This window comes from Ailuropoda melanoleuca, chromosome X, assembly GCF_002007445.2.
Source record: "Ailuropoda melanoleuca isolate Jingjing chromosome X, ASM200744v2, whole genome shotgun sequence".
Taxonomy (NCBI): Eukaryota; Metazoa; Chordata; class Mammalia; order Carnivora; family Ursidae; genus Ailuropoda; species Ailuropoda melanoleuca.
The window spans coordinates 50,348,564-50,492,096 of record NC_048238.1 but is presented as its reverse complement, the minus strand read 5'-3'; the positions used below and the strand labels follow the sequence as shown (position 1 = coordinate 50,492,096).

Here is a 143,533-nt window from a genome sequence, read left to right as displayed (position 1 = left end):
CCAAACAAGGAAGCAGGAATCCCAGGTCTGAGTGCTACCCCTAATATAGATGCACTAGAGGTGGGGAGAGGGAAAGTATCTATGAACACGTTGAGGCTCTGCCACTGCTACCGGTACCAGGACCTCCAGAAGTGCTGAATAGCACTTGACAAGGATGCTGCACAGAATTGCATGGTACACTGGGTGTTATATGCAACTAATGAATCATCGAACTTTACATAGAAAATCAGGGATGTACTGTATGGTGACTAACATAATATAATAAAAAAACATTAAAAAAAGGAGAAAGAAAGCCCCAACAAAAATAAGGGTGGAACCAGAAAACTGTAAAGTCTCTGTCATCCCTAATTGTTTCTTTATCTGTCTGCTTAATCCAATCAAGATGAAGATATTTTCCAGGTAGGAGATCAGAGTAATAAATCTAACATTGATTAGATGGTTTATTATATGTCCCAGACTGCTCTAAGCCCTTATGTATGACCCACTTAATCCTTATAGAAGATTGGGATCTTTATGACTCTAATTTTACAAATGAGGAAACTGAGGCACAGAGAGGTTAAGTAACTTGCCCATAATTCCCGTTTGGGGCAGTACAGGCCAGATTACACTGCACTAATAAACATCACCTAAATCTCAGAGACTTATAAAGAAAGTTTACTCTCACTCATCTTATATGTTCATTGTGGGTCAACAGGAGGGTTCTAGGACCCAGGCTAGGGGAGCAATCACCATCTTAGGACAGTGACACCACCATCTCCAACTGGGCTTCTGCCATTGCAAAAACTATGGAAGACAAAGGTGGACAGTTGAAGATGTGCCATTAAATGTTTAGATTCAGATGTGACCCCTGTCAGTTCTATCCTCACTTCTTTGGCCAGAACTAGTCACATGTTCACATCTAACTTCAAGCAAGTGGGGACGTATAATCCTCTGCATACCTAGAAATGCAAAAAGAGCTTGCTATTGATGAATGTCAGTGATGCCTATCACAATCTCACACCTGGCACAGATTCAACCTCTGGCTCACTGGTTCTCAAGCCTCCGCTCTCTATCACTGAGCTTGACTTCTCTCCTCCTGTGCCTCCCAGGAAGAATGGCTGAGACTCCTCCTGTGAGACAGCTAGTAGTTGACATGGTTTGGGGTGGGAGGGGTGGGAGACTCGGGCCTCTCTCTGCCTGTTCAGTCTATCTCTGTGACTCTTGCCACCAAATCCCTCAGGATCCCAGGGTGTCTTCTACCTGCACTCCTGGAATAAGTCCAAGTCCAGTGTCCCTTTCTACTCCCTAATCTTGGAGGGTAGGAGTGCACAGGCTTCTGGTGAACCTCACCACACCCCACCCCTGCCAGTAGCTCAGGCTCACATAAATACTTTCTTGTTGAGTTTTGGGTGCTGGGAGATAGAAGTGGAGACAGAAAAGCCAGAGGGAAATTGGAAGTCCTCACTCCTGGTGAGCAGAGGACAGCAGCAGAAGTTTAACTTGATGGCTGAAGCTTCTACCACAGCCTACCAAGGTTATGTCAGGAAACTGAGGGAGGGCTTATATAAAGGAATCTGGGGTGACATCATTACAGAATGCAGCAGGAGAGATTAGATACTGAAGACTTCCTGATGATAAATGTAATTGTTTCTGTATGCCTGTCTCCCAGTCATTGAGGGAGAAACTGTTAAGTTCATCTCAAGATCCTCAGCACCCAGCAAAGGCCTGGCACAGAGCAGGCACTCAGAAAATATTTGGGGTGGGGGCACTAGAAGAAGATATTTAAGAAGAAGGTGGAGATAGCCAGGCTGGCTTAGGCCCCTTCCAGGTTAAAGAATGCCCCACTAAGCCTTCCTATACCATGCTGGGTTGCTTGATGAAAGACAAAGCTGGGCTCAGGCCTGGGGAAGCTTGACAGGCTACTATTTCCACAGGAACTGAGCAGCCAGTTTCCTCCACAGGCCTCATTCTTCCTTTCAAGTGGGGCCCACAGTCCATGACCCTTGGGTACCTGGAAGGGTATTAGGAAGGAACAAATCCCGCAAGGTGGCTCAACTTCTTTGCCCCAGTCATGCTAGTCTCCTTCTAATTTTTTAAGCAATCTGGTATCTTCCCCATTTTGAGAGCCTAGCTTGAAGTAGTCCCTATATCTGGAACATTTTTCCCTTGACTCTTAATTTGGCAATTCCTACTCTTCCTTTAGGTCTCATTTTAGGGCCTTTTCCTCATAGGGGATTTCTTTGACACTCCCCTCCCCACCAATCTGAATTGTGCTTCCCTTGCTATATACTCTCAAAGCCTCTCTATTTTTTTTTTCAGAGCGTTTATCACACTTTATAATTTGAAATCTATTGGGGGAATGATTTGTTTTATGTCTGTCTCTCCCAGTAGACTGTAGTTTCATGAGGTCAGAGATCATGGCTTTTCACTGTATAACCCCAGTATCTAGCACAATGCCTGATGCATAGTAGGCTCAATAAACACATGTTAAATAAATGGATAAAATTATGAATGAATGAATAAATGAATGAATGGCTAATTCTAAAAGTCTTTGCTCTTTCCATTAAAACGTGTTTCCTTTGGTGTCTAATATGGCATCTGGCACATAGGTGAAATTCGATAAAAGTTTCTTCTCTCCCTTACCCTTCCCCTCCACCCCCTCCCTCCCCTCCTCCTTTCTTCCCTCCTTCTCTCACTAGTCCCTTCCCTGGGAAACTCCTGCCTAGATATACATCTTCTACCTAGAACTTCAGACACTAAGACTCCAGATGGGTCAGTAGGAGTGAGGATCATGGCTCGGCCACCCCGTGCTGGGAGCAAGCATACATCAGGAGGCAGAAAATGTGCTACCTGATCCCCAGCATCTCCCACCTCCTCCAGGCAGATGCCAAACCACAGTGAGGTCTGGGTTTTATGTCCAAGGCCCACTTGTTACCTAGCAACTAAGGTTACATTGAGGGTGGGGACTCAAGTGCATGGGGCAAGTAAGAAGAATGGCAGGGATTCCAAGGGGTCTCTCAGAGACTACTCAGTAGCCCCAGGGGAACTTTGTTGACCTGGATGGGGAATTGTGCCCCACTATCTGTCTATGGCAGATCTCTGTGGGGTCATCTCTGGAAAAGAACTGCGCAAAATCTCCAAATTTCAGCTCTCAAAGCAAGAAAAGATACGGAAGTCCACTGGTTCCACTCCATGCCCACTGCCACTGGCCCCTGATGCCCATGCTGTAGCATCCCCAGCAGGTGTTCTCATAGCTTCTGCTTGCACATCCCCAGCCACAGGGAGCTTACACTCTTGAAGGAGGAAAAACCTGAACCCTCTGCTATATCATTTGGGTACCCCTGTCTACTGGATTGTGCTGTCACAGCTCAGATCCCATCTCAAGGGAATGGTATTGGTCCAAGGGAATGGTCTGTCACTCAGTCTGGAAACATAGAGGTATGGAGGGCTAGAATCCTCTGGCAGGCCTCCAAAAGTCCTAGGGACCCTGCTTAGCACCCTCATATACATTCCCTGCCAGAGACTGGGCAGAGCAGCCTGTACAAGCAGCTAACCTGATGGTCAAGGTGCTTACAGCCAGAAGAGCTTCTTCTTGAGGGTAGAGACCACATCTCTCTGGCCTACCACTTCTGTCACAATGCTGTTGCCCAGTAAAGTATAAAGATTGAACTGTATTATGTGTCCAGCAGTGTCTGACCCTGTTCATCAAGTGAATGGGTGATGGGTTCTCCTCCCTGCATAAGTTACTTCACTTCTCTGAGCTTCGTTTTCCTTATGTTTCAAATAGCACCATGACCCTTGCCCTGTCTAGCTCCTAAGGACAGTTGTTGGGAAGGGGAAGGCAATGTCAGTTGGTGTACTTCAGAAAGAGTATGAGAAATCATTGGTATTCTCTGTCTTTGTTTCCACCTTTTATTTCCACCTTGCAGAGGAACATCCACCTGTCCTGACCGGTTCTCCTGTCTCTGCCTCCCCCCAGTTTTCTCCAGCAGAAGCTCACAGGGGGGCCCTGCTCATGGAGTCTTTTGACTCCACAGGTTAGGCCACCCACCTCACAGGCACCCTTGAGACATTCTTGCCCCTGTAGTCCCTGGCTTCAGCTGTCCCCACCCTCCTCCCCCACACCATCTCTAGAAAGATCTTGGCAGTTCTGGTTGCCCATTGGACCCTGGAAGACACCCCTAAATCTAATTTGTGGATCCTGGTGAAGACTGCTTCTTGGCAGCTGCCACAGTGGGTGGTTAAGCCAGGAATGGGGATTTATCACCACGAAGGCCAAAACTATAAGCAGCCTGGATTTGGTTGAAGAGCCACTTGAGAACTTGGAGGAATAGTGTGTCAGCTCAGAGAGCAAACAAAAATAATCCCAACCATTGCTGAAATAAATTTCCCAGGGAGAACAGAAAAGAAGACATTCCCTCAGAGAGGGTATTTAGCACAAGAAAAACATCTCCACCATTCCCCTGCCTCTGTTCTGGGCTACCCTGAAGCTATCTCACACTAAGGAGACTCTCTGCCTGTTTAAAACTTGGCAGTTTTAGATAAATTGGAAACACCCTAAACACCCAACAATAGGTAATTGTTTAAATAAATTACAGCTCACCCACAGCTTGCAATATATATTTTTCATATATTTAAAAAATTTACATATATAAAAATATATAAATAAAATGCTTAAGTTATAGATGTAGATAGATATAAAAGACTGGAAAGTACACCAAAATGTGTACACTGATTACCCTGGATGGCAGAGTTATATGATTTTTATTCTCTTCACTGTACTGTCATTTCTTTCCAAATTTTATCCATTAAATACATGTAATATTAAAGTACTGATCAAGGCTACAACATGAATGTACCTTGAAAACAACATTTGGGGAAGTGGCTTTCTCCAAGCTACAAAGTGAATACTCAGCAAATCTCAATCTGACACCTAAGACTAAAGTAAATTATGAATTCGGTGCCTCAATGGAGCTTGGAAGGGAAGATAAAAAGCACACTGGGTAGAGGAATGGGTTTAGTCCCAACTCTGCCTTCAGCTCACTGAATGACCTCTAGGATAAAGTACATGAAAACACAAAATTCTCAGAACTGGAATGAGCTCTTAAATTAAATACCCTCTAATCCAAAGAGGGTAAATGGGTGGTATGAATGCTATTGCTCCCCTCTCCCTCACCCACGGCAGACATTGCTGATTCACTCTTTCTCCTTTAGCCCAAATGTCTTCAGAGTCTATCTCCAGGTAGTGATCCAAGTAGCCACTGCTTACTGGGTAAATTTATATTCCCAATCTGATTCAATCCCCTCATTCTATAGTTAAGGAGAAAAGTTTCTTAAGGCCATAGAATGAGTAAGTAGCCATGCCAGGACTTGCACTTGGGACTCCTGCACCCCTGTCCAGTGTGCATTACACTTACCATCTCTCTCTCATGGCACCTCTTTGTGTATCTAGGGGGGTCAAATAAGATAATTTAGGTGCAAACATTTTCCAAACTGTTAAATGCAGAACATACATATGGGCAAGGGATGACTGTTACAGATATTGGGTGATTTATCAGTCCAGTCCATATATATTTCAAGTGCCCAGGCTGTGTGAAGTTTTCCAGAGGATAAGAGAAAAGCACACAGAAGAACACAGTATTCTAGGAAAGAAGCTAGTAAGCACAGGCAGCCAGTGAGAACAGATTGCAGACAAGCAATAAGCACCGGCGCACAGGTCCAGGATCTGAAAGAAATCAGGTTGTAGGTGGGAATTTTTTTTTCCCTATTTGGTTTCTTCTTTGCATTCTGTCTCAGCTTTTCATGGTCACAGCTGCCACAGGCTGGAATTCTAGAAATATCTGCTACAGGAAGTAAAAACATACAAATTATATACAAATTAGAAGCTGGAGAATGTGGATAGGGCCAGAGAGATGAATACATGGCCCAACTGTGCTGCCAGATTTGTAGTGGCTCACACTCTGGGCCCTACATCCAAGGTCAACCCCATTCAGCCTAAGCTGGATGTATTATTCCTTTATAAATTGTTTTGAAACATCTTTATGGTTTGTGAATATCTGTCTGCGTGGAGAGCTTTGCTGGTATTATGGGTGGTGTCCTCTAGGGAGTATTCGGTAAGTGGCTGAATTCTAGGGGGTGCTTCAAAGACATGTGCAGTCTATAAAGCAAAGCTCACCAGACACAATGGTACCACCATCCATGGCTGGCAGACGGTGCCTCTTCTAGACCAACACTCTGGAAAGTAGGAAGGACTGGACCTTTCTGAGGTTATAGAACAGCTTTCCCTACAATCCACTAGGGCCTGTTCCTCAGAGCAAGGGCCTGAGCCTCAGGCTGGTCTGTTTTCACTCTCACTTCTTTTTATAAGGCCTTGGCATTCTCATCTGTGACAGGAGGATAATGACACCGCCCCAAGGGTAGCCATCAAAATGCAGAAGATAGGGTAAGGAGCATAGAATACAGGGCCACATGTGGAGGGGTCAACGTGATCAGCCATTTCACTTCCTTTCTTCAAGAAGAGCCATTCGAAGAAGGATCTTTGCCTCCCCAACCTGTAGCCTAATTCCCTAAGAGAGCAGATCAATGAACATGATAAGGAAACCAGCCAGCCAAGAGAGTCTACTTCCACTCTCAGAGGCCTCGTTTTTATTCACGGCCCCGCTTAATGTCTCCAGCCACCTTGGAAGCTCTAAATTATCATTAGCTCCATATTAGGGATGAGGAAACAGGCTGCTTATTAAGGTCAGGTGACTTGCCCAAGGTCATAACTTTCACAGTGAGGTTGGTCTAAATTGGAAGACCAGGCTTTGTTTATGATGCCACATGAGAGTCAAGAGAGTTCCTGCTCACAGAGCTGTAATGTTCAAAGCACTATAAATGGAAAGAACCAAGAATGCCTTCCCATGAGACATTGGATACCATAGAATTTCAGCTAAATCAAACAAGGGAAAGGAAGTGAAAAAGACAATCCAAAGATGCTAGCCTAGTGGGTAAAACCTGAGTAAAGCATCAGTTAGGGATAGAGGCTACAATTCTGTCTCTCACAGCTGTGTAATCATGGAAATTTTACCTTACTTCTCTGGGCCTCAGTTTCCTCATCTACAACATTAGGATAGTTTTAGAACCTTCTGTATGAGGATATTATAGGAATTTGATGGGATAATACACGTAGAGCTCTTAAAATAACATCCAGCTCATAGTAGACATCTCAATAAATAGCAATTAGCATATTTAATAGAAGAGGGGAGATGAACTTGGGGAGGTAGATTTGAGCCAGTTCCTAGATAATCATGGATGTCTACAGGCTAAACTTTGACTTTCTCCTGCAGGTGGTGGGGAGCCACTGGTGGTTCTCGAGTCAAGGAGTGTCATGAGCTAGAGCTGTGTTCTAGGAACATCAGATTAACAAAGTCATAGTGCAGACTCCCCTAGAAAAGACTGAGAATTCTGGAATTTTCCTGATGTCCAATAGAGATGGGAACAATTAGTACTTCGGAGATTTGGTGGAAGGGAAGCAGTGGTAGCCTGAGTACCTGAAACCTCTGCTCTGGGATTTGGTCTCCTAGAAATGTGACAGCCTGTAACTGGAGGCTCTTTTGTGCTCTGTTCCTTAATCCTATCACACATACCCTGACCATCAGAGACTCAAGGAGGCTTATCCCTGGGATGGGCTGCTGGAAATTGGTGATGTTCAGGGGCAGGGAGTTGCAAGCAATGACTTAGTCCACCTAGCTCAGGCCACCAACATTCTTTACCTGGGTGGTGATACCAACCTTTTGTGTCTGTCATTTGTCAGTTTATATTCATATCTTGTCTCTGGCCCTTCCCTCCCTCTGTTCTATGTTGGGTTTGGCCAATGGGAAGCACTGGTGGAAGATAGGAGGCAAGGGGAAATAAGTCTTTCTCCATCTCTGGTCCTGCTTTGGAGGCTGGCTTTGGCAGCAGCTGTGTCTCCTCTGTGCTCCATCTCTCACCAGTCAGCTCTCTGTGGTTCTAGTTCCCATTGAATTACCCAGCTGCTGGGCTCCAGTACTACCACCTCTTCCCATTGTTCCTCCAGCCTGAGGGTGACAGTGGCCTCCTGCAGCTGCTAAACTGTGGGCTGCTTCACCATCCTCTGTTTGGCCTCTCAGATCAAAACTATTTGTTGGATGAAAAAAAATGACCTCCTACCTCCAACTCTCCTAGTGAGGTCAGGCTGGGAAGGGTAGGGCCTGGGGATAGCTGAGCCAGCCAAGCCTTTTCCAGCTATTTGACTTTGCCTTGCCTGCTGAGGCCTAGGGAAGACAGGGTGAGTGTCTGACACCTGAGAGCAGGAAAGCCCTCTAATACCTCTTTCTCCCTCTCAGGAGTAACTATTTCCTGACTTTCCAAGAAACAAATACTCTGGCAGTGTCCTAGGGCTAAGCTGAGACTGTTGGGCCATAGCCAGACCTGACTTCCCAAGTTCTTCTCCAAGGCTGGAGAGGTAGATGTCCGACCTGGAGGAGGACAAAGGAAGAAAGCTGGGCTTTTACAGCAATTCAGACAGGCCCACTAAGTAAGTGTGTGTGTGTGTGTGTGTGTGTGTGTGTGTGTGTGAGAGAGAGAGAGAGAGAGAGAGACTATGTGAATGAGTACATGTGTGACTATGTGAGAGCAAAGGGATTGTGAGGGAAGGAGGTAGGCAGGAGACTAAGAGAGAAAGGAAGGAAGGGAGAGAGGGAGAAAAGAGAGAGCAGAGTCTACCCTAGCCAGTCAAGGGTCCCCCGAAATGAACAAGTTCTGCCAGAGATTTCCTTCCCCTAGTCACAACAACCTCAAGAACACTTCCTGTCTGCTCACAGCCCTCTTCTAAGCCTTTACCAATAAGTCCCTGATTGTTCTCTTCTGCTTTCCTTCCCCCCAGGAGAGCAGAGACTGGTTGCCCTAGTCCACAACCGGATGAGAGGCTGACCTGTTTGCTGTCTCAGAGAGTTTGAGTCATAGAAAGGTGGTCACCAACAGGAGGGTTCGTTCTATCAGAAGAAGGTGCACCCACAGAGGGGAAGTAGAGAAGAAACATCTTGATTTCTTTCTATCCCCCCCCCAACCCTTGCAGGTGCCTCCCATTGACTGAATCCACCGGGGAGTCAGAGGGCAAGGGAGGCCAAGTGATGTTGTCCCTAAGGGTCAACAGCCTCCTGACCACCTGGGGTAGAGAGAAGGGTAGAAAGGGTGAAAGAATGAAGCTCAGGGAGGGGGTGAGGAGCAAAATGGAGCTAATCAAGGAAGGCTCTCTGGAAGAAGTGAGCTTTAAGGGAGAGGTTAGGGAGCCCAGCCTCTGAGGCCTAGTAGTCAGGTTCAGATTGGGTGGGCTGAACAGAAACTAAAGGGTGTGGGCCTCTGGCTTAGCTCTGGGCAAGGTTGCCTAGAGATCAACTAATGAGACAGTGAAGTTATATCTTTCTGGTCACTTTGCAGAAGGGGGGACATCCAGGAAGGTAGGTGGAGCTGTGAAATTGGGTGGGCAGCACCTTCCATCAGGGTACGCTGGGCCTCGACTTTTCCTGAGAAACAAACATTCTGGAGTCATCAGACCAGATCATCTGAGTGCAGACTGCTGAACTCCACAGGGATTGCTCGCGCTCTCTCTCTGAATGAAAACATCTTCCAAAGGTCTTAGCAAACCCCTGGAATGCCAGCCAGAGAGGGGAGCACATGGTGGGGATACAGTTGCAGCAAGTACATTCATTTTCTCTTTGCTGCCCCAGCACTGAAGTCATTTCTGGACCACTCCATTCTCCTCCCCACTTACTTCTTCCTTCTATACCTTCAGGGAAAAACCTGGGCCTCTCTTGGCAAAACACTCTGATGTTACATGGTGACAGAACCAGAAGAGCAGGACTGCATATGCCAGCTATAGAGATTGAGATCAGACATTTAAAAAAGGTGAGGAATATTCAAACACTAAAACAGTTGCCCATGAGAGGCTATAGGAGCCTATGCCTGGAGGGGGTGGCCTGGTGCTATGGAGTTCCCAGAGAACCAGGAGTCAGGAAACCTGGCTTCTAGTGCTGGTTTTGCCACTAACTCTCATCTTCAGAAAGTACATTCTGGCCTTTGAGCCTCAGTTTTCCCATTTATAACAGTGAAATCACCAGGTGGGCCTCAGATGGGTTTTATAAAGACGAAAGCATAAAACGAATGAGGAAGTATTTCTAAAACTATAAGTCACCAGGCAAACCTGAAGTATGGTAAAATACAGTAATAACACTGACAGGCGCTCCCAGGCTTTCCCTTGGCAGGGAAACATGTCTGTTGACTAGACGAATGAATGTCTTTATACAGACGCACATTTCCATGTATACCTAAACTTGAAGTCTGCAGAAGCTTGAACATTCTATAGGGGACCGCTTGCTCCAGAACATACACCGACATCTGAATTCTTGGGTGGAAGGATCTATGAAGGCTGCCGTGTCTGGGCAGAAAACAGCCTGGAGGAATGATACGCAGCCTGCTTAGAGCCAGCCCCAAAGATACACACTTGTGCTCACTTTTACTGAAAACTCAGTTCCTCTGGACAAAGTTGAGCTCCAGGCAGGGCCTCACAGCCATTTCCATCTTGCCATAGCCACTTTTCTTCCAGCTTGCCTTTGAGTCTGTCTGAAAAATAACATTCATTCTTCACTATGGTTCGAAGCTTCCCTTGAGTTTGGGGGAGAGGAGTTAGATGGGACAGTAAATGAGATTTCATAAGCAAAAGAGCACCGGACTGGGAGACAGAAATTCCCTTCTATTCCTGGTCTGCCATAAGACCTAGGGTAAGTTCCTTGCCCTCTTTGGGGACCTGTATCTGAAGCTGGGGGAAGTGTTAAAGGCCAAGTGAGTTGAGAGCAACTGTAGGCTCTCAGATGGGCCTTTCTATCCTGGCATAGAACATTTTGGAGAAAGAAGAAATGCTGCCAGGGGAAACCAGGAGCTTTAACTGACTGTCTTATGAACTGCAAACAGTCTGCCTGAGATATATGCTTTAGAAGCGGTGGTTGGAGAATAGCACTGTGCACAATATGCTCCTTCATTTCAAAGGGCTGAAGGATAGCAGAAGCTTCCTGACAGAAGGTATGGAGAAGGGCAGGGAGCTGCTTGCAGGAAGAGTCCAGGGCCATATGAGCCCACTGGCTCCTCGTGAGAGGGATGGCAGTGTTCAGCTCCTTGCTCTGGGCTGCAGCTAGGTGGGAACTGGGGTTTTGTCCATTTTAGAGATGGGAAGACTGAGGCATGGTAAGGTGAAGAAACTTGCCCGATGCCCTTCAGCTACTAGGCAACAGAACCAGAATATGAACTCAGTCCGATTCCAGAGCCTGTGTGCTTGCTTCCACACCTCTTGCCATCACACTGGACAGCTGTGCTAAGGGCTCTCAACAAAGAGGTAATGAAGCTTCTACTCAGTGCCAGGTGCTGCTCTAAGCAGTGAACAAGACAAAATCCCTGCCCTGATGAGCTTCGAGTCTAGTGCAGGGAGATGAACAGTAAACCAGTGAATGGTTAACACTGTGTTAAGTTGTGGTAAGTGCTTTGATGCAAGGTGAAGCAGGGTTGTGTGCCGAGAGCGATGGGTATGCTGTTTTAAACAGGATGGTCCCAGATGGCCTCATGAAGAGCTGACATTTTTTTCTTTCTTCTGTGAGGTGTAATTTACATAGAATACAGGTACATGAATCCCCCGTACAGACAACCAATTGCTCCAGCACCATTTACTGAAAAGATTGTCCTTTCCTCCATTAAATCAGAGTGAGTGTCTTTTTTGTAAGTCAGTAACCATGTTCGTGTGAGTCCACTTCTGGCGTGAGCTGAAATGTGAATGAAGTAAGAAAACCAGCCACAGTGCAAAGGGGGACAGAACATCCCAGGGCCTGAACTAGGGTGAGGCAGTTGCCGTGGGCTGAAATTTAAGGGGTCACCAAAAAATCTCAGTAATTTTTATGTGTTTTAGCATAATATTTTTAAAAATCAGAATGAATGCAAGAAATCCATGATAAAAATATATCAGAACTGTACAAGAAGACAGGCTGGGTATTGCTGATTTTTCATTTTATCTCAGGCTCCAATGTGGCTTGGAATTGCCCTGCTGCATACAGTGCCAAAGGGGGGGTGCGGGAGCAGCCAGGACGAAGTGCCTATACAGTTGGGCCTGAATTGAGGGAGGTGCATATCAGAGATAGCTTCCCAGAAGAGGTGATATTTGACCTAGTCTTGAAGGAAAACTAGGAGTTTCTAGGTAGAGACTGGGGTACTGGTGCAGCACAGGTAGAGCACAGTGGGAGCAAAGGGATGCTGGCCTGAAAGAGCCTGGAATTTGAAAGAAATCAAGAGGTATTCTGGTGTGTCTGGGTTCTGCCCACAGTGGGGAAGGAGAAAGAGTGAGAGAGAAGGCTGGAAAAATAATGCTGAGACCAGATGGCGAAGGGCCTATAACTCCAGCTAAGTATGGGTTTGGTTTTAAAGGTAAAGGGAAGCCATAGATGCATTTTATTGGTGGGGGGTAGTTAGTACATGCAGTGCTTAGGAAGATGTTAGCCTCTGTAGAGCTCTTCCTTCTGCCTGTGTGTTTGTCTGCTGGAGGTGTGGACATCAGGGCATGGGCTTCATTAAAGGATGAGAGTTCCAGGGAATGGAGCCCAGGGCAAAAAAACATCAGACTTCCACATTAACCTTTACTTCTCTTGGGGACTTCTTTTGAGTCACTGATCATTCCATATGTTGGGCTTTCAAGCTGGATGTTTGAACTCTGCCTGTGCACAGGCAGGCATCGTTGCCACCCTCCACCTCCACCCTCTGGCAGGTGGTCAGAGACACTTCAGTGCTCTCTCACTTCAACATACTGTCTTCCCAGAGAGGCCTACTCCTCTCCCCCTGCAACATTCTCTGCCCTCCATGAAGAGCCTTATCAGCCGCACACAGTCTCTATGACATAGAATTTAGGGCTGAAAGGGGCTTCACAGACCATCTAAGACAGTGGTTCTCAGCTCTGCCTATACATGGGAATCACCTGGAAAACATTAATACCGATGCCTGGGTTTTGCCCCCAAAGACTTTGATGTAATTGGTCTGGGGTGTGGCCTGGGCATCTGGTAATTGGCTCACAGCCAGGTCTAACAACTGCCAATTCATGGTTTCTTAAATATCCCTGATGGTAAGAATCATCTGGGGTACTTGTTAAACCTACACATTTCCAGGCTCTACCTAAATATCTAGATGGGCTTCTTTCCGACTAGACTCAGGAGCAGGGTTCCCAGCATGTGGATGACCCCTTCCTGCTCCTTCTCTTCTTACCCACAGAGATGAGCCTCAGAGAAAACTGTATGCAGGTCGTGGGTGAAGAAGTTGGAGTTAGGGGCCTCCCACAGAGCCATTTGCCCTGGACTGTTATATGTTAGCATGTTTATTGAGAGGCAAGCAGATTCTTAAGAATCTGGTTCAGCAATCCTAAGTGTAGACAAGGCCTCAGCCCTAGGGGATGTCCCCCTCCACTTTTTTTAGCAGCTGCACATTCCAGGATGATCTGGGCAGAAAAATAGGAGAAGGGAGCTGGAATAGAGCTCCCAATGATAGCTTTCCCCTCCCACCTTGGAAGAGATAGTGTTGGGCAGATAAGCAAGAGATTGGGTGTGGAGGGAGAGGAGCAAGAAATTGGGAGCAGGAAGAGAAACGGTAGGTTCAAGGTACTGAGTGGACCACGGAGTATGGGCCCCAGAGGGCAAGCATCAGAGACACAGAGCCAGAGGCTCAAGTGCCAGTGCCCGAGCTGGTAACATATCCCTTTACTCTCCAGTGTCACAGACAACTGCAGAGTGGGAACTTTAAGCTTAGCCATAGTAGACTCCCAACAAATATTTGTTCAATGAATGAGTAATGCCAAGCTTTCAGGTTCTAAGGGACGTGCCTCTGGAGCAGCTATTGAGAAGCAAACCAGTTGAGCTAAGTGGACACTCTCTTCACCAGAGCCAGTCTGCTTTTATTTGTTTCACATATATTTTTTTCTGAGTTAGATTTCATTGGAACATAGAATTTTAAAATTATTTTTAAGTGCAGAAAACATAGATGTGTTCCAATGTTTTCTTATTACAGATGAAAGGAAATTGAGTCTTGGAAGAGAGAAGGGACTCGCCTTGGACACATACAGTCAGTGACAGAACAGGATCCTCGGCCATGGCTGTCTGAGGCCTAGGATTCAGGCTTCCCAAAACTGTCTGGGGGTCATTTTCACCACATCAGGCTTCCCTCACCTCAGGCCTCTATTCCTCCATCTCCTGGAAAGAGATGGCCTTCCTCCATGAATGGAAATTGGGGGGGGGCAGTGAGGGAAGGAAAGGAAAGAGGGATGGAGGAGGAAGGAAAGGAAAGAATAAAGGAAAGGAGGAGAGAAAAGAGGAAGGTAAGGAAGAAAAGAAGAGCTTGCTGCCCTGTGTGTTCTAAAAGAAGAGGATTGGGAGAGCAGGGAGTATTAAAAAACCAGGCATTTCTAGAAGAGCAACATTTACTCTAGGTAGGACTTGACTGGACTACAGAGTGAAGCAAGGGGGGACTGAGGGAAAAAATCGAACTTAAAAAAATATGTATCTAACTTAGTTCCTGAAGGCGCCCAGGCTGAGCTCTGCAATGGTTTGGGCACTTAGAGATACCTCTTTTGAGATGCATGAGAGTCAGGAGCCCTGAGCACTGTGGACAAATAAATCATCTGTGGACAGATAAACTGGACTTCATCAAAATTTAAAACCTTCATGCATCAAAGAACATTATCAAGTAAATTAACAGATACCTTATAGAATGGAAGAAAATATTTGCAAATCATATATCTGATAAGGGTCTAATATTTAGAATAGACCTGTTACAACTCTTATTACTCAATGACAGAAGGTCACACAACCCAATTCAAAAATGGGCAAAGGACTTGAACAGATATTTCCCCACAGAAGAGATACAAATGGCCAAGAGGCACATGAAAAGATAGACAACATAACTGACCATTAAGGAAATGCAAATCAAAACCACAATGAGATATAACTTCCTGCCCACTAGGATAGCTATGAATTATATATACATAGATATATTTAAATATATATTATATATATATATTACATATTTAAAAAAGAAAACAACAAGTGTTGACAAGGATGCGGAGAAATAAGAACCCTCGTACAGTGTTGGTGGGAATGTAAAATGGTGTGACCTCTATAGAAAACATGTTGGTACTTCCTCAAAAAGTTAAATAGAGTTAACATATGACCCCGCAATTCCACTGCATACATATACCCGGAAGAATTAAAATGAGTACTCAAATAAACTCTTGTTCACAAATGTTCATAGCAACACTACTCATAATAGCCAAAAGGTGGAAACAATCCAAATGTCTATCAACAGATGAATGAGTAAACAAACTGTGGTTTATCCTTATATCAAACAAGATTAAGCCATAGAAAAGAAATTAAATACTGGTTATATATAGAGAGAGAGATTTGGACGAACCTTTACATCAGAAACCAGGGATGTACTGTATGGTGACTAACATAATAAAAAAACATTAAAATAAAAAATAAAAAAAATAAAATGGTAAAAAAAAATCAAAAACATAAGCTAAGTGAAAGAAGCCAGGCACAAAATCACATAATGTATGAATCCTTTTATATGAAATATCCAGAATAAGCAAATCCATAGGGACAAAAAGCAGATTAATGGTTGCCAGGGAATGGAGGAGGGGTGATTGAGGAGTGACTGTTTAATGCATTTGGGGTATACTTCTGGGGGTGTGAAAAAGTTTTGAAACTAGGGAGAGGTAGTGGTTGCACAACATTGAGAATGCACTAAATGCCACTGAATTGTATCCTTTAAAAATGGTTCATTGCATGTTGTGTGAATTTCACCTCAATGAAAAAAATCATAAGAGAGCACAGTTATCATTGGTAAGTAGAATACATGCCACCTGAACAGCCAGCTTCTCAGATCTAGCATCATGTGGCCTTTTGTAGCATGAGTAACACATTTTCTATACACTCAAAGCTTAGCTTGATAGCCAATAGCAGCTCAAAGATGCAAATAGTGTCCCCTAGCTAATCAATCTGGTTATAGCCAACTCAAAGTATGAAAACTAGAGCGCCCCCCTGCTTTTCTCTTTCTTATTGGAACCCTGATTTTGTTCAAGTAATCACCCTCCTCTGCATGGTTATGTGATTCAAAAGATGGGGCCTGATTGGTTTAAAACTATTATAGAGCCATTGACCCCTGGCCTGTGATTGGCTTAGGCACAGCCATGTGACACAGTTCAGATTAATGAGATACTTGGGGAAGCTTACTGGGGGCCCTTCTGGGAAAGATTCCCTTGCTTTATAACAGAACTACATAGGCAGAGATGATCTCTCCCATCTTTTGTGGGATGTTATTGGGCTGGAAAGTGGCAGCCATCTCGGAACCTGAGATTGAAGCCACCATATGGATCAGAGAGGAGCCACAAGCAGGTAAATCCTGCAATCATCTTGACACACAGCTTCATCACCTGTAGTAATGGCGACCCACAGGTATCAAGTCCTAACCATTAGAAAAGGGGTCTTTGCATATGTAATTAAGTTAAGGATTTTGAGATGAGGTGATTACCCTGGCTTATCCAGGTAGGCTGTAAATGCAATCACATGTATAAGAGAAAGGTTCTGAGAGATACACAGAGGAGAAAGCAATGTGAAGACAGAGGCAAAGATTGAACTGATGCAACTACAAGCCAAGGAATAGCAACAGTTGCCAAGAAATCACCAGAATCTAGGATAGAAGCATGGAACAATTTTCCCCTAGAGCCTCAAGAGAGAGTGTGGCACTGCCAACGCTTTAATTTCAGACTTCTTCCCTCCAGCCAATAAATCCTCTTGGTTTAAGCAACCCAGTTTGTAGTAATTTATTTCAGCAGCCCCAAGAAACTAATATACACCCCGCATATACTCTGTGCTTCCCTTGGGTAGATTTCCTTCTGATCCATTCCAGTTTCAGTGGAGGTACTCCCCATCAACCACGTTTCCTGGGCCAATTTTCCTGTGGCTGCCTCCCCCAGCTCTTATGCTGCAGTGGTGGGCTGGAGTGTGCCAACTGGTGCTGATGAGGAGGGTCGTGGTGAATCCTATCTGCCCATTTCCCCACCTTTAGCCAACTCACCCGCCCCAGAAGCCCCTGGTGGCCCCACTGTAAACATTCAAACATACTTACTCTTGGCCTTCCATGGCCTCCCATTAGCTTCCTGGCTCCTGATCCATAGGCTATCTTTATTCCTTCCCAGAGGACCGCACCTCCATTCTCACCCTCTTCCCATCACAAAAGCTGACTTCCCAGAGACATATCTCATCACATCCCAAGAACTGATCCTGTCTGCTAATCAGGAAAGACTATAGATAAGAAGTGGGTTGGGGGTGGGTGGGTAGGAGTGGTCTGCCTTAGCCACACAAATCCACCACCTCCCTTTTCTGGACCTCTGGCTCCTCATTAGTCACATGATAATTTTGGAGTCAGGCAGATACGGAGTTTAAATTCCACTTCTCCCACTTAGCAGCTGTATAATTGCAGGCCAGTTCCCTAATCCCTCTAAAATTGGGGATAACAATATTGTAAAAGATTTTTTATCTATAGTGCCTGATCCTTCACTTTCTATATTAATAATATTTCCAAAGTTTGGAACGTTTACCCCAAAACAGAACAACAAGTTTTTAAAGGTACATGAAAAAGTGTACTTATATTTGCATAATTTCTGTTAACCATGAAGACAAATAACTTGTCATTGTTATAACTAAGTGTGTATTACCTGTGAGACTGTCATTGTGGTATTACTAGGCTCAGGTGCCATCCACACCATTCTGTCCATACTGCCTGATTTGGGCCATTGTGACCTCAACAGACATTATACACCATCATCTTGTGTTGAGCTGTGGTGTTCAATAAATCATCATTGCATTATTATGGTGTTGTTTCTTAAGAAATATTGATGTCCATTTAAAACATTATAACAAGTCCCTTATAACAAGTCCTTTACTATTCAGATGGCTTGGGTGTTTGTTAGGTTTCAAATGTGTGACTTTCTACTGGGTTTCCTTCTGTCAGTCAGCTAGACCCAAGACCTGATCTTTACTGCCTATCTGCTTGCAACAACTAACCTTTGTCCCACATTTTTCCTTAAGCTCTTCTTTCCAGCTTATCTCTTAACTCAGGCAAATGGAAACCAAAACCACCCCTTAAGCAAGAGCAACTGCCCTGAGAAGACCTCCAGCCAACCCAGACCACCCAGACCAGTTTGAGTGTAATCCTCAACTTACACTTATGCAAATGGACCATGGAGTGACCTCTAAATGACTGACAACTACCTTTAACTCATTATAATACTAAAATCTCCACCCAGGGAGGAGCACAAGCCTCATTTACGTAACATACAATGTATGTACAGGCATGTTTTCTTAAGGCACATATAAGGCCTTATGCCTGCTTCTACATATGATAACAAGTCTTCCCTATTCACCTAATCCTAAATAAAAGAAGCCCATTCACCCTTGTTCTGGAAGTTATGGCTTTTGAAGTTATTCCCTGTGAGCTCTTTATTTGTTGCAAATAAAGTTTACTTTGCGCGACAACTCCACCTGGTGTATCTGTGACTCACCAGGGAGCGAACTCATTTTGGTTAGGTTCCACTTCCTCCCAGGACGGTATTAAGAGAGAATATTCAGGGGCGCCTGGGTGGCACAGCGGTTAAGCGTCTGCCTTTGGCTCAGGGCGTGATCCCGGCGTTGTGGGATCGGAGCCCCACATCAGGCTCCTCTGCTATGAGCCTGCTTCTTCCTCTCCCACTCCCCCCTTGTGTTCCCTCTCTCGCTGGCTGTCTCTATCTCTGTCAAATAAATAAATAAATCTTTAAAAAAAAAAAGAGTGAGAGAATATTCAAGCTTCTGTCCGCACAGTCCCCAGTCAAGTGCCAGGTCCATGGAGCCTCTTGGCACATGGGAAACCTTACACTGAGGAGGCAAGGAGGATCTGCTTGGGGGCTGTCCATTCCCCTGGCCCCAGCTCTCCTCTCTCCTGTCTCCTTCCCAGTGAACATTAGTGGATAGGTCCAGCTTTTAGACTTGATCAGAAGGTGAAAAAAGTATGAAAGTAGGTTAAAGAGGACCAGCCATGAACTGAGTAGCTCTCAACAGGAAGGGAGCCTTAGGCTCACCTTCACCCTCTCCCCGAGTGTGATAGTCAATTTTATGTGTCAACCTCACTGACCTATAGGGTGCCCAGGTATTGGGTCAAACATTATTCTGGGTGTCTCTGTAAGGGAGTTTTTAGATAAGATTAACATTTGAATAGTAGATTGAATAAAGAAGATTGCCCTCCCTGATGTGGGAAAGCCTCATCCAATCAGGTGCAGGCCTGAATAGAACAAAAATGCTGATCTTCCTAGGAGTAAGGGGGAACTCCTGCTGGACTATGTAAACTGGGACGTCCGTCTTTTCCGGCCTTCATACCTAAACTGAAACATTGGCTTTTCTTGTGCCTCAAGCCTGCCAGCTTTTGGACTGGAACTTATATCATCAGCTCTCCTGGTTCTCGGGCCTTTAAACTTGAGCTAGAACTACACATGGGCTCTCCTGCGTCTCCAGCTTGCTTATGGTAGATCTTGGGACTTCTCAGCCTCCATAATTGTGTGAACTAACTCCTCATAATTAATGGACTTCTTTATCTATTTATCCTATTGGTTCTATTTCTCTGGGGAACCCTAATAACCTGTCACCCATTTCCTCCAAGACATAAAGTTCCTTCCACATTGGCAGTCCCAGAATTTGGAATCAGGAGACCTGGGTTCAGATCCTGACTCTACCACTACTTTGCTTGGTAAGTCTTACACTGTTCATTGCTGGTCTCAGTAGATTTGTTTGTAAAGATGGAAAATAATACCTGCTCTGCCATCTTGCTGGACTGTTGATGCATCCAGCCATAAGACAATGGTAGATTCGTAATAATTGAAAGCCTCCACCCCACCATCCCCACCTTTTCATCAAGAGAGATTTTTTTCCCCCTGGCAGAGCAAAAAAAGTTTCGAAAAAGGAAGGTGCCTGAAATCCTGGCATCTGGATCCTCCTCTATTACTTTCTCACTGAGTAGCCTGGGCTGGGTCAATTGCCCAGTGAGTACAGTAAGTAGAGTGGCCAAGGAAAACTGGACCATTCTAGGAACCTAAGAGATTTTGACCCACAGAAAGGAAAGAGCCATTTCCACGGTAGATTCAAAGATGCCCTTTATGAAACAATCTACCAGGGACTGTGTCCCAGATCTCTTTAAGCTCCAGCTACCAGGACATAGTTTTAATGTGGATTTTATAAGCAGACAGCTCTGTTCTCCAAGTCAATCCATCAATCGCTCTTTCTCCTCTCTGCTCTTTCTTCCCCACTCCATTACTACCTTTTCGGAGATTTGCTCAGCCCAGTCATCCAGAATCACCTAGGCAGTCCAGCTTCTTGATTTGACTCACAAATCTCTGAATGGAGAGAATTTCCAGGAAGCCTAATGCAAGGTTATAAGCTTCTGATTGCCAAGGCTTCTTCTGGGCTGTTTCTTATTAAAGAGACATTATTTGTTTAATATCCAGATACCAGTATCTCAGTTCCAGGAGTTTTGGAGGTATTTCTAACACTCTGCTCTTCTCCTTCACTTTCTCTCCATCTTTTTCCCCTTTTCTCTTTTCTTCCTGGGTCCTCTCCTCTGTCCTTTGTGAAAGCCATCCTTGGCATCCATTTTTATACTGTGGTTTTAATATGCAGCGCCTCAATTACACAAGATATAGAACAGTTACATCACCCCCCAAATGCTCCCTTGTAGTCAGGTCCCTCCCTCAACCTCTAAACCCTGTGGATCTGTGGCTGAGTGGCATTCTAGAGCGTGGAGACTTCTTCCTGTGTGTTTTCTTTCTGGTGCCAGTGTACTAGTCCATCAGGTGCCTGGACTCTGAGCTGCCCCAAGGCTTTAATGGCAGAGGAGAGTGCAGAGCTACCCCTGGAAATCTGAGGGTGACCACTGCATAGCCACAAGCCAGAACTTCTCTGAGGTGTTGCATTCTTTCTTAGTGAATTTACGCAAGCTCTGATGTCAACTTTCAAACGTATCCTTGTTTATTAATTTTTAAATGACCAGTGATCTCTTTCTCACCTCCCCTTTCACCACGGTATGAAGCTGTACTTTATCTGTGGCTTCATAGCAGCCCTTTCACAGAGCTGGGTACTATTTTATTTCAGAGGCAGGGACCCTTTCCAGAGCTTTCAAGACCTGATGTGAAAATGGAATCCTATACAACACAATTAGGAGGTAGCTTTGTTCCGGGAAGGGGCTTACTATGGGATTCCTTGGCATCAAATGACACTTCACCCCTCCTCACTCCTGCACTTGAAGCATAACTGGGTGTGCCCATGTTTGATTTGCATGCTGTTTTTTAGCATCACATCTGTTATTCAAGCCCAGGAACACCTAGACTCACTAAACAACCTGAATTATTTGGGCAATTCTTGGAGGCCAGCTGTGGCAATATTCAATATTACCTCAAGGTCACTGAATCTCTTAGACATTTTGTTTATGGGAGAATGACATTACTTCTGTCTCTTGAAATCCCTGGATGCTGCAAAATCATAGGACAAAAGTATTTTAGAGGTAAGTGGATTGTGTGTAGCAGGTGAGTAATCCAGTACACCCGTTTCACTTTTTTTAATTTTTAAAATACTTTATCATTTTATTTCATCATGGTAAGTGTACTCTTTAATCCTCATCCCTTATTTCACCCATTCCCCCCCCCAACCTCCCCTCTCGTAACCATCAGTTTGTTCTCTATAGTTAAGAGTCTGTTTCTTGGTTTCCCTCTCCCTCTTGCCCTATCTCTTCTTTCTTATGCTCATTTGTTTTGTTTCTTAAGTTTCACATGTGTCCACATGTGAGTGAGATCATATGGTATTTATCTTTCTCTGACTAACTCATTTCACTTAGCGTTATACTCTCTACCCCTATCCATTTGCCAGCAAAAGACAAGATTTCATTCTTTTTGATGGCTAAGTAATACCCCATCATACACACGCGCACACACACACACACACACACACACACACACACACACACACCCCACATCTTCTTTATCCTTTCCTCTTTTGAGGGAAACTTGGACTGCTTCCATAGTTTGGCTATTGTAGAGAATGCTGCAATAAACAGAGGGGTGAGGGTAGCCCTTTGAATTAGTGGTTTTGTATTTTTTTGGGTACTGCAATTACTGGATTGTAAGGTAGTTTTATTTTTAATTTTTTGAGGAACTTCCATACTGTACCACAGTGGGTGCACCAATCTGCATTCCCACCAACAGTGCAAGAGGGTTCCTGTTTTTCCACATCCTTGCCAACACTTGTTTCTTATCTTTTTGATTTTAGACATTCTGACAGGTGTGAGGTGTTATCTCATTTTGATTAGCATTTCCCTGATTATAAGTGATGATGAACATCTTTTGATGTGTCTGTTGTCCATCTGGATGTCTTCTTTGGAGAAATGTTTGCTCATGTCTTCTGCCCATTTTTAATTGGATTATTTGTTTTTGGGGGTATTGAATTATATCATTTCTTTATATTTCTTGGATACTAACCCTTTATCAGATATGACATTTGCAAATATCTACTCCCATTATATACATTGCCTTTTAATCTTGTTGATTGTTCCCTTTTCTGTGCAGAAATGTTTTATTTTGATGTTGTCCCAATAGTTTATTTTTGCTTTTATCTCCTTTGCCTCAGGAGACATATCTAGAAAAATGTTGCTACAGCTGGCGTGAAGAAGATTATTGCCTGTGTTCTCTTCAAGGTTTTTTAGGGTTTCACATCTCATCTCACTTTGAGTTTACTTTTGTGTGTGGTGAAAGAAAGTGGTCCAGTTTTTTAATATGGCTGTCAGTTTTTCCAACACCATTTGTTGAAGAGATTGTCTTTTTCCCATTTCATATTCTTTCCTCCTTTGTCGAAGACTAATTGACCAGATAATTGTGGGTTTATTTCTGGGTTTTTTGTTCTATTTCATTGAACTATGTGTCTTTTTTTTAATGCTAGGACCATACTGTTTTAATTACTATTGCTTTATAAAATAACTTGGAATCTAGAATTGTGATGCCTCCAGTTTTGTTCTTCTTTTTCAAGATTACTGTACCTATTCATGGTCTTTTTGGTTCCATACAAATTATAGGGTTTGTTTGTTCTAGTTCTGTGAAAAATGCTGTTAGTATTTTGATAGGGATTGCATTAAATCTGTAGATTGCTTTAGGTAGTATAGACATTGTAGAAATATTTGTTCTTCCAACCCACGAGCATGTAATGTCTTTCCATTTCTTTGCATCATCTTAAATTTCTTTCATCAGTGATTTAAAGTTTTTAGAGGATTGGTCTTTCACCTCTTTGGTTAAGTTTATTCCTAGATATTTTATTGTTTTTTGTGAAATTATAAATGGGATTGTTTTCTTAATTTCACTTTCTGCTGCTTCATTATTAGCATATAAGAATGCAACAGATTTCTGTACATTGATTTTGTATCCTGCAACATTACTGAATTCATTTACTAGTTTTAGTAGTTTTTTTGGTGGACTCCTTAGGTTTTTCTGTATGCAGTATCATATCACCTGCAAAGAGTAAGAGCTTTATTTCTTCCTTACAAATTTGGGCATCTTTTATTTCTTTTTCTTGTCTGATTGCTATGGCTAGAACTTCCAGTACTACATTGAATAAAAGTGGTGAGTGGACATCCTTGTCTTCCTTCTGACCTTAGGGGGAAAGCTCTCGGTTGTTCACCAGTCAGTATGATGTTGGCTGTGTGTTTTTCATATAAGCCCTTTATTACATTGAGGTATGTTTCCTCTAGACCTAGCAGAGGGTTTTTATCATGAATGGATGTTGTACTTTGTCAAATGCCTTTTCTTTATCTATTGTATGGTTTTTATCCTTTCTTTTATTGATGTGCTGTATCATGTTGATCATTTTCAAATATTGAACAACGTTTGCATCCCAGTAATAAATCCCACTTGATCAGAATGTATGATCTTTTATTTTTTTTATTTTTTTATTTTTTTGAGTAGGCCTCATTCCTATGTGGGGCTTGAACTCATGAGTCCGAGATCAAGAGTCACGTGCTACACTGATGAGCCAGCAAGGTCCTAAATGTGTATGATTTTTAAAATGTATTGTTGGATTTGGTTTACTAATATTTTGTTGAGGATATTTGCATCTATATCCATGACAGATATTGGCCTGTAGTTCTCTTTTTTTTTGTGGTGTCTTTATCTGGTTTTAGTATCAGGGTGACATTGGCCTCACAGAGTGATTGGGACATTTTCCTTCCTCTTGTATTTTTTGGAATAGTTTGAGAAGAATGAGTATTAACTCTTTTTTTAATGTTTGGTAGAATTCACCTGTGAAGCCATCTGGTCCTGGATTTTTGTTTGTTGGGACTTCTTTGATTACTGATTCAATCTCACTGCTGGTAATTAGTCTGTTCAAATTTTCTATGTCTTCCTGATTTAGTTTTGGTAAATTATATGTTTCTAGGAATTTATCTGTTTCTTTGAAGTTGTCCAATTTATTGGCAGGAAGGTTTTCATAATATTCTGTTACAATTGTTTGTCTTTCTGTGGTGTTTGTTGTTATTTTCGGTAGATTATTTGATAGATATTTTGATAGATTATGGTTGGTAGATTTCCTCTTTCATTAATGATTTTGTTTATTTGGCTTCTCTCTCTTTCTCTCTCGATGAGTCTTGTTAGAAGTTCAACTATTTTGTTGATCTTTTCAAAACCTAGCTCCTGGTTTCATTGATTTGTTCTATTGGTTTTTCAGTTTTTATATCATTTATTTCTTCTCAAATCTTTATTTCCTTTCTTCTTCTAGTTTAGGCTTTGTTTGTTCTTTTTCTAGCTTCTTTAGGTGCAAGGTTAAGTTGTTTATTTGAGATTTTTCTTGCTCCTTGAGGTAGGCCTGTATTGCTATAAACTTCCCTCTTAGAACCACTTTTGCTGCATCGCAAAGATTTTGAGCCATTGTGTTTTCATTTTCATTTGCTTTCATGTACTTTGTAATTTCTTCTTTGATTTCCTGGTTGACCCATTCATTGTTTGGTAGCATGTTATTTAACCTCCATGTACTTATGCTCTTTTAGATTTGTGTGTGTGTGTGTGTGTGTGTGTGTGTGTGTGTGTGAAACTTTCTAGTTTCATAGTGTTGTGGTCAGAAAAGATGCATGGTATGACCTCGATTTCTTGTCTTTTGATTGGAGCATTTAGTCCATTACATTAAAGTAATTATTGATAGATATGTATTTATTTCCATTTTGTTACTTGTTTTTTTTGTTCTTTCTGTAGATTTTCTCTGATCCTTTCTTTTCTTGATCTCTTTCATGGTTCATTGGCTTTCTTTAGTGATATATTTGGATACCTTTCTCTTTATTCTTGGCATATCTATTACTGGTTTTTGACTTGTGCTTACCATTAGGTTTGAATATAGCATCTTCTGCATATAGCAGTCTATATTAAGTTGAGGATTGCTTAAGTTTAAACCCACTCTTTACTCTCCCCCCCACACATTTTAGGTATATGGTATCATACCTTACATCCTTTTATTTTATGAATCCCTTGACTGATTTTTACAGAAATATTTATTTCTACTACTTTTGTGTTTTTTACTTTTCATACTCTCACTTGTGATATTTCTTTTCCACTAAAAGCGTCCCCTTTAATATTTCTTGTAGGGCTGGTTTAATGGTCATGAACTCCTTTAGTTTTTGTTTGTCTGAGAAACTCTTCTCTCCTTTTATTCTGAATGATAACCTTGCTGGATAGAGTATTCTTGGCTGCATATTTTTCCCATTCAGCACTTTGACTGTATCATGCCATTCTCTTCTGGCTTACCAAGTCTCTGCTGAAAAATGTGCTGATTGCCTTACAGGGTTTCCCTTATCTGAAACTATCTTCTTTCCTCTTGCTGCTTTTAAAATGTTTTCTTTATAGCTACTTTTTGCCATTTTAATTACTATGTATCTTGTGGACCTCCTTAAATTTTTGTTGGGATCTGTGCCTCCTGGATGTAGATATCTCTTTCCTTTTCCAGATAGGGAAGTTTCAGCTATTATTTCTTTAAATTAATTTTCTGACCCTTTTTCTCTTTCTCGTTCTGAGATCCCTATAATGTGAATGTCATTATGCTCGATGGAGTCACTGAGTTCCCTGAGACTATTCTCAATTTCCATAATTTCCTTTTTTTCAAATATTTTATTCATTTATTTGAGAGAGAAAGACAGACATAAGGACAGATAGCAAGAGAGAGCACAAACAAAGAGGAGAAGGAGAGCAGGGTCCCCACTGAGCAGAGAGCCCAACATGGAGCTTGATCCCAGGACCCTGGGATCATGACCTGAGCTGAGGGCAGATGCTTAACTGACTGAGCCACCTAGGCATCCCTCAATTTGCATAATTTTCTTTCTTCTCTTTCCCTCAGCTTGTTTACTTTCCATTACTCTGTCTTCCAGGTTATTAATTCATTCCTCTACTTCATCTAGTCTGCTGTTTATTCCATCAGGTGTATTTTTAATTTCATTTATTGTGTTCTTGATCTGTGATTGGTTCTTTTTTTATTTCTGTGTTAAGGGTCTCACTGGTGTCCTCCACTCTTCTCAAGTCCATTGAGTATCTTTATTATCATTACTTTAAATTCTCTGTCAGGCGTATTACTTATATCCATTTCACTTAGGTCTCTTGCTGTGGTTTGGTCCTATTCTTTCATTTGGGACATATTTCTCTGTCTCTTCATTTTGTCTGGCTTTCTGGGTCTGTTTCTGTGTTTGAAGAAAGTCAGCTACTTCTTTTGCTCTTAATGGTAATAGCCTTATGAAGAAAAGGTCCTATAGTGCCCTGCAGTGCACTGTCCCTTGTTCCTCAGGACCTAGCACTTCTGGGAGTGTCTGCTTTGTGTGTTGTGTATGCTTTGCTGTTGAGTTTTGGCCTCTTTATCCTTTAGTCCAGTTGTCTGCAGAGGCTCTTTTTTGCCTATTGTGGGCAGTGTTTGGTCCCCAGAAGGGGTGGGATGTATTTTAACAAGGTATATGGTGATGTGCTTGCAAAATGAGACCTGCCCCCACTGCTGCATCTTTGGCATTCTTAATAAAAGACAGCTTAGCTGGCCCATGGTTAACAGTGGAGGGAGACTCAACTTGGGGACCTCTCACTAATTACTGCTACTTCCTTCTCCCCAATTCCATACAAACATTGACAGGACCCATTTAATGCTTTTGGCCTGGGGGAGGACCTAGGGCATTTCCCTTCATTCCCTGCTCTCAGTGTGGAATTGAATAGCCAAAGCCTTCCTATAGGTGCATGGATAATAGCAGGGAAATGACATGAAACTATATAATCCAGCTTACAACAGAACCCATCTCCAAGGCCCATGCCAGTCCCACCTCAGCTTCTGGCCTGCCACCACAGTGCAGGTACTTCCCAGAAACCCATGTCTAGCCTAGCACTCCGACAGACTAAAGAGGTTCTGTCCTGTCGAATGGCCACTTCTCACAGTTTGGGTTTCTGTATCAGGATCTGCCTCTTCCCCAAGTCAACGACCCCAGAAATGTCTTCTTTCTAGTAGAAAGCACACTCATATATGGAGTGCCAAAATGCAACACGATAACCAACCATTCATACCCACAAGAATATCCATTTGGTAGATGGAAGAAATGTCCTTACATTTCTTTCCTTTCTCTCCCTCCTTTGTCCCTCTCCTCATTGTCACCTCTCTCCTCAATATCTACTTTGTTTCTTACCCTTCACCCACAAATACAACATTCATTTCTACTTGTATTTTCTGGTAGTCTTTCCAATGCTGGCGTGGCAAAGCTTTCCCTAGTGTCTTTTCCTGCCCTCAGTTGACAGCCCAGGTCAAATGGTTGGTTTGCACCCCTTTCCTCCAGGATCACATCTCTGCCTTGTTCAGATGATATTCCCAGTTATTTGCTCAAAAGCATGGGCTAAGCTCTACTCAGGCCAAGTCCAGGCAAAGTGCTAGGGATTTTGAGGAACTGAGTCATAGTTCTCCCCTTCCAATGATCCACAGTTAATTGAGATGAGAGCACACAAACAGGCAATGAAAATGCAGTATTGCTAGTGGCATGTAAAGTAAATGCAGGGGCACCTTCCCCACAGTGAGATTGAGGAGGAAGACCAATGTGAAATCTGACTTGAAACCTGAAGAAAGAATTAGAGTTAACCAATGGAAAAGGAATGACATTCCAGACAAAGGAAACTGCATGCTCAAAGTCTAGGAAGAAAATGAAAGCATGACATATTCCAGTAACTGCAAGAGGTTGAATGTGGCCAGAGCAAAGAACATAAAGGAATGTAGTGATGGAGGATAAGGTACAAAGGTAGAGGTGTGTTGTGGAGAACCTGGTATGTCATGCCAGGAATCTGAGATTTTATCCTGAAGGCCTGAGGGAATCACTGAAGAATGAACCTCATGGGCCTTTAACTTTGGTCCCCAGGCAGAGAGGGTGAGTGGTCCAACTAGCCCTGTGCCCTTGAGAGTTGCACACACAGCTCACTTGGCAGAATGGCCTAGAGATGAAACACCTGGGTTCTCGAGCCAGACTGCCTCGATTGGAAATCCTGTTCTGCCACTGGATACAAGTGACCTCAGACAAGTTCCTAGACCCCTCTAGGCCTCAGTTTCTTTATCTATAAAATGAGGATAATTACAGTACCAATCTTGGAGTGTAGTTGTGAGGATTAAATGAAATAATACATGTAAAGTATCAGGCACCTACAGAGTACTTGATACATATATGGTAACTATTATGTCTTATTTATTACACACATACTGCTCTCACTATATACATAAGGCACATTCTAATTAGTAACTAAATATTAACTCACTTAATCCTCACAACAACTCTATGATGGCTGGATAGAAGGAGCTACATAAACCTCTTAAGTAGGCTGAGAAGGCCAGCAATCAGCCCAAACCTGGGCAGAGTTCCCATAAGCATGCGGGGGGGGGGGGGTCAAGGTCAGTGTGACACTCCCCTCAAAACACGTTTCTGGCTGGACTGATGTGATTGATACGTGTGTGTGTGTGTGTGTGTGTGTGTGTGTGTGTGTGTGTGTGTTTCAGAGGAATGAGAGATGGTGGCTGTACCAGGCCAATCTCCTCCAGCTGCAGAGCCAACTGGACCTGTGAGTAGGAAAAGAGCGTCTATGGAAGGGTCTTGTATGAAGACTTTTGGGCTCCAGGAAGAGACCTCTACCCACATAATCTGGGTGGGTCTGGCCTGAATGGAGGGGTAAATGCTTACCCCTAGCCTTGTCCCCTGCTAATATGGTCTGTTCAGAAGGCCTTGCCTGTGAGCTGTCTGGATCAACACCTCATTTCAGCCTGGAGATCACTGTCCTAACTCCTTCCTCTCCACAGCTCTCAGCTAGCTAGAGGATCAAACTCCCTCCCTTCTCTCTCCCAGACAGGCTGCCATCTTTCCATACAGAGCAAGTGCCTGAGGACAAAGACATTCCCAGAACACTGCAAGGGGCATACAGAGCAGCACCCCCACATACGCACTTCTGTTGACGGGGCTGACCATGTGTGTGATTCACCCCTGGAGGAGGCCTGTAGCCTGGTCAACTAGTCTTGGGTCTCCAGCACTCCTTCAGCCCCACCAGCTCCTGGACAAGCAGTTCATCTGGTACTGATGTTTTGAAGGGCTGCAAGTGCCTGCACGCCTCTGCACTTGCCCTATGACTTGTGTGCCCACCACACACCATGACTGCAGCAGAGGCTGTGTCACCAAGATATATTACAACCCAGAATTACATAAATAAGTAAATGAGAAGGGGAAATGATGTGTGTTAGAGACTCCTGTGTGTTTGTGTAGGCACCTGTGTGTCTTTGTGCCTGGGATTGTTCTTCTGTGCCACTGTGCACACATATACCTGTGCACCTGCATCTCCATGCATCACCATAGTCAGCACACCCTAACATAGACTATTTTGAGGGCTGTTCTACTGGAGCCATTAACACATTATACCCAGATGACTGGGTTACAACACAAAATCACCATGATTTTATTACCAGGTAATGGACTTCGGCAACATCCCTGAGCCTCCCTTCACCTGTGAATTCCTCTATCGATCCCCATCAGAGCCAGGGTTACCAATAGAGTGAGGTGAAGTGGTGAGGTGAGGATGTCCTTTTCTTTTGCTTTTTAAAAAAATAAACCACTAATCTGCATTTATTTCTTATTTCTTTAGTGCAGGGCAAGACTTATTTGATTTTACACATCATCTTTTTGGTGCATAAAATGCCTCCATAATGCATCCTTTGTCATTTTCAGTCTTGGTCTCTTTTCTTTTTTGCCCAGTTTGATTGAGAAAAAATTGATATATATCACTGTGTAAGTTTAAGATGTACAGCATGATGGTTTGATTTACATGTATTGTGAACTGATTACCACAATAAGTCCAGTTAACATCCATTGTCTCAAATAGATACAATAAAAAGAAGAGAAAAAAGAAAAAAATGTTTTCCCCTTGAAATGAGAACTCTTAGGATTAACTCTCTTAACAACTTTCCTGTATATCATACAGCAGTGTTATCAATAGCCAACATGTTACTTCTTATAACTGGAAGTAGGTACGTTTTGACCACCTTCTTCCACTTCCCCCTCCCCCACCAACCTCTGGTAACAGCAAGTCTGATCTCTTTTTCTATGAGCTTTTTTCTTTTTTTAGATTTCTACATATAAATGAGATTATACAATATTTGTCTTTCTCTGTCTGCTGTACTTCACTTAGCATAATGCCTTCAAGGTCCATTCATGTTGTTATAAATGATAGGATTTCTTAATTTTTTATGGCTGAATGATGTTCTATTGTAGCTATACATACCACACCTTCTTTAACCATTCATCCATTGATGGACACTTAGGTTGTTTCCATGTCTTGGCTGTTGTAAATAATGTAGCTATGAACATGGGTGTGCAGATACCTTTTTTAGTTAGTGTTTTTATTTCCTTTAGATATATTCCCAGAAGTGGAATTGATGGATGATATGCTAGTTCTATTTTTAATTTTTTGAGGAACTTTCATACTATTTTCCATAGTGAGTGCACCAATTTGCATTCCCATCAGTAGTGTACAATGGTTCCTTTTTCTCAGTATCTATGCCAGCATTTGTTATTTCTTGTCTTTTTGATGATGGCCATTCTAACAAGCATGAGGTGATATGTCACTGTGGTTTTAATTTGCATTTCCCTAATGACTAGGGATATTGAGCATTGTTTTCATGTACCTGTTAGCCTACCTTATATCTTCTTTGAAAAAATGTCTGTTCAGATCCATTGCCCATTGTTTAGTTGGTTGGTTGGTTTGTTTTAGCTCCTGAGTTGTATGAGTTCTTTTTTTTTAGTTTAATTGTTAAAATTTAAATTCCAGCATAATTAACATACAGTGTTATATTATTTTCAGGTGTACAATATAGTGATTCAACAATTCTATATGTTATTATACATTATTCAGTGCTCTTATGAGTTTATATATTTTGGATATTAACCCCTTATCAGATATATGGTGTGCAAATATTTTTTCCGTTCCATAGGTTGTCTTTTTACTTTGTTGATGGTTTCTTTTGCTGTGCAGAAGCTTTTTAGTTTGATGTAGTCCCACGTGTTTATTTTTTATTTTGTTTCTTGTGCTTTAGGTGTCATATCCAAAAAATCATCACCAAGATGCATGTCAAGGAGCCTTATGTTTTCTTCTAGGACTTTCATGGTTTCAGATCTTACATTTAAGTCTTTAATCCATTTCAAGTTAATCTTTGTGAGTGGTGTAAGATAAGGGTCCAGTTTCATTTTTTTACATATGAATATCCAAATATCACAACATCATTTATTGAAAAGACTTTCTTTTCTCCATTGAGTATTCTTGGTTATTTTGTCAAATATTAGTTGGCTGTGCATGCTTGGGTTTATTTCTGGGATTTTGATTCTATTCCATTGGTCCATTTGTTTGTTTTTATGGTAGTACCACACTGTTTTAATGACTATAGCTTTAAATCAGGAAGTGCAATGTCTCTAGCTTTGTTCTTCCTTAGGATTTCTTCGGTTTGGGGGTCTTTTGTGGTTCCATATAAATTTTAGGAGTGTTGTTGTATCTATGTAAAAAATGCCATTGAGGGGTGCCTGGGTGGCTCAGTTGTTAAGCGTCTGCCTTCAGCTCAGGGCGTGATCCCGGCGTTATGGGATTGAGCCCCACATCAGGCTCCTCTGCTGGAAGCCTGCTTCTTCCTCTCCCACTCCCCCTGCTTGTGTTCCCTCTCTCACTGGCTGTCTCTCTCTGTGTGTCAAATAAATAAATAAAAATCTTTAAAAAAAATGCCATTGAACACTTAATAGAAATTGCATTGAATTATAGATGGCTTTTGGTAGTATTGACATTTTAACAATATTAATTCTTCCATTCCATGAACACAGGATATCTTTCCATTTATTTGTGTCTTCTTTGATTTCTTTCATCAGTGTTTTGTAGTTTTCAGAGTAGAGGATCTTTCACCTCCTTGGTTGAATTTATTTCTAAGTATTTTATGGTTTTTGATGCTATTGTAAATAGGGTCAGTTTCTTTCAGTTTTAGAAATTTTGTTGTTAGTGTACAGAAATGCTACTGATTTTTGTAGTTAATTTTGTATCCTGCAATGGTACTGAATCCATTGATTAGATCTAACAATTTGTGGGTTATTTTGGTTAAGTCTTTAAGGATTTTCTATATGTATAAAAAAGTATGTCATCTGCAAATAGAGACAATGTTACTTCTTCCTTTTCTATTCTGATACTTTTTCTTTTTCTTGGCTGATTGCTGTAGCTAGGACTTCCAGTACTATGTTGAATAGAAATGGTGAAAGTGAGCACCTTTGTCTTAGAGGAAAAGCTTTCAAACTTTCACTATTGAGAATGTATTAGCTGTGGGCTTGTCACATATGGCTTTATTATGTTGGGATATGTTCCTTCCAGGACTAATTTGTGAAGAGTTTTTATATGAATGGATGTTGAATTTTATCAATGCTTTTTCTGTATCTACTGAGATGGTCTTATGATTCTTTTATTCTATTAATGTGATTGATTGATTTACATATGTTGCATCCCAGGGATAAATCCAAGTTGGTCATGGTGAATGTTTCTTTTAATATGTGTTGAATTCAGTTTGCTAGTATTTTGTCGAGAATTTTTGCATCTACACTCATTAGAGATACAGACCTGTAATTGTTTTTTTGGTTGTTGTTGTTTTATTGTTGCTTTTCTAGTAATTTTCTCTTCTGGTTTTGGAATCAGGGTCATGCTGGCCTTATAAAATGAATTTGGGAGAGTTTTCTCCTCTTTGTTTTTTTGCAAGAGTTTGAGAAGATTTGGTGTAAATTCTTCTTTAAATGTTTGTAAAATTCACCAGCGAAGCCATCTGGTCCTGGGCTTTTCTTTGTTGGGATATTTTTTATTAGTAATTCAATTTCCTTACTAGTAATTGCCCTATTCAAATTTTCTATTTCTTCCTGATTCAGTCTTGGTAAGTTGCATGTTTCTAAGAATTTTGTCATTTCTTCTAGGTTTTCCAGTTTGTTGACATGTATTTGTCCATAGTATTCTCTTATGATCCATTGCATTTCTGTGGTATCAGTTATAGTGTGTCCTTTTTCATTTATGATTTTGTTGATTTGGGTTTTCTTTCTTTTTCTCTTGGTTAATCTAGTTAAGAGTTTGTCAATTTTTTTTATCTTTTCAAACAAGGAGCTCTTAGCGTGTTTACTCTTCTCTATTGTTTTTTGTTCTCTTTTTTATTTATTTCTGCTCTACTCTTTTTTTCATTCTTCTCTTAACTTTAGGCTCAGTTTGTTCTTTTTCGAGTTCCTTAACAGATCAAGTTAGGCTGTTTTGGGAGGCTCTTTCTTGCTTCTTAATGTAATTGGCGCTCTGTACTTCCCCCTTGGAACTGCTTTTGCTGCATCCCATAAGTTCTGGTATATTGTATCCCCATTTTCATTTGTCTCAAGAAACTATTTTATTTCCCCCTTTAATTTCTTTTTTGGTCCATTGGTTGTTCAGAAGAGTGTTGTTTAATTTTCATGTGTTCATATATTTTTATCGATTTCTAGCTTTGTGCCGTTGTGGTCAGAAAAGATACTTGGTATGATTCCTATCTTTTTGAATTTACTAAGACTTGTTTGTTTTGTGGCCTAATGTATGGTCTGTCGAAGATAATGTCCCATATTCACTTAAGAAGAGTGTGTATTTTGCTGTTTCTGTATAGAATGTTTTGTATAGGTCTGTTAGGCCCATATGGTCTTTAGTGTGTTCAAATCAACTGTTTTCTTATAAATTCTTTGTCCGGATGATCTGTCCATTGTTGGGAGTGTAGTGTTAAACTCTTCAACTATTATTGCCTTAGTGTTTATATCTCCTTTAGCTCTGTTAGTTTTTGCTTTATATATTTAGGTGCTCCCATGTTGGGTTCATAAATATTTATAATTGTTTTGTGTTCTTGATGTATTAATCCCTTTTTTATTACATAATGGCCTTCTTTCCTCTTTTTATTATTTCTAAAGTCTATTTTTTCTGATACACCTACCTCTGTTTTGATTTTGTTGTTGTTTTCTTGTTGTTGTTACCATTTCCTTGAAATGACTTTTCCCATCCCTTCACTCTGTGTCTTTAAGGCAAAAGTGAGTTTCTTGTAGGCAGCACTTCTTTAGCTCTTTTTAAAAAAATCTAATCAGCCTTTCTATATCTTTCAATTGAAAGATCTCCTATCTTTTTTTCATGTTTTGATGTCTTTTGGTGTTAGTATGCTTTGACTTCTTTATCATGTTCTTTTGTGTAATTGCTACAGGTTTTTCCCTTGTGGTTACCATGAGGCTTACATAAAATATCTTAAAATTATAACACCCTATTTTAAGCTGATAACAACTTAACTTTAATAGAACTTCTAAACTTTACACTTTTACTTCTCTTCCCCTCACATTTTTGGTTATTGCTGTTAAAAGTTACACGTTTTTGGGGCGCCTGGGTGGCACAGCGGTTAAGCGTCTGCCTTCGGCTCAGGGCGTGATCCCGGCGTTCTGGGATCAAGCCCCACAATCAGGCTCCTCCGCTATGAGCCCGCTTCTTCCTCTCCCACTCCCCCTGCTTGTGTTCCCTCTCTCGCTGGCTGTCTCTATCTCTGTCGAATAAATAAATAAAATCTTTAAAAAAATATTTTAAAAAAAAGTTACACGTTTTTATATTGTGTAACTAGTAACAGATTATTATAGTTATAGTTATTTTTACTACACCCCTTTTTTAACTTTTAAACTACAGTTTAAGTGAATTATTCACCACCATTACCAAATTACAGAATCTACCTTGAGATGTCCTTTTCAAATAGCGCTTGATAATAATAATCATTTTTTAATAATAATATTTTTTATTATATTATGTTAGTCACCATACAGTACATCCCTAGTTTTTGATGTAAAGTTCCATGATTCATTACTTGCGTAAAACACTCAGTGCACCATGCAATATATGCCCTCCTTAATACCCATCATTGACCTATCCCATCCTCCCCCCCCCCGAAGCCCTCAGTTTGTTTCCCAGAGTCCATAGTCTCTCATGGTTCATTCCCCCTTCTGTTTACCCCCCATTTCTTTATCCCTTTCTTCTCTTACTGATCTTCCTACTTCTTATGTTCCATAAATGAGTGAAACCATATGATAATTGTCTTTCTCTGCTTGACATATTTCACTTAGCATTATCTCCTCCAGTGCAGTCCATGTTGCAGCAAATGTTGAGAAATCGTTCTTTTTGATAGCTAAGTAATATTCCATTGTATATATGGACCACATCTTCTTTTTTTTTATTTTATTATATTATGTTAATCACCATACAGTACATCCCCAGATTCCGATGTAAAGTTTGATGCTTCATTAGTTGCGTATAACACCCAGTGCACCATGCAATACGTGCCCTCCTTACTACCCATCACCAGTCTATCCCATTCCCCCACCCCCTCCCCTCTGAAGTCTTCAGTTTGTTTCTCATAGTCCATAGTCTCTCATGTTTCATTCCCCCTTCTGATTACCCCCCTTTTCTTTATCCCTTTCTTCCCCTACCGATCATCCTAGTTCTTATGTTCCATAGATGAGAGAAATCATATGATAATTGTCTTTCTCTGCTTGACTTATTTCACTTAGCATTATCTCCTCCAGTGCCGTCCATGTTGCAGCAAATGTTGAGAATTCGTTCTTTCTGATAGCTGAGTAATATTCCATTGTATATATGGACCACAGCTTCTTAATCCAGTCATCTGTTGAAGGGCATCTCGGCTCCTTCCATGATTTGGCTATTGTGGACAATGCAGCTATGAACATTGGGGTGCATATGGCCCTTCTCTTTACTACGTCTGTATCTTTGGGGTAAACACCCAGTAGTGCAATGGCTGGGTCATAGGGTAGTTCAATTTTTAACTTTTTAAGGGACCTCCACACTGTTTTCCAGAGTGGCTGTACCAACTTGCATTCCCACCAACAATGTAGGAGGGATCCCCTTTCTCCACATCCTCTCCAACAATTGTTGTTTCTTGCCTTGTCTATCTTTGCCATTCTAACTGGCGTAAGGTGGTATCTCAGTGTGGTTTTGATTTGAATTTCCCTGATGGCTAATGATTTTGAACATTTTTTCATGTGTCTGTTAGCCATTTGTATGTCTTCATTGGAAAAGTGTCTGTTCATATCTTCTGCCCATTTTATGATTTGTTTATTTGTTTCTCGTGTATTGAGTTTGAGAAGTTCTTTGTAGATCTTGGATACCAGTCCTTTATCTGTGGTGTCCTTTGCAAATATATTCTCCCATTCCGTGGGCTGTCTCTTAGTTTTTTTGACTGTTTCCTTGGCTGTGCAGAAGCTCTTTATCCTGATAAAGTCCCATAAGTTCATTTTATCTTTTATTTCTCTTGCCTTTGGAGATGTGTCGTGAAAAAGGTTGCTCTGGCCGATGTCATAGAAGTTGTTGCCTATGTTCTCCTCTAGAATTTTGATGGATTCCTGTCTCACATTGAGGTCTTTCATCCATTTGGAGTTTATTTTTGTGTATGGTGTGAGAGAGTGGTCAAGTTTCATTCTTTTGCATGTAGCTGTCCAATTTTCCCAGCACCATTTATTGAAGAGACTGTCTTTTTTCCACCGGATGTTTTTTCCTGCTTTATCAAAGATTAGTTGCCCAAAGAGCCGAGGGTCCATTTCTGGGTTCTCTATTCTGTTCCATTGGTCGATGTGTCTGTTTTTGTGCCAGTACCATGCTGTCTTTGTGATCACAGCTTTGTAGTACAGCTCGAAATCCGGCATTGTGATGCCCCCAGCTTTGTTTTTCCTTTTCAACAGTTCCTTGGAGATTCGGGGCCTTTTCTGGTTCCATACAAATTTAAGGACTATTTGTTCCAGTTCTTTGAAAAATGTCCTCGGTATTTTGATCGGGATAGCATTGAAAGTGTAGATTGCTCTGGGTAGTATGGACATTTTAACTATGTTAATTCTTCCAATCCATGAGCATGGAATATTTTTCCATCTTTTTATGTCTTCCTCAATATCTTTCAAAAGTGATCTATAGTTTCTAGCATATAGGTCCTTTACGTCTCTGGTTAAGTTAATTCCAAGGTAACGCATGGTTTTTGGTGTTATTGTAAATGGGATGGATTCCCTAATTTCTCTTTCTTCAGTCTCGTTATTCGTGTATAGAAATGCAACTGATTTCTGGGCATTGATTTTGTATCCTGCCACCTTACTGAATTGTTCTATAACTTCTAATAGTTTGGGAGTGGATTCCTTTGGGTTTTCCATATAGAGTATCATGTCATCTGCAAAGAGAGACAGTTTGACTTCTTCTTTGCCGATTTGGATACCTTTGATCCCTTTTTGTCTTCTGATTGCTGTTGCAAGGACTTCTAGTACTATGTTGAATAATAGTGGCGAGAGTGGGCATCCTTGTCGTGTTCCTGATCTTAAGGGAAAGGCTTCCAGCTTTTCCCCATTGAGAATAATGCTTGCAGTAGGCTTTTCATAGATGGCTTTTATGAGATTGAGAAATGTACCCTCTATTCCTACACTCTGAAGGGTTTTAATCAGGAAAGGATGCTGTATTTTGTCAAATGCTTTTTCTGCATCAATTGAGAGGATCATATGGTTCTTGAGTCTTTTCTTGTTGATATGATGTATCACATTGATTGATTTGCGAGTGTTGAACCATGCTTGCATCCCAGGTATGAATCCCACTTGGTCATGATGGATAATCCTTTTAATGTACTGTTGGATTCTATTAGCAAGGATCTTGTTGAGGATTTTGGCATCCATATTCATTAGAGAAATCGGTCTGTAATTCTCCTTTTTGAGGGGGTCTTTGCCTGGTTTGGGGATCAAGGTAATATTAGCCTCATAGAATGAGTTTGGTAGCTTTCCTTCTGTTTCTATTTTTTGAAATAGCTTTAGGAGAATAGGTATTATTTCTTCTTTGAATGTTTGGTAGAATTCCCCAGGAAAACCGTCTGGGCCTGGAGTTTTATTATTTGGAAGGTTGTTTATCACTGACTCAATTTCTTCATAGTTAATTGGCCTATTTAAGAAATCTATTTCTTCCTGTTTCAGTCTTGGTAGTTTATAGGTTTCCAGGAAGGCCTCCATCTCTTCCAGATTGTTTAGTTTTTTGGCATATAGCTGTTGATAAAAGTTTCTAATAATCCTTGCAATTTCAATGGTGCTGGTCGTGACCTCTCCCTTTTCAGTCATAATTTTAATAATCTCAGTCCTTTCTCTTTGTTTTTGGACAAGTTTTGCCAGTGGTCTATCAATTTTATGGATTCTCTCAAAGAACCAGCTTCTAGTCCTGTTGATCTGCTCTACTGTGGTTCTGGTCTCTAATTCATTGATTTCTGCTCTAATCTTGGTCAACTCCTTCCTTGTCAGTGGGTTAGGCCTGTCCCTCTGTTGCTGTTCCAGTTTCTTGAGGTGAGAATATAGAAACTGCATTTTAGATTTTTCTATTCTTTTGAGTGAGGCTTGGATGGCTATGTATTTCCCCCTTAGGACTGCCTTTGCAGTATCCCATAGGTTTTGGACCGTTGTGTATTCATTCTCGTTGGTCTCCATAAATTGTTTAATTTGTTTTTTGATTTCCTGGTTTATCGAGTCATTCTTGAGCAGGATGGTTCTTAGCCTCCAAGTGTTTGAGTTTCTTCCAGGTTTTTCCTTGTGGTTGAGTTCCAATTTCAGAGCGTTGTGGTCTGAGAATATGCAGGGGATAATTTCAATCTTTTGGTATTGGCTGAGACCTGTTTTGTGTCCCAGAGCATGATCTATTCTTGAGAATGTTCCATGGGCATTTGAATAGAATGAGTATTCTTTGGTTCTGGGGTGTAGTGTTCTATATATATCTATGAGGTCCAACTCGTCGAGTATGGCATTCAAAGCCTTTGATTCTTTGCTTAGTTTTTGCCAGGGTGTTCTGTCTATTTCTGATAGTGGGGTGTTGAGGTCCCCTACTATTACTGTGTTCTTATCTATATGTCTCTTTATTTTGGTTAAGAGTTGGCTTGTGTATCTTGCTGCTCCCCTGTTGGGGGCATATATATTAATAATTGTCATATCCACTTGTTGAATACTTCCTTTAAGAATAATATAGTGCCCTTCTGTATCTCTCTCTATGGCCTCTAGTTTAAAATCCAGTCTATCTGATATGAGAATTGCTACTCCAGCTTTCTTTTGAGGTCCATTTGCGTGGAAGATGGTACTCCATCCCCTTACTCTAAGTCTGAATGCATCTTTGGGTTCAAAATGAGTCTCTTGTAGACAGCAAATGGATGGGTCATGTCTTTTTATCCAATCTGCAACCCTGTGGCGTTTTATGGGAGAGTTTAAGCCATTTAGATTGATAGAGATTATTGACAGATATGATTTTAATGATGCCATTTCTCTTTAAAGTCTTTGTATCGGTTGTGACTTGCTGCTCTGTATCACTCTTGGGGCCTTTTTACCTTTATAGAGCCCCCCTTAATATCTCCTGTAGGGCTGGTTTCGTGGTTACGAAATTGGTTAATGATTGGCGATTTTGGAACGTCTTTATTTCTCCATCAATTCTGAATGACAGCTTTGCTGGATAAAGGATCCTTGGCTGCATGTTTTTCTCTGAAAGAGCTTTAAAAATGCCCCCCCAAGCCTTTCTCTCATTCCAGGTCTCTGTAGACAGGTCTGACGTAATCCTGATACCTTTGCCTTGGTACGTGAGAAATTTCTTTGCCCTGGCCGCTTTCAATACTGTATCCTTGGATCTAATATTTGCGAATTGCACTATGACATGCCGTGGCGTAGGTTTGTCCTGGTTGAGCTTGGATGGGGTCCTCTCTGCCTCTTGGACACGAATGCTTGTTTCCCTTGCTAGATTAGGGAAGTTTTCAGCTACAATTTGTTCAAATATCTCTTCTAGACCTCTGTTTTTCTCCACCCCTTCAGGGATGCCGATGATTCTGACATTGGATCGTTTCATAGAGTCAGTAATCTCCCGTAATCTACATTCGTGGGCGTGGATTTTTTTAAGACCAGCTTCTATTTTCGTTTTTTCTTCTACTAACCCATCCTCCAATTCGCTAACGCGTTCCTCTGCCTCGGTGACCCTGGCCGTCAGAGCCTCTAGTTTTGACTGTATTTGGCCCACTGAGTTTTTAATTTCTGTCAGATTCGCTCTCATTTCTGCCCTTAGGGATTCTATATTCTCAGCAACGCTTTCTCTGATGCTTTTTTCAAGTTTACTCATCATCTTGACCATTGTTGCTCTGAATTCCATTTCTGATAATTGGGATACATCCATATGTATTAATTCTGTGGCCGAGGCCAATTCTGTGGCAGAGGCCACAGACTCATTATCTTTTCTTTGCTGGGGGGGACTTCTCCTTCTCGTCATTCTGATGAAGAGAGATTGCAGGGTTGTCCAGAGCCCAAGTGTTGACTGGGACCCAGGCCGTGCGCCCTTGTTTTATAGAGATCTTAGGGATGTGGGCTTCTTCCTTAAAGAGTTTATTTATTTATTTGAGAGAGAGAGAGACAGTCAGCAAGAAAGGGAACCCAAGCAGAGGAGTGGGAGAGGAAGAAGCAGGTTCCCGGTGGAGAAGCCCGATGAAGGACTCCTTACGGAGCGTTGTGATCACACCCTAATCCGAAGACAGGTGCTTGGTGACTGCGCCACTCAGGCGCTCCGGGTTGTGGGCTTCTTGATTTTTCAGCCTGCCTTCTGGGGGAGGGGCCTGCCTGCCGGTACTCAGAAAACCCTGTTTGGGTAGAGTCTCTGTGTCCCTTGCGAGGGGGGATGGGGATGGGCACCCTGTGAGCCGGTATTTCCGGGCTTTTGTTCTCTGGCGGCTTTCCCTGGCGGTTTGCTATGCCTCTTCTGAGAGAGCAGCAGCGGCTGAAATTCAGCCTCTGTCTCAGAACAGAGGGATCGCGGATCGTTCTCCACTGATGTTCTGGCCACTTTAACTCTGTTTCTGTTGGTGCTGCTCAACCCTGCAGCATCCCGGGCTGTGCGCCCCACACCCGGCGTCCCAGCCCTCACTTCCAGGGCCGGCACGTCTCTGTCCTTTGTGTTTCCAACCCCGCCAGCCGCCAGCCGCCCCGCGCGGGCTCCCGGAGCTCCCCGTCTCAGTCTGGTGTCTCACGGGTGCTGACCGCGAGTCCGCCTGCTCCCCCGTGCAGGTGGCCCTCCAGCCGCCAGCCGCCCCGCGGACGCTCCCGGAGCTCCCGGTCTCAGCCTCGATCCAGTGAGCACACCGGAGCTCCGGAGCTCCGTGAGATGCTTGGTGGTGCACGCTCCCGGCTCACGGACTCAGTCTGCCGTTTCCAGAGTGCGGGTCCGCGGTCCGCCCGCTCCCCGGTGCAGGTGGCCCGCCAGCCGCCCTGCGCGCGCGCTCCTGGAGCTCGCGTTCTAAGTCTGTTGTCTCGCGGGTGCCGTCCGCGAGTCCGCCTGCTCCCCCGTGCAGGTGGCCCGCCAACCGCCAGCCGTCCCGCGTGCGCTCCCGGAGCTCCCTTCTCAGCCTGCTGTCTCAAGCGTGCGGGTCCGCGGTCTGTCCGCTCCCCCTTGCAGGTGGCTACCGCTTCCCGGCGCCCTGACACGGCGGCTCCCTCCCCCTTCTGTTTAGCTTCCGATATCTGTGCGCGGTTTCACGGCTCCCCGCTTCGTACCTCGATACTCAGCGCTGGAGATGTTCATTTGTAGAGATCCAGATGTATCTTCCTGCGTCTCAGGCTGATTCCGTGGATATTCCCTGGTCTGGTACCTATCCAGCTCAACTCAGGGACCGGCTGAAAAAGGGGTCCCCTACTCCTCCGCCATCTTAACCTCCCCCCCCCCGGACCACATCTTCTTAATCCAGTTATCTATTGAAGGGCATCTCGGCTCCAAAGGCAAGAGGAACGAAAGAAAAAATGAACTTGTGGGACTTCATTTTTTTTGAAGCTGAAAGTTTAGTGGTTTAATTTTAGGCCTTTTAAAAAGATCTTTATATCAAATCCACTGCATTAAAGTAGTCAGAACAAAATGTTCCTGGTGTCCAAATGGATGCATCAAAGCAACCAGGTCAAAAGGTCATGTACTCAGGTGTGTGTGTGTGTGTGTGTGTGTGTGTGTGTATGAGCCTCTGTGTGAGTAAATAGGGGTCACTGGGCTACATTTCCTTTTATGAACACTTGGGGCAGGCCAAGTACCTGTAGGCCTGGGGGCCTTGTTTGGTGTACATAGTGTGTGTCCATGTGGGTTAAGGTGCCTATCACCATTACCCACAGAAATAGTCTGTCAGAGTGTTTCCATCTGCGATCTTTAATTTGCATTTGGCTGGGGTGAGAAAATAAAGCTGATCCATGGGGCAAAGAGCTGCTATTTGTACCTTCCTCCTCACTCTTTCATTGCTGCCACCAATCCAGCTAGCCTTCCCAACAAAGTCCCTCCAGTGGAAAGTCTTAAAATACTTCATAAAAGAGAAGGGAGCTTGGTGCTAGGTCTGCTCAGGCTGCAAATCCCAATAGGGAGAAATGGAATTGAGGAGTATGAGCCTTTTAAGGTTTTAGGGTGGAAAGAGGAACCCAGCCTTCATAAGTGCCAGCACACTGGTATCCTTGGCAGTCTTGGCAAGGAGTTGGGGCTGAAAGGGTGACTAGATCTGGGTAGGGAGAGTGCAGACAGACATACAGTGAGACTAGGCTGACTGAGGGGGCTCAATATTAGTCTGTGGGCAAGCTTCAGGGCACATGGACTGGGCCCAATTCCAAGATGATACAGGCTTCAATGCCATCCATCATCCCTGCCACACCGTTGCTATGGATAAGACTCTAAATTATTTTGCCTGGGTGATTGCAGTGGTCTCTTCGGATCTCCCTGCAGTTCTTCTCTCCCTCTCCAGTCCATGACCCACTCAGTGTCCAAAGTGAGCTTTCTAAAACAGGCTCAATCTCATCACTCCCAGACTGAAACCCTCTGCTCATTCTGTCTATGGCAGCATTTCTCAAACTCTGTGGCCTGGGATGATCACTGGGATCTTGTGACAAAAGGGGCTCCAAAGGTAAATTAAGTGGATGCTGGGTTCAACAAAGTAAAGCAGATGTCTTTATTGCAGGACAGATTAGCACCTGTACTATAATAATGTGTACTGAGGGTCACCAAAACCCTCCTCTCTACCATCTTTCTCACAGGGCATTGTGTCCAGCAGACCTCAGTTTGGGAAACACTGGCTTGACAGATGTCTGGGAACTGGTGCCTGCCTATACCTCCAGCCCCCATGTGTTCACTAATGCTGTCCCCTCAACTCAAATGGCTTCCTTGCCCTTCCATTGCCCAATTCCTACTTATCCTTGAGGACTCTTATACTTGTGCCTCCTCCAGGAAACCTACCATGTCTATCCCCCCCCATCACTCACTCTCCTGCCTGGGCCTATCTCTGCCTTGTCAGTAACGGCCATGTATTGAAATGATTTCTATATTTGTCTCTTGCATGAGATTTTTAGCTCCTTGTAGGCAGGGTCTCAGCTTTATTCAGCTCTGGGCCCAGAGCCCAGCACAGGGCCTGCCAGTTCTCAGTGAATGCTGGATGGAAAGATGGGACAGAAAGAACAGCAGAGGAAGAAGGAGAAAGAGATTTTAAGAAAGAGAAGCGTAGAAAGAAAGAGGGAATGAGGAAGCAACAGCAAGTACAGTGAACCCTTGAACAGCATCGATCCACTTATATGTGGATTATTTTTAAGATTTTATTTATTTATTTGAGAGAGAGAGAGAGACAGAGAGAGAGAGCACAAGCAGGGGACAGAGGGAGAGGGAGAAGCAGGCTTGATCCCATAACCTGAGCCAAAGGCAGATGCTTAACCGACTGAGCCACCCAGGTGCCCCTATATGTGGATTTTTTTTTTTACTGTACAATACTGTGAGTGTATTTTCTCTTCTTCATGATTTTTAATAACATTTCCTTTTCACTAGCTTAATTTATTGTAAGAATACGGTTTATAGTATATAATACATATAACGTACAAAATATGTTAATTAACTGTTTATGTTATCAGCAAATCTTTCACTCAATAGTAGGCTATTAGTAAAGTTTTGGGGGAGCCAAAAGTTATAGGTGAATTCTCAACTGTGTGGGGGATCCACGCCCCTAAACCCCATATGTTCAAGTGTCAACAATATGGAAGTTTTTGTTAGGAAGCCTTCAGAATGCTCTAGGTTCTATGTGTCAAGCTAATGGACTTGAAATTGAACAGCAGACATTATATAAGATACTCTATGTTGCTTTAATAAGAGTGGCTGATCATTCTTAGCTTATTGACATCCAGTGATGCTGTAGCCCACACACAACAGTGAGGCCAATACATTGGGCAAATCCATCTTACTAATTCAGCAGTGTTCACTAATTTGAAAAAAAACAGTGTCTGCTTAAAAGCTCAGGAGGGCCACCCCCCTGGTTGGGTGACACCCATTTTGTGCTCAAGCAGCTTGTGTCAGTGTCAGGTTCTACTCCACTGGGGCCTTGCCCACGAGCTGCTATAGTGCCTCTATGGGAGGAAAATCCTGAGGACTCACCCATCTCCACAGAAGGGCACTGGGGCATCCTGGCCTCCGTGCAGGTGATGCACATCTTGTCTCTCTGGGTCCATTTCCCTCTCCTTCCTTCTGATGCTCAAAGTTTGGAAGTGGAGAAAAGACACTAGAAAGAAAGGCCAAGGTTAGCGTTTGGATGGGCTTCCTTGTGGGCAAAAACCCTAGCCCTCCTAGAACCTGATATAAAATAAGTACTCAAGGAATCTTTGTTAAATAAGTGAATGTAGGCCAAGGGATATCAGCTTGGGGGCTGGAGTGAAATTCAAGGGGTACCTTAAACCTCACTTTTTCCAAGAGTCACTCTTTGTGGTGGCTTCAGGGCCTGAGTTTCCACCTTTGGGGTTGAACATTGCGTTTTGAGAGGACTCCTTTGAAATGCAAGCATATTACCAAAGAGGAGAAACCAGTATTTAGTCACTTCATATTTGCCTATCAACTTGCCCTAGTATCTGTTCATTGATCAAACACCAGGTACATACAAAGTGCCAAGTCCTGCATCAGGTGGGCATAGTCCTTGCTCTGTGGGACACACAACCCATGTGGAAGATGCTTCCACCTGGGCACCAATCCAACTGAAGAAGGATAGGGTTTCCCAGCTTGACTTGAAGGGTTTCACTGCTAATTCATTTGATGCTTATTCATTGAGTGTGTAGTAGCTACTGTCCTGATTCTAGTGATACGGCAGAGACCAAAACTATCCAACATCTCTGCTCCTAGTGGGGCTTCTGCTGAGTGGGGAGGCACAGACAGTATATGAAAATCATCAATGACATAGTATGTCAGATGTTGGTAAAGCAGAAAAATGACATAGGGAGTGTTGGGCTAAGGATGGGGGTATACATTGCCATCTCAAATAAGTTGTCACAGAAAGCTTCACTGATATTTGAGTAGGAACTCCAAAGAGGTAAGAGAGAAAGCTTTGCCAATCTCTGGTGAGATAGGAAATGTAAGGCAACAAGATGGGAGTAGGCCTGACAAGGGAGAGCAAGGAGGTCAGTGTGGCCAATACAGATAAAATGAGGGGAAGTAGTAGAAGATGTGGTTAAAGAGGTAATAAGAGGCAAACCTGGGCAGGGCCTCGTAGACCGTCACAAAGACTTGAGCAAATCGGAAGCCATTGGAGCTTTGAGCAAAGGGTCTTTCTGGTTTCTATATTGAGAGTGAATTGCAGGAGGCTAGGGTGGAAATAGGAAGGCCGTTGAGAGGCTACTGCAATCACCCAGGGGAGAGATGATGTTAGCAAGAACTAGGGTGGGATCAGTTGGTGTGGTAGGGAGCGGGAAGTTTCTGGATGGATTTTGAAAGGAGAATCAATAGAACTTGGATTGAATGTGGGGTGTGCAAGAAAGATAGGCTTTTGGCCTGAGCAACTGGACAGATGGAGCTGCCATTTACTGCTAGTTGCTGCAGATGATCAAACCAATTTTCAGGACATGTTGAAGGTAGACCAAGTTCCTACAAAGCCCATTTACCCTCCTCAGTGCAGGACTCCACTGCAGGTCCTGCTTGACTTAGCAAAGCCCCATATGTTTTGCTGGAAGGAAGGGAATGAGATAGAAATGCTGGAATCTGGGAGATTCAGTTGTGCCAGGGACAACAAGTGGGGATCTGGTTCTTCCCTTGAGCCCTGGGCTTCTCTGGGGCACAAGAACTTTGGATATTATAAGGTACCCCAGCACCTTTCTTTGCTTAACAGCTTCCTTTTGACAACTCAATCCACCCTATCACTCCCAAAGCTTTCAAAGGTTTGTCAGAACTGGGAAAGCTGTGAGTGCCAGGTTTCCTGGTTGGAGCCTGGTGATTGGGGAGTAGGGATGGGGCTGAGGCTTTGGGAGCTAGAGAAAGATGGAAATGTTCAGCTGTTTGCCTGGGTAAGAGGGGAGATTGGGAACCCAACCCAGAAAGAAAGTTGCTTGAGGTGGCCTTGGTATTGTTTGGAGCCCAGGTCGACTGGCCACTTGCTATTAGCCTTTGGCAGAGACCAGAGGAAAGGGAAGTATGTTAAGCCCCCAGTTGTAAGTGACCTTGTACCCAAGAATTACACTTGTCTCTGATCCTAGGGATCACTGGTGAAGTGTAAAGGGACATCTGTTACCACTTTCTATTCCAGACCTTACCAAGTCCTTCCTTAACAAAGATACCAAGACTTTAGTCCTTACTCTTGGTCTAAAGACCAGGAGAACCATCACCACTCTCACTTGTTCCCTTGGCAACCCTGGGCATTTGGTGAGCTGACTGGCCCCTTTGGAGAAGCTGTTGTTATAAGGAGGCAATAGTACACCTCTTAGGGCAAAAGTAACTTTTAGTAAACTTAATCTTCCATGGGAAGACTCACCAGAGAAAAAGGTCTGTGTCTTTCATGGCCAACTAGGAATTTACCAGGTATTTCTCACTTAAATTAGATTCACTCTTCGATGCTTGCTTTTTTACTCAAGCCAGTCCTCCTTGAGCACACCCACTGCCCAGGTAAGCCCCATGCCCAGTCCTGCCATTGTCCTTGACTCTGCTCTGTCTTTTGGGCCCCTTGTGGGGCCCCTCTCCCTGGCTCTTTCAGGACTTTTCCTTGGAGTGTCTGTGAGTAGCTTCTTTCCTTATGGGAGTAAGAGGGAGATGGAAAGAAGTCAAGAAAAGCTGAGTGTTGGGAAAGGCAGTCTCCTGCAGTCTTTCACACCGCCCCCCTCCATTTCCCCCCTACCTCTACTAGGCCTTGGGCCTAGAACACTGTGCTGGGCTTCTAGCCTTGTGAGGGACTATATCTCCCTGTTCTGGGCTTGATGCATGCTCATATGTGGCCTTCAGGCATGCCCCCAGCTTTCTGTATTTCAGATCCCACAGAGGGTAGGATCAAGTCCTTCCACCAAAGCACCTGCAGTCACACTGCCAACTGTAAAATGAACCCTCTGGCATGGGGGATCCAACAGTCTGCAAGGGGCTGGATATTGTGCACTTTCTCCTCTCTTGCTGTAAGTAAGAGTTATGCCACTTGAGCCTGGTGTGTGTGTGTTGTATATTCTCAATGACCTCAAGTCATGTATTAGTCTCTTCCTTGGGTGGCACCTTTCACCTTGACTGTGTAACCTCAGCACCCCATGAGCAGTAAAGCAGTGAGACCAGGTCATGTCTTGGTTGCTGGAAGTCACCCCTTGTGTTTGGATGAATCAAAGAAAGCAAGGCTGAGGGCCTGGCAAGGCCCACCCTTGGAAGGAGACTTTACCTCAGATGTTCAAAAAATTCTTGGCCCCACTATCAGGACAACTCCGTGATGCTTTCCTGGAAGCTGTCCAGGATAATGACAGCAATTCAGGGAAAGGCTGATTGGAGACCACACCTCGGTCTGTACCCCATCTTGGAGCTAGGCCTATTGCCTGGGCAATGCCCACCTGCTGTACCCACTTGCTGAGGCTTGCCTCCTGCAGGATGTTGGATAGCAATAACTTCATCCAGCTGCTCCTGGATAACTTTCTGAGCTGAGTTCCTTGTAAGGAACTCAACTTTCTGTAAGTTCTTAATCTTGTCCCCCTTTTCCCTCACATTTGCTCCAGCCAGGGAGCAAAGAATCTGGTGACTGTGTGTGTGCACACATGAGCATGTGTGTGTAGTACCCATGTCTGTGAACATGTGTGTGTATGCATAGACCTACCTGAAATGAGGAGAGGGGCAGGAGTTTCTTCCCAGAGAACAGGGGCCCAGAAGTCCCCAAGTCCATCCCCTGGAAGTGGTGGGGGTGTGGAGGACAGACCCTGGTTAAGTCCCTAGACCATATTTCCACTTACACTGGGTGGGCTTGGAGGAAATGCTGAGTGTGTGTGTGTGTGGGGGGGGTCTTGCTCAAGGTCACATAGTTCAGAAGTAACAGAGCTGTGACAGGCTCCATGGCTCCTGATTCTCAGAGCAGTGTTTTTTCTACTCCCCCAGAGCAGAGAGAAGACTCTTCATCCTGCCAGTCTTATGGAGTAACTGTGAAGCTTGTAGAAACCCATGGACAGAGCAATGCTTAGTTGGGTGTAAAGGGCCATGTGGCTGTGAGCTGTGACTCTTAGGCATTGTGTCTCCCTGGGTGTCTGTCAGAGTCCTGAGTACCTGGTGAGCACTCAATCCTGCCTACTTGCTTGTCACCTTCTAGCCTCCTGCTGCACAATTCTGTCAGCTACATGCCCACTTCATCTATCTGTACCTAGAGACCCAAGCTTAACTAGCTGTGAGGGCCCCTCCTTCAGAGCCCTGGGAATAGGATTGGTGGGTTCACAGTCAGCTCCTCACAGTCCTTCTTTTCGTCTTCCTTTATCTTCTCAACCTTGATTTTCTGGATTTACAGACTTCGGTACCAACGGCCTTGGCCAGTTAACCCCAAGTGCAACTGGAGGGATTTGGGTTAGACCAGCATTTTTTAACCTTGGCACTATTGACATTTTGGGTAGGGAAATTCTTTGTTGTAGAGTCTGTTCTATGTCATAAGCAGCAGCATCCTCAATTTCTACGTGGCATTTGATGTGCCACTACCACATTTTCCCCCACTGCCCCCTAGTTGTGACAACAAAAAACATTTCCAGACATTGTCAAATATCCTTTGGGAAGAAAAATTGCTTCCAGTTGAGAACCACTGGGTTAGGCTGAAGGCAGCTACTCTGGTTCTGCCTCCCTTTCCTGGGAAGGCTGTGGTGTGAGTGATGAGCTAGACCAGCTCCAAAGCTCCCCATACCGCTCTGAGGCCCTCTTCCTTCCAGGCCCCTTGCCTGCTTGGTGCTAAAACCCAGAACTCCAGGAGCCAACACTTGTGAGCTAGGCCTGAGCACTCTCATCGATACAAGTTAGGAGGACTTGGAAGTAGATTGGGATGAAAGCTGGTAGGGTGGAAAGGGGACAGGGGCTAGGGGAGGACACTGGACTTGCCAGTGTATTAATAATGAAATGGCATTTGTTTGCAAGGTCAAGTCCTAGGGCAATGTGCCAATTTCCTTCTAGAGCCCAGCTGGGTCTTTTTAAGACCTTACCTGTCCTGCTAGGTGCTCACCATGGCCAAGCATCATATCTCCTTGTTTTTCTCCTCTCTAGGCAATCTGTCATCACCATGGGGTGCCTGGGCAAAGCCAGTGCCACCAGGGGTGTCTCTGAGCTCAACCCTCCAACTCCTCTACCCTGAGGGTCCTAGAGTGTGACAATATCAGTGGTCTGAGTACCTCCATGTGTCAGGGCTGTAGGGCCTTCATTGTGTTGTAAGTGACTCCATTCTCCGCACTCTCGCCAGTACTGCCTACCCTAATCAGCCACCCCTCAGGCACCCTCACCTTTTCAGTCCCATGGCCCATGTGGCAGGAGTAGCCAAGGTTTTGAGTGGTTCCTCCAGGAATTTTTGGAGGGAACTTGGCAAGTTAGAGCTACAGGATGTCCTGGCTGTAAGACCCTTAGAGAACCAAAGCGCAAATCACCATGCAGATCAGAACACTGAGGCCAAGAGAGGAGGGACAATGACTCAGTGGCATATGTGGTCTAGAGCTGACACCTCTTGGTTCCCAGTCCATGACCTTTAACTTCTCTTTTCAGGGCTCTTAGAAACAGCTTTCTCCTTGGGTTTCCTGCTCCGTTTCTAACCTCATCCCCCTATGCTGTCAGGTTTATCTTCCTTTTTTTTTTTAAGATTTTATTTATTAATTTGACAGAGACAGCCAGCGAGAGAGGGAACACAAGCAGGGGGGAGTGGGAGAGGAAGAAGCAGGCTCCAGCAGAGCAGGGAGCCCCGATGCGGGGCTCAATCCCAGGACCCTGGGATCACGTCCTGAGCCAAAGGCAGACGCTTAATGACTGAGCCACCCAGGTGCCCCAGGTTTATCTTCCTTAAGCATAGTTTTCATTATATTCCTCTCCTGCTCAAAAACCTCAGTGGCTCCCTGTGGCCTAGACTTTAGGGAATTCAATTCAAAGTCACCCTCTGGGGAGCCTCTTCCTCCAGACCCATCCCCCTTCTCTCCCTGCCTCCACTGCACTTACCTGCCAACCCAGTTCCTCAAGTTCACTAGGTGGGACCTGTGCTCTTCCAGGGGCCAACTCCAGCTCACACTCTTCTCTCCTCCATGGGATTTCCTCCTCCCTTCCTCCCCAAATCATCCCACTCTTCCAGCTTCTCTCAAGTCCTATCTTAAAATGATGCTCCCTCTGCACTACCCCATTAGAATGAAATCTTGCCTCCTCTAAACCCCTGCCCCTTGGCATATCTTCCATGTTTCCTCTCACATTCTAGCACTCCCCGAGTCTCAATTTGCCTGGAGTCTCTAAGCCTTCAGCTCATGGGTGTGCTGTGGAATTCAGATCAAAGAAGCCTATGTAGCATGAAGGTGTTTAACAGTTCTCTCCTGTTGCCCTTCCTCACCGTGCTGTCCCCGGTGACCTGAGGCCTCAGCTGGTGGCGCACCTAATTCAGTGATGCTGCAGCACTGCGCGCTGTCCTCCAGCTCCCCATCTTGTGGGAGGATGGGGGGTGCAAAGCCTTCTGAGAGATTGGTTCTCTAAGCCTCAGAGTAGGAAGTAAGTTTGCCACCCAGGTGTAAATAATTAAGTATGCAGCCAGGACCAGACATGGGCTGGGAGGGGGCAGGTGGTGGGAGAAATCTGGTGCTTGGGGCTCAGGCGCATTTCTGTTCCTCCCCCCTGTCCCTGGGAGCTGATCTCCAGAAAGGAACTCAGTCCTGCTGTTTGCCAGATAATCCTTGCATATCCTCCCCAAATTCTGGTTCAACCTCCAGGCCTCATGGGAGTCATTTTAGACAGCCTCTGTCTCCAAGTAAGATGGTGCCACGTAAGTGGTGCTTTAGTGATCCACAGAATGAGGAAGTGCCCCTTACCATCCAACCCCCAATGTCTCCAGTTGTTCCCCTAAACCTACTTCCTCTCTTTCCTCCACAGACAAGGAAACCACCTGTCACCACCCTTTGAGTGAAGAATGTCTCCATCACGTGTTGCTTCTTCTCTGACTGGGCTCCATTTTCAGCCCACTCGCTCTGCCAGGCTTATCCCACTGGGTCTAATGCCCACCGCCATGCCTAACCACAGCCTTTCTTTGCTCTTTAGAGTCTGACAGCCCAAGCTTCAAATTCGGGCTCCCTCACTTGCTAGCTTTGTGACCTCGGGTAGGTCTCTTCACCTCTCAGGGCTGCAGTGTTCTTATCCATAAAGTGGGGCTATTAATCATAGGATTGTTGTGAATAGTGAATGAGCTCATGCATATAAAGTGCTCAGCAACTGCCTGGCCTCATAATTGCACATGAAGGATTAGGGGAGGAAAGGCATGTAAACCGTGCAAGCAGTGCTTGGCATATAGTAGGCACTGAATAAATATTAGCTACCCTTATGCTGATACCCACCCGAAGACCTTTTGGAAGCAAATCAAGTGTACATTACAGGAGGAAGTAAGGAGACCGACCTGGCCCCCCAGACAAGTGAAACCACGAGAAAAGGCACTCCTGCCTCACTCATTCTCCCCACCCACCTCACTGACTAATCTTTTCCCACCCACCCAACACTGAGTCACACAGACCCAATTTGTTCAAATCTAGCTCCAGTACTAACTAGCTGAGTATAACGTTGGGCAAGTACCTTCCTTCACCTCTCTGAGCCTCAGTTTTTGCACCTCTAAAACGGGGATCAAAATTATACCTACTTTCAGGGTTTTGTGAGTAATGAGAAAACAGGAATGTGAGCTGTGTCAACCATACTGGAGAGACGCTGGTTTTCATTTCCATGGTTCTTCCTCCTTTGCATAGGCCCTGGGCCTTGCCTCCCTTCTTAGCGCTCTGCTCCCTTACCCCCCATCTCACGCTCCCTCCACCTCCTCTTCTTCTCCTCCTCATAAAGCTGTCACAGGCCAGGACATGGCCATTTACTCTGCACTTGTTTATGCCGGCATGTTTTGGTGACCTGGATAATGTGTCCCACTCCATGGACAAGCTGGAGCCACTGATTCAGCTGCTGATTCAGAGGCAAGAAGCCCTGGAATCCCAGGGACTCTGCCTCCCAGTCGTGAGCCCTGGGCTATATTGCTCTCATTTGGCAGCAAAGAACTTGTCCAAGGCCATAGAAGCCAGTTAGAGGCCCTGACAGAAACCTGCTTGCTTCCCTAGGAAGCATAGCTGGGGTGGAGTTAGAAAATGAGAAGAGGTGTCTACACTCCAAGAGAGGCCAGAAGTGCCCCTACAAGTCGCACATGCTAGACCACCCAAAGTGTGGAGTCAGCCATCCAGCAGCCTAGGCCTGAGTACCTTTCTCCCCCTGAGCAGTAACGTTTTGACTCTGATACAGGCTCCGTATTGTCCTCTGCCAGGGCCAACTTATCATTAGGCATACTAGGCCCGGCATCTAGGGCCCATGAAAGTGTTTTCATTCTAATTTATTTTAACATCAGAAGAAAAAAGGAGTATAATAACGGCGCGTATATAATGAATAGTGCCGCCCAAATAATATTTACCTTTATACCAATGCAGTTGTAAATTATAATTTTAAATATTGTTTATAGAAGAAGGGCTCATGGAAGTCCAGATGCAGCCTTGATCTCTGCTCAATCCCAGGCCCTCCCCGTTGATTGAGGCACCATCTGCTTGCCTTAGAGTTACGGCAGCAGCCCAAAGCCACCCTCGGGCCCTCTGGAGCACTGCTGGAATCCAGGAGGCAGGGCAGGGCAAAGCAGGCCAACTCCCAGCAGGCTGTGAGGGTGGGCTGGGGGCAGAGGAGGGCTGCCTCTGTGCATCCTACCATCCCTGGCTCTCTTCCCTCCCTCCTGGCCAGAATGCTCTTCAGCCAGCGTTCTTCAAACTCATTTCCTCCTTTGTTCAACAGCTCTCATATCTACCACTCCCAGTTCAATCCCCACTGCCCCCCCCCCACACTGAAGCCGGCAGTGGGAGGTAGGAGTGTCCTCTCCCTTTGCACTGGGCTCCAGGGGAAAGAAGGCAGGCTTAGGAGTCTGGGCAGAAGTCACCATTCAATCCCTTATTTGCTGTGTACTCCCTGGCAAGTTGCCTTGTTTCTCAGACCCTGAAATTGCCATCCAGAAAAAGGGGGGTGCTAACACCTCACAGAAGACTTTTGAGGTTGAGAGGACATCCTGTATGGGAAAATGCATGGCATGGTGCCTGCCATCCTAGTAGACACTCAGGTCAGTATCCATGCATCCCCTCTTAGGCAGCAGAAGGGTTTGCTGCAGTTCTCACCCACCCTACCAGGCTCCTCTGGGCTCCAGTGCACCCACCCCCACACTCCCTGCCTCACGCTCCCTCATGTGGAGCATATTACACAAATATGTAACTGCATTAAGCACACGCCCCCTGAGACCCTGTGCTGGACACCGGGGTCACAGAGATTACTCTCACTGGGCCCCTGGCCTTAATGTCATAGCCTAAGCGAAGAGACAGGCCTGTCCATTTGAGTTAGTTTTGTGTGACAAAAAGTGTTTTTGAGTGACCCACTCAAAAAGGGCTTCAGGAGCTCAGGCATGGGTTGGTTAGAAAAGGCTGGCTGAGGCTGGAAGGGTGTGAGCAACTGGCAGAGGTAAAGGAGGGCAAGCCAAGCAGAGGGAACCTTGTAGAGCAAGGGCTTGGAGTGAACAAGCCAACATAACCAACGGTGATGAAACAACTCCCTTTATGCCTATCAATGTGCTAGGCACTGTGCTAGGTGTCTGGGCTCCTCTCAACACCCATTTTACAGATGAGAAAGCTGAGGCTCAGAGAGCAAAGTGGTTTGCTCAAGATCACACTGCTAAGAAGTGACAGAGCCAGGACTCGAACCCACCTCTGTGTATCTCCTGATGCCCTCCACCAGGCCTCCCTGCCTCTCTGGGCTGGGCACTATGAAGAACTCAGAGATGAACTTCACTAGGATCCTGGTCCTCGTGCTCCCAGGCTAATGGGGGTCGTGTGACTGGTACCCAAGAACACTAAGAGGAGACATAAGCAGGATGGAAGCTTGGAAACACACCCAAAGGGCAATGATGACTCAGAAGAGGGAGTCAAGAAACCTTGCTGGAGGCTTCAGGGACAGCTTCATGGGGGATATACCGGAGTTGGGCATTGCCAGACTGATGAAGTTTGGGATAATAGCACTTTGTAATAATTGACCGATGTTGCTAACTAGTCTGCACATCTCTCCAAGCCGCATTTTATGCATGGGGAATCTGGGCTCCAAAAAGTTTAAATAACTTGCCCATAGCCCGACAGCTAAGAAGTGGCAGGGCTGAGACTTGAACCTGGGTGCTCCAAATCCAAGATAGTTCTATGTCTGCTCATGGCAAAGGTAACTAAAGGAGCATGTCGGGCACATGGCTGAAGAAGGGAAGTGAAAGGAAGAAACTTGGTGGACAAGTCAAGGCTATATCGTGGGGTCCTGAATGCTACAGTCTGAAAAACATAGGATGATACTTGACTTTTTGACTTTTGAATGATTCACCTGGTACTAAGTATGGGTAGAAATGGGTGGGAGAAGAGAGAGATGGGTGGGAGAAGAGAGAAATGAGGTGAGTGCCTCTTCCTAATTCTCGGTGGAAAGGCATGCAGTATGAACAGGGTGTCTTAGACACTGGGTGGAAGCTAGATACAGGAGACATGGCGGAGGTAGATCGGACAGCATGTGGCCAGCCCCCCTTTAGGCCCACATGATCTAGGCCTTTACTTACCTCCCCCACGCCATCTCCTTCTACCCCCCTTGCTCCCTGCATTCTAGCCATGCTACGCAGGTGCTCACCCCCAGAAAATGCCAACTTTGCCTCCACCCCAGGTCCATTGAATTTGCTATTTCCTCTGCCCAGAACTCCTCCCCTTAGATCTTTGAATGGCTGCTTGCTCTTCCTCCCTCAGGTCTTGGCTTACGTATCACCTCCTCAGAGAGGCCTTCCCTGATCATCCTATTGGAATAGGTGCTCGGTCACCATTGCCTTAGCCTGCTTGACTGCCTTCATCACCCTTATCATAGCTGAGGTTGGATTGTGTATGTGTTTATGGTCTACCTCCCTCCACTCGTCCATCTACTAGGATGTGTGCTAAAGGCGTGTGGGAACCTTGCTGCTCTTGGTCACTGCTGTACTCTCTGTGCCTCGAGTCTGGCATATATGCCAGACATCCTGCAACTACTTGTTGAATGGCAGAATGTGTGAGTGCTTGGATTGATGGATGGGTATGCATTGGTTCTGGGGGAAGGTGAGAGGGAGGGAGGAGTTCTGGCTGATTTGGAGATCCAAGCCAGGACGACAACGGTGCTAACAGAGATGGAGCAGGCAGCGGGGAGCAGACTCTGTGTGGGAAGACGATGAGTTTGGCTTGGGCCTAGTGAGTCTGATGTGCAGGTGGGGCCTCCAGGAAGAGAGGCCCGCTCATACAGTGGGAAATACTGGCCTGAGCTCAAGGAAGGGATGGGGCTCTGGGGGTGACAGGGGCATCTGCACGGAAGCGTAAACTGAAACCATGGATGACAGTGAGGTCCCTGATGAGCAAGGTGAGGCAGGGAGGAGGAAAAGGAAGAACTTGGAGGAATGACTGAGGTTGAGGTGGGACAGAGGGAGAGGAGAAGTGAAAGGGGCAAGGAAAGAGGGTCAGGAGCTGTGGTCAAAGAAGTGGGAGGAGCTCTTCTTGCGTGGAAGAAGGAGGGCTTCAAGAAGGGAAGATAAGGCCAGGGAGGCAAATTGTCAAGGAGGAAGTGGAGCGAAAACCAATCAGTAGTTAGGATACAAAAAGGCCACTGGGATGTTCTGAGCTTGATGTGGAGGTAGGCGTGTCCCGAATGGTGGCCGCTGAGGCTATGGGGGTCTGAGAGCCAAGGAAGTAGGTAGGGCCTCGATGCCAAGCAGAACATAATGTGCATACCCACCCATCTGCCTAAGCCCAAGCCCTCCACACAGAAGCTGACTGGCAAGGGAGAGGCTGGCAGGAGGCCGGGCAAGGGAGACTACCATGTGTTCATGTCCACCACATGCTAGGCACCATGCAGCCACATTCACCGTCACTGGCTCATTAGACCCTAATGACAACACCGAAGTATATAAATAATTATTAGTCTTATATTCTGGGAGGAAAAAGAAGTCAGAATGGTTAAGTGTATCACTTAAGATCATAGCCAGGAAATGATGTCACTAGATCTGAACCTGGGTCTACCATCTACTCTCAGCCACTCTGGCAACAGGGCACCAGAGACTAAAAACTAACAGACCAAAGCTCTGAGATAGATTGTCCAATTTCCATGTGAGATTCACCGACTGCCTGGCTTCTTTGAGGCACTGGGTCAGGGGAAACACAGGAGGAGAGAGTATAGGCAACAGGGATGGGAATTTGAAGGTGAGAGTCATCTAGCATCAGGGCAAGGAAGAGATCAAGTCAGGGTTGGCCGAGGTACACAACTGAGGGCTAGAAATGGTCACAGGCAGTGCTCGCCATGTGCGTGGAACTGAGAGGCCCCATCATCATGACACCCACTCCCACATCTACAGGCCATGGCAGTCCATTCATTGACTGCACAGTGGGCCAGGCAGAGAGGCAGCAGTGGGCACCTCTGCTTTATGGAGGGGAACGGCACTAAGGCCCAGAGAAGCTCCCTTACTGGACACTAACTCTCCCAGAACGCCAGAGATGGGAACCACATTGGGCAGGTGGTCCTGGGCAAGGGTCCAGAGCTGAAAGGTTGGAGGAATTCTCTGGCTCTTCCAAGAATCTCCTTCATACACAACTCTTTATCTATCTCCTGTCTCCTAGCGACCGTCAGTCACCTGGGTGGTCATTTTCATACCACCCATTGACAGCATGCTCAAGCCTAGTCCCTGTAACATCGCCACAGCCTCCTTCCATGACCAGGTCATGGTGGTGCTTGTGCCAGAAGGTCCCCTGGCTGCCTGCATTAAAGTACTGTCTAGAGCTTCCCACCGGTGTCCCTTAACACCAACACTGCTTGAGCCGTCTCCCATCACCCATGCCCACGTGTGGGCTGCCTCCACTGTTCTCCCACAGGCAAAGGGCTGACAGGACCTCTGTTCCACCTTGCTCCTTCCCAAGGCTAGCTGAGATCCCCATGCAGCAGCAGTGAAGAAAGGCCAAAGGCATGTGGGGACAGATGAACCCAAAAGAAGAGAGTGAAAGGTAACAGAGAAGCAGGACTTGACAGATGCCCCAATCTGAACACTTACTGAGCCAGGCTTGTGCCGAGCTGTCACTGGCCTGTTTGGCCCATGGGGAGGCTGAGTTTCAGATAGTGGGAGAGCAGCAGGACTTGTTTGCCCCAGGCAACCCAATGGCACTCAATAGGTACAAACATAGATTGGATTGTGAAACCTATACTTCCTCTCTAGCTGCTCCTAGGAGATTGGGAACTTTACGACTACAGCAGTGTGGCAGAGAAAGCCTTTTCCTGTGGGGAAGTAAAGACGAGGGGGCCTTTCTAGCCTCCTGGGCTTTGCCAGCCACTGAAGCCAGACCACGGGCTGCCTTCAGGCACTCCGACCTCTCTTAGGCTGGTTTCTGGGGAAAACAGGGTCTCCAAGCCTCCAGGGACTGGGTTTCCACTCTTCATCCTGAAGCCTGGGCTGTGTGTAGCAGGTGAAGGAAGGAAAGCAGAGCCAGGGGCATCTCTCCCTAGGGCTACTGTCAGGATGCCTGAGGTCATGCTTGGGTGCCACTCAGATTGGGGACCCTGGTCAGATCAGGGAATGGGGGGTCTGCAGCTTCTGCCCAAGCCCTGGCTTCTTGGAGTCCCACCTTCCCCACACGCAACTCACCTCTCAAAGAGAAGAACTGAGGCCCTCCCTATTACCACTGTGGCCTCCCCCCAAAGCCTAAACCGGTGATGTTCACAATTTCTGACGCTAACACTAAGCTCGCATTGTAACCTGCCCTCAGTGCCTAACCCATGACCTCAGGGAAGACAGCCACACAGCCAGAGTCCGTCTCTAGAAATGCTTTATTGTTCTGCTGACAGGTTGCCTGGTGCCTGCTCTCCACCTCCCTCATCTTAAATGCCCTGCTCCGTCGGGCTTTTCAGACCCCTGCTCGCACCCACAGATTATAATATACTCACAACAGAATATGTGTGCGTATATAGATGTGCATATACATGTGTGTGTATGTGTGTATATATATATACACACACAAATACATATATATATTCTGACTGTACAGTATTTATAGGTACAAATAAAATAGGCTTAAAAATTACAACATTGGCTGGGACCCATCCCACTCCATTGTATTGAGCTGAAAGAAAAATAAAGCACCAGTTGGCATTTGAATGTCATTTGGAATTCCACATAAGCCAAGATGGCTGCTGGGCGGGAGGGGTCAGGTTTGGATCCAGCCCCAGCTGGCTGAGATGACCCTCGGCCCTTCCATCTGGCTGGCCAGTTGCCTGAAGTGGGGGCCAGGTCTCTGCTTGATGACGGGGTTCTTACGTCAGCCTGTTACAGTAGGCAGGAAGAGCAGGAGAAGGGATGCAACACAGATACGAGTCTCTTCATTACCATCTGCTTTTGCTTGGCCTGTGTGGTGGGAGTGAGCCTGTTTGCTCTTCAGACATAAGAGTGTGTGACCAAAGGCCACACAGGACACGAGGGACTGGCAGATAAAGTAGGGGGCCTTAGCCGGGGAGACTGGTTCGTTGGTCTCCTGAGACCTGAGAAAGGAAGCCCCACCGCTACCATCTCCCAGGCTACCCCAAATCATCCTGTTGCCCGCTGGTAGTGCTCACTCTTTAAATCAGCCTCATAAAAATCAGCATCGTATTTACACAAATAAAACAGCTCATGGTGGTTGGGGCTGCCCTGCGCTCATCCTCTGCAGTTCACTTTCTCTGGCAAAGCCAGTTCAGGGCCAGTATTAGGCCCCAAGGCAGGACCAGAGCCTCCCACCAACCTCAAAGGGACCCGAGCACCAAAAAGGATGGCTTGGCCTCTCGGAGTGGCAGAGGGCTGGACACACACACTGCTCTCTCCCTTCTTGCCCCTGCAGGTGGGGGAGCTGGCCAGGCTTCAGAGCGATGATGCCTCGGTGGGCCTGGAGGGCCGCAGCAGTCTTCTTCTTCTGACAATGACTCCTCTCCCTTGGGAGGACAGAACACAGGCTTGTGGGTGCAGGTGGAGTGGAGATGGGACACTGAAATTCTCTTCTCTTCCCCCGTGTGTGTGGAGGAGCTTCAGAAAGCCAAGGCGACAGCAGGCTGCTGGATTGGCAAGGGCCTGGCAATGCCCCTGGAAGCAACACATGAGGGCTGCTCCCCTCTCCTCACCCCCTTACTCCCTTGGGGCCGAGGGGCCTGGGTGGTGCCACCCTGGCACCAGGCTGAGGCTCACAACTTGGTCTCAGGGCCAGCTGCCTGCAGGGTGGGGAAGGAGTCCCGGATCTTTGCCACTTCCATGGCACACAGGTGCCCGAAGACTTTGTTGTACCAGTCAGGAGAACGGCCCCTGCGGGGATAGAAGGAGGCGGACGTGAGCCATGGGGTCGGCCCTGGAGCCCTTGCCAGGAGGAAGGAAGAAAGGACTTGCCCCCAGCCCCCAGGGATCGATGACATGTGGCAGAGGTGGGGAGAGTGCCGGGGCTGCAGGGGCCTGGTACCTGAGATCCGCGCGGCAGATGTGAGTGAGCCGGGAGCGGCCCAGGCCGCAGGGCTCCATGAGGTACTGGGAAGTGAGCATCATGGCCCGCACCCCGGACTCTGGCACGGGTTGCTCGGGATCCAGGGACTGGGACACTAGCAGGCAGCCACCACGGGGCAGGTCGGAGCGCCACATCCTGTGGGGAAGGGACACACACAGTCAAGTTCCCGGCGTCCGTTCCTGGTCCACCTCCCTGGTCCCCCACGCGTGGCAGGCTGACAGCCAGAACCCCTCACCGGAGCACCACAAAGTCGCGGCAGGGATGGGGCGCCATGCTGTCAGTAACATAGTGGTACAGCTCCACACCCGGCATTAGGGCTTCCAACACCTGGGCCCGCAGCAGGTCCTCGTCCCAGAGGGCCCTCTCCCGCAGAACACGGTGTAGCACCACGGCTGGAGGGGCCGCCACCTCGGTGGACGCCTTCCACACACGCAGGGGGTGCCCGTCTGGTGCCTGTGAGCCATGGGAGTGGGGACAGGGGACAACTGTCAGAGCTGGAGAATAGCCACTCCGCCCCCCCCCCGCCCGGTTCCAGCATGCCCTCACTTCAGCCCCTGACAAGGCAAGGCTGCAGGGGTCCTCTGCTAACCCTAGCCACACCCAGACAGGCCATCCCTGTGTTCCCTGTCCTCTCTCTCCTTTCTGGCTGTCTGCTTCTCCACCTAGTCCAAAGCACAGAGAGGTGACGGGACGCAAATCCTCTGGGGCCTACCAGGCTCTACCATGAAAGGGACACGGGGCTTGGAATTTCTAGAAGTGTACAGGAAGAGAAGATGGTGATCGTCCTCAAGGAACTCACCATCTAGCACAGGAAGTAGGACACGGGCACGGCAACCGGAGCTGCCATTCAGTGAGTCTCTTGTATGTGCCAGGCACCGTGCGAGCCTCTCATCCCAATCCCATAAGGCATGTTTCACTATGACTGGTGTGTACACGGCAATCTCGGGCTTGTGGTCTTACTGTCATTGGAATCCCAGAAAGAAGATGGCTAGTGCCAAGAGAAGGACAGAGAAGTCATCTCCAGTGTGGGACATGACAGGAGGCTCTGAACGAAGGAGAGGGCATATCAAGATGAGGCTTCCTGTGGCTTGGGACACGTAATGCTTGGGGCAGGTCAGTCTAAGCAGCAGGACAGCAGGGGCGGAAGCACAAAGGTGCAAGTGTGAGGAGCTCAGCACGGCCGTGGTGCAGAAAGATACGGGAGGTGAGGCACTGCACTGAGTGACATGTCTGCAGGGGGGCTTTGGTACAGGAATTCTGGCTGGCGATGCCTAACAGAGAGCCCCTGGTCTCATCTGGTTCTCTCAGTTCCTTAAGGTACTTGGCTCTGCCAGCTGACATCCTCCACGATCAAGCCGAGGCACAGTGCAACTCGCCGGGCAGCTCCTTCCCTTGGGATTCTTGACCTCCCTGCCTGCACTGCGAACTCTCCCGGCACCGTGGCAGCCACAGGCAGTGCGCTACTCACCTTCCTGCAAGCCAGCTCCGTGTGCTGGGGCCCCGGCATACTCATCCAGCCCTTGAAGCGCTCGGCAGCATCCCGGAGCAGCTCCTGGACACTCTCTTCCATGTAGAGGCTCAGGCTGACGCCAGCAGCTTGGGCCTGCCGCAGCTCAGCCAGGGCCGGGCCAGGAGGGCTGAGCTCAGCTGCGCTGTAGGAGCCACACAGTTGCAGCACCATGTCCTGGGGGACCTGGGAGAGCACACATGCACTAGGGCCATGGGGAGCAGCAGAGGGTCAGGGGCCATCGGTCCCAGGACCCACGTACAGGCGTAGAGAGGCCTGGCTACGGATGTGAGGGAGATGAGAAAACTTGCAGGACTAGAGTTGGAAGTTGTGGGGGTATGTGTCAAGTTGGGCCCTGTCCCTGACTTGGGGTGCAAAGCTCTGGCCTGGTGGTTGCCCTGGATCTGGGCCTGCAGTTACTCACCTGAAAAAGTTTCTTGCAGTCACTGATCATGTGTGATAGGCCCTGGGTGGCAGCCATGTTCTCACTCAGGTCCCTAGGGCCCGGCCGGCCAACCAGACTGCGTTTGCTCCTGATCCTGGAGGGAAGGGGAGGAGAGGGTGGCGCATGCGCACAAGACAAGATGGCCGACCAGCTGGCTTCTAGCTCCTCCTAACACAAAACAACCTACTGCCTTCAGAAGGCCCTGCTTCAAAAACATCCAACCAGTCCCAGGCCCCTGAAGAGTCAGGCTGACCCCTTGTGGTGATGCCTGGGAACTGCAGGGACAGCCTTCAAGTGCCCACAGTTCAGGGGGCCCAAACCCTCCCTGCCTGGCCCTGCCACATCCTGCCGTTTCACCTGGGTGAGGGGCTATCCTTCTTGGAGATGTTGAGATGGAAGATGGAAGGTGCCAGGCACACTGCTAGGTTGCCGGCTGTCATCTGGTTTTCTTCAGCAGAGGCAATGTCGCTTAGGAAATAGAGCAGGGTCTGCAGGACCTCTCGGTTCTCATCGGGGAGCAGCAAGGTGGCAGCCTGCGCTGCCGCCAACCACTGATCCTTGGGGAGAACTGTGAGGAAGGAATGGCAGAACGGCTTTCTTATTCCCCTAGAGCTTCCGGCAACAAGTCTCCTGCTTCTAGGAATGCAGAGGGCACAGTGGTCCCAAAGGAAGTCAGTGAGAGGGAAGGGTAAAGATGGGGCTCCAGGAGGTCTCTGGGTACTATATCAAGCCCCACTCTAACGTACAAGGTAACCTTAGGGAAGCCCCTAAGGGCCTCAGTCAGTCTTTCCATATAATGGGTTTGGGGAATAGAATGTGGTCTCCCCTTCAAGGGCCTTTCCAACTCTGGATAGCAGACCTCCCTAAAAGCTCATTCATGGGTGTGGCTAGATTTGCCCACAACGGTTTATCTCTCACAAGCCCCAGGATTCAGGGAGACGGAGAATGGAGCAGGTTGCTGAGGACACGTGCAGGTGACTCACGTTGGTAGATCTGCAGGAAAGTGGTGGTGAGCTTGCTGGTGAAGATAGGCTCCGGCAGGTCCCGGAAGTACTGCTTCAGCAAGTCGGCCACATCGTAGGCCGACTGGCCCTCGTAGCAAACATTGTCTGGGGAGCTCTCATTCAGTTGGCGCAGGTTCTGGATCCTGGACTTCACCCCCGACTTGCGGAAGATGCCCACCTGGCCCATGCAGGGTAGGGGTGGGGTGGGGAGGAAGATTATAAGGCCAGCCCAGGACCAGAGGTCAGGAGTGTAGGCCACCCCAGAGACTTCCAAGGCTGCCAGGCTTCCTGCCGGGCAGGGGAGGAGAAAAATGGCAAAACCAAATAGAAGGGTTTTTATAGTCCCAGGGTCAAGGAGAAGAATGGCTGTAGTGGGAATGAGTAGGAAAAGAGGGACCTAGGCTAAGGCAGGCTCCTAAAGATGGAGCCTACAGTGCTTGGGCCAGAAAGAAGCTGGCAGAGAGCTTGGCAGAGGGGAGCTTCACTGTAGAAAGGCCCAGAAAGGTCTCTAGTGGGCCAGAAAGGCCCTAGAGGCTGCCCTCCCCAGTTCCTCCACATTGGATCTCCTCCCCAGCACCATCTGTCTGCAGGTCCGCCAGCAGGGCTCACCTGGTCCAGGCACTGGCTGCGCAAGTAGCGCATGGCTTGCTGAATGCTCTGTGGCAGTGGCTGGCCTGTGCGCTGCACGTGGATGAGGGGCGGCACCCCAAACACGTGCTGGCCCCGGTAGTCCGGGGTCTTATTCCTTTTCATGAACTTGGGCACTGACCTGTTTGGGGGAATGACAAGAGGTCCGTGACGGTTGTAGGGTCGGCCCAGACACAGCGTGGAGACTCTGCAGTCTAGGGGGGCTCAGGCAGGGATGAGGGGGGTAAAAAACACACCACGTCCCCAGAGTCAACATTCACTGAGCGCCTGCTTGGGGACTGGCCCCAGGGAGTCACAGAGGAATACAGGGAGCCCTCAGTCTGCTTAAGGAGATAATTGTGTCAACAGGCAGGGACAATATATGTGGTCAGGAGTGGAGCAAGCCAGAACTTAGGGGAGGACCCCTGAGGAAGGGGAACTATACCTAGTGGATCAGAGAAGGCTTCAGGTAGGATGTGGAAATTCAGCAGGCTCTTGAGGGATAGGTAGGCGTTGTCCCAGAAGAGAAATGGGGAGAAGGCATTCCAGGCAAAGAGAACAGCATGGACAAAGGCGGAGAGGCAGGAAAAAGAGTACAGCACGTTCAGGGAAGGGCAACGACTTCACTGGCCTACACGGTGGCGCTGCTTGAGGGCGGTGGGCTAAGGAGCCCAACAGCTGTGGCAGGGCCAGAACATGAAAGGGTCATGATGGGAAGGAAGCTGGACCTTCTTTGGCACCGGGGGGCAGGGGGGCGCACAGAAGGGTATTTATCAGGAGAGCAGCAACCAAAGCTGCATTTCAGGACGATCTCACTGGCAGCAGCCTGGAGGCTGGGACCTAGGGTCCCCCACCCCCACTCCTCCTCACACATGGCACACACACGCACATCCCATGAGCACTCCCCACAGCCATTTGCAAGCCACGCCGACCTCATGGGCCACGGCCCCTCCAGCTTCCTGGCACAACCTACACTACTGGCTTCTGGGCTCCTCCCACTCACACCCACCTTCTGGGGCTGACCCTCCCAGGGTCCTGAAGGGGGACCATGAGGGAGCCTGGGCCTGGGTGAGAAGCTCCCCACCCAGTGCAGCCCAGGAGCACTCACCAGACCCATCCTGGCTTGTGGGGCACCGTGTACTTCTCCATGAAGGCGGTGAGCCGCAGCAGCGAGCCCTTGTGCAGAAGGTGGATCTGGCCGGCAAACTGCCGATTGATCTCCAGGGACTCTGAGTTGAGGCTGGGCCGGTGGGAGTTCTGGAAGCTGTGCCAACGGAGCTTCCTGGTGAAAGATGAGGGGGCAGAGAAGGCCAGGGGAGCAGGTTTGGATAAATCTTAGGAAAGGTTGAGTTCTTCTGGTGCCTTTATTCTCCCCAATGAAAGCAAATGGTGGGGAGCTGGGACCACTGTCAGCGCCGCTGCTGGGCCCCAGGGTGGAAAAATGGAATCTTAGCTTCCAGGGCTGCCCAGTGGCCAAGATGCTGTCAGGGAGGGTGGCACAGAGCCGAGGCCCATCTAGTGCCCACAAGCAGCAGCATCACCTTACCCTTCCACAACTGCAATGGGGGCTGCAGAGGGACTGCTCTGAGGATCCAGGATGGCAAAGCTGTGGCTCAGAGACTATCTCCTCTAATACCGTTGATTTACACATGGGGAAACCAAGGCCCAAAGAGGAGCTAGAATTTGCTCAAGACCATAGCAGAGGCAGGCCCTGAACTTAACCTGGAGGCAGTGGAGACCCTGCCCCTGGGCCTTGGGACTAAGAAACTAGCTTGAGGGAGAGTCGTGTGGGGGAGAGAGGGGAAGGAAGAGAAGGAGGAGGAGGGATGGGGAGGGGGAGAGACAGTGAGACACAACAGAGTCCTCTGTCCCCACCCCTACTCAAAACTCCCACCTGCAGGGCCTGGTAAGTGAGGCCCCAACGCCTGAATCTCGTCGTTCACGTGGTGCTGATGCCTGAAGTCCAGCCGGTGAGCCTGCGGCCTCCGCCTCGTTCATGGAGTTTCCACTACTGTCCAGTTCACTGGAGGAGGCCACTGTGTCAGCAATGGAGTGTCCTTCTTCCACAGACAGGCTGGAGGCAGAGGTGGGTTCCCCACCTGAATTCGCCTCCTGCCCATGATCTTGGGCTGGGCCCGGGGCCTCAGCCTCGTCCCGTTCCTGGGCCTGGGCCAGGGGCTCAGCCTGAGCCTGATCCTGGCCCTGAGCTGGGACAACTGGCTGACCATCAGCCTGGCCCAGGGCTGAGGACCCTCTGCGGGCCGGAGCTTCCATCTGGGCCAGAGCCTCAGCCTGCCCTTCGACCTCAACTGTGGCTATGTCTACTGATGAAGGGACCTCCTCCTCTTCTTCTTCCTCCTCTTCCTCTTCCTTATCTCTAGTCCGCAGGTCTGGGTAGATGGCCTGAGACCAGAGCTCTACCCGTTGCTGCAGCCCCCACACGTGCTGGAGAATGTCGTCTAGGTGGGTATAGCTGCCCCTGTCCTCCTCCTCTTCGGCTTCAGCGCCAGCCAGTACGGGCTCTACTGGGTACAGCTCGGGCATGTTGTCATAGATGCTGGCATGGCTGCCCGTGGAGCCACAGGAGCCCCGGCGCCCTTCATAGCCCCGGGGCCTACCTGGCTGCCAATCGGCCAAGCGGTGTCCGTCCTCAGGAAACAGGCTTTCAATGGACAGGGAGCGAGGGAATGTGCCTGGTTTGTGGTCCCTGGGCACATGTACGAGGCAGTCACCCCGGTGCACCCGCTGTGGATGCCGAAACATGGTCACAGGCCAGGCCTCCCAGGCCCTCTGAGTCGCAGTGCTGCTGTCACTGGCTGAGGTGGCCCCTCTGTTCTTGGCCCTGTAGAATCCAGCTGACAGGAAGCCACGGCGACTGCAGAAAGAGGAGGCTTTGGTGGCCTTCTCTAAGGTGGCTGGGCCACGTTCAGCCTCTGCTTGCTGACCGCCACCCTTTTCCTTCCGCCTCAGAGAATCGAGGTGCTTAAGGAAGCTACGAGAACGGTGCTTCTTGGCTTTGTCCTGGGAACCCTCTTGGCCCTGGGTGGGGCTAAGGAGGGGCTGGTCACTCGGGCTGGGGACACGGCAGGGCGAGGGCAGGTCTGTTGGTTCTGGCGATAGGCTCACGGTGATGGCTGGCAGGGAAGTGGCACTGAGCTCCGTGAGGACGCTCTCACAGCTGGAGGTCCCCGGCAGGCCAGGACTCGGGGGGGCCAGCAGGTCAGAGGAGCCCCCGTGAGACCAGCACTTCCTTTCTTGCTGGAAAGCCCAGTGGTTGCTGATGGTACACTGCTCTTCTTCTTCTGAGTCTTCATTCTGGGGAGGGAGCCACAGGGTCACGTCAGAGAAGTCTAGTCCCCAAGCCCCATTTGTACCCCACGCTCTGCCTCCAAACTCTTGGGGGGCTTTGAGGTAAAGGGCCCTGCTTTCAGATGGAGGACATGTCCTAGAAGGGGAGCTGGCTCTGGGAGCACCAGAATAAGCCAGGAGTAAGAGACAGAGCCCAGATGGATGGTAATGGTTATCTCATTAATTTAATCTCTCCTTGTTTTACAGACAAGGAAACCCAGACCCACAAATGAGAAGCCATTTGCCTAAGGTCATACAATGGCATGCAGTGAGTCAGTGACAGACCCAGGGTTAGAATCCAGGGGACTTGACCTCCTGTCCTCAGCAGCCTTCCAAGTCTTAGATTAGAACCACAGAATGCCAGAACTGGAAGGAGATTTTAGATTGCCTAATTTTCTATTTTGCAATAGGGGGAATCAAGGCCCAAAGAGGGGAAGAGGCTTGCTCAAGGCCACTGAGCAGTCAGTGGCAGAGCTGGGACCAGGCTCCAGGGTTTCCTACTTCCCAGGCCAGGGCTCTGGCAGCTTAGCTGACCCTCCTGGCTCCAGACCTCTGGTGGAGAAAGCCCCAGAAGGAACCCACAAAGCCCGACCCTATGGAAGGATGAAGTCATCAAGCTAGCATTCCAGGGCTATTTGCAGACTAAGAGTCCTCTCCGTTTCTGCAATCCCAGATTGGCAGACTCAGAAAGGCCTCTTGAGGCTATTAATGTCCTCCCCCCATCCAATTCAGTGTTGAGATAGGGAAAACACAGTTGGGGATCTTGACCTCTCAGATCATATTGGCCCTGATTTTTCCACCACACTATTCTGTCTCTGCTCCCTAGTCAAGGAAGTCTTGCCCTCACAAAGCGGGTAGTGGAAGCAGATAGATTTCCCTGAGGAAGGGCCATTACTGGGTCGAGTTATGAGTAAACTCAGAGGGGGAGAGGTGTGCCACGGGGGGTGAGTGAGGCCATGGGCCAGGGTACTTGTTCTCAGACTCCATGTCTAGGCCACGCTTGCCAAAATCCAGCAGGCTCATATAGCCCCTTATACCTCACTCCCAGGCTGGAGCAAGGCGCTGTTCTATACATCCCAGGACATTGGAGCTAGTTTTGCAAGTGGTCTGTGTACTTCCTGAGTCCCCCGTGGTGCCACAAGGCCCCAGGTCCACCCTTGCCATGACTCACCTGCTTGCTTTGAAAGTGAACTTCCAGTTTCATCGAGGCACAATTGTTCAAGGTCATCAGCCTCCTGCAAGGAAAGAAAGCCGTGCTCACCCGAGGGTCCCCACCAAAACCCGCAGGGCACGACCTACCAAGACAGTCCCAAGACGCCATCCACTACTTTACATGCCCGAGCCATCAAAACATCTCCCAAGATCCAGTGTTCATGAGGGTTTCAGTGCCAGACACAGTGCTAGGGAGATTATGGCTTCTGTCCTCTGGGAACTTATATATGGGGAATAAACTACTACAGAGATGGGGCAAGTTCAAGAACAGCATAGCCCAAGGCACAGCTGGCACACAGAGGGTGGGACAACGACTTTCCATGAAGGGGGATTAGGCAGTCGGAGAAGGCTTCCTGGAGGACAGAAACGGGATTCTGAAGGAGAAAAAAAACCAGGCACTTCTATCCTAGGCTTCCACCAGAGGCTGTGACAAGGAAGAGAGGGAAACAGTCGGTAAACAGACCAGCACGGGTGTGACAGGGGAGACTGAGGCTGATATGGGTGGTCAGAGCCAGACTGCAAAGGTGCCTCAGGCTAAAAAAGCTTTCCTTTTCTCTGCAGGAGGTTGCACACTTCAAGAAGAGGGGTGCCTGCTTGGAAGCTGAGTCTAGTGGCTGTAAAGAGGCTGGATCAGGGCAAGGAGGGGAATGGCAGGAAGGCCAGTTAGCAGGCTACTGAAACAGATCCAAAAAGCCGTGGTTTGGCCGGAAACAAGGCCCAAACCAGTTTAAGTAGAGAGGGGACAAAGCAGAGGAATGTCTGGGGAATCTATCTGAAGGAAGAAGAGGAATCAAGGCAGGATCTGGGCTCTTTAGCTAGAGTGCCTGAGTGGTGAGGCACCCCAGACCCAGAAGACAGAGCGAGCAGCGTGACCGCTGCACAGGAAGCTTGGTGACAGGCTGGGCTCCTCCTGTGTTGGAGGGGACAGGGACTGTTTCTTTTCCCAGGGAAGCCCCAAGCCAGGCCCTGACCTCCCAGGCCTGGCCCTCAGTGCCCCTTACCTGCACAGGGCCCCCAAAGAGTCCTCGTCCAGAAAACCGTGGTTCTTCTTCACAGATCCAATATCCAGGGGAAACAGACCTTCTGTATGGCGGAGAAAAGCCAAGATGAGTCGAGGGTGGTAGGTCAGAAACTCAGGGCCAGCAGCTCTCGAGGTGGAAAGGGGAGGCCAGGGAAGAGAGGAGGGAGGAAAGCAACAACCTGAGCAGAAGGAGCAAACCTGGGGTAAAGGAGGGGCACAGGGAGCTCAGGTTGACCATCGGAGGCAAGTCCAGGGTTGAGGGAAAGGAGGGCTGAGCTGGATGAGAGGACCCAACAATAAGGCTGGTCCCTGGGAGATGGCAGGCCCGAGGCCTTGGGCAGCTGCCAAGAGCCAAGCTCGCCCCCTCCGCAGTCCCCTTTGAATCCTGGGCTACTCAGACAGGGGACCTGCTCCCTGGCCCAAGGTGAAGTGGGGGTAGTGGGAAGACAGTGAGGACAGAGAGGACAGTGTACAGCCAAACAGGGGAGCCCACTCCCTGGGATGTAGGAAGGGGAGGGGAGAGAGGAAGGAGTGGAGTCAGAGGACAGAGCATCCAGGAAATCCCACACCTCTCTGCCTGACTGCTAACACAAACCCATTTTCTCATTTAACTAACATTAATTGAGCACCTACTTGATGCCAAGCACTGGGGATACAACAGTGAACGACAAAAAAATGATCTCTGCCTTCACGGAAAGACTGTATGTGGAACAGGAAAGACATTAGCCAGGGTGATGGGGTAAAGAGAGGCCGGCAGGGTGGGGGCCACTCGTAGAGAGGTGACTTCCGAACTGAGTCCTGAAGAATAAGAGAGGGCTGGCCGGGCCAAGAGCCTGGGAAGAGGATTCCAGGCAGGACTAACATTAAGGCTCTGAGGAAGGAAAGAGCACGGTGTGAGCGAGCACTAGGCAGGAGCCTGGAATGCAGTGAGCAAACTGAAGAGGACTGAGCAGAAGTTGGGTGATGAGGTCTTGACGGCCAGAGCAAAGCATGTGAGCCCACCCTCATTCTGAGTATGCCAGGAAAGCAGCAGAGGAGCGACAGAGCAGAGCAAGGACAGAGTGAGGCCCAGGGCTCTCTGGGTCCCTGTGGCTGCCGTGTACTGAAGAGAGGAGGGGATGCAGGAAGGAGGCTGGCACGCTATGGTGGGTGAGCGGCGATGGCAGGTTACACAGGAGGCAGGAGGATGTGGGTGGATTCGAGACATAGTGTGGAGGGAGAAAGCAACTTGCTGGAGGATGATATATGGAGGATGTAGGAGAAAGAGGAATAGAGGATATTCCTGGCTGTGGGGCTTGAGGGGACGGTGGTGCCCTCCGGAGATGGAATTTAGACCTGTTCAATCTGAGATGCCTGTCAGACAGATGAGGAGATACTGAATCGTTGGTTGAATAGATGAATCTGGAGCTCGGGAATGAGGTCTGACAGAGATATTTGGGAATCCCCAGAAGATACACGGTACTTGGAGAAGGATCTCCTGGGAAAGAAACGTGGAGAGGGAAGAGGGGCCAACATTGAGCACTGGGATACCCCAACATTTAGATATCAGTTAGAGAAAGCAGAGTCTGTTATAAGAAGACCGACAGTGGCATCTAGAGAGAGGCAGCCAAGGGAGGTGAGTGTTCCAGAAGCTGAAGTGAATGGCCAACTGCACTGAATGCTGTTGAGAGATTAAGACTGGGAAGTGACCGCTGAATGTGGTCACGTGGCAGTCCCTGGTGACCTGGACAAGAACTGTTTTGTTGGCAAAGTGGGAGTGAAGGCAGGGGACAGTGGGGAGTGTGGGAAGAAGAGGGAGAGGTGGAAACAGCAAATAGAAACCACTCCAAAGAAAAACAGAAAAATGAAGAGAAACAGGGAAACAGAGGCCAGGCGGAAGCGGAGATGAGGTCAGGGGCCCCGGGGTGTGTCTGCAGACGGCATCCTCGGCAATGGTACAACGCAGGGGCCGTGCTGCAGACAAGGTACTTCAACACACTGGTGACACCAGAGCTTCTGACAGCCAATCAGAATGACCCACTAGAGATGGTGCTGCCACGACAGGAGCTGGGCCGAAGTACACAGCTTCTTGCGTGGTTCGAGAAAGGATCTGATTGGCCTCATTTTCCAGATGAAAACCAGAGGGAAAAGGCGAGCTCTGGGGTAGGGAAGGGGGAGCAACTGAGTAGCCTTACCTTCAAAAAGCTGAGCATACTGAGGGAATCCCGTTGCTCGCAGCCACTTGCATGCTCTCTTGGCCTCGACTTCTAGAACGGAACAGAGGGACAGAAATAGGCAGAGAAATGGGCTTAGCTGGGTGTGTGCTGCCTCACTTCCAGTGGATGAGCACCTCTAGTTCTCGTCCTCCAGAAATGGCAAGGAAGGCATGGAGGGGGCTGGCATTTTCGCTGAGTATCACAGCCAGCTAGGATTTACCTTCGGTTCCCCATACCCTGCCCTCTGTATGTCCTGGTGCACCTTTCTTGAGCCTCACTCCCTGCCTGTCTCAACACCCCTCTCACTCTCCCACCCCTGCCCAAGAACAGAACCCACCAGCGGCAACTCCCACGAAAGGGTGGAGCCAAGGAGTACTGCTGGGGGAAGAAGCCACAGCTGTGTCTTCACCTTCCCCTTCTTCGGGAGGCCACCCCCTTCCATGGCCCTGGCTAGACCATCCTAGTCCAGCTCAGGATACAAAATGTTCAATGATCATCATTCTCTCTCCCACCATTATTATACGTAACATTCCGCCGCACTTTGAGAACCTAATCTCACTTAACACACACACAATATGCTGTGAAAAAGGTTTTACTCTCTCTATTTTATGGGTCTCCAGACAGGCTCAGAAAGGAAGGGACCCATCCACAGTCTCACAGTTGACCAAGGTAGCAGTGCTGGGGCCAGAGTTCAAGCTCAGTCTGACTCCCACTCAGGGCTCCTACCCTTCTGACGTGGCAGCTTCCCCAATGCTCACCTTCCCCTACCACTCATTGATTTCCAGCCCTCCTTCCCCAGGGAGCCTGCCAGGACTGACCCAGCTCTCCCCGGCGGTTAGGCTTATGAGGTATAATCCAGTGCGAATTGTCATGATGACAGTGTGGACCCGTGGGAGTCTTGGAGGACATTGGTTGGGCTAGCCTCCCACCTAAGCTCTGGGAGTGCCCAGCGCCCCTCGCAGCCTCAATGGAGACATGCACCTGGACTAAAGGAGGCCAGAGTGGGCTGAATGCCATTAGCAAAGCCCTGGGACTGCCCAGGCAGCAATTTGTTTCCTACCCAAGTGCTGCCAGGGAGCAGTGGGGCTGGGACTACAAGACCAGGCACTGTGGGGCTGGCAGCGGAGGAGGCTGCTGGCTCAGCAGAGCGGCTCCGGCCACAGAGCCATGCGCCCAACATCTCCTTGATTTCCTTAGCGCCCATGACCAGGCGACTCCAGGGAGACTGGTGAGGTTTCTCTGAGACAGGAAGAGCTCTTTCTTTCTAGTGCTCTCCCATGGGGAAATCCAGGGTGAGGTCCTGGCAGCTGGGACTGAGAAGTTAAAAGACAAAACGGTACTTGAGAGGATGCCGGGTGGGGAGACAAGGGAGGGAAGAGGGCAGGAAGGTGGAAGTTGGTCAGAAAAAACAATAGACTTCTGAAGGGTCACACACTGATGAGGATTTGAGGGGGGAGAAGAGAAGGCTCTGGAGCCGCTGAGGGCTTTTGGAGCAAACAGGAGTGGGGCAGGGATGAACATCTGTGCATTTCCCAGAGTGAGGGCCACCCCAGCCTCTGCCTCTGCACACAGCTGTAGCCAAGTCTGCTCATGTCCACAATCCATGAAGATCGGTGTGGGACAGCACACCTGTACACACGCACAGGTAGGCCCCTCGGTCTGTGCACACACCTAAATCTGTGTATGTGCACGCGTTTTTGGTTACTGCAACTTTCGAACCTATGATAAAGATCTAGGAGTCATCAGGACTTTTTTTTTTAAGATTTTATTTATTTATTTGACAGAGATAGAGACAGCCAGCGAGAGAGGGAACACAAGCAGGGGGAAGTGGGAGAGGAAGAAGCAGGCTCCCAGCAGAGGAGCCTGACGTGGGGCTCGATCCCAGAACGCCGGGATCACGCCCTGAGCCGAAGGCAGACGCCTAACAACTGCGCCACCCAGGCGCCCCACTCATGGAGTTCTTATTCCCACATTGCAGATGAGGAAACCAACGGAAAAGTCACTTGTCCTGGGTCACATAGCTAAGAAGAAGTAGAGCTGGCCTTCACAGGCAGATCTGCGTGACTTTGAATCCTGGGCCTCTTGGCCTTTGGTGGGGCCAAGTGTTTGTTCCCACAGAGCTCAGCCAACAGTACCCCAGACCCTCTGGCAGGGGGCAATGCAAGCCTGGGAGAGGACGCAGGTCTCTAGGAAAGAGGTGGTCTGGGAGAATTGTGCTAAGAGCTGCTGGAAGGGACTGCACATCAGCCCAGGAAGCATTTGAGGACATGATTTTGCTGTTAGGACAGCTGAGCCAGCTTCCATAACCACCTCCCTGTCTCCTGATCCTACCACAGCCCGGGGAGAAGGCTCTTCTCCATGATCAGAGCCCCTCCCAGCAGCCAGCTCTGCTATCCCATCATTAGGACAAAGAGAAGCTACCAAAGGAGGGACCTGGTAGGAATTTCCAGAAAAGCAGGCACAGAAGGAAACAGTGACCCCTAAAGGGCCACAAATCTGGTATGGCCACCCCAGGCAGGGCATCCAATCCCCATGGATCGGCCTACATGCCAAGAACACACCCTTGAAGTCCGCTGCAGCCCTCGGTCCTTTGTGGCTAGACGCAGGACAAAGAGCAAAGGCAAGGAGAGAGGCACCTGCCTGCCCATTAGTCCTGAGCTCCCTCCTAAGCCTGAAGGAGGTGGGAGAGTGCAGTAACAAAGTCCGACATTTTAAATACCTGCACTATCTACCCGAGCCACAGAGGCAGAGGCCACAGGAGAGTGGCGAGCTGCCTGTTCCTCTCACGTGAGGCAGTGGCCTTAGCCAAGGTTGTTGGGAAGGAAACCAGCTCACTTGGGTGGGCACCAAGTTCCTTCACTGCTACTAGAGTCCTCTAGCCCCCTGCTATTCTAAGTGTGATCCCTGGACCAGCAGCGGCAGCAGCAGCAGGGACCTCGTTAGAAATGCAGAATCCCAGACCGAGTGAATCAGAATTTACATTTATAACTAGATCCTGAGTCGATTTGCATACACATTAAAGTTTGAGAAGCACTGGCCTGTATCATCCAACTCAAGGATTCTCACCCTTGGATGCACATTAAAATCAGCTAAGAAGCTTAAAAATACCAATTTCCTGGGGCCCCATCCTCAAAGGCTGATTTAATTGGTCTGTGGTGAGGCTCTTCAAATCAGCCCTTTAAAAAAGCTAAAGTATGGCGCATATTGAGGCCCACGTGACTTTTCCAACTCCCACAGATTTACGTGTCACAGCTGAGACTATGACCCTGATCTTTTATTTTTCTTTAAGGTTTTATTTTAACTCCAGTTACTTAACATACAGTGTTATTTCAGTTTCAGGTGTGCAGTACAGTAATTCAACACTTCCATTCGTCACCCAGTGCTCATCACGTCAAGTGCCCTCCTTAGTCCCTCTTTTTTCCATTGAGTTATGCCACTTGCCCTCAGATGCCAGGTAAACAAAGGGCTTAGACTCAAAGGAACCAACTCCAGGTCCCGCAGATTTTTCCCACCCTTCTGATAGAGTGGAGTTACAAGCCTGAGTTGAAATCCTGGTGCTGCCAGTCATGAGCTCTCTGACTTTGGGCAAGTTATTTAACCTCTGTAAGACTCAGTTTCCCCCTCTGTAAAATGGAGGTAATAGAGTCTAGTTGGAATTGCTACTGAGAGCACTAAGTAAAATACTGGAGAGAAAAAAACAAAACAAAACAAAACCCCAACCCTGACGCATAGTACAAGCTCTCCCTACTAACTGAAAGGTCCTAAGAAAAAAGAACAAACAGAAGAAAGAGGCCCAGCTGGCATTTCCTTTTGGGTCTGGAAAGTGGCTGCATCCACATTACTGTCAAAATTGCAGTCAAATGGCTCTGGGAAGTGAGGTTAGTTAGGAGGCAGTCTCAAAGACACCACAATAGCTCCAAAAGACAAAGGAGCCAAGGAGTTCCAGACTGAATCCCCAGCAAGTCCTCCCTGGCAGGAATCTGGAGAATGTGATGGGTTATTACCCAACAGGATGTCAGCGACACTGGCTCCCAACAATACACCACCTCGTGGAGGGTTGGGAGGCCCTGAGGCTCCCTCCCAGATGGAGCAGTCAGAGACATATGTCTTGGTGATTAAGGACTGAGCTAAAGCGCTTTGCGTTCATGCCTCCCACCTGTCCCAGCCTACTCAGGCTGGGGCCAGAAGTGACCACTCACCCTGAGGTTGGAGCCCAGGTGTCCCAGACTAAGGATTGCCTTAAGTGCTCGGCGGGGAGAGTGACACTGGGCAGGCTGAGGCGAGGGATGAAGGAATGCCTGCTTCTAGACTAGAAGCTAGTCCTGCTTCTACGTACAGATGTGCAGATTTCAGCCATTTCAACTGCTATATTCTGCAGGCCGTGCTCTGGCCAAAGCTAGGATGCTATGCTGGGACAGGTCAGGAATGGCACTCAGGTGGCACAAGCTGGATTCCACAGAGATTTAAGCCCAGACTCTCTCCCTGGGGAGGGTCCCAGCTGACCTGAACCATAAGAATTTGGGAAAGGGGCATACTCAAAAGCTCCAGAGTCCAATCAGGTCTCAAGGCCATACCCACAGGTTTCCTGGAAGGAGTGTCAAAGGAAAATGGCTGAGCAGCAGCAGATGATTTCAGAGATCAATGACAGGATCTGCACCTACACTTACACAGGCCATGCACAGGATCCTCGTAGCACAGAGCTTCTTTTCTATTCAGAGAAGGGTGGGATGAGGAGAAAAGCAGGGTTTCTGTTCCTGAAAAACACTAGATGAACAAGGGTAGTTTATGCACTCAGGGAAGGGGCAGCAACATCTCCCATGGAGGAAATGCAATAATGCTCAAAGATGATAGATAACTGAGTTGAAGAAAGAGCTTTTTCCAATCAAGCCAGCTTCCCTACTTGCTGCCTAAGTCATTTTAGCCAACTTGCTTCATTCCCTAAGCTTTGGATTTTGATCTATGTAGTGAGGACCAATAGCTTTCCTGCCTACCTCCGTGTGTGGAATGGGTCAGGTTTTGCCTGGTTTTGAAAGTGGCTGTATGAATGTTATCATTAGAGAGCCCTACTTTTGTTAAGACTACTTGAACTTGGCCTCTTTCTCTCTCCTGAAACTAATATTATACTGTATGTTCACTAACTGGAATTTAAATAAAAACTTAAAAAAAAAGACTACTTGACCTTGGTATGCACACATTCACAGCCTTTAAGGCTCAGTTCAGACTGTGTCCTACTTGTAAAAAAAAAAAATGAGCATGAGCTAGGAGTAAAAGAAAAGGGCAACCAAGTTGAGGGAGGTCAGGCCTCACCCAGCCAATATCACAAGCCCCACCCTCTTCATGCCACACTTGGGGGACTTGAGTCCTTCCGTCTTGTGGTCACTCAGTGGGCTTTGAGAGAGCTTCCCAGACCCCACTTCTGCCTACTCTTTCCCAACCCAAAACTCAACTCAGGCATAGGTACCAGGTAAGACTCAGGGCCCAGGACAAGCAATGGGTGGATGTCACAGAGGCCCAGATCAAACGGTCCTTGTTACTGCCAAAACAGTAACCTCTCAGCTCAGACTGCACATTATAATTTGAGAGCTTTTAAAAATTCCAGTGCCTGGGGGCGCTTGGGTGGCTCAGTTGGTTAAGTATCTGCCTTCGGCTCAGGTCATGATCCCAGAGTCCTGGGATGGAGCCCCATGTCAGGCTCCCTGCTCAGCTCCCTGCTTCTCCCTTTGCTCCACCCCCTACTCATGCTCGCATGCTCTCTCTCCCTCATAAATAAATAAATAAATAAATAAATAAATAAATAAATAATAAATAAAATCTTTTTAAAAATTCTGGTGCCTGGGCCCCAGTCATGACCAATTAAACTAGAATCTCTGGGAAAGTTTCCATCTGTTTTTGAGAGCTTTCCACATGATTCTAAAGTGCAGGCAAGATGGAGAACCGCTGCCCTGAGCAAACATGGCCAGCTAAAAAGCCACAGCGTAGGTCTCTGAAAAGATTCCAGCCAGAGGCCAGACTCAGGCCTATTCTAATCACTGGTCCATGTTCTCTCTAGGTTCAAGTGAAGGAGCAAGAGAGCAATGAGCAGTAATACGAATGCATATGGTGGGACAGGGGAGGGCGAGTCTGTGGGTGTTTGTGAAGGTAATCTATTCAAACAGTTAGCTGACCTACTCCAAAAGGAAGCTTTCAGCAAATGTGCTGATTTCCTTTGCCTTACTTTGCTTTCTATTTGGAAAGACATCTCCTTCATGGCCCTCACTGTAGGACAAGTGTCTCCCAAACAAGGTCTGGTATCAGCATGGTCTCTCCCACCTTTAGTGACCACAGGAGGAAAAGCCTGCGTTCTGAGGCAGTAGAGAAAGACCTGGGATGCCACTGTCTGTGTGATGACCCAAGTTTCCAAGGTGGGCTTTGTAAGGCCAAGCTGGTATTCCAGGGTGGCAGAAGGGCCCCCCAACTCTCCAGGTCCTGCTGCTATAGGGAAATGCTAAGTTCTGGCAAACAGCTTCTCAGCTCATTTCTCTTGGTAGATCCAAAGCCCTTTTCCTTTGCCCACCTTCACTCCTAGAGAGGGATCCTGTTTAAGGAAGAGATGTTGGCTTTCTGGCAGGGGCCAGAAATCTATCTCACTTGGCTCCAAGTGGTTATTAGCAGCTCCTTTCACCCTCCCGTAAGGATATATCTAAGGAGGCTAGGCCACAAGAAGTGTCCCCACCCAGCCTTGAGCCTTGGATCCCTCAGAGGCGGGGCTTCGTTCAACTTTGCACAAATGCTACAACAGATGACTGTCTGGCTATGCACCCCCCACACCGAGGGACAGAGGGAGAGGAGCCCTCACAAGGGCTCATAACAGCTGTCATGAATTTTACGACTGCCAAGACTTCCCCTCCTGACCTTGGACGGGACATTCAGGGGGGTCTGCGATACCCTGTCCTCTGGGAAATTGGGTACACTCGTCTCCCTGCTACTGCTGCTCTTAGCTGTAATTACAATTCTTACTAGATTCTTACAGGGGAGGAGTGCAAAGGGAAGAAAGACGCAAGACCGAAATAGCTTTCATCCCACATTCCAAACCTCACAGCAGGGGTGCCACAGTAAGGGCTGTTGGATTTCAAGCAGCTAGCTTGGCAGTGCTAACCACTGGCTGGCCTCTAGCTTGTTGGGTCGCAGGCAGGACTTGGGGCCCCTGCTGCACCTGTTGGGATGCCAGTCTTGATCTAAGCCAGGGCTACAGCTGGATGCCAAGCTCCTGGGCCCATACAAGCAACACTTTTGGAGTCTCCCTGTCAGAACTGAGGCACCACCAAGGCACACAGCCCAGGAAGGGACAGTACCATTTGACTGGATGGCAACATAGTGAAGCCACTGAATCTTCTTGCTGGCTAGTGGCAGGCTGACATGTGTGGCTCTCCATTCTGATACCCCTCTCTCCTTAACGCTCCATGTCCACACCAAAGCCACAGAGCCTCAGGGATTCTCGACCAGGGACAATGTTATGCCCCAGGGGACCTTTGACAATGTTTAGAAACATTCTTGGTCATCCTGTGGAAGGATGCTACTAGCACCTACTGAATAAAGGCCAGGACAATCCTCACAACAAAAGAAAGGCTGATTCCAGACCTGAAGTGTGGCACTGTGAGCTCAGCCTCCAGCTTACCTGGGGGCCTCAGGCACTTCCAGGTATCCCCACCCTTCCTTGAGGATGTCCTGAGGAATGAGGCAAAGACTGGATGCATGATTCAGCGGAGGTCCCTTGTCTGTGGACGCCAGCAGTCCTTTGCAGGCAGGGTCAGGTCAGCCAGGGACAGGTGGCAGTTTGAGTTTGGAGTTTTTATAAATATGGAAGTTACACAAGAAACCCCCAACTGCGCCCCTCTCCCCAAGAAGCTGAAGCCTGAGATCTGGTATGCAGCTTTAAGTGAGGGAGGCTCATGAGGGCCCTGTGGCTAAACCAGGCCTCTGGCCTCCCAGGGCTGCTTGAAAATTTGGGTCCAGAGTCCAGTCTATGGTCTCCTAGGCTGGCACTTGATACAGCAGGGATAAAGCAGGCAGCTGACATTCTTGCCCAGCCCAGGGCTTCCCTGTGACAGTGAAGGTTACTGCTGCCACCTGCTCTGCTACAGTCACTCCATTAGCTCTCTTGCCCTCAGGGAATCCTGCCCCCAACCCAGTCCCAAGTGCTCTGACAAGGTCATGGTTACAAGGAAGGACGGCTGTTTTCATCAGTCCTGCACTACTCCATCACCTCCAGTCGCCAGCCTGGAGGCAAGAGATGCCAGCCTAACTGGTCTGGGGCAGATGGTAGACCAGTGGTAACTGCTCTCCACCACGGTAGGGGTGGAAAGCTTATCGGATTGAAGGTCAGGAGAACTACATTCTAGCCTTAACTCTACTGGGAACTTGTTGGGTGACCTTGGGCAAGCCACCAACTCTGTCTGGGCCTCAGTTTTTCCATCTCCTAATGGCCGCTCACCAAAATCTAGACCCAGAGCAGGGGTATGTGTGATTTGCGCTGGCTGGTTCCGTAGGAGGGAGCTGTCCTCCTCCTGCACATTCTCCTCTGGGACACTCCAGTGAGGGTGTTCGGTGGGGACCAAGACAAAACCCATCTTCCCCTCCCGATCTGGCTCTCCTGCTCTCCTGCCTTCCAAGGCACCCGAACACCCAGGCTTAAACCACTAGTCATCCTGTTCTGTCCTCTCTTGACTCATGTATTTAGTCACCAAGTTCTATCGACTTTTCCATCAAGTGGTCACGGTTTCCCACGCCCAACCATGCTCTAGGTTGGCATGCCTGGATTACTTAAGCCCTCCAAGTTCCCGGCCTCTAGTCTCTCCTTTCAACAGGTGTCCTGCCAGCTTCTTCTTCTAAGAGCCCAGCTCTGACCTGGCCGCTCTCCTAGTCTGCAGCCTAGCAGGCTCCCCACTGCCCACAGCCCAGGGCAGACGCCGACTGCTTTCCACGTGGCACTTGAGGCCTTCTACACCCTAGACCCAGCCTGACTTGAAGCCGCAAACTCCCATTATCTATCAAGATGGAGGTCAAACGCCCCATGAAGTCTTCCTTCCCTGATGTCTCCCTAATCCCCTACCACTCAATGGCTCATTTAAATTAAATGGCCCATTACATATTTCCATTACCTTCTCAGCAGCACATGAGACTGTCTCCCCCATTCAACCAGAGTCTCACAGCATAGGGTCCTATTTGTCTCAGTATCCCCCCTGCAGTGTGGTAAGGGCTACAGAATGTTCTGGCAACACCTAGACAGGAAGTCCTGCTTTCCAACTAAACACTGTGTGGGCCTCTGACTCCACCCATTCCTCTGGCATCACTATAGCAAAGACACAGAACTGAGGAGACGCACCTGCAACTCAGCCAACTACATGACCAGCAAAACACCTTTGCCCCAGGCAGAAACCACCAAGGCCTAGAGGTGTAAAAAGGAAAAAATAATCTCTGCCTGAGGGTGAAGGCATTCTGGCCTCAAGGAGGCCTCAGCTCTTCCATCCCAAGCTCCTGCGAGGGCCTCCAAGCCTACATGAGAAGGGACATGCGCCATCTCCTGCTTCCTCTCTTGGCCTGTGAAGTCTTGGCACTCGCCCATTTTGACCCGGTGCCACCACTTCTACATCCCACCCCCCTTGCCTACTTCCTTTTCCTTTTGCTGAGGCCAAATATAAACTCCCTGGCAGGAAATGCCTTAAAGGAGCCTGGCCCCACCCTGAGATCCCGAAAAAAAAATCATCTCTGACAGAAAATGGGCCCGAAAGTAGTAGCCTCTTCACAGGGTCTGTTCCCCCCTCTGGAAGCCAGTGGTCACAAGCCTCCCCTGAGCCCTGCAGCCAAAGGGAGGGCTGTGATTCTGGGCAGAAAGGGGAGGGCCAGGGCCTTGGCTTTGTGGGCAGGGGGTGGCAACGTGCACGCTCAGGCCATGTGGGGTGAAACGAAGGAGAATCCAAATTGGTGACCGAACAGCTGTGTGATATCTAGAAACAGAGGTTTTCGGGTGCAGTGGGAAGACTAACAGGCTAGCAATCTGAGAATGTGGCTTTTAGTCTGGGCTTTGCTACTTCTTAGCTGTGGTTGTGTTCCTTATTGATAACAATACTTATGATACTGAATATAATTATGAGTAGTAATTAAGATAAAACACTAATATTTACTGAGTACTTACTATGTGCCAGGCCCTGAGCTAAGAACTTTACACAGATCAGACTGGGCAAGACTTAATTCTCTGTGCTTCGGTGTCCTTATCTGTAAAATAGCGATATGATTTAGCACTGACAACAGGAGGTTTTTGCAAGTATAAAATGAGATAACAACAATAACAACCAAAGGGTTCTGAGTCAGTGTTGTGTCCCAGGCATAAGTACTTTTTATATGGTTTCTATCACTGAATCTTGACAACAACCCTACGGGGAGTAAGTGCTATGAAATTTCTATTTGACAGACAGAAAACTAAGGCCCAGAGATATTGAGTAACTTGCCCCAAATCAGCCGCTAGGAAGTGGTGGGTCAAGATGCAAATCCAGGCAGTGTCGATCCAGAATCCTCCAAGTCCACCAGGTAGAATACTCTTCATCAGATAGGAGAAGTCACTTTGGCCGTGGACACAAGAAACATATACCAGAAGTTTTGCAGCATGAACACTTAGCCTGAAGTAACTTCCCATCAGTAGAGAAAACACTTGACCATCCCACATCTCATGTGGTCCCCATGGCAGCCCTGTTCAAAGCAGACCTATTGCACAAATGGGGAAACTAAGGTTACAGAAGTTCAAGTGGCTTCCACTGGACTGCAGATAGGGGCTAGGAGCCTGCATAAATGCCCATAGCCATCCTGTTGATCGGTTCCCATATGGTCTCCCTAGGCTCTGCCCTCCAAATCCACTCCTATTTGGTGCCAGGCCCCATGCTAAGCACCAAAGTCTAAAACTGAACAAAAGCCAAATTCTCTTGGAGCACCTGGCCAGAGGAGCTACCAGGCCCATACTCCCCAGGGAGGCAGAAGCTAAGATGGGGCTGTCCTCCGAAGTACTCCCTGGCCCCCGTTTGGAGGCAAGATCGCAGAGAATGTGCTCGAAAACAATGGAGCTAACAGCTGGTACAGCCTATAGGAAGGAAGTTTGTAGCCCCCCCCCAAGGGCCCTGAGGTGGGAACATTGTGGGGAAGGCTAGAGCTTCTGGACAAAAGCTTACCCCTCCAGCCCAATACCAGCATGGGCCACACCAGCTGGAGGGTTCACGAAAGTTAATGCAGCCAGCCTCCCACCTGCCCCTCACTACCCACACCTTTTAAATAACGAAAGCTGATTGTCAGGAGAGCTCGTTATAATGTCTCTTCTTCCCTGATGCCACCAAGCTCCCTATTCTCCACCCCTCGTGCTGGAAGGTGCTCATCAGGCAGGCCTGCCGCCGTCAGAACCACCTCCCCAGCTTCCACCTGCACACCGTCCCCCAACAGTGCAGCTCTGCTTTAGAGCCTCGATCCCCAGCCCTTTGATATTTCTCTCCTCTCCACCTGTCCGCCTTGGTGGGGAGGGGGCAAGCAAGGACCTAGGGACTGTGTGCCCAGGAGTGCCTGATCACTGGTGGGTAAAATAAGCAGTCAGGGGCAGAAGGGAGACCCAAGCCCAAGCTCAGGCCGCCTGGCCGGGCACCCAAGAAAGGGAGGAGAGGCGTGGCACTGTTGCTAAGGGTGTGGGGGATGGACTCAGCCTGCCTGGGTCCTGACCCCAGTTCCATCATTCCCCAGCCATGTGACCTTGAGTAAGTTCTTCTTTGAGCCTCTCCCTGCCTATTTCTTCATATGTAGAATGTGGATGAGGATAGCCATTCCTACCTTACAGAATCACCATGGGAGCTAAATAAGTTCAAACGTGTCAAGAATTTAGAAGAGTTCACTATTATCATTGTCATTATCATGGTCATGGTCATAAATGCCAGAAGGATCCCTCCCTACAGGTGGGTGTGGCCAAGGAATGCTTTTCTGGAGGAAGTGGAATCTGAAGGACAGAGAAGTCCCGACCTAAGGCCTAGGGGGCAGCATGTGTGAGCACCGCACAGGCCCGGGTCAGTGAAAAACAACAAGACAAGGTGGCAGAAAGTACCACTAAACAACAATAATTGTGAGAATTCTGTTCACATTGGACTTACTACTCAACAACCCCATGAGGTAGGTACATACAGCTCCATTTTACAGCTGACAAAATGGAGGCTCACAGAGATTACGTAATCTGCCCAAAGTCATCCAGTGTCGTTTATCCCAGAGCCCCTGCTCCCCCACCATGACACTTTCCTGCCCCAAGCTCCATGTATATGATTCAGCATGCCTTTTGCTTCATCTCCATTCTGGCCCCTTTCCCACACGCCCCTCTTAGTTTTTCCCATTTAGAAAGCCCTGCCTAGGTGGGGGCTGCTCAGGCCAGACGTCTGGGGCCAAGCACTTCCCAAACTGCCTGCTCATAGCCCCAGCCTGGCTTGACCTTGGCCTGGAGCAGAAAAGCTGGCTGCAAGTGCGTGTCTCACACCTCAGACAGGCCAGCCTTGGGCCAGCCCAGATAAAGGACAGGAAATCCTTGGCCACCTCCCCTGGAGGTTGCTCCCTCTACCATGGGAACGGAGTTGCAGCCTGGGCAGAGGTTCCCCTGTGGTGAGGAAGCTGCCGAGTCAGCCCTAGCTGCCTTGGCTGCCGGGTGTGGTTTGGGGGAAATAGGGAGGGCTGAGCATCAGGAGACCTGGGCTCCAAATCCTCCCTCCTCGGAGACCAGGTCCTTGACCCATCTGGGCCCCAGGTGGGCATCAGCAAGGATCACACTGCTTATCCTCCCAGGCTGCTCTGAAAACAGAACAGAATCGTGGAAGTGAAAGTGCCTTGGAAATGGAAAGAAATAGGAAGACTCATCGCAGTCATCATCGTCAACTGCAAAGGAGGAATGGCTAAGTTGGTGTTTCTCCCTGTCTGATTCATCCTTCTAGGCCCCACTGTGGGCATGGCTCATACTCATTTCCGGCTTCGATGCTCCTCAAAATATCCCCTTCCCCCCCCCCACCAGCTCAAGGGAAGGAAAGCAAGTGGCAGGAAAACAGGATATACTGGCAGCCCCCACAGGGTGTACTCCAGTCAACTCATCAAAAGGGAGCACCTCCTCTCACCAGACTTGCCCTCTGCTATGAGGGCACCAAGAAGAAGGCCCTAGACTCCAAGGGCTCCCCAGTCATGACAGCTGGCCGGACCAGACCAACAAACATCAGAGAGCTGCATGAGGTGTTTGGACCCAGGACTCTGGGGGTTCAGAAGGCACCTGCTGGAGTCACCAGAAAAAGATAACAGAGAAGTCTTGTAGAAAAGTTCAGGCTAGAAATAAACAGAGGGGAGTGAGGGACTTCCAGAGCCCCATTCCCCATTCCCAGGGCCCCAAACAGTAGCATGTGCAGAAGACAGTAACGAGGCTGGGAAGGGAACTGGTCTCAGGTCCCCTGAGAAGTACTTGGAGGAACAGAGGCTGTTTGGCCTAGGGAAGAGGCAGGGGTACTTGGGTTCCATCCTCAGACCTCTGCAAGTCAGAGAGAACAGACACTGGCTAGGTGGTCCCAGGGGGCAGAGCTGGGACCCAGGGCTGTAGAAGCCACAGGGATATGGCATTCAGTTCAACATAAGCAAATGCTTTTGGACGGTCCATGAATGAAAGCAACTGCTTTGAAACATTGTGCTCCCAGGTACCAAAGGTGGGGGCACAAGAGCTGCACAAATACCTGGTGGGAAGATCTGGGTTCACAAGGAGAGTGGGACCGAGTGTCCTCTAAAGGCCCTTCTCCCCGGAGCTCGGTCTGCTCCCTACCTCTGCAGTATTGTGGGAGAAAGCATTAAGGTGACTGACTGAGGCTGGCTAAGCCCTTGGCCGCTTCCCACAGAGACCTGGGATCCCAGGAGCACCTTGGGCTGCTACTACCCAGGGAGAGCAGGTCACTCATTAACTTGTGGCTGAATGGGTCAGAGGGTGGCCACTTGGGACACACACAAACATGGGGAGGGGGCTGGAGAGCTAACTGCACAAAAGCCCATGCTCAAGGAAAACTTAAGCTGTGGCAGTTCAAGGCCTGGTCAGCCCAAACTGACCAGTCAACTGGCGAAATTTAGTGACCAGGCCTGACAGAACTTAAAGCCAACTGACCTTTGTCTTGTGGACAAGCAAAAGGTTTTGGCTGGGAATGCATAATCTTACAGCTGCAACGGAGCCTGAGAGACCACTGAGTGCATGCCACCTGCCCTGCCAGTTTTTAAATGGTGGAAACTGAGGCCCAGAGAAAGCAAATGTCATTCAGGTAGAGTAGCTACAGAGAGGCACAACCAGAAGCCAGGCTTGCGGACTCTATAGTAGGCCCACACGGTTCCGAAATGCTGGTTCTTTCTCTTCTCACTGAAATTTCAGAAAACTGCTTGGGGTTCAGAGCTTTCTGAATGGGACCTGGCCTGACCCTTCCCAATTCCCACTGCTTGTCAAGATACAGGCTCTCGGAGGAAGGTCTCTTCCTCCGCCACAGAGGCCTCAGCCTTACAGCAGCAGCAGCAGTGTGGCTGACAGCTCATGTCCCTGCCTAGCGAGGAGGAGGGCCCCACAGCTGTACTGAAAACAGACACACAAACAGTCCCACTAACGGCAGATCCTTTGGGGGGGGGTTATTTCTCACTCTTTCAAATTGACCTTAGGGGGTCAAGTGCTCCTGGAAACACCCCCAGCCCCTTCTGACTCTGATGACTAAAGATCCCCCTAACCCCACTGCCCATCCGAATCGCTATCAACTCAACTCCCTTACCCTCTCGATAACCACCCAGATGAATGTGTGTCTTTCAGCAACGTGAATAACAACTTCTGTTTGCCCAAACGAAGACAGAGGGGCAGACGTTTAATTGGCCCCAGAAGTTCCTGTGAAGGAATGTTTGTTAGTGTCCCCTTGGGGGAGGTGAGGGTTAAGATGGGATCCCCTTAAGGCCTGGGATGGACAGGGAATTAGTTAATGGCCATCCCCCAGAGGTGACTTTTCAAGGTGGTTATTATGTGGCTCAATCATTAACCAAGCAGTGGCAGGACCCCAGGCTTGTTGGAAAGGAGCCACTCCTTTCCCAAGGACAGCCCAAGAGCAGGAGGCTGCAGCCAGGGAGAGCGCTCATGGGGTCTCGCCAAACCTCTCACAGCCTGCTCTGGAGCAGTGGGAAGAGAGGCCTGGACGAGGGAAGCTCTCCCTCAGCTCCACATGGGGGTGGAGGAGGGCTGGCCCGGATGTGGAGGAAGTCAGCACACCCTTACTGAGGCGGAGGGAAAAGGGAGACAGTGAGGGTTTTTATCATGAATGAGAGAGGAAGCTCCAAGCTGGGCCTTGGTGATTAGATGACAAGCTGGGAAAGACGCTCATCCTGAACGCATCCTGTTTTGCTCCAAAGTGGCCTCAGGGGCCAGGGGAGGGGCCAGGAGGAGAGAAGCCTCCCAGGAATTCTCCCAGGCCTGCTGACCTCAAGCTCCTGGGTGGCCCTGGAACTGGGGAGGCAAGTGGGAGAGTTTACCCCATTTAACGCTAGAAGAGCAAGGCACAAAGTTTTCACAAGAAGATTCCACAAGTCGGCCTCCGGAGCTGCAGTCCCGGAGACTGTGGCTAGCACTGTAAAATGAGGGGCTAGGGCTCCCTAATTTCTCCAGCTCTGACTTTGCCTGGGCCTCTCTTCAGAGCTTCAGCTCAAATGTCACTGCCTCACCTCTATCAGTCACCTTCCCCTCAGTCAAAAGCAAGGGTTCCCTAGTCAGGCCTCCCCGGGCAAGGGCAAAACAGCCCCCTCGACCATTGGAAATACGAACACTGTCAGGATATCTGATGATATTAAGGGGCCATTCTAGATGTGCTAATGGTACAGTAGCTATTTTTTTAGGAAGCCTTATCTTTAAGAGATATATATTGAACTACTTATAGATAAGTTGATAAGATGTCCTGGATTTGTTTCAAAATAACAAGAAGGAAGGTGAAGTTAAGATGGAGCAGTTAATAGGCAGGATTATAGCCGTGGGCTGATGGCTGTTGAAGTCGGCTGATGAGCACATGGAGCCTTATTACACTCATTGTCTCTTTTATATTATATTGATATATATTCAGTATATTGTATTGAAAGTCTTCATAATGATTTCTTTTAAAAAGTCCTCACTGAGGTAAAGACTATGTAGGCCTTGAATTATTTATGCCACTAACCCCCAAACTACATGGTAGATTCCCTGAGGGTGGGGGTTACACTCTGTGTCCTCTGCAAGACCTAGCCAAGCTTGAGCTTAATGACCAAAAATTTGTACCAGTACTTGGTAGTTTACAAAGCACTTAGCCATGGATCCCCTTGTTTAAGCCAGTGAAGTGGAAACAGTGGGGAGAAATCAAGAGTCGAGAGTCCGAGAGGTCACAAGTGGAGCAGGGCAGCCTCTATTTAAACCTCCCGTATGTCCAGCTCCCAGTCTCCTGTGCTTTGCTCCACACCACCCTGGATTCCTGAGAAACTTAACGCCCAGTTACCTGTACCAGTGCCCTGAGGGTTGGGGTAAAAGGGACAGCAATCAGCTACATGTTGAGTTCCCAAAGTGGAGCGTTGGGCAAGAGGAGACTCAACACACAAACACAGCATTTCAGACCTGTGACAGACTGATTCGAGGACTAGTCCCCCCCTCCTCACATACACACAAACCAAGACCGCGGCTCACAGATGAAAAGAGCCTTAGGAAACACTTGACACCAGCAAATGCGTGCCCAGGCCTGTGCTCGACTACTTTGTTTAGGGTTGCAGGTTGGGGGAGCTCCCACTTCCCATCCTAGAGCCCTTGTATTTTTGAGATCATTTATCTCTGTTTTATCTGATAATAGCCTCCCAAGGGCCCAGGGCCCAGGGCCAAGACACTTGATCTTACCCAAACTTGAAGCCCAAAGAAAAAGTTCTATTTTACCCAAGCCAGAGGCAATTCCTTCTTCCAGCCCAAGACCCCTTACCCCACCTTCTCCAAAAAGGTAAGGGCACAGTCTGCTTTCATTAAGCCTGCCATCCACTGAACCTGAACTTTCCGTGGCTGGACCAGAGAACTCCAAGTGTGTCCTAGCAGAAAAGCACCAGCAGCTGCAACAGCATCCAGATTAGAGATTCCATCCTCTCCTCCCTTTGGAACCTTCTTGCTTTTGTGTTGCTGCTGGTATCCCTGTAGCTGGCTCCAGGGGTCCTCCTGCTCCCTCTCCAATCCCTAGCCCCAGGGCAGAATTTTAAAACTTCAAGAAGGCAGAGAGGGTCAAAGTTCAGACCCCTTTGTGCCACTTTCTTTGCTCCTGTGCTCAAAGTCAGGAGGTGTGCTTTAATAAGAAAGGCCATTCCATCCACCCTGCACAACTCATGCCCCACTCCCCAGCCGACACAAGATACACAGCCCCTTTATGCACCTTCTGCCCCTCTTCTCGCTCTAAACACCTCCAGCTATCTCTCAACTCTGTCTCCTCTCCGGATGGGGGAGGGGAGCTGCAGATGCTCAGGGAAGTTAACATACTTCTCTAAGAGTTGCTTAAGAGGTGGACAGAAGGCCAGCGAAGAGGGGAAACGGAATTCTGTCCATGTGGTGTTTTCTAGTCCTAATGACAGAGGTCCAAGGAGCAAAAATTCCAAACCCCAAATCCAGAACGAAATTGGACAGAGGTCAAATCCCGGAAATGAGGACCAAACCCGGAAGGTCCAGCGATACAGCAGCTGTAGCTTTAGGGTCAAAGAACCCCCAACACCATCATTCCCATCACACTCTTATCCACTTGCTCCATCAACCATTCATAAACCACCGGCAGCCATCCCTCTTTCTCTATGCCCTTGGGCTGTCTGCCTTCCCATTCCCAGATAGAAATTGTCTTCCTTTTATTCCAGGCAGATGGGAGTGAGGGGAAAATTCATAGCAGTAAGAAAAGACAGTGGGTGGAGACAGCAACCCTTAGAGTGGGGGCGGGAACAGGTCCCACAGTAGGAGTCAGGGTTTGAAAATAGCCCTGGGTGTGATTCATCACCCTCTCCTCCTAGGTGGGCAGACCTCGGGGCTCCAAGGGGGACAGAGACAAGCCAGGCTTCTCCAGCCCAACCTCTGGGGTCCCAGGCTCTGAGTTGGCCCCGCTCCTCCCCACCTTCAGTCTGGCTGCTGTCCTGCTCACCTTCCCACCACTACTAGTTTTCCAGCTGGCTTGGCTGTATAATCACCGCAAAGCTTTCCATCTGCATAGCTCCTGTCGCCCCAAGCATCTCAAAGGCAACCTTTCACCTACCAGTGAGGAGCCTGGACTCGCGGGACAAGTCAGAATGTCATGGAAAAGACTGGCCCTTTAGATATCAAAAGCCAGCCCTCCACCTGAAGCTGAGTGCAGCTCAAAGTGCAGTTGAAAACACTGACCCACAGAAGCAGCATGACTCACCTAAGGTCACATGAATTAGTGGTTGAACCCCAGTTTCCTGAGTCCTAATTCAGTGCTCCACTTTAAAGAGTCTTGGGAGAGGAGAAATGGAGAGAACCCCAGACTACCTAATTTGGAAATCCCAAAAACTTCCACTAGAAGGAAGCCTTTCCTCAGAGCTTCTGTAATCCAAACCCATTTGGGACTTCATGGGGAAACTGAGCCGTGAAGGACGCGACTTATCCAAAGGTTTTCACTTGATCCCCACAGCTTCTTTAGTACCAGGAAAGTCCAGAGCTCTTCTCAGAAGGGAGGACAATGGCCAAGGGGAAAGCCCACAGGGCCCGACCGGGGATTCCTGGAAATGCCCTCAAAAGCAGAGGAAGGAAAAGGGTAGGCGAGGTGGCAGAGAGCCCGAAGGGCTGCCACCCCTGCCCAGTTCCAGTCCCCCTCCAAAGCCCCTGAGCTATGGCTCCAGACTGCGGCCAGGCCCGGGATAACGGACGGAAAGGCTTCTTCTACCACCCGACTCGCGGAGCTTCCCTCGGGAGAAGCGCTGCCAGCGGGCTCAGGGACTCCCCGAATTTCGGCGACTCCTACCCCAAATCCCCGGGGGCGAAGGTGGCTCGGCAGCTTCCTCCGCGTCTCCGTCCGGCGTGCGCTGCCCTGCCGAACCGCTAAAAGCGGGGGCGGGCCAGAGCGCGCCGGAGACTAGGCCGAGCGACGGGGCCCGGGAGGCCCCGTTGGTCCGGATTTTTGCCTGACGTCGCCCCAACTCCTACCTGGAGGCCGCGTCCACCACTTGGGGTTCGAGACCCTGACACAGCGGCCAGTGGGCCAGGAAGGACGGCTCCCGTCCGGGGCACGCACGGAGCCTGGGGCTGGCCGGGGGTAAGGGTGCCAGCCAGAGGAGCAGCTGCCGCGGCTGCTTAGCTGTTGTCAACCCGAGGCCACTTTCGGCGCAGGTGGGGAGGGGACGGCGGCGAGTTGGGCGGCAGAGCCCCGCCCACCTACGGGACCCTCGGCCAATGAGGGCGCAGTCCGGCCCACCGGACTCCGCTGAAAGTCGCCCAAATTGTGGTGGGCGGGGCTCTGCCTTCTAGCTCCTCCAATATCCGCGCGGCTGCCTCTTCCTCAGGTCACACCGCTGGTGGGGAGGGGGTAGGCGGGGAGAAGTCGCAGCCAGAGCTAGCGACGGAGGGTGAAGGAGCGAGCAGCTGGCCAGGCGCACAGACTATTTATTGGGCTCTGAATGTGCCTGGCATCGTATGGGGGATTTAAATACATGTGCCATGTGCACGTGAAGGTTCAGTGGCTTGCTGTGAATAATTTATGGGGAGTTCAGGAGACAACTTCAGTGAGATCTCTGCTTAGTACGGGCAGCCAAGAGAGAATCTTGGACATTAAATATTTGAGCAGGAAGTTGCCATTCCCACCTTGCTCAGGCCCCAGCATTCTGCAACTTCCCCACTACCCCCAGCTCTCTGTCTTAAGTCCAAACTCTACATCCGCGGAGAAATGCATGGACAACTTGGGGCATATACATTAATCATGACAGGCGAGGGCTCCTAAGAGTGTGACATCAGAAAGCTGGTTTAAATTCAATAAGAAACAGAGTGTTAAGATTTGATTTCTCTCTTGCCTTTCCTCACAAGGGTCCAATACAAGTTCACTACCATGACTTCATTGTTGAATTGAGGACTCCTGTTCGCCGGGACTGGGAGTACTCCAGATGACATGCCATCCAACCGCCATCCTCCACATTTACAGATAGAGAAACTGAGATGAGATGACTCACTCAAGCTAACCCACCAGATCCATGGCAGGGATAATACCTGCACATGGGTTGTTTTCTCCATACGTAACAGATGGGAGAAATGAAGCTGAAGTTTCTGGAAAGCAGGAGCCACATCCATCTAATTTGTTTGCTAGAGTACCCAACACAGGCGAGAGCAAAACTTCATGTTTATTAGGACAACTTTGTTAAGGTCACCCAGGCAATGGCAAAGACAGACATAGCCCCGGGTGTCCCCCTCCTGTCTGGTCTTCAGACAAATTGGAATTCTCCCACCTTCCTTCCCTGCTAGCCCTGATGAGAATCAGAGGAGAAATGATGAAGCAAGGCTACCCCCAGGGTGCACCCCTTCTTTCCGCTCAATGGCAAGACGGGAGCTGGCACTTTGTTCAAGATGTGTCATGTCCCTGTGGGTCTTGGAAGTAGATGAGACCTGTATTCCAGAGCTCACTTCTAGAAACAAAATCCTACCCAGAGTCAGGAACCCCCTGTAATGGGTGGGAAGGTAGACGACCTCCTTCCTGAGGCTGGGCCATTATATTTGCAAGCATCCCTAAGGTCCTGAGTTGGGGCCAAATTTATCTTGCTTCTGGAAAATGCTAAAAGGGTATGAAAGTGTGGGTCCTGAACAAACTGAGGGCTTCAGAGGGGAGGGGGGTGGGGGACTGGGCTAGGCAGGTGATGGGTATTAAGGAGGGCACGTATTGCATGGAGCACTGGGTGTTATATGCAAACAATGAATCATGGAACACTACATCAAAAACTAAGGATGTACTGTATGGTGACTAACATAACATAATAAAAAATTATCATAAAAAAAAGAAAGTGTGGGTCCTGCAGTATCCTAATAGCTTCCCTAAGGGAAGGAAGCCAGGTCAGAGCTGATTCCATCCACTGCATGGCACCAAGCACAGTGCCCACAGCAGTTTCTCAGTAATGCTGAAAGATATTCAAGGGACAACCATGAAGAAATTGCAATCATATAAATAATGACCAAACCCCACTAACCTTTTAGTAAATACATTTAACTGACTCAGAGATGATGGATTCTGAGACACCCAGTTCTTGAAGAAAAAAAAAAGTGATCAAACCAGACAACTAAAAAAGAGAAAACTACAGAAAGCACAGAAACTACAAAAAAGCAATTGCTACAAATAGTAGAACAAGAATTTCACAGCGACTGGCATAGAGTAGGTACTCAATAAAAACATCTTTTGAAGGACTAAGTGAACACAATAGTCAGGAAAAGCTACAATCCTAATATCTGCCATGCATATTATGACATTTTTAAATGGCTAAGCAAAAAATAAGTAAATAAAATAAAATGGCCCAAGCAATGTCTAGGCTATTTCTTTGGGTCTTTCTTGATATCCTTCTCTTATCCCATGAGCTTCGGAAAGGCAAGAAATCAGCCTCTTTAGAAGGAGATAGCTCGTTCCCTTCAATCCTTGCTCCCTGATCTACCCCCAGGCCCTGACCTAAGGCAGAGTCTTGCATGGAACAGACAGACAGTAACGGTGCCTGGAACAGATGAGGAAAGGGTACCTTTTCACAGTCTCCTTTCTGGGTTGCATCTTGAGTGGCTCTGGTGATAACTGGAGCCTTAGGTCCTGGGTGTCCCTTTTCCCACAAGCCCCCAGTATTGCCTGTGTATCCTATAGTGCTGCTGCTGCCGCTGCCTTGGCTGCCTGCTCAGCCATTAAGCAGGGAAACAGAGCGCATGAGGGCAGGCTGAGGGCAGGGGGCAAAGCCTTGGGGTGCATGTATGCATTTCTATGCCCTAGATATGGGGCTTCCCTCTGTCTGCCACTATCAAAACCCAGTTGTGTCATACAAAGAGCAGTATGATGGATTCTGGAGCCAGACAGCCCAAGTACAAAACCCAACTCTGCTCCTTACTAGCCGTGTGACCTTGGGCAAATTACTTTCCACCTTTCTGTGCCTCGGTTTCCTCACCTGTAAAGTGTGGATGATAATCACAATCCTGATCTTATATGGCTGTTAAGCAGATCCACGGGGCTAAATCGCACTTTGAACGGTGGCTAGCTCACAGTAAGTCCTCTTAAGTGTTAGGTATGGTGACAGAGGCACTGAGCAATGAAGTAAAAGAGTTGGGTACTACTCCCATTTCCACCACTTTCTGGCTGTGTCACCAAAGGGAAGTCATTGTGCCACTCCACACATCAGTGTCTTCACCTGTAAAATGAGGATAGAGCGTAGCTGCTAGCAGGCACAATGAAGACAGTGGATGTGAGGGTGTACTGTAAAGGGTGGTGGCAGGTGATGGGATGGCCAAGCAACGTGTTGGACAGGTCAGCTTTTTTCCAAGGCCAATCAGCTCCTTTCTTCTAGGAGATGGCAGAGAGAAACTCCAGGTGCTGTTCCTGTGAGCTACAACCCAAGATACTTGGGTCGCAATAAGTGCCCAATAACTTCTGGTGGCCCCCACAGCCCTCCCTGCCTAGGAATGGGGACTCTTCAGGCTGTTGCAGGCATAGCCCCACTCTGGAATGGCTGACGGTAATGAAACAGGTGCTTCCCCTACTCTTTCTCCATGGAGCTAAAGAAGCAGCAGCAAATAACTCCAGGTTTCCCAGCTGAGAAGAAAGAAGGGGGGCAGGAACCATGAAGGGAAAATGAATTATACTTGGACCAGCCCCGTGCAGCACACAACCACAGATGCCCTCACACTTGCACACACATTCCCGCGTACCTCACTGAATGCCCACCAAGTCAAGCCTGGGACAGTAAAGGCCTGCTCTTCAAAGATTTGGGGCCCCCACCCAGCTTCAGGAAAGGGGGCTACTGATCAGATCCCCACAACATAAGACAGTTTACAGCTCATAAAAAAAAAGTCTCAGGAACCACGCCATGGCAGGGGCATTTGCACTAAAAGGGGCAGCCAGAGCAGGACCAATGTAGGAAGAAAGGGATTTGGTAATGGGAGGGGCTTGGAAAGATGAGGGGCAACAGGCCCTGCTCTGCATTGCTAGGTGGGAGTAGGGAACGAAGCTCAGTCCTGGCAGGATCCCAAAGACCATGTCTCAGCCCACAGCCCTGGAGACCACTGTAGCTGTGCCCACCTCACACTCCAGAGCACCCTGAAAGGGGGAGCCCCGTGCTGGGCTGGGAGGAAAGCTGGAGTACGGGCTTAGCCGGGCACAGGCCAGGAGAGTTTCAGGGATCGCTTACTCTCTCAGGACCGGGCCCCCCCCCCCCGCCAACACAGATGCACTTATTCTCTCTCACTTGCCTCCTGGAACTATTGAAAGGAATGTTTGGGGCAGCTCCCGATGAACCTCCAGGCACTTGGACTAGGCAGCTGGAGAGGGAGAGGCCAGGCCCCCTCAGTCTCTGCCTCCCACTCTTCCCCAGAAGACACCCAAGAGCCTGCCCCCATCTCTCTAACAGATACTAGGCCAAGTGTCAGCTGCTGGAGAGCCGATCCCCAACATCCACACAACAGACCCACGGAGCCATGACAGTGTGGAGGGCCCCACTTCACACCCAGGATGGGCCCCTGGCCTGGATTTACTGGCCAGTCTCAAAGGGGCCAGAGGTTTTCTGCTGCAGGCAAATGGAGCACCCCCTCCATTCCCTCAGGGAGGTCTGCCTGCCTCAGCTCAAACAAATCGAGGGGCTGAGCACTTGGTGAACCTGGCACAGACACTCAGAGAGGGATGTCCACTCCCACCCTCCCACCCCATTTCTGCCCTTCAGAGGACAGTCATGGTGTGGTGAGATGAGCGAAAGCAAGTCAACTTCTAACATGAATCCCCTCGTCCTGCCCCAATCCACCCCCATGCACACCTACAAGCAGCTGAGATCAGAGGAACCCTCCCTGTGCCCCTCAACAGCATTCCCCTTTGCCTGACTTAGTTTCAGCCCTTGAGCTCGCTCCTTCCTGGCCAGGCTCAGTTTCCTCATCTGGAAAAACAGAGCTGGGTCCTGGTTTCCTGGGTACTTTGTTTCTTCTATTTTCTTTTTTTGGGGGGGTGGGTGGAGGGAGGGGAAGAGGGCCCAGAGCCCAACGACGGGCTCAATCTCACAACCCTGAGATCATGACCTGAGCGAAATCAACAGTTGGATGCTTAACGGGCTGAGCCACCCAGACACCTGGAGTACCTTCTTTCTGTAACATTCTCTGCTTCTGTGAGCTTCTCTGTGTGTTCCTGTGGGGGCGTGGCTCCCAGAAGCCCAACATCCCTGGAGCTTCTGCAGAAGAAGGGAGTACTTGGGGGTGTAAGAGTCATCTGAGGATGAGGAGGAAGAGCAGAGCAAAGTGAGAAAAAGGAAGGAGGAAGGCTGAGGTAAAAGGCAGAGAAAGAGGCGGGGTGGGTGCTGAGGCCAAACAAGCCCAGAAGTCTAGAGACCCGGCCCCTGCCTCCTGCACTGCCTCCAGCTCACCCGGTGGCAATGGACACATACAGCCTCTGAGCAGAGCTCAGGATCCTGCCCTCTTGCCTGGGACCTTTCCACTTGTCCCTCAGGGGAAACAGCTCCTGGGACAAAACAGAAAGGGTGAGGAGGAGATGGAGGAGGAAGAAAGAGTGGGCTCTTCCTTCCCACACAACAGGCTGCCCCATCAGTCCACGATGGTCTGACCTCGTGCTGCAACCAGATATAGTGCCCACAAAGTTGGAGGGCTGCTGGTGGGAGGTGGCGGAGGGAGATTTGCTTTCACAAGCCTGCCACAACCCTGGGATTATGGGTCTCTAGGGCTTGATATTCTCAATTCGAGCAGACAGAAGCATTCCCTAGCCACCCACCCTGTCTATTTCCCCTGAAGAATAGTCCTCAGAGGCCCCTGGGTGACATCAGAGAGGGCATACGATGTGTGGTGATGCTCGAGGGCCACTCAACTAAGAGTCTGGGCTCTTGAAGCCCCTCTCAGTGTGCCCTTCTCTAAGCATAGCTACCCTCTCCACACCCCTACACACACACACACACACACACACACACACACACACACACACATTCTCACTAAATAAAAATTCTGAGCTGATCTTCAGCCAGAGCCGGGGTTTCCCTATACATATATATCAACCTATCAGTCAACATGGGCACCCAGGCACTGGTGGGGGAGGCTGGAGCAGAGAACAAGGCAGGAAGGCCCAACAGCCAGGGTCTCTGTCTTATGGAGCTCCCATGCCAGTGGAAGAGGCAACAGCAGCCCCCAGATAGAGAAAACCCAACCCAAGCAGGTGGGCAGCCAGATCAGGTCCCAGAGGACAGGGAGAGAGGGGACAGCAAGGACCCCAGGTTGGACACTTGATATGTCTGGATCAACAGACCCCAGGAAGCACCAGGAAAGTGGCTCCTGGGCCCCACCCCCCATAAAGGCTCCTGAATCAGGGGCCAGGACACTGGAATTCTGGCGTCTACCTTCCTTTTACCATTGAGGAGCTGTGTGACCTGGCTGAGAGTCTTGCCCTCTCTGGGCCTCAGGGTCCACATATGTACAATCAGACAGTCTGCTCTGAGGATTTCTGTGGGCCCTGTTCTTTAAGTATGTTCATGTCCCATGACAAACCTATGTTGAGAAACCCAACCCAGTTTGCTATTTCCTCCCTGCCATTTGGGCAGGAGCAAGGGAGAACTTACTGGGGAAAAGGAAGCAGCCGAGCCTGGACATTTTTTTAAATGCTCAGAGAAATATATACTTTTTTTTCAATTTTTAAAAAGACGAAGTGCCAGGTAGTCTGGGCCACCCGATGGAGTGGAAACAGGCGTTGGGATGGAGTTTAGGCAATTCAAGGTGACTAAAAAATGGTGCTGCCTGGGTGGCTGGGCCATGTCATGCAAGTAGGGGACAGAGTGAAGCAGTAAGGGTCCCATAGAGTGTTAGGGGATATGTGGAGCTACTGGCTAGGTAGGAAGACCCAAGGATACGGAGACAAAAAGAGGGATAGAAGGATAGACAGTGGGATGAAGTAAAAATATGAGCAGAGGGTCAGACATATAGCGGGACAGGAAGACAGACAGGAGAGTGGAAGTGTGATGCCAGAGGCAGAGACAAAAAAGTGCTAGAAGACTAGGGGATAAGGGACATACTGTTTATTACATGCCTACCATGTGTTAGCAACCAAAATGTTGCTCTTTTTTGAGTGGAGGATGGAGGCAGAGGGAGAGAGGCGGGTAGGGAGGAAGCCAGACGGACAACTGGGATGAGAGGATGGGGACACCTTGAGAAAGCAAGAGCTGCCTAAGAATGAGAAGGACGCAGGAGTGCCGGGATGGAAGGTCTGAAAAAAGCAGAGTGCCAGCCGAGGCTGGGATTCAGACAAATGGACGTAAGACTATTAGATAAAAGCGGGACTGAAACCAAAGACGCGGAGGCGAGGGGGACTCAAGTTCTGCCTCGCCAGACTGGCAGCGCCGGGGCTCCCTGCGACGTGCCAGCCTAGCCCTGACCTCCCGCAGGCGTCCGCCCAGCTCTGTTCACCTGGCTTCCAGCGCGGCGGGTCCCACCGAGCGCCCTTCACACCCTGCGGTTTCCACGGCACCCACGTCCGGGGCTTCGGGAGCCGCAAGGCTAGCCCCCAGCCTGCTGCTTCAGCCATGAGTCCGGCGGCGACTCCCAAGCGGAGCGCTGGCGCCTCGGGTGCTCGCACCCCCGGACTGAGCCTATGGAGGAGACGGCGCCCAGGGAGGGAGGGAGGGGCTGAGGGAATGACGGCCCGGGTTGCCCCGCCCCCTCAGCGGCAACTAGAAAGTTCCACGCCCCCACCTTGAGCAGGAAGCCCCCCTTCTCTATCCTACACTGGGCTCAAGTCATTTCTTTAGCTTGGCTACTCTGCCTCGCCCCTCGCCATTGGGCCTCTTGTACTGGGTTGGGGTGACTCTCTGGCCTTTTCCATACCGGCCTCTTAATTGAGGGGTGTCTCACCACTGATCCCACTCCTTTTTGCTGTCCTATGCCAGTGCAGCTTAGTAAGGGTCAGCCCCTCCACCTCCCGTCTCCCCCAAATCTCATCACCAGGTTAGCCCCTGCACGTCCCGTCTCCCCCAAATCTCACCAACCATGTTACATGGCAGAAGACCTTGTGCAACAGCCAGATGGAGAGGGGAATGGTGGCTCCAGCCTACTTGGTGGACTGACTCACTCGCTCACTCCTCAGCCGCCTCCACGCCCTGCTTCTTACCACCTGCCCAGCTCCATTTTCTGTCTGGCTGACCAGAGCAACAGGACCCTGGGTTCCAACAAGGACACCTTGAAATCCTTCTAGCACCAAGAATATCCTGGACCTTAGGAGCAGAAGCGTTCCTTTCTTATAGACTCTCTTACATTCGAGAAGCAAAAATGAGGCCCAAGAACACAAATGACTTGGTCGTCGCCTCAGTGGGACAATTATCTCTGTTGCAGTGCTGTTGGGAGGCCCTAAAGCAGCTGAGCATGGTGCCTGGAACAGAGTGCAGTCTCCATAAAGAAAGATTAACTTTTATTCTCCAAGATATCAGCACCGAGGATCTGCTGCGAAGAAAGCCTGGACCAGGACCCTAAATTCTTTCTCTTACCCCTCACCTCCATGAACGGCAAACAAACTTGCATGCATGCCCTGATTTGGGGATGGTGGGGAGTTCTATCCACCTTTGTTTACAATGGAGAAAAGGCAGAAAGTTGCCAGCCCTCAGACCTGGTTATTTCCACTCCACTGCTGGTGGTGGCCAGTAAGGAGGCAAGATTCTAATAATGGCTCTGCACTAACTGGGCAAAGCCTGCGCAGTTTTCCCTCTCTGAGCCTCCATTTCCTTGTCTGCAACATGGGGATAATAATCCCACGACTCAATCAGAATAATGATAAAGGGATACACAGGTGAAGTTTGCAGCCCCTCCTTTTACCATCTCCATACCTTGTGCCGCTCAGCTAGGGCCAAGCAGCGCCATTGGGGAGGGCCAGGCTAGGAAAAGGAAGAGGAGTTTGTGAACTGGTATGTGCTTATTTGCATGATATTTGCACTCACTTTCATAGATGTCAGAGCTGGAAAGGAATGAGAAATTAACATGTCCATCTCCATGCTGGTCACCCTTTGCCCCAGGACAGTATTGGCACACAGTAGGTGTTCACAAAGTACTGAATGAACGTATTCTTCCCACGGGGAAGAGAACTTGCCCAAAGTCCCACAGTGAGTCTGTTTCACAGTCAAGACAGATCTCCTTTCTACTCCTCCTTCTACTAGGCCGTGCTACCTGATGGAATTTTTTCCCCCATATGATCATAAGTCAGTGAGGAGCTCATTCCTCTCCCCCAGAACCCTCTGGCCTATCAGCAATCCCCACTCTGGACGAGCTTAGCCAAGAGAAGCAGCCACGGGGAGGCCCCTGTCAGTGCCCAGCTTGGTATTGCCAAGCCTTTGACTTCTGAGTTTCTCGCAGCCCCTGCACTGCCTCTGCCCCAGGGGCAAGTTCCTCTCTGAGGAAAAGGAGGCCCCAGTCAGCTTCCTCCAGGCACAGGAGTTTCCCTTTTGCTCTCCGGTAGGGTGGGAGTGCAGGACACAGCCTCTCAGAGCAGGGGCCTCGAAGGAAGGGCGGCAGCACTCATTTCCTACCCTGCTAAGGCATGTCCCTCCCTGGCTAGTCCCTCCCATTTCCTGAATTCTGCTGCTTCAGCCCCAGCCAGAACAGTGGTGTGAAAGGAGCTCCAAAGTTTACCTTGAATCACAGAATCTTGCAACTGGAAAGGACCTCAGAGCTCATTTATTCCCACCGCCTCCCCATGGCAGGAATGCCCTCTGGTAGCAGAGAGGAGGGGGACATGTGATCTAACCCCTTCCAGCTTCAATTTCCTCCTTCATAAAACAGACAGGATGGCACCTACCTGCTAGTGTTGCTGTGGGAGGGAATGCGAGGACAGATTTAGTACAAGCTATTGTGCACTGAGCACTAACTACGCGCCCAGCCTTGTTCCAGGTGCTTCTTGGATATTCGTCTGTTTAATTTTTACCACAGCCCTCTCAAGTAGCTTACTGCTATGACTGTCATCATCATCACCATCACTCTCTTTGCACAGACGGAGAAACTGAGGGATGACAAAGGTAACGTGACTCGCTAAGTTCACACAGCCAGTAAGTGACAATGGCAGATTTTGAAACTGAACCTCAGTTTTCACCCGTACCATGATGGTGATCATCCTTGCCCCAGAGAATGATCCCTCGTTAAAGTTCCGTGAGCTGACACGCATCTGTGTGGCTGGAACTTTTGTACCCGATGCCCCTAATGGCTGAGGGGGAAGAATGCGTAGAAACCCTGGGGGAGCTGAAGACATAACATAACATGGAAGCTGTGGCTCCATGCAGAGGATGTCTTTGAAGTCCCCACTCTTACAAAAACGGGGGCTTTTCTCCTTTAAGCCTTTGAGGAAACCAGACGCTTCAGGAAGACAGGCTACATTGGTCCTGTGCACTTGTGAGCTCCAGGCCACTGCCTTTCACCTCAGGGGCACCACACATCTGGCATGCAGCGGGCCCGGAGTCACTGAGAAGAGCTAAATTACTGAAGTGCTTATAGGAGCCAACATTCTAAGCACTTTCCACATGTGATTTAATCATTGTGATGATTCTATGAGGAGGTAAAATGATTATCGTTGCCCTTATTTTCTAGTGGGAAAACTGCCGCACAGAGAGGTAAAGTAATTAGCCCCAGGTCACACAGTTTGTAAATGACGACGAGGCTTTAAACCTTGGCTTGTAACCACTCTACATACTGCCTCTCGGGCCACAACAGAGCCTCTCTTGCCCACCCATCTCCACCACTTCCCTCCAGGATGATCGAGTTGATTCTCGTCAGAAGCAGGGCTTACTTCCATTAGATGAGCAGCTCCCTGAGGGCAGATGCGTAGTGGCTCCCCCACCGATCCACCCTTTCCCAAGTGATGCTGAGCCTGGGTCCGGGCTATGCAAAGGGCTTGTCCTCCATTCGTGTGTGGCAACTGACAGCGCTCTGGCCTGTGGCAGTCTCTTGGACCTAGCACTGACCTAGCACCAACTGGGCTCGTAGACAGAGCACTAGCATTTCACACAGGAATTCCCTGCCACTCTCTGCAGCCAAGATCCAGCTTCAGAAATGGCTCCCCATCAACTTGTGAGATAATGGATCTGAGAGCCTTTGCAAGTGGAAAATGACCAGATGTGGAGAAAATGGCAGTGGGAGAGCTACTTCTAGCAGCGTTCTGCAGCTTTTCAGGTGAAGGCAGATAGGTGAGGGACCCGAGCCTCAGCTTCTGCCCTCTCTCGCCCTGCCTGAGTATGACTCTGGTACAATCATTTGCCTTTTCTGGGCCTTTTTAGAACAGGAAGGATAATTCCTAGGCCCTTGCAGCCAAGTCTTAGCAGGGTTACTGGCTGGGAAGCAACAGTGTATCCATGTATGGATTTTATCAGCTCCAGAGAAAGGGATCCCTGAACACTGCACTGCAACTCTCAAAGCACCCTTGCATTTGAACACCAGCTTTCTTTCTTTTTTTTTTTTTAAGATTTACTTATTTGAGAGAGAGAGAGAGAGAGAGAGAGAGAAAGCATACACGAGAGGGGAGTGGGGGAGGGAGAGGGAGAAGCAGACTCCGCGCTGAGCAGGGAGCCCCGTGGGGCTCGATCCCAGGACCCTGGGATCATGACCTGAGCCAAAGGCAGCTGCTTAACCAACTGAGCCACCCAGGCACCCCTGAACGCTAGCTTTAGCACTTACTTGCTGACGTGTTATATCACCTCTCTGGGCCTCAGTTTCCTCACTTGTTAAATGAATACAGTAACACCTACCTCCCTCAATTGTTATGTGGATCAAAGCTGAAAGTGTCCGTGAGAAGCCTTTATCAGTGACAGGGTGGCCCTTAGCCCTTCACCCTGCTTCATGTCTTTCTTCCTGCCCTGGAATCACGTAGGCTGCAGAGTTCGACCCTTCATTGATTTTCTCTGCCTTTATCTGGGTCCACCCCCAGCCACCCCGCACCCCCCTCCCCAGCCTTAGTACCTACACCTTTAAGCTGATCAGAACTTGCAGAAGCCCCTCCTCCTCTTCCCATCATCTGGTGGGGTGCACCACCAACCCCACAGTAATGCATATCTTGCACTATGGTTCGGGGGTTCAGGGCTCTGTCCATTTGAGCAACTGGCCTTGCCATAAGCAAAAGCTGCTTTTCTTTTCTTTTAATAATAATATTTTTTATTATATTATGTTAGTCACCATACAGTGCATCCCCGGTTTTTGATGTAAAGTTCCATGATTCATTAGCTGCATATAACACCCAGTGCACCATGCAATATGTGCCCTCCTTACTACCCATCACCAGCCTATCTCATTCCCCCATCCCCCTCCCCTCTGAAGCCCTCAGTTTGTTTCCTGGAGTCCATAGTCTCTCATGCAAAAGCTGCTTTTCATCAGAGGAGTAGTTTGCAAGTTAGGGATCGTAATCTGCCTCCTGCAACCCCACCGTCTTGTGACTGGTCCAAGGGGCCAGCAAACCATGGAAGGGGCAGGCTTTATTTGCATCCATGCTCTGGTATGTTCCCCTGGGATTCTAGAACAGCACGTGAGAGAGCACCCAAGTGCAAGTGGTGGGGGGGCTTCCACAGAAGACCAGCCTGGAGCTGGTGGGCCCTCAGAGCTCATCTGCTCCACTCCTTCGTGGTCCAGATGAAGATCTTGAGGCCTACCCAGGGAGGGGCAAGCAACTCAGGGCCCTGCACCCAGGCTTTGCCCTCCAGTATTTGCCTCTGGAAGAATCAGTCGTCTAGAGCTCTCAAGGGGCCTGAGTCACTCAAGTGATTAGGTCAGAAGAAGGGATTCCAGAGAAGTGCCAAGGTTCTCTGGGAGGAACTTCTATAAAATTTCTCCTCCATGTGGTGTCCTCAGGTAACCCATAATGAAGTCTGGAAATAGAAGTCGGCAACACACAGGTTCTTAGATTAAAGAGCAGCATACCTTGAACAGATAGGGGCGCCCACCCGCACAGCTGTAAAAGGGGCGGAGCATCGGGCCGCTTCCCCGTATGTTCCCGACAACAGACAACAGTGCGTTGGAAGCCACGCTGCCTTCCCAGGACCCCAGAGCTGAAGGAGCCTTATAAAAACGCACGGCTAAGGCCAAGAGTCCAGTCAGAATGGCAGAATTTATCCCCAGGTCAGATGCATCCCACAGACTGGAGACCTCAGGAACAGGGGACTGCATCCCTTGTCAAAAGAGAACCGCAAATACCCTGCAGTGAGAGGCCCCATAACGGTAGGGCACAGTCTTATTGTCTTGAAGTCTAGGGCGGCTGCAGTAGGATACAAGGATTCACAGGGTCTGCTCATACCCAGGACTCAGGGGCAGGGCCTCCGGCTCAGCCTCCTCTTCCCGCCTGCTCACCTTCCTTTCCTAGCTGTTCTCTGCCCAAGCCTAGCATGGTCTGTGTTCTAGCTTAACCAAGGAGGCTTTTCTCCTTGACTAAGGTATTGCCCTCCATGCCTAGTAGTGCCACCTGTGCCCCTCTCTGCTTTCAACTAGCTGTGCGACCTTGGGCACATGACTCGCCCTTTCAGGGCTCATGATACCTTCATCTGAACAGAAAAAGGTGCGGTGGACTACATCAGCAGGCTTGCAGATTGTGTCTCACAGTGACCATAGAAGACCCTCAGGGCCTTCCTTGGGGATGTTGGGGGAGTGGAAAACACAGGAAAGCTGAGCCAGGAGGCTCTAGGAACCCCCCCCCCCACTTTGCTTCAGTCAGAGCCATGCTGCTTTTTATCTGTTCTATATACCAGAGTTCTACATAAAATTCAGTCTGGGCCAGGGACAAGAGTCTGCGTCTAAGGAAAATTTAAAGGCCAATGCACTCGATATGTTCCTCGTGCACTTGGGCCTCAGTTACCTTCCGAGTGATCATTATACACCACGATATAAGTACAACATTTAGAGCATATAATGCCATAATGATGGCCAGCACATAATGATGATGTCAATGGTAGCCACCGGTTGTGGAACACTCAGTGCCAGGAATTGTGCCAAGGCTGTACCTGGGTCAATTCACCTGATCCTCACAAATCTTTTCAAGAAGGCATTATTATTATCCTCACTTTACAGATAAGGCCACTGAGGCACACAAACGTTATGCAACTTGTCCAAGATCATGCCGCTAATGAGAGGTGCCACGGGCATTTGAATACAGGTGGTTGGGCTCTGGGACCCTCGTTGTTCAGCAGCGTGAACTATGGGTTCTCAATACATATGTAGCTATCCGTATGGTTCTTTTGCTTATTATTTTCTTTGGCGAATGATATTACCCCTCATCTGGAAAACGGGCTGAGTTCACCTCCCAGTGTGACTCTATGCCTAAAATCGGATCGTGGCTGCAGAGTGAGTGCATTCCCACTCTGATGACCAGTCCAGGCTGTATGCATGGTGCCCTCACGTGCCAAATCTGAGGCAAAACCTACAGTCTGGGGCCACTTTTGCCAACAGTACAGTAGAAAACTGCTGCATCTGCTAAGAAAATAAGGACTGGCTTGCATGTTCAGATCTAAAAGAAAGCGGGCAGCCGAGTTGGTGGGAACTTAGAAGGTAGCTAGGTGTCCTGCATGCAACAAAACACTACCGACTTGCTACGTTCAGCCCTTACTGACCTTACTACTCCAAATATTCTGCATCTGCCTGGTTTCGCCTTCCTTCTCTTTTTTTTCCCCCTTTCTGGCCCCCTCTATTTTTCTCTTCCTCTCTCCTCCCTCTCCTTGCTCAGCAAGACTCCTAATAATGTGCTAAACTACAGCCCTCATGTTTCTTATATTTCCACTTTCCAGGGGCATTTTGCAGATGGTCCCAACTGCTTCTCCTGACTAATGCCCCTTCTCCGCCCACATTCATCTCTTTTTGGGGCCCACGCACTCTCTCCAGGCCATTTCCCTTAACTTGAATGCGTTCAGCCCGGAGGCTTGCCTTTTCCCTTCGTAACTTGGCTGTCAGAGCCACTGGCTTCCTGGGAAAATCGCTTCCCTTTTCTGGGTCTCAGTTTCCCCAGCTGTTACAGGTTAGTAGTGATTGTATTAAATGATACCTGAGGAAATTTCCAGCTCTCGTTTCCAGCCATTTATAGCTGGTCCATTTAAAAAATTGAATCTTCCTAGTAATCTCTCTCTCTCTCACCTATATTTGTATCTATATCTACACACACACACACACACACACACACACACACACACACACACACGAAACTCCAAAAGCATTAGCTGGGCCAGAATCTGAGGAACTGGTTGCTGAGGGAGGTAGAGGCTGGAAATAGCAGTTGCAGGATTTTCAAAGTCGAGCGTCATTTTGAAAGTCAAGTAACTTAAGAAAATAATGGTCCTCTCGGCTGAGTTTGTCTCCAAAGGAAGGTCAAGAACTACATGCCCAGAAGCAGGACAGGAACAAAGCATCAACCCCTCTAGGTATAGCACACCCTCTGGGATTCAGTTCCATATCTCCTATCATTCACCACCTGCCTGTTCTAGACAAGTCATCTGGGCTAAGGGCAATGGAAATTTGGCCCCAGAGGGACCAAGGGTTCTGTTCTCAAGGTGCTTACATTCAAGTTGCAGACACAAGCATGGAGAGAATTAGAGCTCCCCTTACAGTTTCCAAAAATGCTTTTATTGCTTTTGTCTCATTTGGTCTTTACAACAGTCCTGTGAGATAGCGGAAGAGGAACTGTTATCCCATTTTACAGAGCAGAGGACCAAGAATCAAAGAGGAGACCGAATTCACCCAAGCTGCTCTGACCAGCAAATGGAGACCTGAGGCACAAACCCAAGTGTTTAGTCTCCAGAGCCAGCACTCTGTCCAAAGCATCCCGCTCTGGCCTTCTCAATAGCTTTGACACTAGGAGTTTTCTGGGAAGCTGCAAGGAAACTTCCAAACAGTGGTTAGTTACAGAAAGTGGGAATGAGGGCTTATAGGACTTTGGGTCTCCATTATATACAGGTTGAAAGTTTTCCTTGGAGAACGTATTTTATTTCTAATCCACATGTGAAAGGAGACCGCTCCAATGTGAGGCGGAATATGATCCATGCTAGAAGGCAGACACACAGTATGCCGGGGATTTGAAGGCGGAGGCAACAGTATTTGAAAAGAGCTTTGAAGAATGGTAAAGGTCTCCACCGGCTGAGATGGGGGTGGGGAGTCCCAGAATCCCAGAGACGGCAGCAGTCAATTTTCCAGCTCAGCAGCTGTTGCTGACTTCTGAGACAACGCGCCAGCCTAGAAGGAATTCTTCCTGAACAATTAGGTGCATATAAGGGACAGGATTTCCTGTTTTCTTCCCTTTCCTCATTTTATATTGTGAGGTACCTGGGTCAGAGCCCAGGGCTTGGGAAACACCTGCTTCATCTACTCACCCCTCACCTGGACTGTGATCCCAGATTGCCAGTCCAGCCAGACACAGGCAGAAGGACGAGCGGACTTAGAAACAGAAGGGGGCTCCAGCAAGGTCTCCCGACACCGCTTTTCACTTGTTTTTTTGTGGTTTTTGTTTTTTGGGGGTTTTTGGCTGGGGTCCAGTATCAAGCTATCAGGTGATCAGATTGATCACTTTTTTTTGGAAAATCAAGGTCAAACACCTTTTCAGTTAAGGGTCACATAACCATAGTGTGTAGGAGATCAAGGGCCTTAGAGCCCCACCTTCTCCAATCTCCTCATTTTAGTGATGAAGTCCCGGCCCGGTAGGAGAAGATACTTGCCCAAGGTCACAGAGTTTGTTAGCAGTCAAATCATCATGCTTGGTTATACTTTAGTCCCTACTGACCAATGACCCTGGCTGTGAGCTGGGCCACCTAGGAGCTCATTGGCAGACATGAGAAAGCAGGTGCATCTGACCTTTGGAGACCTGAGGTGTATCAGGCACATCTGATCTTTTCATCACTCCATGGGAAGAAGTTGCCCTCTGGCCTGCTCACTGCTTCCCTGAAGTGGGGGTGGGGCTCGAGAACCCTGATTCAACATCGGCCCTCCCCATCCCAGAGGCCCAGGGGCTCATTCCTGAGGCTTCAGCTCCTGCCTTCTCAGAAATCTCAAATCAGACTTCTGGGCTACAGAAAACATCTCTCCTTTCCCTCACCCTACTGCCTGGGCTAGTCATGGTGGTCATTTGAAAATCCTAAAAACTGTGATTTGCATATTGCCTGGGAGCTTATAGAGCACTCTTATACCCACTACCACACTTAGCTCCCACAACAAACCAGATGCGTATTTCGATCCTCATTTTAAAACTGAGGCTCAGAGAGGTAATCACACAGCTAATAAGTGACGGAGTCAGAATTCAACCCAGAGCTGTCTGTATTCTCAAGAAACTGGATTCTTTGCACCACTTTAAGGCTACCTTTGCTGCTTGTTCCTTGACTAGGACAAATGGGCCAATGGGTGGATGGAAAGACGAAGCAAACGGTTCTGGAGCACCCCCTGTCTATGGCTTGCTCTGTATTGGGCATGAAGATACAGACAGCAGTGAGACGAAGGTTCTACCCTCAGGAAGCCCACCATTTCAGTGAGTGCTTCTCAGACCTTTGCATCAAAGTACCAAATGGTTGGACAGAATGAACTCATTACCCACACAGCCCCAAGGAGCTGGAGAAGCCCAGGTATTCAGCCGCAGGCGTGAAACGTCTTTGAAGTCTCCACTTTTATCTCTCAAATTCCTGGGAATTTTGCATGCTATTCCATAGCATATATCTGCGCTTGTTTTGATATAAAAATAATGCTCCCCCTGCCCAGATCTTTTAAGGAGAATGAGCCATTCCAAGCAGATGCTCTTGGAAGCATCTTCTAGGAAGAGGCTCTGCTTACCCCTGGCCCAAGGGGACACATAGTCCTTTGGGAAGCAAGAGACAGTAGTACATTTTTGTGTTTTGAAGGAGCTGTTACTCTGCAAGACTTAAGATTTTTGGTAAAGATGCTGTGTGTGTGTGTGCGCATACATACATGCAGGTGATATGTGGTCGTGTGTGGCTGTAGAAGCTCCAGAGGGGACCAGAACTGTTTCTCTGTGCGGCCATGTTCCTTTGGCACCCAGATGATCCACACTGTTACCAACTACTTGTGAATTAATCATGTTCCTCAATGCAAAACCCAGAACTGGAAAGGACCTAAAGGGTTCTGGAAGATTTTTTTCCTTTTCCTTCTTCTTTTTTTTTAGTTTTATTTTTTTACATTCAATTAATTAACATGTAACGTATTATTAGTTTCAGAGGTAGAAGTCAGTGATTCATCGGTCTTATATAACACCCAGTGCTCATTACATCACATGCCCATACCCCACTTAGTCCATCCCCCGCCCCCCTCCCCTCCAGCAACCCTCTGTTTGTTTCCTATGGTTAAGAGTCTCTTATGGTTTGTCTCCTTCCCTGGTCTCATCTTGTTTTAATATATACAATGGAATATTACTCAGCCATCAAAAACTGAAATCTTGCCGTTTGCGACGACGTGGATGGAACTACAGGGTCTCATGCTAAGCGAAATAAGTCAATCAGAGAAAGACAATTATCAGATGATTTCACTCATGTGTGGAATTTAAGAAACAAATCAGAGGAGCATGGAGGAAGGGTGGAAGGTTTTTTTCTAAAAGACCTCTTGCATTGTCTCTTTTGGTGATTGTGGTTGGAAAACAAGATGGAGCCCACCTCCCAGCGACAGAGAGCTGAGAGAGGAGAAAGCCAGGCAACACTACAACAGCTCATGTGGGGTGATGAAGTAGTTATCCCAAGAGATTTGGGGGGGACTGGCAAAGTGCTTCCCTCCTTTTGCTGGCTTTAAGACAAGAGGCATTTACTTTGTAAAGCCTGAATGCTGTTCTGCTGTTTGTGGGTTCTGTAATTAATTTATGTCTGCTCTTCCTTGGTTTTAAAGGAAGGTTCTGAGTGACAGCCTACTTTGATGAGACTCAGATAAACAAGAAAAGAGGCTTGGACCTTCTTCTGGGCCATAGGTTAAAGGGAGCAGGGGATCTCTGGGGGCCAGATGTGGTGATAACAGCAGTAAGATCAAAGTACGACAGCTCCAAGTGGTGGATAAGGGAGAAGGGTTGGAGATTCTGAAACAGCTGCCCCTCCCCTCCTTAAGAGTCTCCTTTTGGCCTTTTTCTCTTTCCAAACCTGGAAGGACTTTGTGTTTTGTTTTTAATAAGGAGGCCGTTCCCTTCTCTTGTGGAATGTATTCTCTGAAATATCCTGTTCCAGGGGTACATGGACACAGAGTTGGAAGCCTCTGTTCTCAGGAGCCCCACTTCCTATGTTTTCATTTTTCTTCTCAAAACGTAAACCAAACCAGCTCTTCCTGTTTCTGGGTTTGGGATGTAGAAGGTCACACAGCAGGGACCCTCTAGCAAACAGGTCAGAAGGGGGCTCTGAAAGCTGCCCCTTGGCTGCCCTGCCATGGGAGGAGCACTGTTTGAATGGAATTTAGTCCTATGGAAAGAGGTGGAGGAGGAGAATAGCATCCAGGCTGTGGTGAGGAAATAGCTCTGTTTTTGATGCCAGTTTGCTTTCCTTTGCCTTTGCCCTTACCCCAGGCCAATGAAAACCTGGGTGCTATAGCGCTTTCACCAGCTGAGCTCCTGATCTTCAGCCATTGGTTACTGTCAATCAGGAGTAAGTTTAGGGAATAGTCATCAGGATTGTAAGAAATCATTTTAGGGGTTGGAGCTATTTACTCTGGGGAAAGACAGATTCAGGGGAGAATGTTATAGATGAGTGGGAACTTGGCTTCTTGTCTCAGATTTACCACTGATGAGTTGTCTGTTGTGTAGATCCCCTGCCTTCTCTGGGCTTTGAGCTCCCCAACTACAATGAAGGCATTGGACTGTATGAACTACAAAGTCACTTCCATCTAAGACTTTGAGAAATTCTAAATGCCAGTAGATAGGTCATAGGGAAGAAGGAACAACTTCCATGAGACTCCAAGGGGTGAAAATGGGACATCTGGGTGAAAGTTGTAAGGCAGAGTCTGGTTCTCTATAAATAAGAACTTTCAACTGAGTACAGAATGAGAAGGGATACTTGATCATACCTGGAGGGTTTGGTCCAAGCCCAGGTGGATACATAGCAGGAATGGTATAAAAGGAAGGCTGTTAGCAGTTTAGCACTGGACTAGAGCAGTGGTCTCCAGCATCTACTTTTATGGGGTCAACCCCAGTCTCCAAATGAAATCTTCATGAAATCCCCAAAAGGTAAAATAGATTTGGTTGAATGAAGCACCCTCAACTCTGTCCTCCTTTCACTTACCCCAGTGAATCTTCAGGAACTCTAGAGTTCCTCAGTATTTGGTTTGAAAACCACTGGTTAATAAGGTCCTTAAGTGCCCTTCCTGCCTTGAGATGTAAGGCAACCTCAAAGTTTCCAGGGTTTGGTAGAAATGTGTTTTACATGGATCAGCACCATTATCTGGAACTACATGATAATTTGTCATCTGGAGACAGTGGGGTCTGAGTGTCGATTTATAATAGCTAGTGCACAGCTGAAATGGTAGAGAAGAAAGTCTGCTGAGAGGAAGAAGTCCCTAGCCTGATTACCAGCAGTACTTTTGCTATGCCATCAAAAATAAAAGACAGTCCTTGCCAGATTCATTGTTTATGTGAGGCCCTGTGCTTAGTTCTGGGACTACAAGAGTCAGTCAGATATAGCTCTCATACACTTATGGTCTGTGGGAGATACAGGAAAGAAAGGAGGAAATGAGGAGCAATATGATGTGTCATAACAGAGATGTGGAACTGATAGGGAGTCTAGAGGATGGCCTAACAGGCCAAGTGTTTGTGAAGGGTGTGTGTTGGTAAAGACACTCCCAGTGAAGAGCCCAATATGAGAGTTCATTGTATGTATAGGAAATAGGGAGTTGTCCCATGGAGCTCAGAAATGTGAGGATGTTGTGTGAGATGAAAGAAAGATAGGTTGTTTAAGTTGTGAAAGATCTTGAACGCCAATGCAAAGAATTTGGGCTTTGACCAAAGGGAAGGAACGATCAAAAGTTCTTGAGCATGACCAAATTGTTCTCTTAGCGAGTGAACTCTGGCAGCAGTATGGGAAATGGACTGGAAGGGAAAGCATGGCAGGGAGACCAGTTAAGAAGCCATAGCAACTATCCCTGGCAGAGCTGCTAAGGGCTGAAATGGAAGGCTATCCTAGTGCAGGTGGAAAAGAAGAGGCAGAAGTTGGAAACATTACAAAGCAGTTTCTTAGCCATGATTTGGCAACTGGATGACAGCAAATGAGAGAGACGGAGGAGTCCAGATGATTCCCATGATTCTTGTTTGGGTGGATGATGGTGCATTAACCAAGAAAGAGAGTCCTGTAGAAGGAGAAGCTTTCCAGAAGAATGATGAAGAATAATGATTTTTAGTGTTGAGTTTGAAGGATTTATCAGATGTTCTGGTAGAAGTGTCCAATAACACTTCCCAGGTCTTTTCTAGACCTGTCATTCCTCCTGCAATTCTCATTCCCTTCCTAGCCCCTGGGTAGTTATCCCATGCCATCCAGCCCTTGCTCTGATATTCTGGATTGGTCCAGGCTATAAAAATGTCCCACGAGGCTGTGCCTCAGGACATTTGCCTCACCTGCATCTGTAAGCCTGGGCCTGATTTTCCGTTTTGCATTCCTGAAAATAGGCATTGGGAACCTGGGCTTCCCAGCCCCTTTCGACCCCAAAGGAAGCTGATACACTCCTCCACAGGCCTGGAAATCCTTCTCCAATCCCAAAGAACAACTTGAAATTGCCCTTTCCACTGACCCTATCTCCACCTCTCCCTCCTTTCATTCTGACTCCGGCAGGGGTGAAGGGTCAAGGATGACACAGAATCAGAGTAAAGAGTATTTTGGGACCTTCTATTTCAACCTTTTTATTTTTCAGACAAGAAAATTGAGGACCGGAGAAAGGAAACAACTAAGTCATAGTCACAGAAGGAGTTAATATCAGACCTGGGACTAGATTTTCCCAGTTGAATTTTCAACTCACAGCCCAGTACTTTTGCGTTGGCTGAATTCATTGTAGATCATGATTAAAAGATTTCCTGTCTCAAATGATAATCAATACAGATACCCCCTAACTAAGTAGATCTTTATACTATTCCAAGTTCCTGGATAAACTATTTGTCAAATGCTAGATAAGTTATATCCTGCAAATATTGTTCATGAAATAACAAATATTAAACAGCCAAATCTGTCAAGAATTAGTTACAAAAATGATTCTGTCATTGTCAAAAGAAAGAAAGTTAATTGAATTATTATTATTGATTTTCTTTGTCTCAGTATTTTAGTCTTCTGTCCTCCTCAGCCTTGGAAGTGATACCCAACAGCAACTTAAATAAATGCATTTCTTTCTATTTTAATGTATTTCTTTTATTTTTATTTTTAAATTAATGTATTTCTTTCTATTTTTTCTCTTTTAAGGCAGTCTCCCTGCCCCCTCAGAGCTGGAGGGAGGGGTCTCGGGCAGCTGATACAGAGTCTGGTGCTAAGGCCACGCTTGCAGCCAGGCCAAAGCCAGTTGGGTTGGGGAACCAGGCTCTTGTTACAGACCAACTATTACCCCCCAGGTAGCCTCAGCTACTTCTGCAGGAGCCTGGAGAGAAACCCTGAATGGCTTCAGGCAACAATAATAGGAACTTTGTGCACTGGGAGCATGGCACCTCAGGGAGGATTTGGTACAGAGGTAGTAGGAGGTCAGCTCAGCAGCCTCCCCACCTCTGCAAGCTGCTGGGAGCCAATGGGTTAAGCAGGAGTGTGAGGTCTACAAGTGAAAGAGTTATTGAATTTCAGAGCAGCAAGGTACCTTGGAGGTCATTAGACCAAATTATTCATTTTATAGTTGGGGACACTAAGGTCCAGAGAGGGAATGGGACAGGCCCAAGGTCACACAGCTGGCAAATGGCAGAACCAAAACTGGAACCTAGCGCTTCTGATTCCCTAGTCAAGTCAAGTGTTCTCACTTCAGTACCTGTGAGGTCATTCAGAATTGTGGATTTTGTTTGGAAGGAGGGAGCTCCTTTTAGGCTCCAGAACCTATTTCCATCTCAGGAGAATATTCGTGCTTGCATAACATGATATGAGGACTTGGAAGGACTATGAAGTGTTTCAGGGAGCCCAAGAACACGTAGTGAGTCTTGGAGTGAGTCCTGAAGGCCTGAACCTCCTTCTGACCTCCTGCTGGTTTGTGTTACTGCTACTTCTGTGTTTTCCAATGTTTGTATAAATGCACAGGATGATTTGGAGAGATACACTGACATTTTGAATCATGATAGATATATATTGAATTCAATATTTATTAGGAAAGACGTAACTAGGACAGCAAACACTAATTTCATAGATATTATGGCTTCAAGTAAGGATATTGTTTAAAATCAGATTGATGCAAAGAAAAAAATAAGTACAAACCGGCACAGGATGAAGTGATGGGAAAAACTGTGAAGTTGATTCACACATATGTAAAATCTGGGAAACATTGTGCTAGTGGATTCTTGGACCATTATAGCACAGCTGTCAAAGGTCCTTCAGCCCATTTTCTCGAGCCTGGGCAGCACTACCTATGTTGAAGCAAGTTGGACATTCCTAATGTTCTCCTGTGAAGACCATGCCAAAGGTTTCCTCTGTCAGTGAGACCACCAGGACAAAAGCAGTAGCATGTCAGAGAAAACTTCAATTGACTGATCTTAATATGAAGAAGATGACATATGTAAACCATATTCAACTGTCAGCTTTGAGTCAATTTCTTGGCTTTTTCTTCTCTAAAATGCCCCTGGTTGGTCCTCTCCTCCACCATATCTCCATATCTGTCCAACTCTGGTGGAACTTGTCAGAATGGCATATGAGAACACAACAGTTTTAATGTGCAGACGGAACATTGAGGGTCAGAAAGGGGAAGGTTCTTTTTTTTTTTAAAGATTTTATTTATTTATTTGACAGAGAGAGAGAGAGACAGCCAGCAAGAGAGGGAACACAAGCAGGGGGAGCGGGAGAGGAAGAAGCAGGCTTCCTACAGAGGAGCCTGATGCGGGGCCCAATGCCAGAACTCCGGGATCACGCCCTGAGCAGAAGGCAGACGCTTAACGACTGAGCCACCTAGGCGCCCCGAGAGGGGAAGGTTCTTAAGATAATTCAACCACGAGTGGAACAGTCAAGACTGGATCCCAGGCCTCATGACATCCAAACTAGTGCTTCTTCCACCACTGTCCCACATTTCCTGCTCCACAATTCTTTCTCCATTGCCTTTTCCACATGTTCCCCTCAGGAGGACCCCCCCACTCCAAATAAGTCAGCCACCTCCACTGACGTCCTGTCTAGCAAACTCACTTTAGACCTTTAAACTCATCAAGGGCCCGAGAAGCTGGTAACATTGGTCACCTCCAAGAGAATTGCTGGGTGGTGGAGAGACAGAGGTGGGAAGACTTTATATTTTCATATCTCTTGAAGTTTGAGACATGTGAAGGTATTGCATATTCCAAAAATAAATGAATAAAAAAACCAAAGAGTTCTGCTCCTTCCCTGAGCTAGATCTCAGAAATAATAACATTTGTTCAGCATTTTGACATCTTAACGCACTATCTTGTATGATGCATACAGGAGCCCCATGCAATAAGTTCCATATTATAGATGCGGACCCTGGTCCAGAGATAGGAAGTTCCTTATGTGGGCTCACACAGTGAACTGGTAAGGAAATTTGGACTAAAATCTAGGTCCTTTGATTCCCAGTGCCTTGCTGCTTCTGTTGCCACATCCACATAAAGTCATAACTTGTGCCAGATGGTCCTTGAATTGGCCTGAGACAATGTGTTCATGTTTGCCCTTAAATAGACATTTTCAAACTTTAACCTAAAGAAGTAGGACAAAAACTAGTCCCAGCTCAGCTTTGTAGGTGGCAACTTCTTCTGCCCAGACCCAACTCCTCTTTCCTCCGAAAGCCACAGACCTCTCAGCCACCTGGTGCCCACCCTTCCAGGATTCAGCCCCATTATAGTTGGGGACACTAAGGTCCAGAGAGGGAATGGGACAGGCCCAAGGTCACACAGCTGGCAAATGGCAGAACCAAAACTGGAACCTGCAGCTGCAGGTGCATTCGTCTGAGGGGGTCACTATTTCAGGGTCTGAAGGGTTTCTTTTTAGCCTCTGCAGCTGGTGTCTCTGAAATGGAGAAGTTTGTTCTTCTCCCAGGATGGGCAGCCCACAGATCTTGTGTCTCCAGAAGCCGCTTTTGCAAAGCGGGAACTGTGCTCAGCAAGAAGTGCTGGAATCGTGATGGGGGAGGAGCTGGGGAGGGGAAGAGCAGATGTATGCTGTATGCTGATCAACGCAGCGTTCCTACTTCAAAATAGGTCCCCTCTCGTCTGCCGTCATGGCAATGCAAATAAACACCTCACACTGCCACTCTTCTTTCCTAGCAGCCACCACCCAAGAACTCAAGATCCTAAGATGGGAAAGTACTTGGGAGGTCACCAGATCCCCTCTCTGCCTTCAGGAAAAACTGTGCCCAAACTGGCTCCAACTACTTGGGGACATCTTCAGGATCAAGAGATCAGGTTGTCTCTTCCGATGTCTCCCTAAGAAGCCTCACACAGGCCCTTAGCATGATGGGGCCACTCGTTCATTGATGCCTTTCTGTTTCTGTGACCCTCAGCCCTAACTGCCACCTAGAAACCATGTTCAATTAAGTCACGAGCTCAACCTGAAGAAAAACTGTAGCCAGTGGGAATGGCTGAGGTCGGGCTTGAGCCAGGAGGATGGCCTAAATGACCTCAGCAAAGCTCAGCCAATGCCAGGAGTTCAGACTCTGGCAGCAAATTCATCCTGGCCAGTATCCTTCTTTCTCTTCCTCTCCAAGCCAGGTATCCCCTCCAGACAACTGTGTCCTTCTCAATGAAAGGTAGTTTTTCCTAGAATGCCACTAACTTGCCCACACCCAAGTAGCACACCAGAGGCACAAGGCAAATATGTAGTCAAGCTCAAAGAAACTTGTTAGGGAGAAAAAGGAGAGAATTATTCCCTCAGTCCTAACTAACCCACTCAGAAGCCTTTCAGATAAAGCAAGTGTTGGGACAATTACAGACATTGAATCCTAAATGTCAAGTTTCTTTCCTTTACCTTCGGTTTACTTATTCCTTTTCCCAACATACCTGCCACCCCCAATATACTCCTGGTGGAAAGTATGCCCCTGAGAACAAGGGAAGCGTATGGATGGCTGCCACTTACTGATACTTCTTTAGGGAAATCCTCCCCTGGCTCCCCAACCAGAGAAAACCCTCCATCTGAGAAATAAAGAAGTTCTGCAGGCTAACTCCCTTTCAAAAGGAAAGGCTGGAAGAAGTCAGGAAATGCCCACTGGAGGGAGACAGAGGATGTTTCCAGATTTTGTATCTAGGAACCCGATCAGCCAGCCCATGAGTACCACTGAGAAGCTCGGCCCTGTTGCATGACTCTTGTGACCCCCACCTCACACACTTACCGGTATTCTTCCTCCTCTGCAGCAGTGGGAAGCACTACAAAGGAAACAGAGAAGAAATCAACACATTGCAGACACCCACACACTGTCAGAACTGGAAGGAATCTTTGAAGTCAGCAAGTTCAATCTACTCATTTTACAGAAAGACACACTGAGGTTTATAGAAAAGGAAAATGACATACGATAGGAAGCCAAGTAGAGCCTAGAAGCCCAGACTCCTGACTGCCTGATCCATAACATTTTCTCCCACTCCACTGACTGACTCCTCTGGTTTGCTTCACTCTCATGGATTGGGGAGCGTCCCTAAATTGGGAGATTGGAGACAGTCTGCACAGCTCACAATGCTGTTTCAAGAACCGACAGTAAGGATTCTCAAAGAATCAGTTAACATTTGCTTGGAACATACTGTCCTTGGTTAGAAGCAAGGTATGTTGGCGGGAAGAGCGGTATTTAGAATTGGAAAGCTCAAGTTCAGGGCTACCTTATGTAACATCGGACAAACCTTCTTGAGCCTCGGTTTCTGCATCCGTAACACTACGATGGTAATAATCCCAACCTCACAGGCTTTGTAAGAAATTAATTTACATGAAACCCCTCTTGAAAATAAAACACATTATAAAGTCATTTATTCAATAAATATGTATGGAACACCAGTACCCTATAGAGCACTATGCGATATGCTAAAGCTGTAACAGTCATCTAGACGGATAAGGTCCCTGTTCTCATAGAGCAGGGAACAACAATGACTAGGTAAACAAATAAATAAATAAGGACATTTCAGACATCACTAATAAACAAGAAGGAGAAACTAAAAAAACAGGATGAGGTAGGGAGTGATAGGGTAGGAAACATAGGGATAATTGCTTTAGAAAATGTGGTCAGAGAGGGTGTCTCAGAGGAGCTGAATTTTTTTTTAAGTTTTCAGTTTCATCCCAGTTAGTTAACATATTAGTTTCATGTGTACAATGTAGCGATTCAACAATGCCATACATCACCGTGTGCTCATCACCACAAGTGCGCTCCTTAATCCCCATCATCACCCCTATCCCCCTCCCCTCTGGTAACCATTAGTGTGTTCACTAAAATTAAGAGTCTATTTCTTGGTGTCTCTCTCTTTTTTTCCCCCTTTGCTTATTTGTTTTGTTTCTTAAATTCCACATATGAGTAAAATCACATGGTATTTGTCTTTCTCTGACTTATTTCATTTAACATAATACTCTCCAGCTCCATCCATGTCATTGCAAATGGCAAGATTTCATTCTCATTTATGGCTCAGTAATATTCTATTATACACACACACACACATACATATACATATGGATACTTGGGCTGCTTCCATAATTTGGCTATTGTAAATAATGTTGCTATAAACATAGGGGTGCATGTATCCCTTTGAATTAGTGCTTTTGTATTCTTTGCGTAAATACCGAGTAGTATAATTCCTAGATCATAGGGTAGTTCTATTTTTATTTTTTGAGAAACCTCCTTACTGTTTTCCAGAGTGGCTCCACCAGTTTACATTCCCACCAACAGTATGTGAGGGTTCCTTTTTCTCTGCATCTTTGCCAACACCTGTTGTTTCTTGTGTTGTTCGCTTGAGCCATTCTGTCAGGTATGAGGTGATATCTCACTATAGTTTTGATTAGCATTTCCCTGATGATAAGTGATGATGAACATCTTTTCATGTGTCTGTTGGCCATCTGTATGTCTTTTTTGGAGAAATATCTCTTCGTGTCTTCAGCCCACCTTTAATTGGATTATTTGTTTTTTTGGGTGTTGAGATTCATATGTTCTTTATATGTTTTTGGATACTAATCTTTTATTAGATATGTCATTTGCAAATATCTTCTCCCATTACTTAGGTTGCCTTTTAGTTCTGTTGATTGTTTTCTTTGCTGTGCAGAAATGTTTTGTCTTGATGAAGTCCCAATAGTTTATTTTTGCTTTTGTTTCCCTTGCCTCAGGAGACATATCTACAAAGTTTCTATGGCCAGTGTCAAAGAGGTATACTGCCTGTGCTCTTTTCTAGGACTGTGATGGTTTCAGGTCTCACATTTAAGTCTTTAATCCATTCTGAATTTATTTTTGTGGGTGGTGGAAGAACGCCAGTTTCATTCTTTTGCATGTTGCTCTCCAGTTTTTCCAAAACCATTTGTTGAAGAGACTGTCTTTTTTCCATTGGGTATTCTTTCCTGTTTTGTCAAAGATTAATTGATCATACAGTTGTGGGTTTATTTCTGGGTTTTTAATTTTGTTCTATTGATCTATCTGTCTATTTTTGTGCCTGTACCATACTGTTTTGATTACTGCAGCTTCATAATATAACTTGAAGTCCGGAATTGTGATGCCTCCAACAGTGCTTTTCTTTTTGAAGATTGCTTTGGCTATTTGGGGTCTTTGTGGTTCTATACAAATTTTAGGATTGTTCTAGTTATGTAAAAAATGCTGGTGGTACTTTGATAGGGATTGCATTAAATGTGTAGATTGCTTTGGTACTATAGACATTTTGACAATATTTGTTCTTCCAATCCATGCGCATGGGATGTCTTTCCTTGTCTTTGTGTCATCTTCAACTTCTTTCATCAATGTTTTATAGTTGTCAGAGTACATATCTTTCACCTCTTTAGTTAGGGTTATTCCTAGGTGTCGCATTATGTTGGATGCAACTGTACAAGGGATTGTTTCCTTAATTTCTTCCTCTGCTTCCTCATTATTGGTGTGCAGAAAGGCAACAGATTTATGTACATTGACTTTGTATCCTCTGACTTTACTGAATTCGTGTACCAGCTTTTGCAGCTTTTGCGTGGAGTCTTTCGGATTTTCTATATAGAGTATCATGTCATGTGTAAATAGTGAAAGTTTCACTTCTTCTTTACTGATTCAGATGCCATTTACTTCTTTTTGTTGTCTGATTGCTGTGGTTAGGGCTTCCAGTACTATGTTGAATAAATGTGGTGGGAATGGACATCCTTGTCTTGTTCCTGATCTTAGGGAAAGAACTCTCAGTTTTTGCCCATTAAGGATGATGTTAGCTGTGGGTTTTTCATAGATGACCTTTGTTGAGGTATGTTGAAGTATGTTCCCTCTAGCCCTACTTTTTTGACGGTTTTTTCCATGAATGGCTGTTGTACTTTGTCAAATGCTTTTTCTGTGCCTATTGAAATGATCACATGGTTTTTATCCTTTATTTTATTGATGTGATGTATCACATTGATTGATTTGCAAATATTGAACCACGCTTTCAACCCAGGAATAAATCCTGCTTGATTGTGGTGAATGATTTTTTTTTAAAATGTATTGTTGGATTCGGTTTGCTAGTATTTTGTTGAGAATTTTTGCATCCACATTCATCAGGAATGTTGGGCTGTAGTTCTTTTTTCTTAGTGGAATCTTTATCTGGTTTTGGTATCTTGGTATCAGGGTAATGCTGACCTCATAGAATGAATTTGAAAATTTTCCTTCCTTTTTTATTTTTTGGAATAGTTTAAGAAGAACAGGTATTAACTCTTCTTTAAATGTTTGGTGGAATTGGTCTGTGAAGCCATCTGGCCCTGGACTTTGGTTTTTTGGGAGTTTTTTGATTACTGATTCAATTTTTTCACTGGTTATTGGTCTGCTAAAATTTTCTACTTTTTTCTGTTTCAATTTTGGCAGTTTTTATGTTTCCAAAAATTTATCTATTTCTTCTAGCTTTTCCAATTTGTTGGCATATAGTTTTTCATAATATTCTCTTAGAATTGTTTGTATTTCCATGGTGTTGGTTCTTATTTCCCTGTCTCATTTGTGATTTTATTTATTTGAATCTTTTCTCTTTTTTTTCTTTATTAGTCTGGGTAGACATTTATCAATTTTACTGATTTTATTTTCAAAGAACCAGCTCCTGGTTTCATTGATCTCTTCTATTGTGGGGTTTTTTTGTTTGTTTTTTAGTATCTGTATCATTTATTTCTGCTCTAGCCAAATATTTCCTTACTTCTGCTAATTTTAGGTTTCGTTTGTTGTTCTTTTTCCTGCTCCTTTCTGTGTATGGTTAGATTATTCGAGGTTTTTTCTTGCTTCTTGAGGTAGGCCCTTATTGCTATATACTTCCCTCTTAGACTTGCTTTTGCTGCATCCCAAAAGCTTTGGACCATTGTGTTTTCATTTTCATTTGTTTTCATATACTTTATTTCTTTCTTTATTGTTTAGTGACATGTTATTTAATTTGCATGTGTTTGTGGCTTTCCAGATATTTTCTTGTGGTTGACTTCTAGTTTCATAGCTTTATGGTCCGAAAAGATGCATGGTATGAGTTTGATCTTCTTGTAATTTTTTAAAATATATATGTATTTTTTAATTTTTTAAAAATTTTTATTATGTTATGTTATTCACCATACAGTACATCATTAGTTTTTCATGCAGTGTTCCATGATTCATTATTTGCATATAACACCCAGTGCTCCATGCAATATGTACTCTTCTTAATACTCATCACCAGCCTAGCCCAATCCCCCACTCCCTCCCCTCTGAAACCCTCAGTTTGTGACCTATTCTGGAGAATGATCATGTGCACTTGAAAAGAATGTGTGTTCCGCTGTTTTAGGTTGGAATGTTGTGAATATATCTGTTAAGTCCTTCTGTTCCAGTGCGTCATTCAAAGCCATTGTTTTCTTGTTGATTTTCAGTTCGGATGATCTGTCCATTGATGTAAGTGGGGTGTTCAAATCCCCTACTATTATTGTATTATTATTTATAAGTTCCTTTATGTTTGTTTTTAACTGTTTTATGTATTTTGGTGGTCCTATGGTGGGTGCATAAATATTTACAATTGTTACATCTTCTTGTCCGATTGTCCCTTTTATTACTACACAGAGGAACTGAACTTTGAACAGAGGCCTGCATGATAAGACAGAGCCAGTACTGTGACAGTCTGGGTGCAGAATTTCCAGGCAGAGGTTGAAAAGCGAGGCAAGGGGTTTTGAGGGCCAGGGGGATAATTGGGACTTTGATCTAAATTACATCAGGAAGGTATTGGAGGGTGTAGAGGAGAATGACAATACCTGATTTTCTTTTCTTTATCTTTTTTTTTAATCAACTTCCATCTGTATGTATTTTCTGGGGACTTATTTTTTTTAATAATTTTTTATTATGCTATGTTAGTCACCATACAGTATATCCTTAGTTTTTGATGTAGTGTTCCATGATTCATTGTTTACGTATAACACCCAGTGCTCCACGCAATATGTGCCCTCCTTAATACCCATCACTGGCCTATCCCAGTCCCCCACCCTCCTCCCCTCTGAAGCCCTCAGTTTGTTTCCCAGAGTCCACAGTCTCTCATGGTTCATTCCCCCTTCTGTTTACCCCCCTTCCTTCTTCCCTTCCTTCTCCTACTGATCTTCCTATTCCTTATGTTCCATAAATGAGTGAAACCATATGATAATTGTCTTTCTCTGCTTGACTTATTTGGCTTAGCACCATTCTCTGGCTGCTGTGTGGGGAACGCATTGTGCAGCTAGAGTGGAAGCAGGGAAACCTTTTAGCAGGCTTTTGCAGTAGTTCAGGAAAGCAATGTCGAGATGTTAATTGGGAAGAAGGGTTTCTCTTATGCAGCCAATCAAAAGCTTATCAGGAAAGGAGTTGTCACAGTATTTGTCATTTCTTTTATCCCCTGAACAATGATTGCCACACCAGGTGCAGACACTTAACTACAATGATTTCTAGTCTTAGGAGATTAGTTTCAGCCCTAGATCAATTTAAATGGCTAAAGTTCAGCTCCACTCTGGTAGACCACAAGACAACCTGGTGAATCTTCAACTCACAATTGGCCACAGAAGAGAGGAGGGGTAGGAGGTGTTCCCCTGAGTGTTCATTGACAAGGACCTTGAAGGATGCTAGTATGAGAGAGATGGCAAATTATAGAATGAGATAGGTGTAAAAAGAGGAGAAAGACCAATCAAGAGGGACAAATATGGAATTCCCCCACAAGCTACAAAGGTAACTATGAGTAAGCAAGTCAATATAAGTCTCAGTGGTGGACAAAGGGGGAATAAAAGAAAAGGATAAGGGAGTGGGAGAGAAGGAGAAAGCAGTCCCCTCTGAGATCCTAAATGTGACGATTCTGGGAAATTAGGAGATGAACTGATGGGACTGTTACTCTGCAGTCCTGTTCTAGTCACATTAAATTCCCTCTTCTCCCACTGTATCCCCTAACCCAGCATGGGTGTAACAGAATTTGAGATAGCTCAGGAGCTAATTAGGCTTTAATTTTACACAGGAATTTACAGGTTACAAATAAGTGACCTTGTTCGTCACACACATTCCACATGGCAGGTGTTTTTTATCCTAATGTGACCCATGAGGAAAATGGGTCCAGAGAGATGAAATGACTTACCCAAGATCACACAGCTAGTACATGTCAGAACCAAGTTTATATTTTAAGCCTATGGAGCTTCCAACTTTATTGTATCCTATTCTTTTCTCCCTGGGGTCCAGGATAACCTGGACTGGGCCAGGACTATGAGTTGCACTCTACTTTGGACCCTGATCTTAGTAGCTGAGAACATTACAGGGAAAGATGAGGCATAAACTTAAACATCAGAGAGTTCTGCTGCAGAGTGGAGGCTCTTTTTGTTTCTTGTAGTGGAACATATTCCTCACACTGGGGTTGTTATGAACCCAGGAATCTAGCAGTTACAGAGATAGCCACTCTGGAGGAGGACCAGGATTAGTGGTGACAGTGTTCCCATCATTCATTCATTCATTCATTCACTCCCTACAAGCCTCTTCAGGGCCAGCCTGGTGCTAGGTACTCAGGGATTCAGACAAATCAGGCACATTCCCTACCCCTGAGTAATTCACAGCCAAGTTGGTGGAAGGGGAAGCCACGTGCACAAATCATTACAATTCCATGGAATTGCTATTGGAAAGTACAAAGCCTTGTGAAGCTGAACGAATGGAGTAATTAGTTGCTGGGAATGCAGATGCATTGTCACGAGGGCCTTCATGAAGGAAGAGCGTTTGGAACAGGTCTTAAAGGATGAATAGCTGTTCATGAGGCAGACGAGGGCAAAGAGCATGGCAGGTAGAAAGAAGAGCATAGAAAAGGGCAAGGAGGTATAAAAGCATGTGGTTTGTGGAAGTGTCTAGTCTGGCTGGAGAGCAGAATAAGAAATGAATCTGTAACAGTGGGTAGGGGCCAGATTATGGACGTGTGAAGGAACTTGAACTTTATGCAGAGTCCAGTGGGGAGCCATTGAAGGGGCTTAAAGAGAAGGGTACCATAGTCAGATTTATATTTCAAAATGTTATTTTATCTGTTGAGTGAAAAACAGATTGGGAATGGGACTGGGGGAGGTTAGACAAAACTAGAGACAGAGAGGCCAGAGCAGATTGGAGCAATGGCCTTTGGAACAGAAAAGGAGAGGAGCAATATATGAACTATTTACATGGCAAAACCAAAGTCAATGATAGGATATGAGAGCATAAAAAAGGAGTCAAGAATGAATCCAAAATTTCTGGCCTCTGCAACTGGGTGGATAACAGGGCTATTAACTGAGGTCAGGAATGGGAAAAAAGGCATAGTTGGGGGGTAGGGAGAAGGGGAATCTTCCTTCCGTAATGAATCACAGTTTTGAACTTGTTGGATTTGAGGGGTCTGTGGAGAATGCACTCAGAGCTGTCCCGAAGGCACTGTGGTTAGACCTACAGATGCAAAATCGCACAGAAACAGATATGGTCCCTGCCCTTGAGGAGCATGCGGTCTAGTGGGCAATAGAGCGGCCAGCATAAAAAGACAAATCAGGAGTTTATGAGAGAAACAGGGAATCGTGGAAAGCGTGAAAAAGAGAGAACACAGGCTAAAAAGGGGATGGGGGCAGTAAGATAAGGTTGCTGGGTGAGAAGGTGGGTGGTCTAAGTGGGGTGGTTTGGAGACAGGCTGCAAAGGCAGACCTTGTCCAAACCCGAGCAGTCCTCAGCCGTAAGTGGCCAGAGCAGACCTCACTCTCTCCAGCAACCCTCTGCTGGGCCTGCAAGTGTTATGACCAGCCCTTGCCCTGCTATTTGAGGGCAAGCCTGGAGACTTTTCAAACTTTCTCTGCCTGGTTTCTCTGCTCCGCCTCATCCTCTGGCCAGCCCTATGCCACAGGCCCAAGCCTGGGGCCAGTCATGAGAGCACATTCTTCACATTCCAGCCTCCCCCAGCCCTATCAGCCAGGCCACACAGAGGCCTATTCACAGCCTGACCCTCCAGGCCTCCAGAGTGGGCCCTCACCACCTCCACGCCCAGCCCTGGCTGGTGTTTTGCCAACACAGACTGTGGCCTCTGCGGGAAGCGGGCTCTTCTGATTCCTCAAGAGTTGACTTCTTTGCATCTTAGGGTTTCTCTACTGGGATGGGGTGCAGTGGGTCCAGCCACTAGTATGTGCATGAGTATGTGTGTATGTCCTATACACTCAGCCAACTTCCTCTAGGTTAGGCCTAGCAGAGCGGCTCTGTGCGGCCAGACACAGGGGTGGATAAGACACAGGCTGGGTCCTTATCAGAGCTCACACTCCAGTACGGAGACATCTGGATAATTAAGGGCATTGTGCGGGCTGAGTCTGGAATCATCCTGCCACCAGGTCCTAAATCGGAGCATTGGTGTCATGATGCCACTTTTAAACCCTGTCCTGGAGGCCTGGGAACATGTGCTCACGTTCAGGGTGTGATGTCTGCTGGAAGGGGGAGCTATAGCCCTGAAGGATGCCAATTTCATTCCTGGAAAGGGGAAAGGAAACCTGATTTTAGAGTAAGACTGACCCATACAGGTATTCTGGGCCTGCCCATGTGCCTTTGACCAATTCTTTGCTGGTCCTCCAATTCTTTGTTGCCTATAATGATAGGCAAGTCCTTGACAATTCTCATCCTCCCATCACAGGGTCCGGAAGGTAAGGGACAATCCCAGCTGGGAAAGGGCAATGGAAGACATGATTTCTAGAAGGTCTTTATAGAACACAGACTCTGGGACAGCATTGTGAGGAATCCCCAGAGGGTCTACTTCCTTTGACCCCTCTCTGAAGGGTACAAGCTGCCTCATGCTAGCTAGGAGTGTGGCTCCAGAAAGCCTGACTGTCCTTTCCTAGCCACCAGGACCATGGTGGTCTCATATCCTCTCACCGACCCCCCCCAAAAGAGTACCTGACCTATATAGCCTTAGGAATGTTGATCTGCATATCATGTTATAACTCCTCCCTGACAGAAATTCCTGCTGCCTTGATCTCTTTTCACCTTAATTCCTTCCTGCCAGTTGTGGAAGGGCTTCCTTTCCTCCACTCTCACTCCCCATTTCTCACCTGGCCAGCAGGGCTGTTCCAGGCCCAGCGCTTTGCCTTTGGGCCTCTTTTCCCTGACTTTCTGTCCTTCCTTACTGCCCTTCCACCTCCACGGCAGGCAAGAGAGGAGAGAGAGAGAGCGAAAGAGAGAGAGAGAGCAAGCCAGGGAGGAAAGTGAACTCGCAGCTGCAACCCCCAGGGGTTCTCTGGATAATCTCAGGAATGTCATATCCCTAAGGCTTGACTTTCCCACCAGCCAACAGGGACCCTCCTTCCTGCCCAGAGCTCAAAAGTCCTTCCAGGAGAGAGGCCTTGGATGGGGTGAGTGCAGGAAGAGACTGAAGGGGAGAGACACAGTGGTTCCAGGGTGGAGCAAAGCCTCTTTCCAGACTCTGCAACTAGTTCAACAAGGCGTTGGAGTCGGGGTGGGGAGAGGAGAAGAGGCCAATTGCCTAAACAGCCCACTTTCTGAGCCTCAGGGTAGTAAAATCAGGTTTCCTACTGTCTTTTTACTTCCAGAGGATGTTCTCAAGTCCAGGCTCTCCTCAGGCAAGTAAATCTTATTTTTCAGGTGAGAAAACTCAGAGCACAAACTGTGGGTCCAGGATCACCTAGAGCAAGCAATCAACTACAAATTTAACTCAGATTCACTGAGCACCTACTATGTGGCAGACCCTTTCATATATGTCATCATTGCAATCGATTATGAAGTAGAGAACATTCTCCCTATGTTGTACGTGAGGAAACTGGGGCTCAAAGAGGGGAAGTAGAGGCTGACCCTGGGCTAGCAGATTGGTGTCCTATTTCCAGCAGCTACTGGATTATATCATTATACCATATTCTTCTCCCAACCTCCTAGGGTGACCCAGCCCAGGGCAGAGAAGAGTCCAGGGGAAGTCAGCTCATACCAATTTCCAGACTTCAAACCCCATTCCCCAAGTGTAGGGCTTCCTTTCTTCTGCCCCTTGACAACCCCAGCCTTGGAACTGCCAGTTGAACTGGATCCCAAGGTCCCCAGTTGCAGCAGCAGCAGCTTGAGGGGTGGGCCAGAGAGGTGAGGTCAAGAAGCTCCACTCCTCCACCCTTCTGTGAAACCTCTGACCCCACACCCCAGCATAGGCCATTTGAGCTGCTGCTCCCTGTTATTGTTCCCAGTGACTTGGAAATGCAGGCCAAGCTCGGGCTCCCAGAGCTTGCCAGGCCTCCAGCAGTTCTCAGGTTCTACTGGCTGCTGGGAGGACCAACCTCCAGGGCAGGCTCATTTTCCTGAGCCTGAGCTCCCTTCCCCTTCCCCAGGGACAATGAATAGAAATCACTGACATTTGGGGAGCAGTTTTTTTTCCCACTTTTCTTGGAAGTTCGAAGAACTATATGTGAAAATTGATAAGAGTGGCAGAGCTGGAAAGACTGTCAGAGATAAACCAGTTTAACATAGTCATTTTATAAATGGAGAAACTTTATGTAAGAGATTACACAAACATAGTGGATAGAAAATGGACTTTGGGGCTGGATTACATGGGTTTAAAATCCCAATAATAGCTGTGTGAACTTGGATAAGTTTCCTAACTTTTTTTGTGTGTTTCAGTAAAATGAGGATGATGGGAATAATAGCCTTGTGGTTATTGTGATGAGTATCTGAGTTAATATATATGAAGGGCATGGAACAGTGTCTACCACATAATGTGTGCCCTATAACTGTTAGCTAATATTAGTTTTAACTTTCTGTAGTGCTTTGGAGGGAAAAAACAAACCCGGCATCGCCAATCCACAACCTTTTCCAGTTATTTCTGCCTTCACCAGCCATATTGTCAGATATGTCTTCCACCCACCCCCCAACCAGCCCCTACTCATACACCTTTTGGTGCCAGTGAAATTAAAGGTAAAGTAAGAATTCGTGTCCAAGACATAAGTCAGAGTCAAAGCTTTGCTTCCCACTCCCCATCACACCTCCCCAGTGCCCATCTCCATCTCTCCTAGTTCCCAGAACAAATATTGTCCAATCTTTTGATGGCTCGATCAAACAGTACCAATTGTGCTGAAATGGGGTAACTGGGAAAGAGGGACAAGGGTTAGGAGTTCAGATCAGGCAAATTCTGGAGGTCCCCATCTCCATCTCCAGGCTGGGCCCACTTTTAAGCTTGTTCTGGCTATGCTGTTGCACGGAGTACTAGGGACTCCAGTTTCGCCTTTCCTTTGCCTTGAAGACTAGGTGGGAATTGCCATGCGCTGGTGCTAGATAGACTAAAATTGTTAAGTGAACAGTTTCATACCCTGGCATTTTCTGGACTGAATCAGTCATACCCACCAACAGGGCACTTGGGGATTGTGAGTATGAAAATCTCTCATTTTATATCCACTAGACAGTAAGGTCCATGAAGTGAGAGACCCGCAGATATTTTGTTAACCATTATCTATCTCCTCAGGGCCTGACACAGTGTCTAGTACATAATAGGCCCTGAATAAATATTGCTTGGTAATGAGTGAAGGAATGAATTCCTCAAGGCTATTCCCGGCTTAAGGAAACTTCCCATTTTCGTCAAGATAATAATAAATAAACATGTCAACAGGCCTTGCCGTCATTATTTCATGTGTTCCTCACTACAACCTTGTGAGGTAGGAGTTATAATTTTCCCCAGTGTAGAAATAATAAAAATGGTTAGTGCTCACTAACTGTGTGCCAGGTGCTTTATACGTGTTAACTCAGGTAAGCCTCATAGCAACTTTAGGGACTGAGTACTATTTTTAGCTCAATTTCATAGAGCAGGAAACTTAAGCTCAAAGGGGTGAAGCACTTTTCTCAAAGTCACACAGCTAGCAAGTTGTGGCTCAGAGAGTAAAGGGCTTGACTCCATGTTTTGTTACTCTAGAGACCCTGGTTTTTTCACTGCATCAAGAGCACCCTGGGTAAAGTCAAACTCCCACACACAAATTTACAAGTCTCTCATTTTGACCCCTGCTCCCATAACTGTACACTCCCAATTTCTACATCCAGGGCAAGTTCCCTGGCTTTGTGCCTCCTCTTTCCCCTGTCTCCAACCTTACTCCTCCTTGAAGAAGTCTCCCTACTCTTTTTCTCCATAGATCATCTCTTCAGATTCTGATCCAATTGTGTATCTACCATGTGTTGAGTTTGTATATACATTATTTCATTGGTGATTCCATTAAGTCTTATCCACTGAGGAGAGATGTCTTGCCCAAGACCACTCAGCTTAGGTGTGGCAGAGGTGGGCATTGCAACCAAGCCAGTCTGACTCCATGTCCAGTGTTCTTTCTGCTGCACCAAGGTGCCTTCTGTTCTGAGCCAGGGAACTCCGCCCAGAAAACTTTCTAGATCACCCATAAACCAACTCACAACTCTTTTTAAGTCCATGTGTGTCAATAACGTTAGCACACCTATTCTTTTACTTCAGCCCATTGACCTGGCCCTCACAAATATGTGACATATGCCAGCATCTAGGCAATTTACAATTAGCCATACAGGGACAAACCATAGTGTGGATTTTTCACCCATGTCAGGAGCCAGTACCCACCACTCAACTTGACTAGGCTGTGGAACCGCAAAGAGAGGTCCTGAGGGTGAAGACTCTTTCTATGGGGTGTAAGGCCTTGCCTTTTCCTCACTAAGTGGTTTTCCCACGACCTGGGAATATGTCATAATTCCTTTCCTTGGATCCAATAATTCAGAGGTGACTGTATATACAAGTCTCAGGTGTATAGGTATACATCTACCACTTACACACACACACTGGTTAAGGGATCCATGGCAGTGTCCTCAGATGAAACAGGCTATTTGAGGGGCGCCTGGGTGGTGCAGTCAGTTAAGCATCTGGCTCATGGTTTCTGCTCAGGTCATGATCTCAGAGTTGTGAGATTAAGCCCCACGTTGGGCTCCATGCTCAGCGGGGAGTCTGCTTGGGACTCTCTCTCTCTCTGCCCCCTTTCTATCTCTCAAATAAAGAAATAAATCTTTTAAAAAAAGAAATAAGCTATTTGAGGAGGTGGTGAGCTTTACATCGCTGGAGGTATGCAACAATGTCTAGCCATCCTTTTGGCAAGATGTGATAGGACTCCTACGTGGAATATGGGAATGGTATCCAGAAGCATTTAAGAGTTTTTAACATTCATACACTCTCCTGAATTCTCTACAGTCCTTCCTGCCCCTCCCACAATGAATACACACTGTATGTGGCAAATTGGTCTTGTTTGGGACAATAAGGGCAAAGGCCTGGAAAAGTAGAGACATCCCGGAGGCTGGGAGTACAACTGCTGAATCACCCAGTTACCATCACATTCACCCCATATCCTGCCAGGCAGATTCTGGACAAAGACTGGGAAGTTGTGAGTTGGCCTGGGGTCAGAAAGAGCCCCAGGGCTGAAGAAGCACACATGAGTATGTGTGCTTACATGAGTGTATATAGGTACATAAATATAAGCGGGCAGAGGGAGTGTGAAATCACCACCCACATGAACAGGTGCCTAGGAGCCAGGTATAAGAACAGCCACATACAAGTCCCATGCACACTGTGGTAGTGCATTCATAGGACAGGGTGCTTGAGAATATGTCCTTGGGTGAATCAGGAGAGCCCTTGTGCACATACGCACTCATATGAACGACTAAGTATGTGAGTATAGTGACTGGGGGAAAGTGTGGTGTCCCTTGCTGGACAATGACTGGATGGCTAAGCTCTCTGAGGCTTCCCAGTTTAAAAAGGACTTTTCTGTCCATAATTTGCTTGGCCTCCCATAGAAACCATGTGGGTAGGTGAGATGGGGTATTATCATGTGTGCTTATGTGTACATGTATATATGACATGTGTGCAAAAGTCCCACCTGCTATTGCCTTTAGGGTCTACTGAAGATAAGCTGTGTTTGGATTTTGTCACAGAGGAAGGAAGGAGATTATGGTCTATTACACAGACCACGTGTGGACCCGGCTGTGTCCTGACTGCCCCACCTGTGACTTGGGCACATCTCTTTCAGTCTTTGGGCTTCATTCATAGTATAGAGGGAAGGAAGGAGGAGGAACAGGTGACCTCTATGGACCTTTCCATCTCTGATATTGTATGACTATCTATCTGTTACAGGAGAAAAGAACTGAGAGACAGAAGGGAGTATTGACCCTCTGAAAGTCACCTGGAGGTCATGGCTGAGAGAGAGCTCCAGCTAGATTCTCCACTTCCCAGGAGAGTGCCCTCCAAAAATAGATATGCCCACCTGATACAAAGAGAGTTCCATGAGAGAGGATCCAAATTCTGGTCATTTGTTATGTGCATTAATACCATGGAGTTATTTATACTGGGTTCATCTCACATCCAAACGTCTTATTCCTTGGCTGCCCCTAACACCAGTGCAGCTCAAGCAGTCCTGGGCCCTGGCCTGACATCTTGCTATCTTCCCAGTATTCCTGGCTTCTGAGGTGGCACTGTTCAGCTCCCAAATGGGTTGCTTCTGGGCCTAGATTCAGGCAGGGCCAGAGTACAGAGTGCTGAAGGGAAGTTGTGGCTAAGGAGCAGATAAGACCTGAGCTCTTAACCCTAGAGGTTCCAAATACAGAATAATCCTCGCTGTTTGCCTTGCAGCCCCCCAGTGTGCAGTTTGGAAATCTGCTTCCACAACCTCCCCAAATCCTCATGGCATCTCTGTGAGGCAGGCACTGGTTAGTATCATTTTTTAGATAAGAAAACAGAGGCTCAGAGAGGACTTGCTCAAAGGCACACAGCTAGTGTGTGTGTGTGTGTGTGTGTGTGTGTGTGTGTGTGTGTGTGTATCGGGGGGTGGAATTCAAACCTAAGTTTCTCTGCTTCTCCCTCCGCCCCACACCTCTTCAGCTGATGGAGAGCGCCATATGGTATGGGATGGTAGGGGGCTCGGTTTCTCCATTAGGACCACAGAAAGGTTGAATGAGATGATCTAAAAGATCCCTTTGAGCTATGGCAAACTCTGCTACAGCCATGCCCCTCTCTGCAGTCAGCTCTCCCATAGTCAGGCAATTGCTCACAATGGGGCCTGGCTCAGAAAGGAGGCTGGCTCAGAGCAGCCCATGCCCTTCCCTGAGCTTCTAAGCCCAGAAGGCCTGCCTATCTGACTGGGACCTCAAAGCAGCAGCATTGGAAAAGTAGCATATATGTGGGTCTGGCAGGCTGCTTCTTAGCCCTGAGATATAACCATGTGTTAAATCACATCTGCCACAGCCCTGTGTGTGAGCGTGCATGCATATGTGCCTTTGTGCCATGTGTGTGCTTTTGTGTGTCTACATGATTTTGTGTGTGTGCCTAAGTCTGTGTGTGTCTGCATGCTTGTGCATGGGAGGGTATCTATTTGTGTACATGTGTGCCTGTTTCTGTATGTGCGCAGGCATATGTGCATGAGTTTACATGATTGTGGATGTGCATTGTCTGTGTGTATGTGCTTGTACATGTGTTTGTCTTGATATGCGTGCATATGCACACTTGAACGGTATGTCTATGCATATGAGTGTGTAACTATAAACACAGCCACGTGTACATCCTGTGTTTGTGGACATGCATGAGTGAATGTGTGTGTGTGTGTGTGTGTGTGTGCATGTATGCTAGTGTCTGGGACTGGGATAGAGGTCTCCAAGCCTTTTGGGGGCTCTCCTGCCCCAACAATTTCTAAGATTCTGACATGGGCAGGGAGCATTTGCTGGGAGTCTGAGAGACTGAGGTAATTACTGCAAAGTGATTTCAATCCCTGCCAAGCACCCAGAATGGTTAGCCAGAGTAGAGGATAGTCGTGCTAATCAGGTGTCAAATCTCACAGACATTGTTGCTTCCCCCTGCTTTGTCCTTATCATTAGATCCATCTCCCATCATCTCCTCCCCACCTAGCCTCATTGCCATCGCAGCCACTTTCCTGGCCTCTGCTTCACCACTTGGGCACTTCCACACTGAAACGGAAGGCTGCTAGAGCACATTTCTTAAAACCATCCATTGAATTATAACCCTACTTTACTGAAATCCTCCTGATCCCCTAAAACAACAGTCTCTGGACTTTGGAATTTCATAGATGAGAAAGACAAGTTCTAAATAAATAAATAAATAAATAAATAAATAAGGGAACAAAGTGCTGCAAACTTCTTATTATGCTGAGGACAGATATTTTTAAAATCTCTCACTTTTGAACCCCACCCCATTGGAAGGAAGTAATAATCTCCAAATAAAGAATAGTCTTTTGAATTGAATTAATTTAGTTTTCTGAAAATTGTACACATTATTCCCACTTTTCTCCCATTTCACCGCAGATGGGTGAAAATCTCATTTAGGACCCCCACTAGGTAAAGACCACAGCCCTACGGATCAATCGCAAACCCTAAGGGAGGCAGCCCCATTCCCCCTCTCTAGTTTCTCTCCCCTCAGACCCTGTACTTGAGGCACCCCACAAAACCAGCCCTCTCCAAAACTCACCACCACTTGACTGCCTTCAGACTCTTGCTCACAAAGTTCCCTCTGCCAGGCATGCCTGGAATGCCCTTCCCCACTTTTTGGACTGACAAAGTCCTCTCTTCCTTCAAGCCTCAGGCTCAGCCCAAATGTGACCTCCAGGGAAACTTTTCCAAGTCCCTTCTGGTGGAAATGATTTTTCCTTCCAAGGGTCCCAGTCTTCCCTTCATCCTATTTTACAGTCAAGATAGTTATTTAAAAGTTTCCCTATTGAATTAAACTGTGGAGCATCACATAGTGTCAAGACAGGTGTGGACTTAGGAGTTCAGATCCCAACTCTGCCAGGCATATCTGAGTGATCTTCCTTGATCTTTTACAGTGTCCCTTCCGCATCTATGAAAATAGGTAAACAGTGGGTTTTGGTAAAGATTACCATCACAGTTAATGAATTGAAAGTGTCTATGTCCAATACATAGCTGATACTAAATAAATATCAGTTCCTAGGATGTTGAGAGCAGAAATTATGCCCTGCACGTCCTTGTGGGTAATGTTGCGCTCACGTATTCCCCATGGCCAGGATATAGTAGGCACTCAACAAATATTTACTGGCCAACAATCTAGCATAGTGTCTAGCATATAGTAGGTGCTTGATAAAGATCTGTCACTTTCCTTACCTCCTCTTTGAGGACAGAAGCCATGTCCTTTTTTGTCTTCGTGTAACTCCTACAGTGCCTAGCACAGAGCTTGATGTATGTGATGGAAATTAATAATAATGATCATAATAGTAGTTACTGTTACTCATATGGATGCTCTATGCAAGGCATCACGCTAGGAACTTAACACACATTATCTCTTTAGTATATCTTTATTTAGTATATAAACAACAACACCAACCTCATCACCTTGTAGAGGTTGGTACCACTACTGTCTTCATTTTAAAGCTGAGGAAACTGAGGCTCAAAGGGGTTAAGAATCTTGCCTTTGTGGCAAGGCCTGGGAAGCAATGGAGGCAAGTTTTATGATAGTCAGCTAGCCTACTTATTTTTATGGGAAAGCAGCAGACATTTACAGAGCTGGTTAAGTGACAAAAGCAACTTGAATCCAATTCCTTCTAGCTCTAAGGTAGTCTTAGAAGCCCATCTGCCTTCCAGCTGGCACACAGTGGTCCCCAGCTGCCTCCTTCCCCTCTGAGCAGCGGAGCGGGCTGGGTCTGGGCAGCCACTTACCTTCACTTTCCTGAAGCAAGCCCAGAAAACATCCAGCAGAGGCATGGTGAGGTTCAGGGAGCTGGCAGGGTCCAGCAGAGTTCTCCTGGGCACAGGCCTCTTTCTCTTTAGGGACTAGGCTAGAGAGGATGCGGGCCTCCGTGAGAATCAGCCCTGGCCCTGTGCTCCATCAGCCGCACCAGTGCGAGGAGAGAAGCACAGAGCAGCGGCTGGCCTGAGCTCAGCTTGCCTCCTCTTCAGGCGCCTCCCAGAGGGCCCCAGGGAGGGAAGTAGGGAGGGAGGGAGGGAGAGAGAGGCTAGCTAAGGAGGAGGGACCAGGAGGCGGGTCACTGATTCAAACTCGGCACCGTTAACCAGTTGGCTGGGAGTGGAGAGCAGTGCCAGTTGAAATTCCTTGAACATTACAGTTCCCAAGCTTGGAGTGTCCGGCCTGACTGTCGGCTCACCCGTCACTCTGCCACCTGCACTCTGGCATGCACGCCTTCTTGCTTCCTGCTGAATGACACACCAGCTCTCCCTGGGGGCCTCTGGGTACAACCAAGACCACACAGGGGCTGTGGAAAGAGTGCCAGGAAAAGAGCCCAGGGAAGGCAACATTCAACCCAGGCAGGACCTAGACAAGTGTGAAGGCAGTTGGTGAAAGCAGAAAAGCTATGATCCTGGGAAATTTTCCCAGACATGAGACTTGGGCTCTCCAACCCCTACTTTAAAGTTAAGAATTGTGAATCACTCTGGCACCTTCCTTTCTGGACCTCAGTTTTCCTGGCTGTGCAATGAGAGGCAGGGTCACAAGTGTCTAAGTCTCAAGCCTTTTGTATGACTCCCGTTTGGGGTTAGGTACTGGGCAAGTCTAGAAGAAATTGCATTCTGGACAACTGTTACAACTCCTCTCAGAACTCCTGTGCTGCCCATAAGTCAGGTAATGTTCCAAAGAGAATCTGAGCCCACAAAGGCCATTTCATTGACCTGCCTGCCTCGGGCAGATCATAACTCTCTCCCAAGTCAGATAACCCAGGTCTATGCCCTTTTCTGAACATCTGAGGAGATGATGGCTTTCCCCTTTATCTATTCCCATGCTCAGAAACCTGAGCACTCCAGGCTGAACAGATCCAGAAGTTCAGGCTGTTATCTGAACTTGAACCTCCTGGAAACACTGAAGTCAGTTCTTTCAGCAAAAATAAAGTCAGCACTAGGCAGTTCTAGAGGTTTTATGGGCAGGAAGCCATTAAGAAGCAGTGATTCTCCCCTCCCCCAAGCCCCAGTAGGCAGGGTGCTGTGGCTGGCAGCCAGAAGGCTCCTAGGAACCCCATGGCAAAGGGCCAGGCTTGAGTCTCTGGGGGCATGTGTCATCACAAGGCCCAGAATAACTTACTCCCCCTGGCCTTGCTTCCCTTTCAGAGACCCCAGCTGGTCAGGCAAAGGACCAAATCCTGGGACCCCTTGAGGATGCCTCTGCCTCTTTGAAAACTTTCCTCATTAGTGGTTTAGTCCAGAGGTTTGTCCCAAGAGTCAGTGAGAATCTTTCCAGCTCTGCTTACAATTTACTCTGTGGCCCTCTGTTTCCCTGTTTGTCTTCTAGGGAGGTTATGCTAACTGCTCTCTCATCTTCTCTCTAGCCCTGACCTCTGGGCTGCCTCAGATGTCTGTTCTGTTGGGCCCTGTCAGGATGACAGTCAGCCATAGACAAGACAAGTGGCTCCTTCCCACTCACCTCCAACTGGACACAGCCTTATGAGGTGAAGCCCCCTGCATGGGGTGGAAGAGTAACATGAAGACCCAGAGCAGAGTAGTGTTCCCTCTTTTGAGTAGATGCCCTCTTCCCCCACAGCCAGAGACCTGAGGATGGAGAACCAAGAAACAACTGTTGGAGGAGAGGCTGTATGGTAGGAGAACAGACCTCCTAGGATGGCCTCATGAGCTCTTGCTCCCTGGAGTCCATCTCCTTCTTTAGATTTAAGCATGTTTTTAAGGCCCTGGGAAGAGGTGGCTTTGGGCATTCACTCTAGAGGCAATAGTGCATAGTACACAGACCTGAGAGACCAGTTCTGGGGTTCTCACACCAGTTTAGCCTTGAGGATATTAGAAAACAGCATAAGAACTAGGAAGATCGGTAGGAGAAGAAAGGGATAAAGAAAGGGGGGGTAACAAGAAGGGGGAATGAAGCATGAGAGAATATGGACTCTGAGAAACAAACTGAGGGCTTCAGAGGGGAGAGGGGTGGGGGAATGGGATAGGCTGGTGATGGGTAGTAAGGAGGGCACGTATTGCATGGTGCACTGGGTGTTATATGCAACTAATGAATCATCAAACTTGACATCAGAAACCAGGGATGTACTGTATGGTGACTAACATAATATAATAAAAAATATTATTATATAAAAAAAGAAAACAGTGTTAAGCCCATGGAGGTAGACTGCCTGGATTCAAATCCCAGCTTTGTTACTTTTGAACTGGGCGCCCTTGGGTTTGCTGTGGCCTTAGTTTTCCCATCTGTAAAATGGGGAATAATAATGGCACCTACCCAGTTGGGAGGTTTAAAGTAAATGAGTTAAAGCATTTAGTAGAGATTTAGTATCGTGCGTGGCATAAAGTACATTCTCAGTAGATGTTGTTTGTTATTATCCCCTAGGAAATGCACTTCACTTCTCAAAGCCTATGCCTCATCTGTAAACTGTGGATTCACTGTTTACACAAGGGGGCGACTGCGGGGAGTCAATGAGATAACATCCATTTATACTTAGCATGCTCAGCACATAGTAAGTGTTCAATAGATATTAGTTCTCTTGCTCTCTCTTCCTGTCCTGGATGGTCCTGACTTTCCTTGCTTCTGGTAAAGCAGAAGGAACATTGATTTGGCATCATCCAGACCTGAGTCCAGATCCAAGCCCAGCTACTTTTTGACTGTGTAACCACCTAAGGCAAGTCACTTTATTTAGAACACTGTTTCCCTGGGTGTTAACAGGAGGATGAGGATTAAGATATTCACTCACTTCCCAGCCTTGTCATTAAGGAAGGAGGGACAGGAAGAACCTGACATGTAGTGAGTTCTCTCGGTTAACAAGAATCCTTCCTCTCTTTCTTCCTCTGCCTCCTATACTCCATAAGGACTCTGACTCTATGAGCGCCTCCCTGGCCTCACACCCAGTACCTCCCAAGATCAGTTTACCAGACATGAAGCGTGCTTTCTTTGATGGTGAGTAGGGGGTGGTGATTGGGAGGAAGTTAGGGAAGGGGGTTGGGGGTATAGAAAGTGCAGCACCTAGGGCAGGGAGACAAGCAGGTGAGGGGGGTTATCTATCACATTAACACTCATCAGGACAGCTGCTTTATTTCCTTACCCAGGAACTGGCACTGCCTGTGATAGGGTGTCTTGTTTAAGGCCAGAATCACCAGTCCATGCCAAGGAACCCAAGTGAAGGAGAAGAAAATCTTGGTATGCTTGAGACCTGTGAGTTAGAAAGATTGGCCTTCCTTTCAAGATAATTGTGTCCATCCTTCTGTTAGATATTGAGCAGATCACAGCTGGAACCACTGGAAGGAGAAGGCTGTACCAAATGACGACAGGAAGTCAGAGATATACCAGAAGAGTGGTTCTCAAACTTGTTGCCCTCCAGACACCTTTCCACTATTAAAAGTTATTAAAGACCAGAAATTTTATTTGTGTGGGCTGTATCTATGGATATTTACCATATTAGAAATTATAACTGAGACATTTAATGAACATTCATGGATTTATTCATTCATTTAAAAACATGATTAAAAATTAGACATGTTAACATAAATGACGTATTTTAGAACATGTCTGTATTTTATTTCATTTTATTTTAATTTAATTCCAGTTAATTAACATACAGAGTTATATTAGTTTCAGGCATACAATATAGTGATTCAACAATTCCATACATCACAAGTGTATTCCCTAATCCCCATCACCTACTTAACCTATCCCCCCATCCCTACCCCCTCTGGTAACCATCAGTTTGTTCTCTATAGTTAAGAGTCTGTTTCTTGGCTTGTATCTCTCTCTCTCTCTTCTTTTTTTTTCCCTTTGTTCATTTGTTTCATTTCTTAAATTCCACGTATGAGCAAAATCATATGGCATTTGTCTTTCTCTGACTGACTTATTTTGCTTAACATTATACTCTAGCTCTATCCATGTCCTTATATATGGCAATATTTCATTCTTTTGAACGGCTGAATAATATTCCATTGTATATATACACCCCTTCCTCTTTATCCATTCATCAATTAATGGACACTAGAGTTGCTTCCACATCTTGGCTATTGTAAATAATGCTGCTATAAGCATACGGGTTCAGGTATCTCTTTGAATTAGTGTTTTTGTATTCTTTGGGTAAATACCCAGGGGTGTGATTGCTGGAACATAGGGTAGTTCTATTTTTCACTTTTTTTAATGTTTTTTTTTTATATTATGTTAGTCACCATACAGTACATCCCTGGTTTCTGATGTCAAGTTCCATGATTCATTAGTTGCGTATAACACCCAGTGCACCATGCAATATGTGCCCTCCTTACTACCCATCACCAGTCCTATCCCATTCCCCCACCCCTTCCCTTCTGAAGCCCTCAGTTTGTTTCTCAGAGTCCATAGTCTCTCATGCTTCATTCCCCCTTCTGGTTACCCCCCTTACTTTATCCCTTTCTTCATCCCTTTCTTCCCCTACCGATCTTCCTAGTTCTTATGTTCCATAGATGAGAACATATGATAGTTGTCTTTCTCTGCTTGACTTATTTCACTTAGCATTATCTCCTCCAGTGCCGTCCATGTTGCAGCAAATGTTGAGAACTTGTTCTTTCTGATAGCTGAGTAATATTCCATTGTATATATGGACCACATCTTCTTAATCCAGTCATCTGTTGAAGGGCAACCTTCCACGATTTAGCTATTGTGGACAATGCTGCTATGAACATTGGGGTGCATATGGCCCTTCTCTTCACTACATCTGTATCTTTGGGGTAAATACCCAGTATTGCAATGGCTGGATCATAGGTTAGCTCAATTTTTAACTTTTGAAGGGACCTCCACACTGTTTAACAGAGTGGCTGTACCAACTTGCATTCCCACCAACAATGTAGGACGGATCCCCTTTCTCTCCAGCAATTGTTGTTTCTTGCCTTGTCAATTTTTGCTATTCTAACTGGCGTATGGTGGTATCTTACTGTGGTTTTGATTTGAATTTCCCTGATGGCTAATGATTTTGAACATTTTNTAATGATTTTGAACATTTTTTCATGTGTCTGTTAGCCATTTGTATGTCATCATTGGAAAGGTGTCTGTTCATATCTTCTGCCCATTTTTTAATTTGTTTATTTGTTTCTCGTGTATTGAGTTTGAGAAGTTCTTTGTAGATCTTGGATACCACTCTTATCTGTAGTATCATTTGCAAATATATTCTCCCATTCCATGGGCTGCCTCTTAGTTTTTTTGACTGTTTCCTTGGCTGTGCAGAAGCTCTTTATCCTGATAAAGTCCCATAAGTTCATTTTATCTTTTATTTCTCTTGCCTTTGGAGATGTGTCGTGAAAAAGGTTGCTCTGGCCGATGTCATAGAAGTTGTTGCCTATGTTCTCCTCTAGAATTTTGATGGATTCCTGTCTCACATTGAGGTCTTTCATCCATTTGGAGTTTATTTTTGTGTATGGTGTGAGAGAGTGGTCAAGTTTCATTCTTTTGCATGTAGCTGTCCAATTTTCCCAGCACCATTTATTGAAGAGACTGTCTTTTTTCCACCGGATGTTTTTTCCTGCTTTATCAAAGATTAGTTGCCCAAAGAGCCGAGGGTCCATTTCTGGGTTCTCTATTCTGTTCCATTGGTCGATGTGTCTGTTTTTGTGCCAGTACCATGCTGTCTTTGTGATCACAGCTTTGTAGTACAGCTCGAAATCCGGCATTGTGATGCCCCCAGCTTTGTTTTTCCTTTTCAACAGTTCCTTGGAGATTCGGGGCCTTTTCTGGTTCCATACAAATTTAAGGACTATTTGTTCCAGTTCTTTGAAAAATGTCCTCGGTATTTTGATCGGGATAGCATTGAAAGTGTAGATTGCTCTGGGTAGCATGGACATTTTAACTATGTTAATTCTTCCAATCCATGAGCATGGAATATTTTTCCATCTTTTTGTGTCTTCTTCAATGTCTTTCAAGAGTGATTTATAGTTTCTAGAATATAGATCCCTTAAGTCTCTGGTTAAGTTAATTCTAAGGTAATGTATTTTTTTANCAAGGTAACGCATGGTTTTTGGTGTTATTGTAAATGGGATGGATTCCCTAATTTCTCTTTCTTCAGTCTCGTTATTCGTGTATAGAAATGCAACTGATTTCTGGGCATTGATTTTGTATCCTGCCACCTTACTGAATTGTTCTATAACTTCTAATAGTTTGGGAGTGGATTCCTTTGGGTTTTCCATATAGAGTATTCATGTCATCTGCGAAGAGAGACATTTTGACTTCTTCTTTGCCAATTTGGATACCTTTTATCCCTTTTTGTGCCTGATTGCTGTTGCAAGGACTTCTAGTACTATGTTGAATAATAGTGGCGAGAGTGGGCATCCTTGTCGTGTTCCTGATCTTAAGGGAAAGGCTTCCAGCTTTTCCCCATTGAGAATGATATTCGCTGTAAGCTGTTCATAGATGGCTTTTATGAGATTGAGAAATGTACCCTCTATTCCTACACTCTGAAGGGTTTTAATCAGGAAAGGATGCTGTATTTTGTCAAATGCTTTTTCTGCATTTATTGAGAGAATCATATGATTTTTGAAATTTTCCTTCTGGATAAAATCTAAGATGCTGATAGATTTGCGAGTGTTGAACCATGCTTGCATCCCAGGTATGAATCCCACTTGGTCATGATGGATAATCCTTTTAATGTAGTGTTGGATTCTATTAGCCAGGATCTTGTTGAGGATTTTGGCGTCCATATTCATTAGGGAAATCGGTGTGAAATTCTCCTTTTTGATGGGGTCTTTGCTTGGTTTGCANTCAAGGTAATATTGGCCTCATAGAATGAGTTTGGTAGCTTTCCTTCTGCTTCTATTTTTTGAAATAGCTTTAAGAGAATAGGTAATATTTCTTCTTTGAATGTTTGGTAGAATTCCCTTGGGAAGNGAATGTTTGGTAGAATTCCCCAGGAAAACCGTCTGGGCCTGGAGTTTTATTATTTGGAAGGTTGTTTATCACTGACTCAATTTCTTCATAGTTAATTGGCCTATTTAAGAAATCTATTTCTTCCTGTTTCAGTCTTGGTAGTTTATAGGTTTCCAGGAAGGCCTCCATCTCTTCCAGATTGTTTAGTTTTTTGGCATATAGCTGTTGATAAAAGTTTCTAATAATCCTTGCAATTTCAATGGTGCTGGTCGTGACCTCTCCCTTTTCAGTCATAATTTTAATAATCTCAGTCCTTTCTCTTTGTTTTTGGACAAGTTTTGCCAGTGGTCTATCAATTTTATTAATTCTCTCAAAGAACCAGCTTCTAGTTCTGTTGATCTGCTCTACTGTACTCCCGGTTTCTAATTCACCGATTTCTGCTCTAATCTTGGTCAACTACTTCCTCGTGCATGGATTAAGCCTGTCCCTCTGTTGCTGTTCCAGTTTCTTGAGGTGAGAATATAGAAACTGCATTTTAGATTTTTCTATTCTTTTGAGTGAGGCTTGGATGGCTATGTATTTCCCCCTTAGGACTGCCTTTGCAGTATCCCATAGGTTTTGGACCGTTGTGTATTCATTCTCGTTGGTCTCCATAAATTGTTTAATTTGTTTTTTGATTTCCTGGTTTATCGAGTCATTCTTGAGCAGGATGGTTCTTAGCCTC

General features: G+C 47.2%; 1 protein-coding gene across 4 annotated transcripts; it reads right to left on the bottom strand.

Annotated features, from left to right (window-relative positions):
- Window positions 1-59,074: 59,074 nt before the first annotated feature.
- STARD8 (StAR related lipid transfer domain containing 8) lies at window positions 59,075-135,946 on the bottom strand. Of its 4 annotated transcripts, XM_034649144.1 has the most exons (15): window positions 135,708-135,946; window positions 117,792-117,825; window positions 72,122-72,193; window positions 69,928-70,009; window positions 68,886-68,949; window positions 66,261-67,681; window positions 65,475-65,648; window positions 64,349-64,508; window positions 63,719-63,917; window positions 63,093-63,303; window positions 62,715-62,829; window positions 62,252-62,476; window positions 61,019-61,236; window positions 60,742-60,918; window positions 59,075-60,590 (listed from the first exon to the last, which is right to left on the bottom strand). In XM_034649144.1, exons 1-15 carry the CDS (start codon window positions 135,750-135,752, stop codon window positions 60,473-60,475), a joined length of 3,315 nt encoding a protein of 1,104 aa, XP_034505035.1. In that variant the 5' UTR covers window positions 135,753-135,946; the 3' UTR covers window positions 59,075-60,472. The 4 variants fall into 4 exon arrangements, with proteins under 4 accessions (XP_034505035.1, XP_019649127.1, XP_011215915.1 ...); XM_019793568.2 differs by lacking the exons at window positions 117,792-117,825; window positions 135,708-135,946 and adding an exon at window positions 98,817-98,986; XM_011217613.3 differs by lacking the exons at window positions 117,792-117,825; window positions 135,708-135,946 and adding an exon at window positions 91,359-91,515.
- Between the last annotated feature and the right edge of the window lie 7,587 nt (window positions 135,947-143,533).

Excerpts from the sequence above, each read along its gene's own strand:
- STARD8 (XM_019793568.2), bottom strand. The coding sequence starts at position 98,934 with ATGGCTGAAGCAGCAGGCTGGGGGCTAGCCTTGCGGCTCCCGAAGCCC. Across the intron at positions 67,682-68,885 it reads TTCACTTTCAAAGCAAGCAG|AATGAAGACTCAGAAGAAGA; the intron begins GTGAGTCATGGC and ends CTCCCTCCCCAG. Across the intron at positions 64,509-65,474 it reads CACAAGCCAGGATGGGTCTG|GTCAGTGCCCAAGTTCATGA; the intron begins GTGAGTGCTCCT and ends TCCCCCAAACAG.